The sequence below is a fragment of the Urocitellus parryii genome, chromosome 5 (genome assembly GCF_045843805.1).
Source record: "Urocitellus parryii isolate mUroPar1 chromosome 5, mUroPar1.hap1, whole genome shotgun sequence".
NCBI classification, from domain to species: domain Eukaryota; kingdom Metazoa; phylum Chordata; class Mammalia; order Rodentia; family Sciuridae; genus Urocitellus; species Urocitellus parryii.
This window is the reverse complement of record NC_135535.1, coordinates 183,766,734-183,882,709: the sequence shown is the minus strand read 5'-3', so window position 1 is coordinate 183,882,709 and position 115,976 is coordinate 183,766,734. Positions and strand designations below refer to the sequence as shown.

The following is a 115,976-nucleotide window of genomic DNA, read 5'->3' as shown; positions in this document are numbered from 1 at the left end:
CCTTTATGAGTCAGATGACATCTTTTTTTTTTTTGGACACAAATACTTTTATTTATTTTTATGTGGTGCTGAGACTCAAACCCAGTGCCTTATATATGTGAGGCAAGTGCTCTACCACTGAGCTAAAACCTGTGTCCCGACCGGCAGGACACATCAACGTGGGCAGCGAACCTAGATGGGGAGGAATGAAGGGACAAGAGACACGGAAGGTGACAGCAGGACAAAAGTTCTGATCAAGCTGCAAAGTTTTATTGTTCACACAGGGGTATTCATGGGCTGGGGATGGGGAAGCTCTCTTATCGGCAGTTGCTGGAAGTCTTCACAAGGTGAGAAAACGCAGGATGTTTCAGGAAGACAGATGGCCGCAGGATGTCTCAGGGAAATGGATGGCTGCAGGGTGTCTCCCAGGCAAGATGTCTCCCAGGGGGCTGTTTCTTGTAACTGTCAGGCTATTCTTTGAAGGAGAACTCCCTTTTGGTCCCTGGCACTGTCAGGCTATTTTTTGAAGGAGAACTCCCTTTTGGTCCCTGGCATCTCCCCCTTACTTATATAAAATATATGACCATACCTTTCCGGCCTATGTCTAATAGAGAAATCTTTAATTCTGTTACTTAGGGCTGGATAACCATACTGGCAAACATTAAGCCTACCTGTGTAGGTTAGAAATAAAGGCCTTAAACTAAAAACTATTCTGGCAGTCCCTTTTGATGGTTATCAGGCATTCCTGTCTGAGAATCTCTTTTGCAGCCTCCAGTTTACTTATTTTTGGAAGTTACATTTAACTATTATTATCATTTGAAATACCCAGGAATAGCAGTGTTTTGGCTTTGACTGTCTTTGCTAAGTGTTTAAGATGAAGCAAGTCAAACTGACTTGTTGTTATCTATTGTTAACAGTCAGCTGAGTTTCCCTGGGAATCCTTGGGGAACTTATAGCAGCTTCTCAGTTCTGCTAGTGCCATTTGCGCTAGGATGGGTCCAGGCCTTGCTTGACCATATGGCTTCCCTCGGAAGCATCAGGGATGTCTCCCTTTTCTGATGACCCTCCTCTTCACAGCAAATGCACTGATTGGCTTTCTGTCCTCCACTGGTCTCATTAATCTCCCTGTTCAGGAGGTTATGTGGCCTAGAGTTGCAGAGCCCTTTGGAGAAGTCCCCTATTCCCTGACTCAGACTGACTCTGAGGGCAAGAGCCAAATATTGGTTTTCTTGGCCCTTTTAATTTAACTTTAATTTTAGAACTTAATCTTAAACATCCAGCAAATAAGTTTTAACAGCCTTATATTAAAAGTACTGGGCTTTAATGTCTCTCTCTCTCTATCCTGTAGGTGGTAACTCCTTATCTTAAATTAACCCAGGTTGTGTGTTCTTAAATCAGTACCTCTGTAAAACATTAACAAACAATCCTTAGACCACCTATAAGCAAACTACAAACTAAAATTAACTAGGATAAAAACATATTTAGTTTATGTAATAGCTACCTTGAATTCTGGCAGAGTTATACATTATAATCCCCTGTTTGAGATCCTGGTAATCGTGACAAGACCCAACTTTTGGACACAACTTTTAAATGTACTGAAATCTGGTCTGCTTCTTTCATAGTCGCTCTCACATGTAGAGAGATGGGACATAGAGCCTTATTTCAGGTAAGGCAGAGCTCTTTATAAATCTTAAGTACTATAGTTCTGAAGCTGATCTTTGTTTTTTAGACATCATTTTACAAAGCCTACATAAATTGTTGCTCAAGTTTACATGAACATTAGCTAACACAACATAATATCATATCTAAAACATGAATTAAAGAAAGGCTGGAAGCTTTTAACCTCTTGTAGAAAAGTAGCAAAGTACTTTTGTGTTGTACAATAAAACCTTCACACAGATTAGGCTCCCATTAACTTAAAAATACATTTAAATTGTATCTCAGTGTAAAGTGACATGGAACTTTACATATCTTATTGATAACAAATCCAGTTAGAGAACACAAATGATATAAATAAATCTCCAACATGTTTTTCTTTTAAGCCTAAAATTACCATACAACTTCAGAACACCAGCTTGATATAATGCTCTTTTGAAGCTTCTACCTTACAGACTTGTATACCTGGAAGATATGAATTAATAGCACCATAATTACATTGATGATTTTATATTAACCAAGTTTAGCTTTTAAAGAAATAACATTACAATATTGAAAAATAACAGTTGTTGTTTCACCATAGTTGTATAATTTTTATAACTTACACATTTAACCAATTTACACAGATCTTTTTTATCACTTGCTTAAACCCTTTTGTTAACTTAATCATATAGACCTTTTATCCAGAAATACATTTTCCCTCTATTAAATCCATATCCAGAACCTTTTAGTTTTTCTTTTTCGTCTGTTAACCTTCTTTTTGTTCACATATTGAAACAATACTTGTAAATTTCTGAATTTAAGCAATTATTTCATAGACATCAACATTTTATTAGGTTTTATTTTTGAACACCTAGAAAAACTTATAAGCTTAATTTTAAAGACATCTTTATTTTTATCTGTTTACCCAATTTAAATTGAACCATTTGAATCACGTGAATCAAAGATATTTGGATCCATTGTTTTTTTTTTTTTTTTTTTGGTTTTTTTTTTTTGAGCGCTCTTTGTATATCTGCCAATTGTCATATAACTGCATGATATATGGACATACACACGTACAGACATACCGACATACAACACATAACTCGAGTGTAACACATACACAAGGCCTTGTAGTTTTTTTTTTTAAATCTCCATTACAATGTTTAAAAACTCCACAGTTGATCAAAAATAGAACTGATCAGAAAACATTAACTTGTCTATAGGATCAAAACCATGAGCTCAAAAAAATACAGAATCTAAGGAAAAACAAGAGTCAAAATGACTGGCCAGTAATTAGTAAATACCATACAATTTACTTTTTGGTCTTGTTTGAGTTCAGGTAAAAGGACACTTTTAAGAAAGGGGGATCTGTGGGGATGTAAACTTAAGAAATAAGACTGTGAGAAGGGTAGAACATCCTTAGAAATGTTGGCAGTGCGGTCTTCCATCTCCAGACGATGATAGTGAACCTGTATGGGCTTAGAGGCTAAAATATTAATCTGTTCTTTAATAAATTATACCAGCCTGTTTTTTTTTAAGAGAGGGAGGGAGAGAGAGAGGGAGAGAGAGAGAGAGAATTTTTTTAATATTTTATTTTTTAGTTTTCAGCAGACACAACATCTTTGTATGTGGTGCTGAGGATCGAACCCAGGCCGCACGCATGCCAGGCGAGCGCGCTACCACTTGAGCCACATCCCCAGCCCTACCAGCGTGTTTATAATGCAGGGTCCTATGGACATCATTAAAAGTAAACCCAACAAAGGGCCTAATAGTAAAAGAAGGTAGGGTAAAAATCCATTAAGCCCAGTCCAGAGCGGGTTTTCAAATAGTTCTCTTCGTCTCTTTTCTAAATCTTCTTGAAGCTGCTTAATTTTAGTCCGTACTATGCCTGATTTATTGGCATAAAAGCAGCATCGTTCCCCTAAGGCCAAGCAAATACCTCCCTGGTTAGCTGTCAGCAAATCTAAGCCTCGTCTGTTTTGAAGGATCACTTCTGCCAGGGAGTCTATTTGGTCCTGTAAATCTTTATTGGTTCCTGATGGAGTTTGTACATCATCTATAAGTTGCTGAGATAGGCGACGGTAAGAGTGTATAGCCGTGCCTAAGCCAGCTGTACCTGTGCCCACAGCAGCTGTTATTCCAAGGCTGGTAAGTGGTAAGGCCTGTATTGCCCTCCTGTGTCTTTTGACTAAGGTGTCTAGGCTAGGAATGGGTAGAGGTTCATCTCCTGGGACAATAGTTATATCAGGGAGTAATAAGGCAAGAACACAGCCACCGGTCCAATTCGCTGGAAGCCTGGGGAAGGCTGAGTTTCCTCCACACATAAAAACTGTGCCATTGGGGGGACAAAGAGATGGGGTGGGTGAGGAATAATTTTTTACTGTTGAGCAATTTCCAAAGGAAGTAACTCCAACATCAATATCATAGGTATTATTTTGCATCGCGCCTAAAAGACATAATGTAAAAGTGCCTATAGGCTGTACTTTAAAAGGAAATCCAGGTTGGCATGTATTATCATTGTCTATGATAGAATTGATAGGAACCGCCATAGGCATGACTGCCCCTGTTGTCATGCAGAGCCAGCAATCACCAGCAAGGGTGGGGTTGGAATTATTAAGCAAGGAGAAGGTAGTTCCCAAAATATCTAATGTATTGGTATCTAAATCTGGGAGCTGGGATTTAGGCAGCACTAAGGGATGATATGTGAGCTCAGGGATTTGTGGTTTCAAAAGTTTGATTATTTGAAGATGCTTGACAGCATCAGTGGGTCCTCCACCATCAGAGACCCCTGTAGGGGCCTTAATGGGCCAACAGCAGGGTTTACCAACAGTGCCTTGGCATCCAGCTGACTGTAACTTGGTGTATATGCCTTCTCCTCCCCGGTCAAAGAGAACGGGAGTATAATGAATAGTGGTCCCCCCTGCTGCATGAGTTTTAGTTAGGGTGGCTTCAAAAAATTGTTCTCCCTGCTTGTTAACACAAATTGAGGCTGACGCATAACAAGAGACATGCATTGCCTGGGTATGCGTACAAGTTGCAGAACAATTTTGGAGAGCTTTGCTTATACTGGGGGGAATAATCTTTGGCTTGTTAACACATACCCATTTAGGCTGATGAAATCCTCCGAGTTTATGGTCAACCTCAGCACGGAGGTAAGCCACCTTAGTCAAGCAGTCAGCAGTCTGGGTCCAGCTAGTGGGAGCCTGAGTCCAAGATCCTCCCCTGCATTCGCAGGGGGCGCCAAAAAGGTACTCCCTGGTGTTGGAAGGTGGAGGGCCAAGGCCTCCGTGTACAAACCTGTACAACAGAAGTGCCTTAAGCAGGATCCTCACACAGATTATTGGCTGCATCTGAAAAAGAGGAAAATTTGTCCTCAGGGGGAGGGTCTCTGTCCCTGGTTGAGGTAAGTCATTAACCTGTTTAACCAGGCGTTCTGGTAACCATCTTGGGGCTGCTTGCTCTTGGTCCAAAACATAAGCTGAGCCTCGTCCCCAGATGAGGACAGGATCTGGGCCTTTCCATTTATATATTTATATAAATAAATAAATATATATATATATTTATATTTATATATTTATATATATTTAATATCTGAGGGGGCAGTTGGCCCCTGAAGGGCCGGAGCACAAAAGGTAGGAGGGATATAGGAGGGAGGTGGATGTGTGAGTCCTATAGACTGTGGCAGGGTCCTGAGAGGTGGCATGTCTTCTGAATGGTAGCGAGCTGCTTCCTTCTCCAAGGTAGCCTCCTCTCCAGGGGTCAATGTGTCTCCAGTATTTAAAACTGGATAAAGGTGGTTGGTAACCATTGGAGCCTTATTTATTTGGGTGGGGTTTTGAGTGGGACCAGGAAGGTTCCCAGGGTCCTGGGGAGACTGAGAAGGGTCTGTGTCTCTACTAACTGAAGGGCATGCTGAGGGGGGACGAGAGGTCTTTTGCATAGCCTCTTCCCCAATCCTGACAAGTTTTAAGGTACCATTGTCAAAGGGTGAACTTTTAAGAAGTTCATTAATTAAGTTCCAGTAAGAAAAGGTGGGAACAGGCACCTTTTCTGGGCCAAAGGATTCATAATAATCTTTTAAACATTCTCCTACTCTAAGCCAGCTTTTACCATCAATGGTCCCTTCAAGGGGAAATCATGGACACAATTCTCCTATGTATGAAAAGAATAATTTTAAGTCCTTTTTCTTAACACGCGCCGCCCCCCCCCCCTCGTGTCTTGAGGGCCTCCTTGAGGCCTGACAAAAACAACTCATGTGACGAAACTGCTTGTCCCATGGTGGTTCACTCACCTTGTGTCGTCCTCGCTCTCCTCCTGGATCTGTCTCTGGGTCGTGTCTGCGGAGGCAATCGCAGGCTCCCGCTTGGCCAAGTCTTCCCAGAGGATGGTGTTCCCCCTCAGTCAAAGGCCCACACTGGGCGCCAAATGTCCCAACCGGAAGGACACATCAACGTGGGCTGCGAACCTAGATGGGGAGGAATGAAGGGACAAGAGACATGGAAGGTGACAGCAAGACAAAACTTCTGATCAAGCTGCAAACTTTTATTGTTCACACAGGGGTATTTATGGGCTGGGGATGGGGAAGCTCTCTTATTGGCAGTTGCTGGAAGTCTTCACAAGGTGAGATAACGCAGGATGTTTCAGGGAGATGGATGGCTGCAGGGTGTCTCCCAGGCAAGATGTCTCCCAGGGGGCTGTTTCTTGTAACTGTCAGGCTGTTCTTTGAAGGAGAACTCCCTTTTGGTCTCTGGCAAACCTCAGCCTATCAGAACATCTTGTTGTGTGTTCCCTTTTGAAAATGTGATAAAGGCAAGATGTGTATGTGTTGGGGGAGGAGGGAGGGGTTGTATTCATAAAATGAAGTCTTTTAAAATATTTCCCACTTGTTTTTGTGGGGCTAAGGAGGCTTCTGGGAACCTTATTGTCATCCTTTCACACCAAAGATACCAGGGGATAGGGGTTACTGAATGACCAATTCAGTTTGGAAGAAAGGCAACCTTATCCAGAGTAAGGTATTAGCAGCTAGTGAGGTGCCTGAGAGTCCCACTTAAATTTGCCAAAGGACTTATGTCTGTCCCTGTTCCCCCATTTTTGTTTGTTTCAGACCTCCACCATTTATCCTCTGCTCTTCTGGACTATTGTAATCCCTTCTTAACTGTCCTTCTAACCCACCCTCCACACGATTGCCACAGCAGTCTTTCTAAAATGTAAACTTAGCCACATTATTCCTGCTTAGAATTCTTTAGTGATTTCTCATGGCCTTTTTGAAAAAGCTGGACTTCTTGTCATGTATACAAGGCCCTTATTTTTTAAAAAAATTTTCTATTTCCTGTTACTCCTACACTTACACTGTGTTTGACTATCTCCAGCTATCGTAAATAAATTTTCAAAAATTTTTAGAATAGATTTAGATCTATGGGAAAGTTGCAAAGGTAATATAGAATTCCATGGTTGAGTTTTCATATCTTACTGTTATTTCCTCATCTTGGAATTATTACCTATCCATGTTTGGAAAACTACTTTCTTAAAGATGTAGTTTTTATTTTCAATATTTTTTAGTTGTTGATGTACCTTTATTATTTATTTATTTATATGTGGTACTGAGGATTGAACTCAGTGCCTCACACATGCCAGGCAAGTGCCCTGCCACTGAGCCACAAGCTCAGTCCCTTGAAGACTGCCACTCTGGGCAATGCTATATTATTCAAAAAGTAGAGAAGCTGGGCATGGTGGTATACTCCTATAATCCTAGCAGCTCAGGGAGCTGAGGCAGCAGGATCAGAAGTTCAAAGGCAGCCTCAGCAACTGAGCTAAACCCTGTCTCAAAGTAAAAAATAAAAAAGACTGGGGATATGAGTCAGTAGTTAAGTGCCCCTGGGTTCAATCCTTAGTACCAAAACAAAAACTAAAAAACAAGAAGTAGGGGGGAAATGCATGTTTGGTGTGCCAATAAAGCAGGAGCATCAATATTTATGAGGCAAGAGACTTGGTATTTCCCCACAGCTTACACAAAATTGTGAGAAAACCCAGAGCCTTGTGTCCTTAAACTTATTTTAATTTTGAATTATTTGAGTATCTCTCAGTTGTGAGGAACTCTCCTGTTTTCATTTCCTTGTATATTGTTGTCTCCTGATTGGCTTGAACTCTTCAGAAAGTCCATGTGTAAAATAGAAAGCTAAAAAGGTAGGTGGGCATTTGTCGATTAAGAGAACAAAATGGAAGTGTGAACTTGATTGGTTCCTTAGTGAAAATAAGCCCCCAGGGTAAAATCAATTTGGGGGGACAAATGGGAGAATTTTAAATATGTGTACAGTTAGAGGACAATGTGCATGTTCCTATCCTTAGGAGACGCATGCTGAGGTATTTCTGAATTCTGCACTTTACTTTCAAATGATTCAATGGGAATAAAAGTGCTTGGCCATCTTGGCAAAAAGACAGAGCTGGCAAGCAAATTGTGGCAACATGTTGACACAAAGAATTGAAGTGATGACCATTATTCTTTCACGTTAAAACTTTATAAAGTGTATGCCAGGCGCACTGACATTTGCCTGTCATCCCAGCAACTCGCCAGACCTAGGCAGGAGGATCACAAATTCCAGGCCAAACTGGGCAACGTAGCGAGACCGTGTTTCGAAATAAAAAATAAAAAGGGCTGGGCATGTAGCTTAGTGGCAGAGTGCCACCGGGTTCAATCCCCAGTACTCTAAGCAAGGGCCTAACATTGTGCATGAAACTTACTACCAGCTCACTGAATTCAACTCCTCGGGAAGGGGAGGGCAATTATGATCGGAATTCTGTTGGTGGTTTCCCCTTCCTCCCACCACGCTCCTCCCTTCTTGAATTCTTCCATAGAGCGGAACCACCCGAGCGAGGCTTCTGTCCCTGGGCGCTCTCCGTAGGTCACTGAACTCTCATTGGCTGGGGATCGCCGACGTTTCATTGTGTCGCGCGCTGACATTTTTCCGTGGAGCGCGGGTTCGGATTCCAATTTTAGGTGATCTTATCAACCTAAGCTATTGGAACAGATGGCTCAGAAACCTCTGCGCCTGTGAGTTACCCTGAATCAGAGGGCTGTGTGTGTGTGTGTGTGTGTGTGTGTGTGTGTGTGTGTGTTCGCGCGGCACGTGTATGTACGCATGGAGACGGGCCGGGGTCCTTGACAGGAAGGAAAAGGAATAGGGCTAGGGGGTTGCAGGGCTGCTGGGAAACACCGGTCAAATCTTTGGGCTCTTGGGGTCGGCCCCTTTCTGAGAGGGGACTCTCTAGGCAACACTCACGGAAGCACCCCGACTCTGGTCTTCTCCGTCTTAGAGTGTTCAGGCCTAAGATATATCATCCCCTCATTAATCTCTTTCTTTACCCCATTTATTTGTTAACCAAATGCTTATAGACCTTAAGCCCATTGCTGGGTTCTGGGCAGTGGCAGATAGGAGACATAGATAGTGCCATGGCCCTGGCGCACTTTTTAATGGGAGAGAAGGGGACGTTCAACAAGTATTTAGTTAACAACTTCGTCGTGCCAGGGACAGTGCTAGGCGATGCAAAGATGGAGTTCCTGCTTTAATGGAGCGTATAATCTGTAATCAAAGAAAACAAATAAGTGTAAAATTTTGAAAATAGTAAATGTCAGGCAAAAAGGTTCACAGAGGATTATAATAGTGGTATTTAACTTAATGGAGGGAATCAAGGACTGTTTCCCCCAAGGAATTGAGGCTGGAGCCCTGGTAAAATTTTTTGTGTTTAATCTAGAGAAGCCATTGAAACGTTTAATAACGCCATGGTATGGTCAAATTTTCATTTTGGAAAGTGATTCTGACTGCAGCGTAGGAAACAAATCAAAACCAAAGTAGAGGACAGCTAAGATTAGGTTGAGTTATGATATGGCAGAGGAAAAGTTTAAGGCTTGAATGTTCGTTAAGAAGGTGAAAGCAATCTTGGTGATGATTTGGTTGTGAGTTAGGAGTTGTCACTGTTCCCTCATTGATGTCTCTTTCTTCCTTAGGTAAGGAACACTACAAAATGCCCCAGATGAGGAGCTAGTGAATTATGATGTACAAACTGCACAGTGTATCTCCCAGAAACAATTATAATTCCATCTTACAACTACTGTGATAGAAGTATAGAATCCTGTGGGAGCACCAGGAATGGTTACTAATAGGGACTGGAAGGCTTCCTAGAGGAAGTGGTGCTCAGAACATAAATAAAAATGCTTAATAGTTTATGACGGAACTTGGTCCTAGATGCTATGTGGGTTTCTGAGATTTTAAGAAAGGAGTGACTTTCCAAACTGTCAGGAAGGCTTCAGAGATGTGCTAGGCCTAGAAAGAAGGGGAAAACTTAGACTCAGGATGGATAGGGAGGGACTATTAGTAGAGGTAACTATCCTAGGAGTGGCAGAGGCAGAGTGACCAAATTGATAATATTAGGAAAATTTGGAGCAAGCACTGGAGAGACAGGCAAGACCTGTGGAAAACTATATTTCTACAGGCAGTAGGGAAATCTCTTATTTAATGTTCTTTAGGAAGAAACATAAACTAATGGCTTTATATAAGATGATTAGGAAGAAGAGAAGATATTAGAGAAATATAAGTGTATTCTATACTTTGTGAGAAGGTATTAGAGAAATATAAGTGTATTCTGTACTTTGTGTCCAATGCTAGATTGTTTCTGTCATATTACAGGACTCTGAGTTGTTCAGCCTTGTAGTTATTCTCCATTCCTTCTTCTTCCTCATTTCCCATCCTACTTCCCACTTTAATTTGTGGTTAAATTCGAAATTATTTATTTCCTTTCTCTCTTCCTCATGTTCATTAGACATTGCCCTTTTTGTTGATATATTTGCTTATGGTTACTTTTTCCTTCAGTCCATCTTTCACTGTTATTAAAACAATCTTTTTATAAGGTATATAAGATCATGTCACTACCCTGCTTGAAAATGTTCAGTGATAAGGATAATAAAAGGACACCAGAAAGACATACTGACAAAACAAAAGGAACTATAATACTTGGAGTTATAAGACACTAAGGAAATGATATAAATAGTGGAAAAATTATATAAGTCAGAATCAGAAGAACTCAGAAATGAGATTATAGAATAAGTCACTTCATAACCTGGGACTAGTCCATCTAACCTCAGCCTCTGCCATTTTCTACCTCCCGCCCCATAACATTTTGCACAGATTTGTTTCACACTCCTTTTCATATGTTTATAATAACTAGAATGTCTTCCCTTCACTGATTATAACCTTTTGAGGCTTTGAGTCTTTCTCCTCTTTATACTCATTCTAACATGTTCTTAGTATAGTACTTGACATGTTACACTTAGCATAGTGTAGGTGTTCAAAACATGTTTATTGAATGAGTGACCGAACCCCTGTGTTAAGGTAGAGACGAGAGAAATAAAAAGTTCAAAATGTGAAAAATGTTTGGAAAAAGGGCTGTGTTACTTGGTGGGGGATTTTTGATGTTTGGTCATCAGGACATATGGACAAAACTTGGGAATAAGAAGAAGCAGACTCAACTTGGAGAAAAGGAAAAGCTAAATTTTAGAGTTGAAGGTATTGGTGACATCTTCAAGAGGTGCTGCCTCATGGTTAGTAATAGTTTATATGCATTAAACCTCTCAAGGTAAATTGCAGAGGGACTGGATCACATATCTTCCTAATCTAGAAGATGTGTGTGTGTGTGTGTGTGTGTGTGTGTGTGTGTGTGTATACGTGAACATTTACATATATATAGACACACATATTACACACACACACACCCCTGGTAGACCCACTTGTGTTTGCTGAATTGCCATAATATTTATTTCTTGTTTGCAGCTTGGCTTGTGGAGATGTTGAAGGAAAGTTTGATGTTTTATTCAATAGAGTTCGAGCAATTCAGAAGAAAAGTGGAAACTTTGATGTAAGATTTCTTTTTACTGAATTTTATTTTACCATTGTGGTCAAACATACTAAAATAAAATTTGGACTCCTTTATTAATTTCTTGATTGAATGCAGACTCTCTACTTTTGTTAGATTGAATTACTTTTGTGAGTATGAGCATGAGAATTCAGTAGCTATAATGTGATGGGGAAGAGAAACCTACATACTATAGAACCTTTTATACTTCTTGCATTTGAATCTTATTACTTTATTACTGCACAAAAAAACTGGATTTGGGGGCTGGGATGTAGCTCAGTGGCAAAGTGTCTTCCTTGCATTTGCAAAGCCCTGGGTTCAACCCCCAGTTCAAAAAAAAAAAAAAAAAAAACCAAAAAACTGGGTTTGGGAAGCACAGATCTATTTCACAAGTGTGTGATATGGGTTAAATCAGATACTCTATCTACAAGATGCTTCACAAACTAAAGAGCCCCAAATCAATGTTATGTATGGTTACAATTAGACTGTAAACTAGAATACAGAAGAGTATTCTAGGCATGGAGATAATTTTTCATTAGGTTAAAGGTCAAATAAAGACAACAGGCAGGAAATGTGGTTTTTATGCCCTATATCTCTCAAGGTATCTGATATTTTAAGTTTTATATTTCACAAGGGATTCTTTAGAGATCCACTTTTCTATCGCCGTATATTCTAAAGAAGAAGAGACGGTGGAATGGTGGTATAGGACTGGGAATATTTGAGGAATACCTGAATTCTCATTTCTTTTGGAAGTTCAGTTCCCCAACTCCCTCTTCCCTTTCCCCACCTTGAATTTGACAGTCCGTGAGCCAAAGTTTAATAATTCATGGAATTAATAACTATGACAATGACTGTGAACTGTGTATTGAAATTCTTCAAATTGATGAGGAGTAAAAACCTGGTCTGAGAGACCATTAAGTAGGATAATTAGCTGAATGTTGCTATCAATAATGTATTATTTAATATTTAAAAATCTCATATGTCTGTTTAAAAAACTCATTTTAGCTGCTGTTATGTGTAGGAAATTTCTTTGGCTCCACCCCAGATGCTGAATGGGAGGAATACAAGACTGGCATCAAGAAAGGTATAGAATCTATTTTTATTTAACATGATTTCTACAAAATTTTGGGAGCTACAGTTATTACTGTGTTGTATTTCACAAGTTAGTTATTTAAGAATTTCCTTCTTAAGCTTTGTTTTGTACTGGAAGAGTGTACATGCATAATTCACATGTGCACATTTTGAATTTGCTTCAATTTAGTTCCATAAAAATTATACTTGTCTAAGTTGACAGAACTGAATAATATGCAATTAAATGTGTCCTCTGCTTTTTCCAGTTTTAGTGTTTGGTAAGCTTTTTTAGGGTCTGTGTTTCCTGCTTATACGTTGAGCATCCACTTTAAATGTCACTTAATTGGCCTAGTGATATCATTTAATAGTCAAGCCACAAGGTTGAGTATAGGATATCCTTAGTGGAGAGCAGGTTCTACATTTAGGATTTCTTTGGGGTAGTGTACAGACTATATTTACTATGGGTATTTTTCCTGCAGAGAAGTATTTCTTTAGTTCCAAAGCAGATCTAGTAACCATATGGTGTCATGTCTGTTCCTCTTACCAGCTCCTATTCAGACATACGTGCTTGGTGCCAATAACCAGGAAACAGTAAAATATTTCCAAGATGCTGATGGGTGTGAATTAGCTGAAAACATTACTTATCTGGGTAAGGTGATATTTTTTTGTGTTTGTAATGAACATAATAATGTATTTTTGGCTGATTTCTTCTGACATTACTACCTGAGAAAATGGTGACTTGGTTGCAGGGAAGCAGGTTCCCAAAGTTTGTGTCTGTGCTCTTAAGTTAGTGTTTTGTGGTTTTTTTTTCCCTTTGTTATCTCCCCCACTTTCCCTCAGTCTCCTTATGTTTCCATAACCCAGTGTAGACTCTTTCAGCCAACTAATGGGATAAACTCCTTGCCTATGGGGTATGGAGTACTTACGGTATAAATTATGTCCAAATAAAGGAAATTCTACTTTGTGGTCTTACCTTAAACCTTGCTGGATATATACTACTTTCTTGTGAGTTAGGCTCCTAATTAGCTCTAGATTTCATTCTAAGGTTTTGGCAACTTGCAAGTTTTTAGTGCTGATCTTTTTATTCCCTTTATACTTTTTCTAGTTTCAGATCCACTTTTCAATTCCAGGTTAAAGTCCCTCTCCACCCCCGCCCCCCACAACAACCCTCTGGATTGTATGTATTGGTTCTTTAGTAGGTTTCTTACTCTAAATCTAAAAACTACACTGATAATATCTGGCCACTTTAAAAAGCACTCAAATTTTGCTTTTGTCTTCCCCCACCTGCTTACTATTCTGCCTCTTTTATCATTCAACTCATTTTGCCTAAAATGGTTTCACTGTTGTTTTCATTTCCTCTTTGTTGTCTTATTTCTCTAGAAGCAGGTATTTCCTTTGCTATAAATGCCCTCTTTCTCCCTCCTCACAATAGTCCATCTTGGCCTTTAGTGTTTATATTTCATTGTGGCCCTTCAGTAAACAATCTCGTCTTGCTCCCATTATATGAGATTCCTTTAAGCAAAAAACTGAGGAAAGACTTTCTATTTTTATTTATTTTGTTTGTTTTGGTTTGGTTTGGCTTTTATTTTTGTTTTATTTGTTGTATTTTGTTTTTATGTTGCTAGTGGTGGAACCCAGGGCCTCACATTTGTCAAGCTTGTGCTCTACCACTGAGCTAAGTCAGCACCTTTGCTTGTTTTTAACCACAGTTTTGAGATATACATTTTGAAATCCCATTTTTGTAGCTCTTAGGATAGGCCTGATTTGTGGCAATTATCAGTGTAGTTTTTAGATTTAGAGTAAGAAACCTACTATAGATATTTGACAGTCATTTTTCCAGATGAATAGTTCCAAAATACTTGGCTTATTTCTGTGAAATGAGTTTTGAGATCCAGTGAGAGAGTTATGGCAAGATTGCAGTAAATCACCAAGTCCATCTTGGAGCAGGAGATGGAACCTTTATTCACTAGCTGGCAGTCAGGATCCACCAGCTGGCAGGCCAAGGGGAAGGCTTCAGGTCTACACTCTTCTACCCCCCTGCTCTGGGGTTTGAGTACACCTTTTATAGTCTAAAGCCATATTAATCATAAGTGGCTGTTGCTATGATTCAAAGCCATAAAGAAATATCATAAGATCTAAAATCATAAGCAGAAGAGGGAGTGGGTCAAAAACGTCTCTACTTGAGTTCAAGTTAAAGAATGGTTACTAATCTCTAGATAATCAGTCTCTGACAGGGTACATTGTTCAAGAAAAATGGGAACCAAAGAGAACAATTTTACATTGTATAAGAATTGCCATTTTGTGTTGCCAAACATGCTATGCTAAGCAACTGTTGATTTTTATATCATGTGGAGTCTCAGGGCAAAATGGAGTTTTTTTGGTCATTGCCTGTATAGCCTGACCCATAACAAGAAGAATAGGTAGTTATTTGTTTATTTATGCATTTATATTGTCATGCTGATCACACACAGGGCCTCATGCATGCTAGGGAAGTTCTCTTACGGAGCCACATCCCCAGCTTCCAAGCAGTGGTTTGATGGTGAACATATGATATGATTTAAGTGTTGGCAGAATACCCAACATATAGTTGGAAGTAATAGCTTTTTTCTAGCTATATAAACAGGGTCAATGTTAAATAGTCTAGACTTTGTGGAGGAAGATGAAAAATAAAGCTGAGAAGAGGACCGAGTTATTAAGGAAGAAATATAGTGAGAAGGGAAGTAGGTAGATGTACTTTATAGGGAGATATCTTCAGCTAGTGGGTAGGCTAAGGGAGGTGCTCATAGTACTGTTTGGAGTAATAAAGATATTGTCAAGTTCATAGAATCTCTAGGGTGATTATTGGCCTTTAAGAGAGGCGTGAGAGAGGGAAACTATATAGCAATGGGTTAAGAAACTAAGAGGTAAGGCACTTAGAGAGCAGGTGCTATTCAAAAAATTTGAAAATGGAGAAAGTTCCTTAGAATGTCTTTTTGGATGGGGATGATTGAGTGTATTGTGTTCTTTTCTAAATAGAACCAGTTGAGAAGAAACTCAAAAAGGGAGGTAAAAAATTGATAGGACAAGATCTGGGAGACAACAGAAGGAATGGCATCAAGGTGACAAGCTGGGAATATAATTTTAGAGGAGAGTAGAGTCTAATTTTCTCAAACAGTTGCTCTTTCCATATATTTTCCTTTTGTTAGAAGTTGCAGCCTTTTGTAGACTATAGCTTTCTCAGAGCAATTAGTTTTTCTTCTTATTGCCTCCTCCTATTTTTAAGTCTAGGTTTCTTTTAGTCTATGTATAGTCTTCTCTAAAGAGCAGAAAGCCTTTTTCTTCTTCATCACTCCTTCCAAACTTTTATCAATAATATTTGTATCACAGCTGGTGTGAACAGACTTACCCATGCATACCAGCAATCTCCATGTAAGGGCTGCTCAGACTGAACTGTTGGAGTCAGGCAACATTGATATGCAGCAGCCAGGGAAGGGCTACAGGAGTTTACACTCCTTCAGGCATATAGAATGGCAGGGATATAGAAGAGTTGTGGCATGAAAAGAAAGATTCATTGTCTTATTTTTTCTATTCCTGCAGTTTTGATTAAAACTTGTCCATTTTTTTTTTGAACCAGGTCGGAAAGGTGTCTTCACTGGAAGCTCGGGCCTGCAGATTGTATATCTCAGTGGGACAGAGTCATTAACTGAGCCAATTCCAGGTTACAGTTTTAGTCCTAAGGATGTGTCTTCCCTGAGAACAATACTGTGTTCAACATCCCAGTTTAAGGGTGTTGATATCTTGCTCACATCTCCATGGCCCAAGTATGTGGGGAACTTTGGGAATTCTTCTGTGAGTAGTGCTTGTTGGAATTTCTAAAAGTAAATTGCACTGGCTTAAGTTGACTTTTTCATTTTAAAAAAAATTTCTCTTTATATTGAATAGTATTAACTCTTGATACCTTTCACAATAAATCATTTGTGAAGTTTTTAAGAATTCTTAAAGCTATATAAACTGACCAAAACGAAAGTTGATCTCATAAAAATATGGTTCACAAATGAGATTACTGAAATCTTAATTATAAATGAGTGGTTCTTTAAATTTAATCTCTGCTTTATTTCTCTCAAACTTTCTCTTAATATGGTTTGAGAATTTACTTTTAATGAAAAGATTTACGATTGACAGTTCTATAGTTGTATTTTCCTCTTTCTAGTCTAGATTACTGCTTTTTGGCTATCAAAGTATTTTTAAAAATTGAATAATTGTGGGATTGAGTTTAGTAATCTAAAAATGTGGAAAAGATTTTTTAAATTTTGTGCTTCTCTGTTAGAAATACTTTAGTATTAGAATGCATTAGAGCTCATTATTGCATTTGATTTTAATATTTGTGAGTAATCTCAAGGATATATACCAGGAGTAACAGCTATTGTGGAGAATGAAATACTATACTGGTGGACATCAGCCTAAGAAATATCTTGTAAATGTGTGTGGGGTGGGGTTGTAGCTCAGTGGTAGAGTACTTGCCTAACTCTGGGTTCAATCCCAACATGATGGAAGGAGGAAGGAAAGATTACATGTGAGGGCAGAAAGCATCAACTGAGCCTCATTGAAGAATGAATGCATTTGGGGACAAAACACTATGAATGGGTTTATAATTATCATTGATGAGCTAGAATAGTGACCTGTAGACCAGGGCCAACTTTAGCACTCAAAATAGCAGAGATTATCAGGGAAAATGTTAACAGGAGAAGGGACAAAGCTCTCTTCCTTTACCAACCCATGGTTATGTTTCACCTAGAATATAAAGATTAATGCTAGTTGCAGCATAATGGTATAGTAAAGCTAGGGAAGATTCAGAGGAGTACCAAACTGACGATAGAAAGGAGAAAGACGTGTAGTGCTCTGTAAGGAAAGATGGGAAAATTAAGCCCCTTCATTTGGTGTGTGTGTGTGTGGAGGGGTACTAAAAAAGGACTTTGATTAAAGTTTATAATAACTACAGGATATTTACGGGGAAGAAACCATAGAATCCACCAGTCCCTAAGAAATTATGACTAACTTCAAGAACAATTCCCTGCCTCTCAGCAGAAACTTAAAGGAGGCAAGAATAAGACAAAAGGAAGTCCCTGCCTTACTTAGTAGAAAATAAACTTTGCTAATTTATTTCCAGCTAATAATTTCTTTGAGAAGAGAGATCATGTAATTGGTTATTAACAGAAGCTAGGGATATTCTGGGAACAGGCCTAACTTTTGAAAAACTGTGTTACTTAGAAGCCTTTTAGCAAGGGTGTTGGTGCAAACTGCCGTTTCCTTAACTGTAGCAAAATAAAGGATTATATGCCTTGTGATGAGATCCTTTAATATTCTGTTGGATCCTTAGAGATATGAAGGCTAGCTTTTAAATTTTATTTTCTGCATTGACAGATACATAGTTGCACTACAAAGCACATTATAGAGGCAAATTTTTGTGGGCTCCAGAGAAAGACCTTACTTTCTAAAAAAGGTTTTAATAATATGTGTTTTGGATGTTAGTATGGAGCAGTTACCTTGCTTTTTAACCTGTGGTTTCTAATAATTATTCCTATTTCTCCATTCATAATAGTCCAGTAGCTTTGTGTTTGATTTTTCTCTGATTTCCATAGGTATGAAATTCACTGAACAAATTCTGTTGCTTACATTTGTATCCATGTACAAATTTCAAAGATGTTTCAAAGAATCTTATTTCCTGATAATTTCTGAGTCTGTATGGATGACCAAGTTTTCATTTATCAGGGAGAAGTGGATACCAAAAAATGTGGCTCTGCCTTGGTCTCCAGTCTTGCCACAAGCTTAAAACCAAGATATCATTTCGCTGCCTTGGAAAAGTCATATTATGAGAGGCTTCCATATCGGTGAATAACATTTCCTTCTTTTTTGACTTTTTGAAGAATTTGTCTTGAATCTTCTGTGAATAGACATGTATCTTGCTCATTTTTAGTTTTATATCATCTTGGTTCCTTTTGGCACTGGAACAAATTACCCTCAAGTCATTCGTCTTCTCTGAGTTTGTTCCCTAACTTGAAATAAAAGGAATTGTACTGTAAGGTCCCTTTAAGTTTGAGGGTCTGAGGTTATACTACTGTATAATCATTGTAGTCCTTTATCGAACATTAGGTCCTGTTATCATTGGATCAAACCAATTTTTTTTGTATAGTATTGAAAGTTCAACTCTCAGTATAGTAACTGTGGAATTATTTCAGTTTAGAAATCAAGTACTTGCATCAGGTCTCTCCTTCTACCCCCTGCTTTTTGTTTGTTTGAACTTAACTTACTTTTTTTCTTTTAATTAAAATAATTGTTTCTTAGTGAAATAAACATTTAAAACATAGAAGAGCTCAAAAAGTATTTTGTTATATATATAGTTTTAGTCATTTTTTTCTATATTATATAGATACTTTGGTATATTTATATTTTTACCTGGGAGAAAAAAACATAGTAAATGTTACTATTAGAGGCATGTTTTTTCCACTTAGAACACTCTTTTTTTTTTTTTTTTTTTTTTAGTTTTGCTATTTCAGCTTATTACACAAAAGAAGAAAGAATAATAAAATGAACCATCATGTTCCCACCAGCTAGCTTCAGCAATTATTAACATTTTGACAATCTCACAACTCTTTTCTTGAAACCAAACATTGGAATTTTGGTTATTTTCAGAGACATGATCTCATGTCTTTATAACAACAACCTTGTGAGTTAGGAATTTTTAAACTACCAGATGGATAGATAAATCCTGCAAGATAGATAGGTAACTTCTCTGAGATTATATGATTTGTGGTGGTGGATTTAGGACCTCTGCTCTTTTCATGGTCATATTTCATAGTTAAAAATCAAAAATCTCTCAAATATGTTCTAGAAACCATGTCGTTCTACAAGAAAATGCACAGCATGCCACCCGGTTCATAGCCCTGGCAAATGTTGGGAATCCAGAAAAGAAAAAGGTAAAGATTTGAGTATTTGGCAGTAGGTTAATGTTCATTGTCTGCTTGTTTATTGTTTGTTTCTCTTGTCCATGTAGCATTCAGAACTTCCCTTCTCCCCAATTAAAAAATCCCACCAGCTTCAGATTCCTTTGTAGAGTTAAAGTGATGAAGGGTTAGGTTTCCTTGTTTTTTTGTTTTTTTTTTTTTAGGATATTTTAGAGAAAGGTTTGGGAAAAAATAGGTTCAGTGGAATAAAAGCAAACTATCAAATGAACGGTATTCCTTTCCTTAAACATCCATGTGGTTTTCTCTATGGGTATTTGTGACTTTGCCCTTAGATGGCATTCTTCTTTGCTTCTCTTAACAACTTCATTTAGCTGAAATAATAAAATTTTCCAAAGGATTTACCTACGTCTTCTTTGGTTTTGGAAATTATTAGTGATGTCTGAAATTCATCCTTGAATTAGAAAATAGTTCATTTGTATTAGAAAATAGTTCAGGTGATACAGAAGAAGATACCAGAAGGGTAGGTTGCTTTTCTCACGTCCCTGAGAGCATTTCTGATTTCCTAGGCCAAAAACAGTTTGTTGTGGATTGAGAGAGCTAAAATCAGAATTGGTCCAGTGGAAAATAGGCAAAATCATCTGCCTGAATTATCTAAAGCTTATTCCTATATAATATGCCACAGAAAATGTACATACAAAAGATAAGCAAAACATATTTAGTTCTTTTTCATATTTTAAGCTTCTAAGCTCAATTCTTTCTTAGCAAGTTTAGATTTGTAGTTGTTTGTTTGTTTGTTTGAGGTGCTGGGGGTCAAATCCAGGGCCTTGCACATACCAGGCAAGGACTCAAGGAGTCTATCACTGAACTATATCCCCAACCCTTTGTAGTTTTTATTTTGAAATAGAGTCCCTGTAAGTTGCTCAGGTTGGCCTTGAACTTGCAATCCCCCTGCCTCAGCCTCCCAAGTAGCTGGGATTACAGGAGAGTGCCACCTCACCCAGTTGTAATTATTTTTAATTGACTTTTTAAACTAAATAGTACTCTTAAGTATTTTCAGTCTATAGCTTTACTCTCAGAGACATGTAAGCAACTCACATTTCAGCCAAAGACTATGCACGTTTTAAAGTTAGGCAGGCATTCATCTCAAAACTTTGTTCCAATCTGTACTGCTACTAGCAGTATAGTTTTCTTTTCTTTTTTTTTTTTTCTTTTCCTCTCCACACTCACTGGATAGTGTCAGATTTTTATTGAAGCTTTTGCCAGTCTGATAGATTTACTTGGTTGCATTTCCCCGATCATGATAAGGTTAAGCATCTATTCACATCTAAAGTTTTCAATCTCTATAAGTCAAAGAAAGATATTTATATATGACTATTTACTTCTTTGCTACTAGTTCTTAAGAAAATTTTATCAGCATATATAGCAGAATTTGTATAGTATTAGAGGGAAACCTTGAGTTTTCCAATTGTAAGTTTCATTAGGAAAAAAGAATGATAGTGTTGATAGAATCTATTCATAAAGATGAAGGACTCATAGATAGAAGCAGCTTGTCTTCAAAGGTTATGGAGCTAGTCCCTCTGGACAATTGATTCTGCTCCTTAATCTAAGTAAGGGCCCTTGATTGGTGTAAGGGCTGGATTTTGATTTGTTGCTTATTATTTCATCAGTGCTTGGCTACCTCTACAGAGGCCACTGAATTGGCTTTTGATTTATCACTGTATATTCTCTGAGCCTCGGGCAGGCTTTTAATCAATTTCAGGTTCTTTCTGTGAAATCTTCACAGTAATATAGGCTTACTACATTTGGATATACAGTATTTCCCTTAATGTTATGCTTGTTTGTTTTTTCTCTGAAGTATCTTTATGCATTCAGTATTATTCCCATGAAACTAATGGATACAGCAGAACTGGTAAAACAGCCTCCAGATGTCACTGAAAATCCTTACAGAAAATCTGGAAAGGAAGCATCCATAGGAAAGCAAATTCCTATCCCTGAGGTACATTCTGGTTGAGGGGTGGTATTTTCTGGGTTGCCAGGATTGCTAGGTGTATTTTTTTTTTTTTTTTTTGTACTGGGAATTGAACCCAAGGGTGCTTTTTCTCTGAGCTACAACCCCAGCCTTTTTTTATTTTGAGAAAAGATCTCACTAAGTTGCTTTGGGCTTTACTAATTTACTGAGGCTGGTCTTGAACTTGCAATCCTCTTGCCTCAGCCTCCCAAGTCATTGGGAATACAGGTGTGAGCCACCATGCCTGGTGCCAGTTGTACTTTTCCTGGGTATAGTTTAGTACATAAGACACGTTTAATCCTCAGAATAAAAATCTTTTTTTTTCTTGGGAAATTATGGTAGTGTTTAGGAAGTATAAGTAGATTTCGACTAAGCTAGTATTTTTTTATTGTAATTTGAGGCTCACAGTTTCATGTTAAGTCTTTGTCTAAATTTGTTTCATATATTAGGGTTTTTCATATGTTAAGTTTTCCCTTGTTTAAAAGTTGATTATCTATTCTTAGCTTTTAAAGCAGAGATCTAGCTTGGTAGCAATATAATAATTTTAATAATTTATAATAATTATTAAATAATAATTTTAATAATAATAATAATTTTAGCATGATTGCTATAAGGGAATAAGATTCACTGTGAATAAATTTTCCTAATTATAGATTTTTCTGAAATAATTTTTCTCCCACTAAAGCAACAAATATCAAGTTTCCTTATTAGGATTCATGGTATGCTTTCTCGGACATTTCTATCTTTTCAAAAAGGCTTTTTGTCTTCTCTTTTTACTGTTGTTTCTAATGGCTCTGATTTCTCATCTCTTTAATTAAAGTTTAATTAGATTTGTTCAACCTGTGAAACTGTGGGACTATTCCTTTCTCCCTATTGAGAAAGGAAAAGGAATTTTGGGTAGGTTCATATTGTTCTGTTTTAGGTAACAATTGCTCTATAGCCTTAATTTTAACTTGTTTTTCCTAAGAAATGAAGTTGATAGCATGGTATGTTGAGATATATGACTGAGAATCCTGGCACCAGGGTTGGAAAATATTTTTGTTCCCTAGAATTGGCAGGAAGGGCTATAGGAAACAGACTAGATGTGGTTGGAATGTTCCCTTGTGTCTGAATAACTGACTTTTTGTTTAAAAGTTAGTTGAATAATATACTTTTCTCTCTTTGGTCGTTCCAGGAAGATTCAGCCTGTCAGTTCTTCTTTGATTTAAATGAAAAGCAGGGAAGGAAGCGTTCATCCACAGGCAGAGATAGCAAATCTCCTCACTCAAAGCAGCCTCGCAAACCTCGTAAGTACCTTGGTTTCAGAGGTTTCTTATTATTTTGGAGTTTTTGAAAAGCAGTATTATAAAGAGATCATCTTTTGGCAGAAGGTAATTGTAGAGAGTCATTAAGAGGAAAAGTAAAAATAAAATGTGTCAATAACATGATGAAGTAAAAAGTATATACAAAACCTATAGGTTAATAAAATTATAGAATAATCAAACTGAGAGGAAGGACTTTAAGGCCATTTTATTGGGAGTATAAAATGTTACCCAGGATCTTGAGATTTGACACTGGCACAGCTGAGACTAGAAGTAGTATACCTGCACCCAGTCCAGAGTTCTTTCATTGCAGCCTTTTGCCAGTATGTGCTACTTTAGTCAATATGTGATTATCTGTTTGTGGATCACCTACCTGTGGATTAGTTATCAATTCAGAACTTTTCTAAAAGAGGTTTAGTTTCATTGAAAATGGTGCTGCGTGGCTATAGCTATATTGAGGAGCACATGTCCAACCCATTGCTGCAGTGCTGTATGCAGTCTTTGCAGTATATAAATATCAAACAAGGCTGAATTCTATATGGTGATTATATGTTATAGTGCTTAGACCATAGTAACACTTGGCTTTCTTCCACTTAAAGCTCAGCCTCCAGGACCTTGCTGGTTTTGCCTTGCCAGCCCTGAAGTGGAAAAGCATTTGGTGGTCAACATTGGCACACATGTGAGTTACTTCCATGGACTTTTACCTTTTACAGAGAGGACACCTGCTCATTTTTTTTTTTATTAACTTTATTAAGGCAAGATCCACATACAAAACATATACATTTTAAATATACAGTTCAGTGATATTCAGTAAGCTTACTGAGTCATGCATCCATCATGTAATACAGTTTTAAAACATTTCCATCACTCCAATAAAATTTCATGTGCCCATTTGCAGTTAATTTTTGTTCCTACCCTCAGCCCCAGATAACTACTAGTGTACTTTCTGTCTTTATAGGTTTGTGGGGGATTTTGGACATTTAATTTAACTAATATAACTAGAATTATATAATATGTGGTCGGCCTTCTTTTACTAGCATTATATTTTCTTGAGGTTCATCCATGTTATAGAATGTATCAGTATTTTATTCATTTTTATTGTCAAATAGTATTCCTTGTATGAATGTACCACATTTTATTTATCCATTCACCACTTATGGGATGTTTGAGTTTTTTTCACTTTATGGCTATTAGAATAATACACCTGTGTAAAAATTTGCATGCAAGTGTATGGTTTTATTCAGGCTGAAAAGAGCCCTGATAAACTCTTCATGTCTCACAGGGAAGTTATTCTGTTTCATAAGGAGCATCTCAGGTCTTGTTTGTGACTCAGTTAACACCTCAAGTAGGAGGCCACATGAACATTTTAGCCTAGAGCCTAGACATAGTAGTCAAGTTTTATTTGCCTGTACTGTCCTTTGTCTGGTAGAACTCCCTTGAAAACTTCTAATGACCTTTGTGTCTCTGGCAAAGGGTTTAGAATCCCCCCCTCAAGCCATTCTTCTTGTTCACCTTTTATTAGACTTTCCCCTCTAGCTTTCTCTGCCTGTGGAGTCTTCCTCGAGGGATGTATGCTGATGGCCCTTAGCCACAAACTGATAAAAAGGGGAAAAAGTCTGCTTAGAGTCCAAACATATTATTGCAAAATTAGTTTTTAAATTGTGTTTTATTGCTGGGAAAAACATTCAGGTTCTATTTATATATTATTTGAGATAACCTAAGCATGGAAGAGATTAGAAAGAGCACTTGAAAGGGTAGGAGGATATTTTGCAGGTGTGAAACTGTTCACAGGAACTGGAAGTATGCATTAGAGGTGGGAAGCTATTTAGTTTAGATTTTATTTTTTATTTATTTATTTTTTTAAGAGTGAGAGAGGAGAGAGAGAGAGAGAGAGAGAGAGAGAGAGAGAGAGAGAGAAAGAGAGAGAGAGAGAGAGAATGAATTTTTAATATTTATTTTTTAGTTCTCGGCGGACACAACATCTTTGTTGGTATGTGGTGCTGAGGATCGAACCCGGGCCGCACGCATGCCCGGCGAGCACGCTACCGCTTGAGCCACATCCCCAGCCTCTAGTTTAGATTTTAATAAACAAAGAATTCATATCACAGAATACAGGTTGATGTTTATGACAGTGATCCTGTGACAAAGAGAAGGCCAGAAGACAGACTTCTGGAGTAACCTTTTAAAACACAGTAAAAACGGTTATTGTAAAATAAAAAATTTAGTGCCTGTGAGGTTTTGATGAACTTAGTCATGTGGTAAACTAACTGTAGATTTGCTTGGTCCTCTCTACCAAATAAATCAAGGAGGCTTATGTTTTAGTTTGTTTTCAATACATATCCTGTCATTGTATTGGATTTTTCTCATTGTAGATAGAAATAAATGACACCTTTCTTGAGCTTTAATTTTGAATTCTATATTTGTCTGCATTGGTATTAATTGGACCCTTGTCTATTCACTCACAGTGTCTGTCTTTCAGAGTGTCTGACAATAGGACAGTCTTGCATGTTTTTATTTTGACAGAAATGTTTTAGTTACTTTTGAACACTGAGATTCATTGTTAGAAACCATAGTTTTCTATCTCTTTTAATGTATCTGAGTTCAACTCCTTCTTTCCACCCTGTTAGGTTGTGTTTCCCTTAACTTTGTACAATTTAATCAGCAGCTTAAAGCTGGAAGGACATTGGATGCTAATCATGTAATCTTTGTCTTTTTTGTGTGTATTTGGGGGTGAGATATGAGAACTGGATATTATCAGGGAGGCAGATAGTGGTCATTTTAAAATCAGAAGTGGTACTTTTCTGTAGTTAAAGGGCAAGTGGTGATAACTGAAATTTTGGTTTTAAGTTTAGAGCCTGGGAGGAACAACCCAATTGGTGTTTATTACAATTTTCAACTCTGGTCTGTGAAGCCAAAAGTCTTCTTGTATATTCCCAGTTTATTTGATTCTTACATAAAAGTTTGTTACATCCAAAACCAGATTTTTAAAAAGTTCAAGAATATCTGTTAATAGTGTTTTTAAGCACTTTTCTCTACATCCTCAGTCTCACTATTTATTTACTTATTGTTCTGGGGACTGAACATAGGGCCTTGTGCATTCTAGCAAGTACTCTACCACTGAGCTACATCCCCATCCCTTTTTATTTTATTTTGAGATAGGGTCTTACTAAGTTGCCCAAACTGGCCTTACCTGTGATATTCCTACCTCAACCTTACCAGTAGCTGGGATTATAGATGTGCACCACCATGCCTGGCATAAGCTTACTCTTTGCATAAGCTTTGCTCCCTGGATCATACATATGCAATATTGTTCTCAACTGTTCTTTAGTGCTACCTTGCCCTGGCTAAAGGAGGCTTATCTGATGACCATGTCCTCATTCTGCCTATTGGACACTACCAGTCAGTAGTGGAGCTTTCAGCAGAGGTGGTGGAGGAAGTGGAGAAGTATAAGGCTACACTGAGACGCTTCTTTAAGAATCGAGGGAAGCGATGTGTTCTTTTTGAGAGAAATTATAAAAGCCATCATCTCCAGCTACAGGTAGGTGGTATCTATCTAGAAATTTGGAAGGACACTCTGGTAATCTTGATATTGATAAATAAATATTTAAATAATGGCTAACTTTATTATTTAATTTTAGTTTAATATTTAAAGTGTTTAATATGAATTTTCATAACAATTTTTAAATAATGTTCATTTAAAAGGCTGAAGTATCTAATGATTACCCCAGAGATTTCATAGGAAAGTACATGATGGATGTAAATGAATAGCAAGATGATATCTTGTTTAGAAAATGTATGGGAAGGTTCCAAGGAAGACACGGGCCTTACGGGTAAGAGTTTAGAAAGGTTTGGATATTTTGTGTGGAAGTCCTGCATGAGTGAAGCCTTAGAGGTAGGATGTAATCTCGAAGCTGGCATGGGGCTAGCAGCTCAGAAATTTGGCAATTGTTTATGGATAATTTGTAATTGTGGTGGTTTCTTTCTGGCTCATTTGTTAAGTTTTCAAATAGGCCTGATTCTGCCACATACATTATATAGGAGCTGGCATTGACTTAAAAACAGAGAGATCTTTCTTAAGTTTTTCCTGCATCAGAGATTGGCTCCCACAAGTGGCAGTCTAGCTCATAAGTTTAAGTCCTACAGACGGGCTGACAAAGGCCTGTCTGGCCTGAGGAGAGTCTGTGCTGAGGGGTGTTTCTCTACCCCTGTGATGGATTTGCTATTTCTCTGAGACTATGCAGACACAACCTCTCTGGAAAGTGTACAAAGAATTCCCATTGTTCCCCACACCTCTGCCCAGGTCATTCCTGTGCCACTCAGCTGCTGTGCTACTGATGACATTAAAGATGCCTTCATTACCCAGGCTCAAGAGCAACAGTTAGAGCTGTTGGAAATCCCAGAGCACTCTGACATCAAGCAGGTGAAACAAAAGAGGATGGTGATGGTGATGGCTTTTTAAACTATAGTTCCACTAAGTAGTTTGGGATCTGCAGCTACTCGCATATCTGTTTTCTTTCCTTCTAGACTGAATTCTTTGCCAAATCAGAACTTATAAGAAATGAGTTAGGATTTTAGGTTTTCAAAACACTATTGTATGTCCTCATACAACTCTGTTTACTTTAGATTGCACAGCCTGGCGCGGCATATTTTTATGTTGAACTTGACACAGGAGAGAAGCTTTTCCACAGAATTAAGAAGAATTTTCCTTTGCAGTTTGGAAGGTTTGTATGTTTTCCTTCATTTCAGTGTATTTTCACTAGATCTACTATAAACATAGTGGTAGTCTGCATGAATAATTAATAAAAAGCCAAAGAGGAAATAGTCCTTTTCAGAAGGAACTTATAATTTTAGGGCAACACAGGTATTTACATATATGACAGTCATGTGATACAAAATGTGAAGAGCACCATGACAGAGTTTTGGAGAGCACTGTCCTTTAGAAATTCATAGGAGAGAAGAGTTCGTTTCTATGAAGCATAAAGCTTTAAGAAATGGTCAAAGTTGAACTTTAGAGAGAGACTTAGAGGGCAGAGATTGGTGTGAGGACATTTCAGCTAGAAGCGTGAAGTGCTACCCATTGAGCATATACAGTGGGTCAGACACTATGCCAAAAACATTACATACATTTTTTCATGTCTTATTTAATCTTTACAACTCCATAAAGTAGGAACTGTCATCCCAATTTACCAATATAGAGAATGAGACTCTAAAGCAGTACCAAATGAACTTTCCACAAAGATGGAAATGTTCTATAAAGCTACACTATCCAGTATAGTAATCATTAGCTAGTAGACACTTGAAAATGTAGCTAAATGTCTGAGGGACTAAATTTTTTATTTTATTTAATTTTAATTAATTAGAGTTTAAATTCAAACAGCTACATCTGGCTAGTAGCAATTTTTTTGGATAGCCTGGTTGATTTGCATGCCCATGATCACACAGTGATTCAAACCCAGGTCTGGTAGACCCAAATGTGAGGTCTTAACCTCATTATTCTGTAGTTCTAAGAGTCTCAATGAGACTTCATTTGTGCTTCTCATATTAGGCAAAACATGAGTGCAAGATCATACAGGGAATAGAATCAGTTATGCAAAGATCAAAGACAGAAAGTGGTTGACAAGAAAAGACAAGAGTATGGAAGGGAGTAAAAAATGTATAGAATGAATTATATAATACTGTTGTCAGTGAATTGCAGCTATATTTTAAGACTGGGTTGAGAGTGAACCTTGAACCCTTCCTGTATTCATTTGGAATGATAAATTCATTCATTTATCCCATTGGATAAATCCAGTAAATGTAGTCGTCTACATTTTCAAAGAGATAATTGAAAATGAGAATAAAAGTGTTATACACTCCAAACATCTGACTTGATCTTTTTGTTGTTGCCTTGACAACAGATGCAGATATACAGTGATGATATAAACAGACATATAAAGCCCACAGACATGTAAAGCCAACAAAAGGAAGATCCTTTGAATGGTTTTGTGCTTATGATAGTCACTGATATTTCAACATTGTTTTTCCAAATACTGATTTGTAGTTAATAGCATTTTATACTTAACAAAATACTTGAAAAGCCATTTTTTTGTTATTGTTGTTGTTCTAATCGTTATACATGACAGCAGGATGCTCTTCGGTTCATTGTACACAAATGGAGCACAATTTTTCACTTCTCTGGTTGTACACAAAGTAGGTTCACACGATTGAGGAAATCTACATGTACCTAGGTTAACTTATCCATCTCATTCCACCATCTTTCCTACCCCCATGCCTCCTCCTCTTCCCTCCCTCCCCTTCGCCAATCCAAAGTTCATCCACTTGTCCCATGCCCCTTCCCCATTGTGGATTAGCATCCACTTATCAGAGAAAATATTCAGCCTTTGGTTTTGGGGGATTGGCTTACTTTGCTTAGCATGATATTCTCCAACTCCATCCATTTACCTGCAAATATTATAATTTTTTTCTCTTTTATTGCTGAGTAATATTCCATTGTGTATATATACTACAGTTTCATTATCCATTCATCTATAGAAGGTTTGTTCCACAGTTTGGCTATTGTGAATTGTGATGCTATGAACATTGATGTGACTGCATCACTGTAGTATGCTGTTTTAAAGTCCTTTTGGTATAGACCAAGGAGTGGGATAGCTGGGTCAAATGGTGGTTCTATTCCAAGGTTTTTAAGGAATCTCCATACTGTTTTCCAGAGTGGTTGCACCGATTTGCAGTCCCACCAATAATGTTTGTGTGTGCCTTGAAAAGCCATTTTATCCCCCTCAGCTGTGTAAGAATAGTGGTTCTGTCTTCATTTTGCATATGAAGAAGTAGGCACGAGGTTTGCTCAGGAAGCTAGAACTTGAGCTCAGGTCTTTTGACTTTTAGAAGACTCATATCATTTATTTCCAACTCTTCTATTGTAATTTCACAGTAGAAAATGAACCAAGTAGAAACATAAAATTATTTCTAATGTATAAAAATAAATAAAAATATAAAGCAACAGAAATTAGAAGGAACTTGTGTATATGTATCTTTGGTCTTGAGAACCAAAATAAGTTGTTTTCTTCATATTGAGCTTGTGTTGGTGTGCCTATATAGGTGTGACCCCCCTATAATAAGATGCAGAAGCATTTTAAGTCAGAATAGTTATAATACCTGACTGCACCTGCCTCGGAAAACTCATGTTCTAGTTGGGATGACCAAACTACAGTTTAAAGCAGGATCATAGATAATATAGTATTTTGATTGTCCCCTTTGTACCTCATAAAATCCTGTAAGGTAGGTGCTTTTTTTTGCCTCTCATAGGTGAGGAAATCAAGACTTAAGGAGATGAAGTAGTCTGTTCAGGTTATAGTGGCAGAGCTAGAAATGGAATCCAGTTTCTGATCTTTCTGACATCAGTGCCTGCCCTCTTCCTACTATTCCATGTTGCCTCTCTAAGTACCAATATTATAAGTTCAAGTTGTTCCAGAGAAGGAAAAGTAAATGAGATATGAGGGATCAGGAAAGAGGTAGGACTTGAGCTGATCACTTAAAATAGGTATTATTTTGATAGACAAGATGGCAGAGAACAGTATGAGCAGACAGAGAAATATGTATAGTTTCTTTAGGTGATGTTGGGTCTGACTGGAGAAAGACCAAGGAAGGAGGAGGGGGCTTAGGGCAAATATTTCTGATTTTGACCTCTTTTTGTTCTTTCTGTAGGGAAGTATTGGCCAGTGAAGCTATTCTTAATATTCCTAACAAGTCTGACTGGAGGCAGTGTCAAATAAGCAAGGAAGAAGAGGAGATTCTGGCTCGTCGCTTCCGGAAAGACTTTGAACCCTTTGACTTTACTCTGGATGAATAAGCAAAGGGAAGAGAAGGGCACTTGATGAACCTCATAGGAAATTTTCACAGTCTTCCATAAGGACTGTTTCCCTGCCTCTTTTGTGCATTCCCATGGAACCTGCCTACAGCAAGAGGCCTAGGAATGAAGTTGTTTCTCTTTTCTTTTTTTGTTTGTTTTAGAAAAATCATTCTAGGATTAAAATTCTATGTTAAAAGCATATCTATTATCCAGCTCTAAGAACAGCTTATGTTTATCTACATTTTCAAAAACTTAAACTATTAAATAAAATCTTCCCTGGTTGAGAAGGGTCTTGTATTTATGTTGCCTATGACCATTGAAATGAAACAAAGTAGCATGTGCAATAGAAAAGGCAGAGCTTTAGGCCCAGCTGTTAGTCCACAATCATACAGGGTGGTTTCTCCCTGAGCAATTCAGGGTAGAGAAGGGTCTCATGGGCCTTGCTATCCACCCCGCCACCCCCCAGTACTGGAGATTGTACCACAGTGTACTCCACGACTAAACTATATCTCCAGCCCTTTTTATTTTTTGAGACAAGATCTCACTAATTTGCTTGAACTTGTGATTCTCCTGCCTCAGCCTCCAGAGTTACTGGTATTAAGGCTTGCACCACTGTCATGCCCTGTGCTATTTTTCTTACATAACATTTGAAGCCTTCACTTCTTCAGATAATTGAATCCTATGTGCCAGGCATTTTTCTGGACTCTTAAGGGTATAATCGTATCTCAATATGGTGCCTGTTATCCAGAATTTACAGTCTAACTGGGAGGAGAATGAGCAGATTTATGAAAAAATGAATTCTGCTTTGAATATGCTATTTCAGATGTTTGAAATGTCTAATGAATGTGTTCACTGTACTCTTGTAAAATTCTAAATTCATGGAGATCTGGGTTGAGTGATAAGGCTTTGGGGATCACCAGGATATAGACCATAGTGAAATCATGAGTATGGATGAAAATAAGATAAGATGAATACAGTTCTTAGCTAAAGATGACCACGATTTAAGAAGTGTTTAGAAACAGTGATCCAACAGTACATGGGGGTGGAGCAGAGAGATCACAGGATATAGCATCTTGGAAGCCAAAAGAAAAATAATCATTCCTATATTTCAGACATTTATTACCTAGAAAGCTTTACTTGATAATCCTCATAAAATCTCTATGAAATATTCATCACCTCTACTTACACTGAAAAAATGAAGCTTGCAAATCTGAAGATCATTGAGCTTGGGGTCAATCAGTCTAGGATTTTTTTAAAAACTTGAACTGTTCCATGTTCTGATAATGGGAATGTTTTTAAAAGTGAATTATAGGAACCAACCTGATTTCTGCAAAAATGACCACTTTAAAGTCAGTGATCATCAATATCCTGACTGGGGTCCCAGCTCTTCTGAATAAGACTTTATGGGGTTGACTTATGAAGACTGGAAACACTCTAGCACCACTAGGCTGTATACACAACAAAGGAGAGGCCTTCATAGTGTCATGACAGTCTGCACCATAATCTTCTTTATGGTCTACCCAGCTTTAAGGGAAGTGTTCTGAGAGATTCTATTTTATTCCAGTTCCATGTAAACTGCCCAAGTATGGAAACCAGCATCTCCCATACCAACTGTGATGGATATTCCACATCAGCTTGCTATGTATCATGCGGTGTTCAACATTCTGGTTGCACTGACATTTCTTTTGAGAATTTGATTTCCTGTTTCTTATACCAGTAAATTGAGATCCCTAGTTTCCCTGAAGCAGATGACTGAACTCAAATGAAGAACAGAGCTGGTTCCCCTATGCAATCTGCCACTTAGAAGTACTTCCTGTTGCACCAAGGGCATTCCTAAAGCTTGTCTTTGCAGAAACAATTCCCACAATGAGCCATCACTGTGGCAAACCCATAACGGAAGGACTTCCTGACAGCAAGCTCCGTGAGACATTTAGGGAAGTTCACAAAGTCCGGAAGAACATTCTTTACTCCGGAATAACGTCACACATTTGAGTTGTTTGGGATTATAGGGGAGCTCCTGCAACTGGCGTATAGAAAGTTATTAAGTCTAACGCATCAATCAGTGGACCTTTTAGCACAGTATTCTTTGGATTCCGCACTATACAATCATTGGTAGCATTTGCCAGTGCCGGCTCAGCGGGTGATGGGATTGGAGAATAGATGGCAGGTATTTAAATAAAGGAGAAATGTACATAGGGGTGGAGACAATGCGAAGTCTAGAAAATACGGAAGAGACTTGTTTGGGATGTGACTTGAAGGGAATGTAGGGTCTAAACAGATCCTATACTTTTGAGTCTAGAACACAAGTGGGTCCTCTCGACTAGGAAAAATGCCCAGGACACTAAAGAGGGCCAACTGGAAGGGCCCTGCCAATCTCCGCACGCTTTAGCCAGCAGGGCACCCCTGGTATCCAGGCATAGCTGGGGCGGAGCTTTTCCCGCGGCAGTTACCGGAAGTGACGCATAGGTCTCGCGAGGAGAAAGACGCGCGAGCCTCGGCGGCCCGGAACCGGCCTTGGAACGTCTGCGGAGCCTGAGGCCGCTTGCCCTCCCGCCCCATGGAGCGGCCCCCGGGGCTGCGGCCGGGCGCGGGCGGGCCCTGGGAGATGCGGGAGCGGCTTGGCACCGGCGGCTTCGGAAATGTTTGTCTGTACCAGCATCGGGTGAGGCGGGGCTCTAGAGGGAGTGGCGGTGGTTTTGTCATAGCGTCTGTGGAGCTCAGGGCTGTCAATGTGTGAGATTGTCGGTGAGACCTTGGCCAGTATTTGTGAGCCAGGGTTTGTGAGTGTGAGATACTGTGCTTTTGAGCCTGGGTGACTGAGTCCAAGGTTGTTATCTGAGGTTCTGGGGCAATGTGGCGAGCTAGAGCCATTAGGAAGAACTTTGCTCTGAGTGTCAAGATGTGACCGGCTGTTTCGTGAGTGTGACAAATGCTTATGTGTCTGTATGTGAATGTAGAGTCTCAGGGCGTGTGAGGCAGATGAACGTCAGAGTGTGTATATGTGAGCATGAATGGGTGAAAAAGTGGGACTGGGGGCAGGCTGCCTGTTGCAGTGTGTGTGTGTGTGTGTGTGCGTGTGCGCGCGTGCATGTGCATGCCAGTGGTTGAAAGCTGTACTAGCAGTGGAGACTGCAATACAAGGAAGGCTTCCTGTGAGTCTAGAGTTAAACTTTTGGAAGCCATTGGTAGACTTTGGAATCGTGCATTCCAGGTTGGGAAAGGTATGAGGGTAAGCTGGTGAAAATGGTTATGGTCCCAAAGAGAAGAGAGATTGAAAGCAGGGAGGAGGGAGACACTATTCTGTGGGAGACAGCTAACATTAGAGTCAGGAAATATACTTTGACTTAATTGAAAATGTTTAACCATTGTAACAGCAGTTAATCATGTTTGAGTCTCATTTGATGTATCAATAAAAGTTATGAACCCTTTCCTCAGAAAAAAAATGCAAAGAGGCACATCTGCACAACTTGATGCATGACCACTTGAAGGGTTTGTGCTTTCCTGAAGTACATTTTAGGTTAATAGATCCTGAACTAATAATGTGTGCAGTATAGCTTTTGCTTTATCTGTAAAACGGGTGTGATGACATTTATACATCCTGGGTCTGTTTAAAAGTTAAATATAATAGTAATATATGTAAAGCTAAATATTTGGCCCATGGAAACATTCATCGGTTGGTTCTTGATGCTGCTTTATTGTTGATTTTAATACTTTTCATAATCATTAACTGACCTTTAAAAGGAAATGTCCAAGTAAAAATTGTGTTCTAGGAAAATTCACTTTGTAAAGGATAAATTTGATTGGAAAAACATGGGATAAGGTTGGCAGTTAAGGTACTACTAAAATGCTTCTATTTGGTTTACAAATAGAGAAGTGAATCCAAAAGAGAGATTATAATTTTTTTTTTAAGGAACATGGGTGTGGGTAGAGACTCCCATTTGGGGTAGGCTGAAGAGGAGATAGAAGTCCATATTGGGAGAATAGGCATGTTTTTGAGGCAATTAGAATGACAAAACTGAGGAAACTTTGTGAAGCAGGTTTCAAGATCAAGTATAGGAGGCAATCTTGGAGAAAGACTGGAAGGACTAAGGCATTAAATACTGTTTCAGTAAAGTAGTAGATTTAAGGAATATAGTGCACTCAAAAGAAAATTAATTTTAAAAAGGAGAGACATATACTTCAAATATAATGTTACATGTGTTATCTAAGTATGCCCATCAGCCTGGTCATAAGGGAAAAAAGTATGCTTGCTGACATGTTTTGGTGACTGCTTCTCCTGGCCCCTGGCTGAGAATGGATGGACAAATTTATCATTTTTTAAAAATTATTGTGGTAAAGAATACTTAACATAAAATTTATCATTTTAACCATTTCAAGTGTATAGTTCAGTAGCATTAAGTACTTCACATTGATGTGCATCCATTACATCATCATCCATTTCCAGAACCTTTTTACCTTCCCAGACTGAAACTTCATACCCATTAAACAATAACTCCCCATTTTCCCCTTACCCAGCCCCTGGCAACAACATTCTACTTTTCATCTCTATGAAATCCATCACTTTTTAAATGGAAGAGATTTGGGCTCCCTAAACTCTTAGAAATCTCTCAGGGCCTTTCCAATTGATCAGAGTGCTCTTCCCTCAAACTAGGACATTTGACAACAGACCTGTAGTAAGGAGAAAAGCAATAATCTGTAAGACTTGGAAACAGGATCCTTTCTCTTCTAAGCTTGACTTAGGGTTTGCATTTACAGCTTTCAGTATACTCATCTTTTAGTGGAAACTATGTCCAAGATTTCATCCATACCTGTCAAAGCTCCAGGAGGAATAAGAAAGGATAGGAGATGGTTTATTTAGGTAATTACTGTACTGGGTGCTGATAGTTTCAAGATCAACAAGGAGATTTCAAGTCTAATGAGAGAGATGGTCATAGAAACAAAGTACAATGTGGTACCTTATATAATGAGAATATTTACAAATGAATGAGGAACAAAAGAATTGAGGAACCAAAGAATTCTTCCTAGGGAACAGGATAGCATTTCTCAAAGTATGCTTGGAAAATCTAATTCCATGGGATACTTTGAAGAAAGGATACAGAAAAAAGATAAAGGATACAGTGGGTGGGAATACAGCTCAGTGATAGAGCACTTGTGCAGCATGTGTAGGGCCCTGGGATTTGATGCCTAGCAACGCAGGGAGAAAAATGAAAGAAAGAAAGAAAAGAAAGGAACGGTTGTTGACCCTCCATGAATACTTCATTCATAGATTCAACCATCCACAGATTAAAAATATTTGAGAAAAAAATGCATTCATACTGAACACATGTGGACATTTTTCTTGTCCCTATTACCCAAATAATACAATATAGCAGCTACATAGGATTTACATTGTATTAGGTTTCATAAGTAATCTAGAGATGATTTAAAGTATACAGGAGGATGTACATAGGTTATACACAAATACTATGTTTTTTTATATACTACATTCTACAGATTTTGGTATCCTTTGGACTCCTGGAACCAATCTTTCACACATGGAGGATGACTTTGCTTTGTTTAAATACATTGGGTAAATGCAATATTTCTTTGAGTTTCAAAATCAAATTAGCATATTAAAAGCTCCAAAAATTAAAGAAACAATTTTGGATTAGTATTTTCTAATTTTTTATTATAAAAATATATATAGTGTAAAATTTAGTTTAACCATTTTTAAGAGTATAGTTCTCATATGCCAAATAAAAATGTCTAGAGTAAAAAAAAAAAAAAAGTATAGTTCTGTTGTATTAAGTACATTTATATTGTATTACCATCACTGCTATCCCTCACAATATTCCAAGTTTTTTTTTTTTTTTAAATATAGTTTCTGTCTTGTGCTGCCTTAACTGGTCTTGAACCATGATCCTCTTGCCTCAGATTCCCAAGTAGCTCAGACTAGAGGTGCACACCACTGTGCTCACTTATTCCACTTGTTGTTTCAAAGTTGGTTTTGATTTGTACATTTTGGGGGGTACCAGGGATTGAACCCAGTGGTACTTAACCACTGAGCCATATCCATGCCCTCCCCCCCACTGCCTTATTTATTTATTTATTTATTTTTGTAATTTTGAGACAAGGTCTTGCTAAGCTGCTTAGGGCCTCGCTAAGTTGCCGAGGCTGGCCTTAAACTCGTGATCCTCCTGCTTCAGCCTCCAAAGACACTTGGATTACAGGTGTGTGCTACCATACCTGGCTATTCCAGTTTTTTTTAAACACAGAAGTTTTTTTTCTTCTTCTTCTTTTTGGCTCAGCATGTATAAACTTTCCAAAGAATATTTTTTGTGAAGAGGTAGAATTTCACTGATTAGGTGAACTACAAATTGAGGAGTTGAAAGATCTTATGTGGTGGGCTCTTCTTGAAATAAAATAACTTCCTGCCTTATTCATAAGAAAATTCAGGGCTTAATGTTGTTCATGGCTGTGCCAGATAGTGTTCATGGTAGAAAAACTTTACCACCAGGTCCCTGCTTATAATGAAAGGTGGAAGGAAATGAGTATTGTGGTTAGGCTGACTTATAATGTGTCCTATTTCCTTTCTTCTTTCTCTACACATTATCAGCTATCATGTTAGCCTTTTCCCCCTACCAAGCTCCCAATTCAGACTGTCCCATCCAAGCTATGTCTTGCTTCCCTGCCTTTAAAGTTTTTCTATCTTCCTAGTCCCTGGGAGTTCTCTCTATTCATGCACACCTTATAGTACAACTCAGAGATTACAGATTTGGGGAGTTTTTTGAACTCTTCTCACAATATCTGAAACATATTGTAACATGTTTGGCCCTGATTGCTGATTCTGGGTTATATTATTAGTGTTACCACAGTATGATGAGGTCAGACTATTTCCTTTAATGTACAATACAAGGGGCTTAATTTCAGTCAGAATTGGCTAAGTTATTTATAAGCAAGAGATTTTCAGTTTATTTTATAGGCATGGAAACAGAAGTTTAATCATTATTAGGATATTTTCCCATGTCTTTTGAAATGCACAGATTAGGATCTAATTTTGGAGTTTTTGTTCATTAGGCTTAGTCATGTTAAAACTGTTTCTTTCTATTTTGAGACCAGGGAGCTCTCAATTATCCTGTTTATCCCAGAGTTGTCTTGACTGAGGTCAGAAAAAGGGTTTGTTGGAGAGACAGTATCCTTGTATTTTTCTAGCAGTATGTATGAGACTGTATCCTGAAAAGACCTATCATAGGATCAGCCTCAATTTTTGTTTATGTGCTGTAATGTATTTGAGAGTCTGAAAGCATTGATTAGTAAGTAGTCTCATGGTTTATCTCACCAAAGTGTTGGCTCAATGGAGCTGTGAATGTAATATGTTTAATTAGTGAAGTTAAAAAGAGTGTTGTTTCCCTGGGTTGGCATTTCTTTGATACAGACAAATCTTCACAAGAACCTAATTTATTTTGACTGTTATTTTTTATTTTCCAGGATCTTGATCACAAAATAGCAATTAAGTCTTGCCGCCTAGAACTAAGTACAAAAAACAGAGAACGGTGGTGCCATGAAATCCAGATCATGAAGAAGTAAGTGTACTCAATGATTTCTATTTCTTCATTCTGCAGCCCAATCATTGTTATTATAAGGAAGGAGGCTAAGGATCTACTCTTCTCAGGATCTTTTTGGGAACACATTTTTCTCTCTGTCATTAAATATATGTATTCTATTTCAGACAATAGTATGTTATGATTAAGAAAGCTTAAGTTTAAAAAGTAAGTTAGGTATCAGATTGAGCTCTCTGAAGGTAGAGTTTTTTTCTTTTGGGCCTTGGGCAATGCTCATATATTAACTTTCACTGTCCTCATTTCTTTTATACCTACTTTTGTTAAATAGTATATGTATTGCTTTGTAAAAAAAAAAAATTATCCCCAAATTTAGTGATTTAAAACTATAAACATTTAGTATTTTCAGTTTCTGTGGCTTAGCTCTGTGGTTGTAGGTCAGGATCTGTCCTGAGAGACCTCAAAATGTTGACTGGAGCTGTATCATCCAAAGGCTTGACTAGGGCTGAAGTAATTGCTGCCAAGCTCACTTATGTAACTATTGGCCAGAAGCATCAATTTCTTACCGTAGGCCTCTCCATAGGGAAGAATTAACATCGTCCTAACATGGCAACTAACTTCTCTAGAGCAAGTGCTCAGTGAGAGAGAACAAAATGAAAGTTGGCATATCTTTTATGAAATCTCCTTGGAAGTTACAGTTTATTCTTTCCACTGCATTGTTTGTTAGAAATGAGTCACTAAGGATAGTATATATATAAGGAGAGGAGAATTAAGCTCTTAAAGGGAAAAGTGGACATATTTTAAACTTCTCCAGGTAGTGTGCTTTAGATCATTCCAATAGTTATCACCATAACCCTGGATTTAGGTATTATCCATATATTTTTAAATTTTTTATTCTAATTTGTTATATATGACAGCAGAATTCATTACAATTCATATTACACATATAGAGCACAATTTTTCATATCTCTAATTGTACACAAAGTAGAGTCACACCATTTGTTCTTCATATGTGTACTTAGGGTAATGATGACCACCTCACTCCACCGTCTTTTCTACCCTCATGCCCCCACCTTTCCTCTTCCACCCCTTTGCCCTATCTAGAGTTTTTCTAATCCTCCCATACTCCTCCTCCCAACTCACTAAGAATCAGCCTCCTTATAACAGAGAAAACATTCAGCATTTGTTTTTTTGGGATTGGTTAGCTTTACTTAGCATTATATTCCCCACCTCTGTCCATTTACCTGCAAATGTCACAATTTTATTCTCTTTTATTGCTGACTAATATTCCATTGTGTGTGTATATATACCACAGTTTCTTTATTCATTCATCTACTGAAGGGCTTCTAGGTTGGTTCCACAGTTTAGCTATTGTGAATTGTGCTGCAGTAAACATTGATGTGGCTGTGCTCCTGTAGTATGCTGTTTTTAAGTCCTTTGGGTATAGACTGAGGAGTGGAATAGTTGGGTGAAATGGTGGTTCCATTCCCAGTTTCCCAAGGAATCTCCATACTGCTTTTCATTTTGGCTGCACCATTTTGCAGTCCAGTCCCACCAGCAATGTATGAGTGTGCCTTTTTTCCCAACATCCTCGCCAACTGTTGTTTGTATTCTTAATAGCTGCCATTCTGACTGGAGTGAGATGAAATCTTAAGAGTAGTTTTGATTTGCGTTTCTCTAATAGCTAGAAGTGTTGAACATTTTTTCATAAATTTGTTGATTGATTGTATATCACATTCTGAGAAGTGTCTGTTCAGTTCCTTGGCCATTTATTAATTGGGTTATTTGTTATTTTGGTGTTTAGCTTTTTGAGTTTTTTTAATACCCTAGAGATTAGTGCTTGATCTGATGTGTAAGTGGTAAAAATTTGCTCCCAAGCTGTGGGCTCTCTGTTCACTTCACTGATTGTTTCTTTTACTGAAAAGAAGCTTTTTAGTTTGAATCCATCCCATTTAATGATTCTTGATTTAAAATCTTGCACTATAGGAGTCTTATTAAGGAAGTAGGGGCCTAATTCAATATGATGGAGATTTAGACCTACTGTTTCTTCTATTACACAAAGGTATCTGGTTTAATTCCTAGGTCCTTGATCCACTTTGAGTTCAGTTTTGTGCATGGTGAGAGATAGGGGTTTAATTTCATTTTGTTGCATATGGATTTCCAGTTTTCCCAGCACCATTTGTTGGAGAGGCTATCTTTTCTCCAATGTGTGTTTTTTGATGCCTTTGTCTAATATAAGATAACTGTAATTATGTGGGTTAGTCTCTGTGTCCTCTATTCTGTACCATTGGTCTACCAGTCTGTTTTGGTGCCAGTACTATGCTGTTTTTGTTACTATTGGTCTGATGATGCCACCTGCTTCAGTCTTTTTGCTAAGGATTGCTTTTGCTATTCTGGGTCTCTTATTTTTCCAGATGAATTTCAGACTGCTTTTTCTATTTCTATGAGGAATGTCATTGGAATTTAGATTGAATTTACATTAAATCTGTATGATGCTTTTGGTAGTATGGTCATTTTGACAATATTAATTCTGCCTATCTAAGAACAAGGGAGATCTTTCCATCTTCTAAGGTCTTCTTTAATTTCATTCTTTAGCATTCTGTAGTTTTTGTTATAGAGGTCTTTGACCTCTTTTCTTAGGTTGAGTCCCAAGTATTTGGGGTTTTTTGTTTATTTGTTTGGGTTTTTTTTTTAGGCTGTTGTAAATGGGGTAGTTTTCCTTGTTTCCCTTTCACGGGATTTGTCACTGATATACAAAAATTCCTTGATTTATGGGTGTTGATTTTGTATCCTGCTACTTTGCTGAATTCATTTACTAGTTCTAGAAGTTTTCTGGTGGAATTTTTTGGATCTTCTAGGTATAGAATCGATTGTTAGCAAATAGTACTAATTTGAGTTCTTCTTTTCTTATCTGAATCCCTTTAATTTCTTGCATCTAATTGCTCTGGCCAGTGTTTCAAGAACTATGTTAAATAGAAGTGGTGAAAGAGGGCATCTCTGTCTTGTTCCACTTTTTAAAGGGAATGTTTTTAATTTTTCTCCATTTAGAATGATGTTAGTCTGGGGCTTCACAATGTCAAGATATGTACCTGTTATCCTTAGTTTTTCTAGAGTTCTGAACATGAAGGGGTGTTGTATTTTGTCAAATGATTTTTCTGCATCTATTGAGCTGATCATATGGTTCTTATCTTTAGGTCTTTTGATGTGATGAATTACATTTATTGATTTCTATATGTTGAACCAACCTTGCATCCCTGGGATGAACCCCACTTGATCGTGGTGCACTACTTTTTGATATTTTTTTGTGTTAAATTTGCCAGAATTTTATTAAAAATCTTTACATCTATGTTCATAAGAGATATTAGTCTGAAGTTTTCTTTCTTTGATATGTCTTTGCCTAGTTTTGGAATCAGGGTGATATTGGCCTCATAGAATGAGTTTGGAAGTGCTCCCTCTTTTTCTGTTCCTGAAATAAATTGAAGAGTATTGGTATTAGTTCTTCTTTAAAGGTCTTGTAGAACTCAGCTGTTTATCCATCTGTTCCCTCGCTTTTTAGTAGGCTTCTGATGGCATCTTCTGTTTCATTGCTTGAAATTGATCTGATTAAATTGTACATATCATCCTGATTCAATTTGGGGAAATCATATGACTCTAGAAATTTGTCAATGTCTTAGATGTTTTCTATTTTATTGGAATAAAAGTTTTCAAAATAATTTCTAATTATCTTCTATATTTCTGTAGTGTCTGTTGTGATATTTCCTTTTTCATCATGTATGTTAGTAATTTGAGTTTTCTGTCTCTTCTTCAATAGCATGGCTAAGGATTTGTGAATTTTATTTATTTTTCTAAAGAATCAACTTTTTGTTTTGTCAATTTTTTCACTTGTTTCTTTTGTTTCAATTTCATTGATTTCAGCTCTGATTTTAATTTTTTCCTGTTTTCTACTGCTTTTTGTGTTAATTTGTTCTTTTTCTAGGGCTTTGAGATGTAAAGTTAAGTAATTTATTTGTTGACTTTTTCTTCTTTTAAAGAATGAACTCCATGCAATGAACTTTCCTCTTAAGAACTGCCTTCATTGTGTCCCAGAGATTTCTATACATTGCATCTGTTCTCATTCTAAGAATTTTTTAATCGCCTCCTTGATGTCTTTTGCAACCCATTGTTCATTCAGTAGCATATTATTTAGTCTCCAGGTGATGGAGTAGTTTTTATTTTATTGATTTCTAATTTCATTACATTATGATTTGAAAGAATGCAGGGTAATATCTCTACTTTTTTATATTTGCTAAGAGTTGCTTTGTGGCATAGTATATGGTCTATTTTAGAGAAGAATCCATGTGCTGCTGAGAAGTAAGTGTATTTTCCATTCATTGAAAGATGAAATATTCTGTATATGTCAGTTAAGTTATATTCATTTTTCAGTTCTGTAGTTTTTTTGTTCAGCTTTTGTTTGGATGATCTGTCTAGTGGTGAAAGAGGTATGTTAAAGTCCCCCAGAATTATTGTGTTGTGGTCTGTTTGACTCTTGCATTTGAGAAGAATTTGATTAACATAGATGCTTCACTGTTTGGGGCATATAAATTTATTATTGTTACGGCTTGTTAATGAATGGTTCCCTTAAGCAGTATGACATATCTTTCTTTATGCCTTTTGATTAACTTTGGCTTGAAGTCTACTTTATTTGATATGAGGATGGAAACCCCTGCTTGCTTCCGCAGTCTATGTGAGTGGTATGATTTCCCCCCACCTTTCACCTTCATTCTGTGGATGTCTTTTCCTATGAGATGAATCTGTTGTAGATAGCATGTTGTTGGGTCTTTATTTATTTTTTTAATCCAATCTGCCAGTCTGTGTCTTTTGATTTGTGAGTTTAGGCCATTAACATTCAGGGTTATTATGGTCTAATAATATGGTCTAATCTGTTGGTGATGCTTTCATTTGAACTTTTAATTTGGTTTATTGTTTCTTTCATTTCAAGGATTTCTGTTTGGTTTTTTTTTAGAACCTCTATCTCCCTATTGAAGTAATCTTTTGCTTCCTGTATTTGTGTAACTCTTTGTCAAAATGATCTTTTGCTTCATGTATTTACTCATACTTTAGTTTACAGAACATTTTAGTTATGTACATCCTGAACTCCTTCTCTGTCATTTCTTTTATTGTGCTGGCCATGAATTCTAATAATGTGATATCTTGATTTGTTTGGGGCACTTTCTTCCTTTGTCTTTTCATATTGCTTGTGTGTCTTTCCTGCTACCTCTGTGGATCCCAGGTGTTACTGTTTTACCCTATAGGCTTATAGTGCCCCTGTAGGGTTCCAGTACCTCTCCTTTGAGGTGAAGGACAATGTTAACAGCTCCCAATATAAACAATATACACCCTAAAAGTAAACATTTGCTATTAAGACATTTATAGTTTGGTCACAATGTACAGAAATGGTGAATTCAAGTATTATCTACAATATACTCAGTAGGTTTGTAAAAGGGTTTACAGTTTCTGATGGTGGACAAAGAACCGGGGTGAGGAGTAGGATGATATGCTGAGGAGGTAGGAGGTGAGGATATAGAGTTCTTATATCTTAGAAAGTGTGAAAGAGAAATCTAAAGAGGAAGATTAGTAGCAGAAGAGAGAGGAAGTAATTTGGGTAGACAAGTAAGTGAGAAGACAGTAGAGTACCTAAAACAAACACACATAAATATTAAGAAAAATAAAAAATGTTAAAATAGTAAAAATTGGTGGGAGAAAAAAACATGAACAAACAAAGAATATACAACACGTCTGTAATATACTATTCAGACATCCCAGTCCTCAAAATCCTAATTCATGCAAAAGTACTTGGTTTCACATATACTGGGGATGTGAGAGCAGGAGAATAGAGAGGGAGAAGAAAAAAAATCTTGAAGGAAGAAACAGGGATTATTTTGGTTTTCGATCAGTGTCTTTCCTGCTTCCCTTCTCATCTAGTAGGTGGGGGTTGTCTTTTGTTAGCTGGAGTCTCCACTGTCAGGATGGTGAAGGTAACCAGGGTGGGAGGGTTGGTCCTGGTTGGATGATCCCTGGAAGTGGGGTGGGTGACCTGCCAATCCCCAAAGGGAGACTACACCTCAAGGATCTCTTTTTGGGCCTACTTGTGTGATGTGAGGACCTGGTCCTTCTTCTTTTCTCACCTGAAGATCTCCAAGTTCCTGGTCTCTGTGTTAGTCTCTAAACTGGATCACACTCACCCTCTCCTTTACTACTTCCTAATGAGGGACCTTTCTCTTCCAGGCTCTTGAGTGTGGTGCTTTGGGTGCACTCTGTACTTGCTGATAACTGTTTTGTGTTGGGCATTCACTGTGCCAGGTTAGCCGATGCTGGGGAGAGCGGGGAGTTAGAAACTGGCCAGCTGGAGTTCCAAACTGGGAGTTGCCCCCACTAAAGATGGTGATGAAGGTCCCAAGATGGAAGTGGTTGCTTTCAGGGATGGGGTGTCAGATCGGGTGGGGGGAGCCAGGTGATGGCATTGGATGATCAGTTCAGAGAGGAGCTCCGTGACTTGCAGTGTGTCTGTCTGCTAACTTCATAGCCCGTGTGAAGTTCTTGAGTGCAGGCAGGCTACTGTGCGTATGGGACTATCATTGCTGCTGCAGAGTCCCAAGATAGAGGTGATGGGGGAGCCCCACATTGGTAGATGGGGTCCACACAGGAATGGCGGCTGGAGTTCCAGTGTGTGGGAAGCTGCCGGGTGTCCTGCATGGGAGTGGCGTTTGTGATTTCTGCTCGGGTGGGTGGCCAAAAGTTTTTCGAGGGTGCTGATGTTGATGTTCCCACTCGGGTACCTGGTAGTCCTGGGTGAACAGTTGCGAGACCTACTCTGATGCTGAGCCCTGGAGCCCTGGACCGCATGGTGGCCATGATTCTTGCGCCCACTCACAGAGAAGCAGTATTCTCACTACTTGAGCCCCAGGTCACAGAGCAACACAGAATGCTGCCTCCCTCTGGCCCACCATCTTGGATCCCTAATATCTTATCCATGTTTTATAGATGAGGAAGTTGAACTCCGTGTAGTCACACTAGTGGTATTCTGAATTTGAAACAAGTATTTTCTGACTAGTGTTTTGCTTATTTCATTTTTATGATTTTCAAAATTGGCTATGTGGCAAAATCACCAGGAATGCTTAATAATACGAATTCTTAAGCTTACATATGGAGATTTTATTTCTTTAGGTCCTAAGACAGGAATCCATACTGGTTTTGGAATCCATTGCATGATGATGATGAAAGGAATGGTGATAAATAAATTTTTTTTTAAAAGCCAATGGAAGACATTGTGATTCTGAATTTACTGAAAGTCTTGTGTTTGTGCACAGATTTAGAAATGTAAGGAAATATGCCCAAATTTATTAGTATTTATTTTTGGGTGACACTGTAAGTGATTATGGGAAAGGCAGTATGAAATAGGCCTTGGAGCCTGAACTGCCAGATTTTGAGTCCTTATTGAGAACTTGCTATGTAATCTTACATTACTTAACCAATTTGTGCTTCAATTTTTCTTCTGTGTGATAAAAATTTTAATACATCTACTTTTATTAGGATTATTTTGACAAGCAAATGAATTAATTATATGTAAAGTGCTTACTGCTTGACACACATAAATCTAATAATAACAGTGATAGTATCTTCATGTATATTTTTTCTCCTAAAGATTACTAATTTTTAATTACATAAATCATAAATTAGAATTTTATAAACAATGCCAGTCTTCCTTCCTTATGTCATTCCCATCTCTAATTACCACTTCAAATCTAGTTCCTATTCATTGGAAAAATTGTTTTGATTTTAGTATTTTTCCTTTCTTTTAGGTTGAACCATCCCAATGTTGTAAAGGCCTGTGATGTTCCTGAGGAATTGAATTTTTTAATAAATGATGTACCTCTTCTAGCAATGGAATACTGTTCTGGAGGAGATCTTCGGAAGGTAGTATGGATATTTTGAGATGATGATATTGTAAGTCACAAATTTGAGGATTGTTTGAATCATATCCAATATGGTAATCTAGAATAAGGAACAGAGAACTATGGCCTGTTACCTGTTTTGTAAATAAAATTTACTGGAACCATGCTCATGTCTATGGCTTCTTTCTTGCAGCTGCAGAATTTTAAGTAGTTGTGACAGAAACCATATGGCTTGCAACAACTAAAGTGCTTACTATCTGTCCCTTTACAGAAAATATTTGCTCACTCTAGGTTTAGAACATGGATTTTTTTATTTGTTGTTGTTCTTTTTATACATAACAGTAGAGTGTATTTTGACATACATAAATGGAGTATAACTTATTCTAATTAGGATTCCATTCTTGTGTTTGAAGATGATATGGAGTTACACTGGTCATGTATTCATATGAACATAGAAAGGTTGTATCTGATTCATTCTACTGTCTTTACTATGCCTATCCCCTCTCCCTTCCTTTCATTCCCCTTTGTCTAGTCCAATGAACTTCTATAGAACATGAATTTTTGTTGTTGTTTGCAAGATGAGACTATGTCAGTAGTGTTAGTGTTAAATGTTTAAAGTGCTTATTATAAAAGTATTTTTTCTATTACAATCTTTATTTCCTATCTCATTTTAAATATGTCCTTATGAATATATATACGTGTGTGTGTGTGTGTGTGTATATATGATATACATACATACATACACACACACTCTCATGGGAGAGAGTGTGTGTGTGTGTGTGTGTGTGTGTGTATATGAGAGAGAGAGAGAGAGAGAGAGACACACACACATTTGTCAATCTTTTTCAATTTTACATACTTTTGGACCTTTATCTTTACTTTAATGAGCCTTGTCCACATAAATGAAACATATCCTTACTATGTTTGATGATTTTTTTCCCTTCTTTCACTTTCTTTATCATGTCTTATTTTCTCATTTCAATATTCTCTTCAGAGTATGTTGACTAATATGTGTTGCTGTTGTTGCCCAGCAATTTGCAGTACACAATTTTAGACTTTTTTTTTTTTTAAAGCTACTCAACAAACCAGAAAATTGTTGTGGACTTAAAGAAAGCCAAATACTTTCTTTACTGAGTGATATAGGTATGTAATCAATATTAAAATATCATTGTAATTTAGTACCTCTGGGTCCATAAAAGATTATGTATACTGCTTTGGAATTAAGAATTGCTGATACACTATACAAAACATATGGCTTTTTTTTTTTTTTAAAGAGAGAGTGAGAGAGGAGAGAGAGAGAGAGAGAGAGAATTTTTAATATTTATTTTTTAGTTCTCGGCAGACACAACATCTTTGTTGGTATGTGGTGCTGAGGATCGAACCTGGGCAGCACGCATACCAGGCGAGCGTGCTACCGCTTGAGCCACATCCCCAGCAACATATGGCTTTTTAATGTCTATAAGAATTTGTCAAAAAACTGTTACTATTAGTACTAAATTAAAACTAGGATATTTTGTTACTATTGTTAAAGAATCTTTTCTTGGCTCATAGATGTTCTAATTGCTGACAAAATATTGTGTGAAATGACCTTATTCATTTTTACTGCCTCCATTCCCAATTGACATAGTAATTTTGTTCACAGTGGAATTGCAACTCTTTGGGAACTATATATCCTCAAGTTAGTCTTAGATTGAAATTCTCTGTTTAATCAGAATTACTCCTGAAAAATCCCTAAAATAATAGTACCTATGCTATTAGAGGAAGTACAAAAGCCAAGATTAAGTTTTCTATATGTTTTGGTTTTGCTTCTTTTCCTAGGCCAGGGAGACCAAAGTCTAGGTGAAAAGGGTGACTTAGGTGGGAGAAAGGGCCATGCAGGTTGTAGGAATTTTCTCAATTGATTATTTCATTTCTTTTAATGTTAATTTTAATAAGTTAAATGAGCACATATTATAATTTATTATGATTAAATCATTTGTTTAATGTGTCTGTATTTTCTGTGGAAAAAAATCTGAAGTGCTCTGATACAGCTATGATGGTGCATATAATTTTGAACATCAGATCAGAGCTGTGTGAAGTTTTTTTTTTTTAACTCAGTATTTTCTCTTACTTTAAAATACATTCTAAACTTTATTTAGGGTCTGGGATCCGATATTTGCATGAAAACAAAATTATACATCGAGATCTAAAACCTGAAAATATAGTTCTTCAGGATGTTGGTGGAAAGGTAGGTGAAATCTGAAGAAATGTTCCATGATTTGCATACAGTCTCCTTTATGTAGTTAATCTTTGAACTTTAGTGTCCTTGCTGTTTACCCATAGCACTCTATACTTTTACTATTTCAGTCCTTACCACACTAAACTGTAGTTTTGTGGTTATTTTTTTTTTCCTCCTCTGTTAAACAGTGGTTTCAAAGAAGGAGGTGCACCTGTCTTGTTGATGCCTGTTTTTCTAGCAGAGATAGTTGGTAGAGACTGTATAATTTATTAATTCTCATCACTGTTTTATTCTTGAGAAGCACATCCAAAACACATATATATATATCCTAGTCTGCTTTACTTTAAGAAAAAAAAGTATTTATTTTTAAAAAAACTCATCTCCTTTCCACAGATCCTAAATTCTGTATTTAAATTTTAAAACTAAAAAAAAAAAAAAAAAAAGAGTCAAAGAAAAAAGTAAAACCTTGGTTTCCCCGATTCTTAAATGAGTCATCTTGAGAAGATCCAGAAATTGTGTATTGACTCCTATAATGTTTCATTTTCCTCAGAATAATTTGAACAGTTTTCTTGTTTCAAGCATCCAAATTACATTTGCGTAAAGACTTAAAGCTATGAATACGAACCTTGCATTGGTTTTTTGTTTGTTTGTTTTTGGTACTTGCCTTTTTTTTTTTTTTTTCTTCTTTGATATGGGGTCTTGCTTAGTTACTTAGAGCCTTGCTAAGTTGCTGAGTCTGGCCTCAAACTTGCAGTCCTCCTGCCTCAGCCTCACTAATCACTGGGATTACAAGCATGCACCACTTCACCTGGCCTTGTTTTTTTTTTTTTTTTCAATTTTGGCTTTTATTTATTATTTTTTTCTGTAGTTTTTGGATGTCCAAACAAGCATTTAAAAGAAATCTTTAATTTCTTTTAAAAAATTTGCTGCTATAAATTACAATTTTGTATGTAGATGACTTTATTTTATTTATTTCATCATTTCATTGGTGATTTATAATTATACATAATAATGGGGTTCATGGTTTCATATATAAATTACATTTGTGATTAGAAATCAGAAAATTATAAGAGGAGAAATGTTGATTACAAATTTCCTTGTTGTTCTTAAGATCTTGAAATAAGTTAATATATCTAACAAAAAGACTGGTAAAAATACCTGCTCTCTTCTTTATATGTGTAAACAAAGGAAACTCCATGGGGATGGCAACAGTACTGCTCTCACATTAAAAGAATGCCTTGAGTATGCATTTATGACTGATGATAAGAGCACTCATATTTTTCTTTTTTTTGTTCCAGGGATTGAACCCAGGAGTTTTCTAACCTCTGAGCCACATCCCCAGCCCTTTGTATTTTTTATTTAGAGACAGGGTCTCACTAAGTTGCTTAGGGCCTTGCTAAATTGCTGAGGTTGGCTTTGAACTCCTGATCCTCCTGCCTTAGTCTCCCTAGCCACTGGGATTACAGGCATGTTACCACCACACCTGGCCCACATCAATTTTATACAAACTCTAAAGTATCCATATCAGAAATGTTCTAGCCACAATTCTTTCTCATATTCTATTAAAAAGTACCCCTCAATTAGACAAATAATTACATTCAGCTAATTCTTTCAAATGTCAGCCATGCAGAAGTTTAAATAGTCTCTAAAATTAAAAAAAAAAAGTCTTTAAACAAACAAACAAAAAATGTATGACTTTAAAAAAAAAAGCAAAGAAAGGAACTTTATCTACTGTCTTACTGATAGGTATAGAAAATATTATTCTTGTGTTAAATACTTTCACACCAGGACATATTTAACACAAAATAAACCATTGTTACATCTCTTACGTTTTGAGCAGAATTTTACAATTTATGAATTATTTCAATGGATATTTTATGATGTAATTACTTTACTTTTTTTTTATATTTCTACAACACTTTATTTTACTGCATTTTTCCTGACTCAGTCTACTGTTCAGCATCATGATTTTCCCTCCTCTACTGACCTTGATATTTTAAACATTTTTCTCTTCTCTTAATTTTTTGTGCATTACAAAAGGAACGTCAAAAAGTTAGAAATCATAGATACTCAAATGACTTCACCTGGCCTTATTAACCTTGCATTGGATTATGTTAATATATGTAGATCACAATTGGTCCATTGATGGAACTTTGATTATACTTCTTCTCAAAGGAGCCTTTCATGTATGCTTAATTATCTCTGTGGTTTTGTTTTGTTTTGTTGTAGCTAAAAACTTAAGGACATTTTTGAATTTAGGTAGGTGTTGAGTTACATTTAAGGTACTCTACAGTCATGTGATGCTTCTTCAAGTTTGAAAATCACCCTTATTTTTGCTTAATGGACAAATCTTATTCTTAACATGCCAAAATAAAAATTATTAGCCAATCTGTATTTAATTTTTCACTATGTATCAGGCATTGTATTAATTTTTAATTTTATTTATTTATTTATTTTTAGTTATACATGGGCACAATATCTTTATTTTGTTTATTTATTTTTAAGTGATGCTGAAGATTGATACCCAGTGCCTCATACATGCGAGGCAAGTGCTCTGTCACTGAGCCACAACCCCAGCCCTGTATTAATTTTTTTATTATGACTATTTTATTAAGTCCTAATAAATCTGTGAAATAGAGCCAGTTAGAATCTAATTATATAAGAAACTGAGAAGTTAAATAACTTGATCAAGATCACATGGCTAGTTAAGTGGTGGAGCTCAGACCTAAAATATATTTGTATTATTTCAGATTGCAAGGTCATTACCACCACCATCTCCACAGCCTAAGGATATTATTGTCTTTCCCTTTCAAATATTTCAACCATTTTCTTTTGCAGGTAATACATAAAATAATTGATCTAGGATATGCCAAAGATGTTGATCAAGGAAGTCTCTGTACATCTTTTGTGGGAACACTGCAGTATCTGGTGAGATATGTACTATATCTTTGAATTTAAATATATAAAATTCCTATTCTTATTTCTGAAGGTCATGAATACAGTAGTACAAAAATAACTTCCCCTTACAGTTTTGGCATTTAAAGCATTTTCTCTTTTTAAGGCCCCAGAGCTCTTTGAGAATAAGCCTTACACAGCCACGGTTGATTATTGGAGCTTTGGGACCATGGTGTTTGAATGTATTGCTGGATATAGGCCTTTTTTGCATCATCTGCAGCCATTTACCTGGTAAGACATGGATGAGAACTTTGTCATATTTAATGGGAATGGAAATTTTTTGGTTGTTTCCTACTTTTGTTATTGGTATCGTTGCTTTTTAATTGCAGAATTGAATAAAATAAGTGGCAAGAAATAGTAAAAGAGTCAGGTTGTCAGCTGAGGTATCTTTTGTTTTTATAGGCATGAGAAGATTAAGAAGAAGGATTCAAAGTGTATATTTGCATGTGAAGAGATGACAGGGGAAGTTCGATTTAGTAGCCATTTACCTCAACCAAATAGCCTTTGTAGGTAAGTGTACTTTATTTGAGGAGGTGTGCCTCAGTTTCTCCAGGGTTGTAAAAGAACAGTAGTGTAGTTGTTTGTTTCAAGTAGTGTTATCCAGTAGAACTTTCTGTCAAGGTAAATATTCCATATTAGTTTTAGCCACGTGAGGCTTATTGAGCTTTTGAGCACTTGCAAGATGGCTAGGGGCTGTGGGAGTAGAGCTCAGTGTTAGAGTACTTTTTTAGCATGCATGAGGCCCTGGATTTGATTTCTAGTACTATCAAAAAAAAAAAAAAAGAAGAAGAAAAAGAAAGATGGCTAATGTGATTGAAGAACTGAATTTTAAATAAATAGTAATCGACAACATAGTTGTAGGGGAACTGAGAATTATTGCCATTCAATTTGATTGGCTTAAGTACTGAGAAGATCCTAGGGATTAAGAAATAAATGGTCACTGGAGAGTAGAATCGGACTCACCTGTTGAATCTGCCAATAACAAATTTACATATGTGGGTTTGGGGATCTAGGATATGCCAAAGATGTTGATCAAGGAAGTCTCTGTACATCTTTATTATCACTATTTTATTAAGTCCTCTGTGAGATAGATTAGAAAGTATATCCCCTGCAGTTTTGTGACTTATTTGAAAGTAAGATATAGAATGGTATGGATAAGTGATAAGAAAGGAAATAGACAACCTACTAAATTATTTTTTTAGTAATACTAAAGAAAATGGAAAATAATGATATTCATCATATTTTGTACATTTTCTAGTTTAATAGTGGAGCCCATGGAAAACTGGCTACAGTTGATGTTGAATTGGGACCCACAGCAGAGAGGGGGACCCATTGATCTTACTTTGAAGCAACCAAGATGTTTCCTATTAATGGATCACATTCTGAATTTGAAGGTTAGTTTTAAGGGGTGTATTTCATATAACCTACTATGAAGTTAATAAGTTTACTTGGAAAAATGAACATAAATATATTTTAGTAGTCTTTTCCTGATATTTATTTGAAAAGGCAAATTATGTTCTTAGAGCTGATGCTTCATTTCTTTAGCAAGATTTTTTCAGTTTGCATCTAAGTGGCCTTTGCTGATTATTCGTTTGAAATTTCTTTTGGATTTTTCCATTCCTGTATTGGTGTCATTTATTACTTCATTCATTTAGGTTTAATTCTACTGGATTTGGTTTGGTGAGGGAGGTTCCTTCCTGGCTTTTAATTCTTTATATTTACTCTCCATCCTGTAGTCTATCCCACATGAACTACCCCTCATCTTCTGAAAATGCTTTTATATTCTTCTATCCATGAAATCAAAACAATTGTTTTTGCTTACTAAGACATATCTAAACTGATCTTCCTGGGGTTTTTGGGGCTTCCTAATGTAGGTTCACCCCAATCAAGTATGTGTCTTTTCCTGATTTTGTCAACCTTTACCTCACTCAGAGGTAGTCACTGGTCACTGTGTCATGCCATCAAACCCCTTGTGTATTTTTGCACATTGATGAATGTTATTCTCTACAATATGATCTCTGTCTGTACACATATCCTTACCTACACAGGCATATCTTAAACTTGCTTTTTTTTTCCCCCAATGGTCTCTGCAACACAGTTTGTCACTTAATCCTATTTTATATATTCTTTAATTATTTCTTTTCTTCTACTCATGCTTCTGCACTTAGATTTTCTTCTTCAATTGGTTGGTTTTACTACTTTTATTAACAATCACTCACCCTAACCTGACTCCATTTCTATCATGGCATTCTGTTACAGGTATGTATCAGGTTCTCAGTAATTATTCATTGATACGAGTGAGAGGTGTAGATCTCTTTTTTTTTTTTCAATATCTTTATTTTTATGTGGTGCTGAGAATTGAACCCAGAGCCTCATGCATGCTAGGCGAGTACTGTACCTCTGAGCTACAACCCCAGCCCCAGTGTAGATCTTTTATATTGTATACCCAGAAACAACCCTCATCTGCAGTCTTTCTGTATGTATTGAGTGCCAATAGTATACAGGCTTTCTAACATTAAAATGAGAATTCATATTCATGTAAGGTTTTAATCTAATCTTGGAATACTTGATTAAATGTGAATTTGAGGGCATGTTCATGTCGTTCTTGATTAACACTGAAAAAGTAGCTAGCTTCTTGATTTGGTTTCATTCCTCAGTGTGTTAACAAAGCTTGGCTTGGTGAGGCCTTTAGCTTTATGTTGCCTTTGAAAGTTTTGGTTGTGCACCACTCATTTTCCTTTTTTAGATTTGTGATAGTAATTATGGCATCATTCCTACTTGTCTGTGAGCATGTTTGTCATAGAGCATGGAGAAAGATTTCTCATTATGGGGTTTGTGCGCCTATAGACTTAGTTATGTTTGCATCACCACTACTTACCTGTCTATGAATCTGAGCAGATATTTACTTTCTCTTTATTTGGAGAATAGTAATATCTTCAAAGGATCAATATTATTGTGAAGTTGTGCAGTATAAGTATTGAGTACTATTCATGATAATACAGAAGGTTTCAGGGACACTTCCTAAATATAATAATAGGACTGATTTTAAAGAATAAGTAAGAGATAATTAATTTTAAAACATTAAAGTTTATTATATATTAAAGGAAAGTCTCTTAATGTTATGCTAAGAGAAATATTGACAATTTTGTTATGACATTTGGAATTTACATTAAAAAGATCAATTTTAGGTTATAAAAGCAGTTTGTTATTTCTTTAGCACCACTTAAGCATCAGTGTCAGGATTTGTAAATAGAAATAATAATGCACTTCAAATTCTAAAAATTCTGCACAACAAAGGAAATATTAAATAAAATGGAAAGGCAACTTTTAAAATAGGAAAAAATATTTGCAAAACTTGTCTGATATGGGGTTAATACCTAAATTTGGCAAGGGACCTATACAACTGAATAAGCCAATTACAAATAACCTGATTAAAAAATGGATAAATGAGCTAAATAGACACTTGTTAGAAGAAGAAATTCTGATGGTCAACAGGCATTTGAAAAGGTGCTCAACAATGCTAATTATTAGGGAAATGCATTTTGGGCTGGGAATGTAGCTCAGTGGTTTTATACTTGTCTACCATGTTCAAGGCCCTGGGTTCAATCCCCTATGCCACAAGAAAACCAATCCCTCCCCCCTCCAAAAAAGAAAACAAAACTATAATGAGATGTCACGTTGCTCCTATTAGGATGGCTATTATAAAAAAGACAAATGGTAGTATGTTAGCTTTCTCTTGCTGTGGCAGAATACCTGTGAAAAAAACTTAAAGGAACAAAGATTTATTTTGGCTTATGGTTTCAGAGGTTTTAATCCAGGGTCAGCTGGCTCCATTGCTGTGGGCCTGTGGTGAGTCCAAGCATCATGGTGGAGAAAGCATGATGGAGTAAATTCTCATCATAGTGGCCAGGAAGTCAGGGGAGGAAAAGGCCCAAAACAAGATATAATCCCCAAGGCACACCCCCAAGGACCCACTCCCTTCAAGTAGGTTCCACTTCCTATAGTTTACACTAACCCCAATAGTTCATTCAGCTATGAATCTATTAATAGATTAGTCCATTATGAGATTTGAGCCCCCATGATCTAATCACTTCCCCAAGGCCCTACCTTGAACATTGTTTTATTGGGAACCGTGCCTTTAACACATGAGCCTTTGGGGGACATTCCAAATCCAAATCTAACAGGTAGCAAGTGTTGGCAAAGATATGGTGAAAGAGAACCCTTGTGCACTGTTGATGGGAATATAAATTATACTGACATTATGGGAGACAGTATGAAAGCTTTCCAAAAAATTAAAAATAAAACTATCATTGATCTAGTATTCCTACTTCTGGATATCAAGAGGAAATGAAAAAGGATTATGAAGAGATCTGAACATCTGTGTACACTGCAAACATTATTCACAATAGCCAAGATACAGAAACCTAAATGTCCTTCAAAAGATGAGTGGATAGGGAAAATATGGTATATACACAATGGAATATTATTCAGCTTTAATAGAAAAGGAAATTCTGTCATTTAGGACAATTGATAAACTTGGAAGACATTGTGCTAAGTGAAATACACAAAAAGAGATAATGCATGATCTCAATTACATGTGGAATCTAAATGAGTCAAACTTGGAGTGTTGCCAGCTGCCCAACATGGGTGCATGGTAGAGATGTCGTGTCTCCCACTCCTTCATCCTTAGGGAGGTTTTGTGGAAAGTACAGTCCTGGTCCTGGTCCTGGTTGTAGTTGGTCCCTGGCAATGAACCACCTGGCCAAAATTTTAAAAAATAAATAAAAGTCAGACTCATAGAAGCAGAGAATAGGATGATAGTTACCAGGGACTGATGGCAGAAGAGAATGTGGTGATGTTAGTCAAAGGGTATAAAAATGGTAACTATGGAGAAGTAGTAGATATGTTAATTAGCTGAAATGTGGTCATTTCATAATGTATATCAAAATATCACATTGTGTATCTTATATATAATTTTTACATATCAAAAATTAAATTGCCACAAAATCAAGAATTTAAAAGACAGAAAAAATATATACTTCAGTAGAGGGGTCTATGAGGGGGCATATAGATGAAATAAAATTGACTCTGTGTAAGTGATGGTTGAAACCAGGCAAGGCATTCCCAGGCTTTGGAGTGGGATTATGATACTATTATCTACAATTTAGTGTGTTTGAAAAATGTCAATTATAATATTTTTTTCAGTACTGGGGATCAAACTCAGGGCCTTGCACATGCTAGGTAAGTGAGATCCTGTGAATCTACATGCCCAGCTGTCAATATAATCTGTGTGTCGGTTGGGCAGGGGTTTATGTTGCTGGGGATTGAACTTGAAGCCTTACTCATGCCAGGCATGTACTTTTGTCACTGAACTATACCCATGGCTCCTTGTATTTTAAGAGGAAAGAAGAAGAAAGGAAGCCTTTTTATCTACCCCATCTGCCCCAACCCTGTGCTGGGAATCAAATCCAGGTCCTCAAGCATGCCAGGCAGGAACTCTAACTCTGGGCCTCATCTCCAACCCTAATGCTTTACTTTTTAGCAAGGATTTCCAGCAGAGATACTTTTAATCATTTGCATATGCTAATCAATGTAAGGAATCAAGAAATAAATATCAATTTTGTATGGCTTATCTAAGGTTAGTGGAAGGAAAAGAAGTATTGTGTTCAAAAGACTGTCCTCCAACTCTGTGACTGTCCTTGCTTACCTGGAAATACCTAGATAGAGCCCTGCCTGACTTGCCTATATGAGGCTACCATCACTGGGACTTTATGTGAGAGTAATAAGACTGTTTTCTTATCCATCTGTGAGCCCTTAGGTAGGTCACTGCTCAGGGATTTGATTGCCTTGCGAGGGTAACAACACTTTTTTTCCTGTTGAAAAAGTAGCTTATCTCTTCTACCAGATGATTATTTCTTGAGGCAACATGAGGTAGTAAAAATTTCAGATTCAAGCTCTACCAGTTATCAGCTGTATGATCCCTAACAAACTATTTAACTTCTTAGAGCCCTCTCTGCTAAGATAGAAATTGAGATTTAATTAATTGGGGATGTTATGTGAAAGCATTTAACTCTATGGTTGTTGTAAGTTAGGCACTTCATATATAAGATTATTTCCTTCTAGGTCTGTGATAATGTTTCTCAAATAAGTATCATTTTATTTTTTAATTAGAATTTTTATTACTTGATGTTGTGCAGCCTTAAAACTGAAATTTTATTTGTTGGAACTAACATCTATTGTAGTAGAAAGGTAAACTCTTGGTTTTTTTTGTTGTTGTTGTTTTGTTTTTTCAGTTGCAGTGGGACCAAGAACTTTATTTTATTTATTTATTTTTATGCGGTGCTGAGGAACAAACCCGGTGCCTCGGACATGCTACGCAAGTGCTCTACCACTAAGCCACAACCCAGCCCTCTAAACTCTGTTCTTTAGTTTTCGGAATGTCCATTTTTATAATTACAGATAATCTCACTTTGGAGAATGAATAATGCCTTTTGTTCACATTCCCTTCTTAATATCTTGCACTGAATCATTTACAAAGAAAATGATCAATGGATGTATCTTTTTTTCCTTATTATACAGATAGTACACATCCTAAATATGACTTCTGCAAAGATCATTTCTTTTTTGTTACCACCTGATGAAAGTCTTCATTCACTACAGTCTCGCATTGAACGTGAAACTGGAATAAATACTGGTTCTCAAGAACTTCTTTCAGAGACAGGAATTTCTCTAGATCCTCGGAAACCAGCCTCTCAATGTGTTCTAGATGGAGTTGTAAGAAATTCTTTTTTGTTTTAATTGATATAATATTTTTACTTATTTATAGGGTATAGTATTAATTCAGTACATGTATACAATGTATAAAGATCAAATCAAGGTAATTAGCATTTCTGTCTCCTCAAATATCATCATTTATATGTGTTCACACCCTTCAAGTTCTTACTTTAGTTGTTTTGAAATGTATAATCAGTTGTTGTAGATTATAGTTACCCTACTGTGCTATAGAAAGGATTGTAAGAGAATTCTAGAGTATGATAAGATAAGAAATCTGTACCAAGGAATTGCATGCTCTATGACTGATTTGATACATAATTGGGATTCCTTGGGGAATGTTATACATCTTATATAATTTTTTTAAGTCTTGCCTTACTGGTGACTCTTATCATTGTTTTGCAAGGAAAACAAGGTATAAATGATATATTTATTGTTTTGAACTTTGTAAGACTTTTTCTTTGGTGCCAGTTATCTCCTACTTTCTTTTCCTTCTTGTATTTGAAGCCTAGGACCATGAAATTAGACTAGCAGTCTCATAGATCCTGCCAGAGGATAGGTGGGTGGTAAATATGATTGTGTCATGACTTTTTTTTTCTTTTTATGGCATTATATAGGCATATTTTACATATCGTGTAATTCACCCATTTCAAATGTACAACTCAGTGATTTTTAAAATAAATTTAAATTAGTTTAAAAACATTTCCATCTCAACAGATCCATCATGTCCGTTAATTGTTAATCTCCCTTTGGTCACTAATCCACTTTCTATCTGCATAGATCTACCTTTTCTGAACATTACATTTAAGCAGAATCATAAAATATAGTCTCTTATGTCTAAATTCTTTAATTTACAATTATATTTTTAAGGTTCATCCATGTTGTAGCATGTATTAATACTTCATTCCTTTTGATTACTAAATAGTATTTTCATTTTATGGAAATTTGCCTTTTCATTTTATTCTTTTGGGATGCTGATCATTTTCATTTTCGCACTTTTCCCCGTCTCTAGGTTTAGACCTTAAATCTATAAAATGTAGTTGATATACATTGACTTTGTTCATTTGCATTTCAAAGTAAGAAATCTTGTACTAAAATATTTAGAAAGGCTAGGATTTTCAAGAACAATTTTAATTGTTTGTTTCTTTTTCAGAGAGGCTGTGATAGCTATATGGTTTATTTGTTTGATAAAAGTAAGACTGTATATGAAGGGCCATTCGCTTCCAGAAGTTTATCAGATTGTGTAAATTATATTGGTAAGTATAGTTCATTTCGTGGCTAACCTTTAATCCTGAAATAATAGTATTGATTCTCAACATGATTAGTAAAAATGGTGTTTTTAGTGTTTTTGTTTTGTATCTCTCATAATTGAGGTTTCTATATGAGGTAAAAAATAGATTTATGTAGTTTGGAAATTGAAAAGGTAGATTTTAAATCACTACCTGATTCCTCTTATCTCATAGATAAGAAAATGAAACCGCTCCCTTAATTAAATCTACTTTTGAACTGTTCCTTCCTTATATATGAGTATTTATTATCTGTGAAATTTTATTTCCTGCCTGCCTCCCTGCCCAGGGATCTGAACCATGGGCTTTATGCATGCTAAGCAAGTGCCATCTACCACTGAGCTACATTCTGTTCTCAAATATTTATTTTAACTTAAGAATACTGCTTGATGATCAAATGTTGTAATTTATCCTATGAAGATGATTCTTTCTTTGGAACAAGTTAAATATTTAATGAATTTATGTCTACTCAAACTAAAATTGGGCACTAAATTATAAAATCAAGAACAAAATTGGAACCAGGCCAGGTATGGTAGGGCATGCCTGTAATCCCAGCGGTTTGAGAGGCTGAGGCTGGAGGATCTTGAGTTCAAAGCCAGCCTCAGCAACTGAGCAAGGCCCTAAGCAACACAGTGAAATCTGTCTCTAAATAAAATATAAAAAAGGGATGGGGATATGGCTCAGTGGTTAAGTGCCCCTATGTTCAATCCGTGGTACCAAAAAAAAAATTAGAACCAGGTATAGTGGCACATGCCTATAATCCCAACAATGTGGGAGGCAAAGGCAGAAGGATCACAACTTTGAGGACAACCTCTGAAACTTAGTAAGACCCTTCTTCAAACATTAAGCCAGGCGTGGTCATGCATGTGTATAATCCCAGCAATTCAGAAGTCTGAGGCAAGAGAATCCTAAGTTTTATGTCAGCCCCAACAGCTTAGCAAGACACTAAGCAACTTAATAAGACTCTGTCCCAAAATAAAAAGAGATGGGGATGTGGCTCAGTGTTAAACGCCTCAGGATTCAATATTTGGTTCCAAAAAATAAATCAGTCATTTAAAAAGGCTGGTGATGTAGCTCAGTGGTATAGAGCACCTCTGGGTGGGTTTAATCCACAGTACCAAAAAACAAGAACAAAATTGGCATGGTGCTAAAATACATGTAATCTTTACAGTACTGTGTTATCTTTTCATTAGCTTTCTTTTAAATCAAAGAATAGTTTCTATTCCTCAAATTTATGATATACATATGTGTGTATATATGTGTGTATAAACCACACCACAGTCAAGACAGAGAACATTTCCTTCACCTCAGAACGTTCCCTCATTTTTTTTTCAAGTCAACCCCCTTCCCTCAGATTTTAACATTTTTTTGCCCAAAGACTTATTAGAACCAGATTTATAGAAAAATTGAGTATGTAACTGCCCTTCCTTATACATACAGTTCTCCTGTTATTAACATAGTAGTATGGCACATTTGGTACAATTTTGAACCAATGGGTTATTATTAAGTAATATTATTTAGATTTTCTTAATTTTTACCTTATGTATTTTTACTGTTCTAAGATCCAGTGAGGCTACACATTACATTTAGTTGTAACTTCTTAAGCTTCTCTCCGCTGTGTTAGTTTCTCAGAATTTCCTTTAATTTTGATGACTTTGACAGTTTTGAGGAGGATTGATCAAGTCTTTTATAGAATTCTGATATGTTAGAATTTCTTTTTTTTTCCTTATGATTTAGACTGAGATGTGTGTGTGTGTGTGTGTGTGTGTGTGTGTGTGTGTGTGTGTGTTGTGATGCTGGGGATTGAACCCAGGGCCTTGTGCATGCAAGGCAGGCATTCTTCCAACTGAGCTATATCTCCAGCCTGATTTTGGTGTTTTTGAGAGAAAGATCATAGAAGTAAAGTGACATTTTTATTGCATGTTAAGTACATACTATCATAGTACATGTTTTATTACTATTTGTATTGAACTTATCACCTGGCTGAAGTAATGTTTTTAAGTTCTCTCCAAGTAACAGTTAATTTTCCCTCTCTCCCTTATGTACTCTATTCTTTAAAAGGAAGTCACTGTGTAAAACCACACTTAAGGACTAGGAAGTTAAGCTACACTCCTTCAGGGAAGAGTATCTACATAATTCATTTGAAATTCTTCTACATGGGGCTGGGGTTGTGGCTCAGTGGTAGAGTGCTCGCCTAGCATGCATGGGGCACTGCGTTTGATCCTCAGCACCACATAAATGTAAAATGGAGATATTGTGTCCATCTAAAACTTGAGAATAAATATTTTTTAAAAAAGAAATTCTTCTACATGGGAGATTTATATCTTCTCTCCCATATATTAATTTATTCAGTGATTTTTTTCTGTTGATTTCAGCTCATGGATAATTATTTTATACTTTGAATTACAATCTAATACTAGTTTATTTGTTGCTTAAACTGTTCTATCTAAAGACATTAAGGACTTTTCTCACTGGCTCTTCTACCTATTCTACATGCCCCCATCAATGAATTGGGTTTTTTAATTTGTTTTATTTATTTATTTTCATTTCTTTAGTACTTCCTTATATTCTGGCACTGCTTTCTAGGTTCATCTTATATGGTTTCTGCTCCATTCTTAAAGCAGTTCTTTAAGAACCCTAGTTCCTTTTATTAGAGAATAAAGAATGGGCAAGAGATAATAAAAAATTAGTTTTTAAAGTCTTGCATAACTTATTAATATGCCATTTATTCTGTATGCTTTCTTGAAGCTGAGTTGGTGGTCAGAAGATGATATTTATTATTTAGAAACAGGAAAGACTAGTGGATTGTGGAGGAGATAGGACTTGATTTAGAACTTGAAAAGATTAAAGAATTTGGATTAGCAGAGAGAATAAAAGAGAATTCCAGATTGGAAAGAAACAAGAAAATAGGGCAGATATAGGAATAATCTACAACTGTGAGGGTAGTGATTATGCCATTCACTTTTATTTTCCCTTGTATTTGGAGCTGGGCTTGTGTATTGCAGGTACCCAGTAACCTTATTTGGAAGTGGAAATGCAGAAATACTTTCTAATATCTGTTTCTGACATTTGTGGAAATGCTGTTTTTGTGGACAAGAAATCACAGAGAGTAGTAAATGAACTGTAACATTGTCAAAAGTAACTCACCTCCCATTTTCCTCATCTTTTTGTCTATAGTACAAGATAGCAAAATACAGCTTCCAATTATACAGCTACGTAAAGTATGGGCTGAAGCAGTGCACTATGTATCTGGGCTAAAAGAAGACTATAGCAGGCTCTTTCAGGGACAAAGAGCAGCAATGTAAGTGGAGTTTGTTCTTTATAAGCACAATATCATGTGCAAAATATACTCAAGAATTAATCTTCGACTGTGGTTGTAGTTCAGTGGTAGAGCACTTGCCTAACATGTATCACATAAAAATAAATAAATAAAGGTATAAAAAATGCAATATTACATAAAAAAAGAATTAATATTGCCAGTTTTCACTAATCAATGTTGCATGCAATACTAAAATATTGAACCAATTTGAAATGTAATATTCTGATCAGACTTATAGATTTCTTATTAATGGTCTGAAGCTGTCCAATTGCAATGGCTTACTTAGTGGTAGATCCTGTGTCCTAGTATAAGATTGTTTATCACATAATATCAGAGGCAGGAAGTCTTCTGAGACAAGATTCTAGAGATGAGTTATTTTTCATAGATTGATAGCAGACATTTAGATTTGGGCCTTCAGTAATTTATGTTTTAAAATTTTTATCCAATGTTTCTGAATGCTGGTAATATTTTTTGTTTTGTTTTGTTATGGTTTAGGTTAAGTCTTCTTAGATATAATGCTAACTTGACAAAAATGAAGAACACTTTGATCTCAGCATCACAGCAACTGAAAGCTAAATTGGAGTTTTTTCACAAAAGCATTCAGCTTGACTTGGAGAGATATAGTGAACAGATGACTTATGGGATATGTAAGTGTCTGGGTATAATGTGTAAAGGAGTGTTTAGCCTCTTGAAGCCATCTGATGTCGTACCTTCTTGACTCGCCAGTTGTCACTTACTTTCACATTTAAAACGAGACAGGATAACTTAGATCATCATAAACCATGTTTGTTTTGTATATTAGCTCTTTTTAAAAATTCCTAAGTTGAGCAACTTAGCTTCATAATTGAAATGAGATTATTTAGCTCCTTTTTAAAAAGGCTAAATAATATTAAAACAATTAAAGAATCTGTGAATTTCAAATCTTGTTTTAAAAATAAACACAAAATCTATACTGGATATAAAATCTATACTAGGGCAGTTTCTTAGCCAGTGCTCTGGACTGAATGTTCATGTCCCCCCTACCCAAATTTATATATTGAAATAACTGGCTCCCACCATGATGGTACTTGGAGATAGGACCATCAGGAGGTATTTAGGTCATGAGCATAAGAGCCCTCATGAATTAACTTAGTGCCCTTATAATAGAGGCCTGAGTAAGATTTCCTTATCCTTTCTGCCATGTGAGGACATAGTGAGAATATAGCCATCTATGAATCAGAAAGTAGCCTCTCACCAAACACCAAATCTGCTGGTGCTTTGATCTTGGATTTCCCGGCCTTCAGAACCAAGAAATAAATTTTTGTTGTTTATATGCTACCTAGTTTATGCTTTTTTGTTTATTTATTTTGTTTTTAGCATAGCAGTTCAGGTGGACTGGCATAAACAACTTATTTTATTATCAATAATAAAACAAATAATTCCAAGGTTGTTTCCTTCCAAACCATTTACAATGGAGTCCTTTTGTTTTTTATTATATGTAGTCTCCAGATTTCCAATATTTGATCTTCCTTGGAATTTACTAAGGAACTGTAAAAAGCACAGTTAAAATTCAAATAAAAAGTTGGTTATATAATTGATGTTTTATTTTTATTTATGTATTATAGTCATCCTGGTGAATAACATTGCAATTATTTCATTAAAATGTCTTTCACTTTACATATATGAATATACCACAGTGAATTTTACCTTTATGTATGTCTTAAAGCATTAATTTTAAAAATATAAATAAATAGAAGAAACACCAGTAAAGTAGAGGAAGGGAAACAGGAGGAGGGAGGAAGGGAGAGAAAGGGTAGTACTGGGGACTGAAATGGAGCATATTATATTTCCACACTTGTAATGATTATGTCAAAATGAATTCCAGTGTTATGTATAAGTATAATGCACTGATAAAAACATTTAAAAAAATCTTTGATTTGTCAAAGGCATATTGTATAACTGTTAAAAGAATGAAATAAGCTGGGCATCATGGCACATGTCTGTAATCCCAATTTGGGAGGCTGAGGCATGAGGAGTGCAAGTTCACTAGACTCAGCAACTTAGGCCCTAAGCAACTTAGAAAAACCTTTTCTCAAAATAAAAAAGGAAAAGGGCTTGGGATGTGGCTCAGTGGTAAAGCACTCTGGGTTCAATCCCCAGTATCCAAATAATAAGAAGTAGTTCTATTATTAAAAGATCATTTGGACCTTTAATTGGCAGTGCTACTTTGAGTAGTGGGAAAACTGAAAAAAAAAATAAGTGTATATATGATAGTGATATCCCTTGGGGTTTAGTGTAGAGGGGAGGAAGAGAGTCTTTTCTTTTTTTATATATCCTTTTATACTGTTTGATCTTTTTTTAGGGAGGGAGATGTACCAGGGATTAAACTCAGGGGCACATGACCACTGAGCCACATCCCCACTCTATTTTATATATTTATTTAGAGACAGGGTCTCACTGAGTTGCTTAGCCCCTTGCTTTTACTGAGACTGGCTTTGAACTCACAATCCTCCTGTCTCAGCTTCCCAAGCCATTGGAATTACAGGCGTGCACACCGCACCCGGCGTACTGTTTGATCTTTTAAAAACATATTCGTGTATTACTTCTAAATTTTTTTTAAAGAGAAAACATCTGTATTACTTTCTAGAACTTCTCACAACAAGATACCATAAACTGGATGCCTTTAAATAATAGAAATGTATTGTCTCATAGTTCTGGAGGCTTAAAGTCCAAAATCAATATGTTAGCAGAGCCATCATCTCTTTGACACCTGTAGTGAAGAATCCTTCCTTGTTTTATTCTAGCTTCCTCTGGTTTGCCAGCAAACCTTGATGTTCCTTGGCTTACAGTTGCAGCACTTTAATCTGTGCTTCTATTGTCCTTTGGCATTGTCCCCTTATGTATCCGTATTCTTGTATCTCTTTTAATAATTACACTGCTCATATTGGATTAAGGGCCCACCCTTCTCCAGAGCATTCAGCTGATTATATCTTTTATGACACTATTGCCAATAAGGTCACATTCTGAAGTATTAGATGTTATAACTTCAACATATTTTGGGGGAGAGGGGACACAAAATACATGACAGATCTTTGATGTTGATACAGCAAGGAAGCAGGCAGGCTAGTAATTAAAGCTATGGCTATTTCTGAGATAACCAATTTAGAATTTTTTTTTTAAGCTTCAGAAAAAATGCTAAAAGCATGGAAAGAAATGGAAGAAAAGGCCAATCACTATGCTGAGGTAAAAGCACTGAGCTGATTCTTTGAGCTTATTAATTCTTGATGTCTCCCTTAGAAATTGCCTTTGGGTTTGATATATAATTTTTTTAATATATTTGTCATTATTGAAATTCAGACAGATACCTAGTAGATGCTTTGTATATAGAGAGGAAGGTACTGTAATAGATAAAAACAAGGACTTTGGGCAAATTACTTGGTTTCATGAAGCTTCAGTTTCTATTATATTATACATATTAATTTTAATAGGATTATGAAGGTGGGAATTAATAATAAATGGCGGTTATCGCTATTATTTTTATGACTTGTTTAAACAGCTGCACATCCTGGTTTACCTGGGATAGTCCCAGTTTATACATGTTGTCTTCCTATAATTATCAATAGTAGTACCTTTCACTCTCAAAATTATACTGGTTTAGACAATAAATTTATATAGCCTGCCAAGGTATAGATCATTCTCCAGGTGGCAGATTCCTTCCTTATCTTGTATGTTTGTCCATGGTCCTAGCTTATTGCTGTCCTTAGGGTCACATTCTGGGGTCAGTAGATATTTCCTGGAGGATATGGGTGGGGTGGTTGATATCCTGAAGCTCAGTTGCAAGCATTACCGGTTGTTTTGGTAGCTACTTTTTTTGCCTTGTTAGTAACACATCTACCTTTTTTCTTCTTTAGAGGAATAAGAAAATGTTTGTAGTTTAATATTGTCAGGGGAGAAAAGAGAAGTATAGGAATAAGTATGTTCTTATGTGAAAGATTGTCAGAATCAAAGGATAAAAACATTTTAACAGAATTAGTGTTTTATATTATTTAGTTCTACTACTACCACAACAGACCATTCTCTATCCTTAAGATCTGAGTTTTGTTTTGTGTTATGTCATAGTAAATCCATTATTTTCTTCGTGTTTTCATCATATTTTAGGTTGGTGTCATTGGATACCTTGAGGATCAGATTATGTCTTTGCACACTGAAATCATGGAGCTACAGAAGAGCCCATATGGAAGACGTCAGGGAGACTTGATGGAATCTCTGTAAGGATGTACTTGTGTTTTGGACTTGATGTCTGTAACTTTTTGTGACATTGTTCTTTCTGCTTTTATCTGGAAGGTTTAGCCTCTGTATGGCTCTTTGCTATAGTTTTACTTCCTCTAAATGTATTGGCATCATGTAAAATGAAAAATATTTCTTAGTCACAGGATATTTTGGAAATAACTCTTTGGGTTGACCCTCTCTGACCTTTTTAATTGAAGCATCTTTTTCTTGTGTTAGAAATCTCCAAGTAGGGGTAAAAATGGGAGTTCATAACCCACTTGAATCAAATGTATGAAAGATGATATGTCATGAGTTATGTAATGTTTTGAACAACCAATAAAAAAAAAAAAGAAATCTCCAAGTATATCTAAATTACAAACTGTTTCCCTACTTACTATACTTCTGGCCATGCTATCGCTTACCTGCTTTAGTGAGTTAACTTCTGAAGTGTCTGGATTAGAACCCAGATAAATCTTTAATTGCAAGCCATAGGTTTTACAAATTTCACTGTTTCTGTTGAAAGGATGTTGTATTTGTGGTGGGAGATCAGAGCACATGTGAAGTATATTAAACTTCACATTTTAGGAACTTGTATTATTCTTGCTTATAACTCAGTGAAATGCTCTGTAATATTCATTGGTAATTTATATTTGCTTTAAATGGAATCATTCCGATCACCAGGAGTATTCATTTCAAATTATGGATTATTGAAGTCACTAAACTACTTTCACAGAGAAGCATGTTTTCTCTTTTTTTGTAGGGAACAACATGCAATTGATCTATACAAGCAGTTAAAGCACAGACCTGCAGGTAAGATAAGATACCTCTGTCATAGTACCTGATGGCATTTTAGGAACCTTCACTAGCCTAAGAAATTTGGGGAATTTTAAATTTTAAATTCCTAAATTTTAAATTTTTTAAAAAATATTTTTTGGTTATTGATGGACCTTTATTTTATTTATTTGTATGTGGTGTTTAGAATCAAACCCAGTGCCTCACACATGCAAGTACTCTTCCACTGAGCTACAACCCCAGCCCTAAATTTTAAATTTTTAAAAAGCTACAAAATTACTGTTGAGTATTACCATTGAGATAATGATGGTATAATAGCTTTAAATTTGCAATGATTTAAGAGATTAGAAAGGGAAAGTAATAAGGAAATTGAGGTAGAAAAGTTTTTTAAAAGGAAGTGAAAAGAAGGAATGGAAGAGAAAAAAAAGGAACTCAAAGAAGAGAAAGAGGAAGCAGAAATATCTGTGGAAAGATGTGAGTGGTGGGGGAGGGGCACTGATGCTTAAGATTAGAGAATTTGGAAAGAATTTGATGCAAATTCTTTTTAATGGTGAGAAAAAGCCCATGTGCTAGGCAAAAGTGATTTACCTTGAAAATGCTGCCTTCATCTGCATTGGTCATTGCTTGTATAATTGGCAAAACAATTCCTTTTGAACATCTGCTAAATATGGAGCATACTCTGCTGGAAAGAGCACAGGTTGGAAATCTGAAGGCTTGAATTCAAGATTGGGTACTTTACTGATCAAATTATCTCAGGCAAATCTTCCCATATCTCATTTTCTTTTTCTGTAAAATAGGGTTAAAACCTAGCTTTCCTAACTCAGTTAAGTGTGTTGTAGCAATGTATTTAAGAGGATGTTTGTAAAAATGCTTTGAAGACTGTAAGGTATTAAGCACATTACAAGATATTAAAAATTTGTTAGGAAAGGTGACAGAAGAAATAAAAAGTGAAATTTGTGCCCTAGAATGAAATGTTCTTAATTTCTAAAAAAAGTAGGTTTTATACATTAAAATTTGTGAACACATTACAACATATGCATGTGAAATTGTGTTTATTTATTTATTCCTTCTTTTAAAAAAAAACCTGGGGATTGAACCCAGGCATATTAAGACATGGGCATATAGCATTTAGCATGTTTAAGAAAATACAGTATCACTGGAGTGTAGACTTTCAGGAGGAGAAAGATACAGCTGAATCTTAAAGGATCTGGTATGTCATGGTAAAGAGTTTGGATTTCACCATGCTGAAAAAGAAAAAACCTAAAAAGTTTTAATCCAGAATGGCATGTTCAAATTAGCATTTTAGAAATGCTACTCCAGGTTATTGTCAATAATGGATTAAAGTATGGCTAGGCTAGTGACAGGAGCATAACTTATGAAATCATTAAGACAATATCATAGCTCAGAGCAGAGTGGATTATGAACTAAGGCAAAATTATGAATTTTTATAGTGAGGTAAAGTGTGGGAGAAAGGGCAAGGAGAGGGATTTAGGAGGTATAATTGGTAGTATTGGGTGACAGATTGAATATGGATGGCTGAGGTTGGGTTGGGAGTCATGGATGCCTCCCAAGATTCTGGTGAGAGTATCTGGTTACTTGATGGGACCAGGGAAATATAGGAAGGATAACAGACTAGATAGAAAAAACAACGTGAGTTCTTTTTTTTTTTTAACATATTGATATTAGGGACATTCAAATAGACATGTCTGAATAAAAATGTTAATGAAAATATTCAATTGCACATTATTGGTGACCTTGCAAAGTGTAACAGAAACCAGATTATATTAGATTGAGGAGGGACTGAGACAAGAAGAAATGGAGAAGTCTAGGCCAGAAGTTCTCAAAGTGTAACTCATGGACCCCTGAGGATCCTTGAAATTTTTCAGTCTATGAGGTCAAAATCATTTTTCATAATACTAGGATATTATTTTCCTTCTTTTTTTAAATATACTGACATTTCCCACTAAGGGTTCAAAAGCATTGTTGGGTAAGCTGGCTTGCATCTTAGTATGAATCAAGGCTGTAGGACAAGACTATGCTAATAGTCATATATATTTTTTTTTATTGTTGGTTGTTCAAAACATTACATAGTTCTTGATATATCATATTTCACACTTTGATTCAAGTGGGTTATGAACTCCCATTTTTACCCCATATACAGATTGCAAGTCATATTTTTTTAAAATCATGTATTCATAGGTTTTTAAAAATTTTTTGTAGTAAATGGACAGAATTCATTTATTTGTTTATTTTTATGTGGTGCTAAGGATCGAACCCAGTGCCTCACACATGATAGGCAGGCGCTCTGCTACTGAGCTACAGCCCCAACCCCTATTCATAATTTTTTTAAAAAGCCAATTTCATTTAAGAATGATGTAGCATTAAAAAATAAATTTTAGTTAAGTCTCAGCCCTTGAGTACATATCTTTTTTTTTTTTTTTTCCTTGGTACAGAGGATTGAACTCAGGGGCACTCGACCACTGAGCCACATCCGCAGCTCTATTGTATTTTATTAAGGTTAGAGTCTCACTGAAATTGCTTAGCACCTTGCTTTTGCTGAGGCTAGCTTGTTTGTGATCCCTTCCTGCCTCAGCCTCCTGAGCTGCTGGGATTACAGTTGTGCTCCACTGTGCCTGAATTAAGTACATATCTTCTTAATATATTATGTGATGAAAAAGGACATACTTATAATAAAGTGCTTCTGCTATATAGTGAAGTATGATGGTTCTCTTAAAACCACTTCACTAATTGTTTACATTAGGTGTCTTGCCTCTTCTTTCATGGAATACCATTTTTACTTGAAAGAATGACTGTCAGCCACACTGTGGTTAGTGGAAATAAAAAGTGAAGCATGTTTGTGGCTTTAAGGGAAAATACATTGTCATCAATGGTAGAATTCCACATTTCAAGCAAAAAATTAGAATTTTAGACACCTTTATCTAACAAATATAGTTTGTTCATTTCTCAGTACTTAAAGACTTTTAAGACTTAAGAAATCAGAAAGATTTGCAAGATTTGTAAAACAATGCCAGTTTACTCACTAAAATTTTGTTTTAGATTACTTTTAATAAAAATGTTAATAGAAATAGTTTATTTTTTTGTTTTTATTTTTGCAGTAGTGGGGATTGAACCTAGAGACACTGAGTTCAGTGTCCCTGAGGTACATACCTAGCCATATTATTTTTAATGTTGTGAAATAGGGTCTTGCTAAGTTTACCCAGGCTAAACTCAAAATCATAATCCTGCCTCAGCCTCCTGAGTTGCTGAGTCATGTGTCACCATACCTAGCAGATTTGTTTTAAGTGAAATTAATACATAAATACTTTAAAATTTGTTTTAATTTCTGAAAAACCCTTTGGGTTATTCAAATGTTGAGTTTATGAAATAGTCCTGAGACCAAAAAGTATGAGAATTGCTTATCTAGACTATTCTTTTCAGATGTTTGTCTGTTTAAGGAAAGAAAAGAGGTGAGGAACAAAAAGGAGATGCCTCAAGGGAGGTTAATTTTCAGTAGGAAGATTTAGCATATTTATATGCTTGGTAGTCAAAAAGCCTGTGTAAAGGAAGTACTGGAACAGATTTGGCTTGGGAGAATAGTGGGAGGGGCTAGCCTGATGCTACTGATATTAAGAGGAGGAATTGGTATAGATACAAATGCGTTTGTGGGAGTGTTAGAAGGTCAAGGTCTTACTGTCTTATCGCCTTCTATTCTGAAGTGAGAAATGAGGTTAATTTTAATTCAAGAAGTGATGACTATAAATTTGAGGACTGTGCTAAAGATTTTTAAAAGATGGTGTGTACAATGGAAGATGTCACTAATCCAGAATATATTAGGAATACAGAGCAAAAGTGAAAATATGTGAATAAGTAGTATTGGAAACAGAGTGTACAATAATAGTTTTTTGTTGATAGTAACTAGCTCAGATATAGTTATAGTAACTGACAGAGCAGATGATTGGACTGATCTAGGATTAGGATTTTACTGATGGAATAAGAAAATATAAAAATGTTGGAGATAGTAACTAGGGACTCAAGTGACAAGTTATGGTTGAAGATTCAAAATAAAACAAGTCTTAATTCTTTTTTCTTTAATCAGTAAATTTTTATGACTTTTAGTCTTCTGATCAATAAATCACACATATAATACACATACACACACACACACACACACTATACACAAACACATTTAACTTTTTCATATATAATTACCACTGAGTTCAAAGGTAGAGTACTTACCTTGCACATATGAGGCACTGTGTTCGATCCTCAGCACCACATAAAAATAAATAAAGATATTGTGTCCATCTTAAAAAAAAAAGGAACCTAGAACTAGGTAAAATTAATTAAAAATAAAGTAAAGGTTAGTTTCTTTAAAAAAAAATAATTACCACTAAGCTATATCCCTAGCCCTTGAATTTATTTGTAGATAATCTTAAAGCCTTTATCTAATTTTTAATTTAATAATGGAGGTATTTATTAGTTTCATATTTTTAGGAGTTTTTAAGGAATTTGTTATTTGGAGGCTGATATGTTTTATAAAAGAGAGATTATGCCCACTGACCAAAGTCTTTTATAGATCACTCCTACAGCGATAGCACAGAGATGGTGAAGATCATTGTGCATACTGTGCAGAGTCAGGACCGTGTTCTCAAGGAGCTCTTTGGTCATCTGAGGTAGAAAAATTGCTTTATTTCTTTTCTAAAAGCCAGTATAATTATACATATATATTGTTCTTTTCAGGTAATATGTTCTTTTTCAAGCACAATACCTTTCTTTGGCAACTATACTAAGCCATAGAAAATTCTGGCAATATATTAGATAACTTGACCACAGTTGCATATACTTATAAATACTATTTGTATGTGTTCCTTTGGAGCTCAGTCATTAAATGTGATGCTAATTATGGTTCATTTCTCCAACTGGGTGTGGTGTATGGTGTACCGTTTTGAGGGATGTGACAGTATCTGACACTGATTTAATCTCTCCAGCAAGTTGTTGGGCTGTAAGCAGAAGATTATTGATCTACTCCCCAAAGTGGAAGTGGCCCTCAGTAACATCAAAGAAGCTGACAATACTGTCATGTTTATGCAGGGAAAAAGGCAGAAAGAAATATGGCATCTCCTTAAAATTGCCTGTGTAAGTAATTATTAACGAATCATTTAATGTGACATTAAATTACGGTTATTCTCTACAAAAGGGATTTTTATCAGCATGAGCTGCGTCCTCTTGATGAAATGTACTTTGTATTGAATTGATGTTCATGTTCCTTGCCTAGTGTCTGACTAGCAACCAAGGTACAGGGCTTCTGTATTATCACTCTTCTTTGCAGTCCCTCTGTTTTTATAGTCCTCCTGGCCCTGGATCACTATGGTATTGCAAACCAACTTGAGGAGAGACTTGATGCACAAATTAATGAAACCAGCCTTTGTTCACCTGGGCTTTTCCCCCTCCAATTAAAGTGGTTTTAGAAGAGTAGACATTTGGTTTTAGTCAATGAAGAAAAGGGCCAAGAACATGATAGGTAGTAGGGGTGTATAAAGGTAGGAAAAGTTTTATTAAGAAATATTCTGGTTGTCATATAAGTAGTGATAGAAATGTAAAGTTGTATATGATAAGAAAAATTGTGTGAATCAGCAGAGGTGCTGCATATAATCTTGTTGATTTTAATCCCCTTTCAGACACAGAGTTCTGCACGGTCCCTTGTTGGATCCAGTCTAGAAGGTGCAGTAAACCCTCAGTCACCAGCATGGCTGCCAACTTTAGCAGAACGTGAACAGCCTCTGTCATGCGTGGTAACTCCTCAAGATGGGTGGGTTCACTTTGTAACAATAGATAGTTGTTTTTTAAGAGCAGTTGTAGGAATGAGGCAATAGAATATAGTGGTTAAGGAAATCGTCAATGCCTTCAGACCAGGTTTGAGTCTTGACTGTCCCTCTCTAATAATCTTGGGCAATTTACTTGGATTTTTTATTTTTTATTTTTTTTTAGCCTGTAAAATGAGAATGTCTTAGAATTGCTGTGAAAGTTTGACTGGACAATGTATATAAAATGCTGGGAAGTAAACATTTAGCAATTATTACTTATAATTATTTGCTCAATACAAGTTCTAAGACCTTTATGTTATTGGCTTATCAATTTCTTTTACCTAAACCTCATTCCTTCCTTAACCATTTTTCTCTACAAGAAATTTTGCATTTATGATTTTGGGGTCCTTGATTGCCCTTTTAATAAATTGTTGAGATCTATTTTACTTTATAACTTAATATTTCTAAAAATCAGACTTTTTTCAGTGCCTTAAATCAATTTTGCAAATAGGATCTCAAGTTTGAAGGCCTGTATTTTCTTTTATTAGTTCCTACTCTTCTACTAAAAGCTGAATGATTATTAATCTCTATTATTTTCTTATAAGATGTGTCATAATCAGAGCCAGTGGCTCTTTCTAACTTATGTATTGTCACTTTTCTCACAACTCATGGAGCTCTCTACAGCATTAGCATTTCCTGGAATCTCCTCTAATAATTAATTTTGCAGAAGTACAGCCATTGTTACATCACTGCTCAGGTGGTCATGCAGTTGCACACTTTGTACTCTTTTATGAGAGAAAAAGCACATAGCAGGAAGGCAAGCTGATATCTGGTATTTTATTTTTTTAAGGAAAGCAAATTCCAGATATATCTTGGGAACATTATAGATTTGGCCCAATGTATGTATGATACATCTACAAGTATAGTATAGGTTATAATTAATTGTATAGACTTTAGGAAACATTCTATTAGAGTTGAAGGAAGTAAATTTTATTACATTTTTAACCTTTTGCTTTCATTAAATAGGTTTGTTAGGGGATGCTAGTGTCACCTCTACAAGTAATTTCCAATAGGAGGTTGTGGTTGTTTGCAAAAGTGTACCTAATGGGCTTTTAAAATATATTTTCTGTAGAAATATATTATTAAAGGAAAACTTATTTTAGTTTTAACTACCAAGGATTAGGGGCCGTTAGCCTGTTTTTCCATACATTGATTAAGAGTTGAATCATCATTTAGTTCTAAGTTAATAGTGGCTATAATCCTGGCCTAGAACTGACTAAGGTAGAGGAGGGACTGAGGTTTGGTAAGAGGAAAGTGTGAAGGAGAAAATCTGAACCAGGGTCTCCATCAAATTGAAACTTCCAGGATACATCATGGTTCTAGGTAGCTCTCCTGTCCCACTGTTTTCTTCTGTGATTCTCTGTAATTTCCTTTTCATTTCTTCTGTGATTTCCTTTTCATTTCTATCATCTGTAGTTTGCAACCAGTTTTTCACCTTCCCTGATCTCTGCAGAAGAGATTGTACTTTTGAATCTTCTCTCCTACATTTGTGTTTGTGAAGTAAGCATGCTAGTGTTTTTGCTATTTGTAAAAGGAAACATTCCAGAAATAAATTTTGTCTGCACCACAAGGATCTTTCTCCCTGACACCCAGTTAGTATTTTGAGGGGAGAAAATTGTGTGTGTGTGCGCGCGCGCGTGCGTGCGTGCGTGCGCACCATTTATGTTTCAGAGGAAAGTATGATTGAAGTTATAGTGGACTTATTATTAAAGTTAGGCGCAGGCAGCAGAGACTCTGGCCCTAGATGGGAGGGAAGAAACTATAAAGAGTATAGGAGTCAGCTGCTTTGGGTGCTGGGCTACAGGAAGGGCAGTGATCTTCCTGACCTAGAAGAACAGAAAGTAGAATTCATATGCCCCTTTGCTGAATTTGAAATATTTTATTCTTTTATCCCACAGGGAGACTTTAGCACAAATGATAGAAGAAAATTTGAACTGTCTTGGCCATTTAAGCACTATTATTCGTGAAGTAAATAAGGAACAGGGCAGTAGTATGATGGTAAGTTTTGTGTGAATATGGGTGTGTATTTTAGGTATGCTGGATACAAAGGGTTTAAGTTTCTGTGCTAGCCTTATGTGGCATTCAGGATACATGTAGGGAATAGAAGCAGAGGGAAAAATATATGAGGAGTATCCTCAAACTCAAATCCCCATTTTTGTTACTCAGAGGTATACTTAGGATTATGTCATCAGTAAATATCAACAATTTTGGTCAAATTAAGCTTTCTTTGCAGTGTGATCACTGAAATAGAATGGTTCAGCAATCAATTTTCTCCAATAAGATGGGACTTGTACTATAATTCTAATATAGTCCCTGCTGCATATAAAATGAATTATGTTAAGATAGTTGTAGTTAATAAAAGTAACTAGATTAAGATTTGGTTACTATATTGATTCATTAAAACTTGAATAAATTACAATAAAATGTTTACTGAATTAACTTTTACAGCATTTAGTCTCAATATCAACTTTTTCATCAGAATGATTATTTGCCTCAAATTTTTATGAAAAGTCTTTAAAATATTTTTTAAGATAACCAAAAAATGAGGATAAGCTAAACTACAATTTGTAATTTCTGTGTTTTTGCTTTTTTAACCTTTGATTGTAAAATATTCAAACATACAAAAAACTTCAAGAACATCCATGCACTTATCACTTATACTCAACTTTTAATTTTAACTTTTTCATGCCTGGTTTTAGAATCTTGATTGGAGCTGGCTAACAGAATGACTTGCTACTTGTTTACTGTCCTCAAACCTATAGAAGTTGTTGCTGCACATGTTGGAAGTTGGTTTTTCCTCTATGAAACTATTCTTCACACACCAGTCAGTAGAAGCAATGACTGTGATCAAAAACTATCAAGATTTTACAAGCACACTATCCTGATTTTTGAATAAAGTAAACTTTCAAACAGGATTTTATTTTTTTAAAAAGTCACTGGACATATTTAGATGTTTGTTTTAGTACTATAGCTACTTTGGAGCATCATTGGAGCTTCTTCAAATCTGGTAAAACATTACTTGTTTAACTGACAATAGTACCTTCTAAAGTTTTAATTTTTAGGTATAAGGCCATAGTATTGTACATAGAACATGCATTTTAAGTAAAAGTGTATACCTATGTTTCTGTGGAAGAAACTGTTCACAAGTTACTTCTTGAATAATAAGCCTTACTTCCTTGTGTTGCACTCACTAAGTGCTCTTCCTGGCATAAGGAGTTGGCTCGATCCCATTTTTAATTTTACTACATATTTTAACAGTGTCCCCTTCTTACAGAAGGGATTGTGCATCTGTGCCTTTATACCAGTTGAATGATAAAATATGTTGTGTGCTATGTGTATATGTATTTAAGATGTACATTTAATAATATCAAAGACATACCTGTTAATTTATAATGTATTTGAAAATTTATGTGTTTTTTTTTTCATTTGTAAAAATGGGTTGTTTAAACAATCAAGTCTTGTCATACAAGTTTATAAAGGTCTACATTCCCTTATCTGAAATTGTAATTTCAAAAACCAAGAAGCTTTGAAAACAAGGTTTTCTTAAGTTTGGTGACAAAATTAATATGCTTTCAAATCTAATCTGAACTGTTATTGAATCTGTTTATCCCATTTAGTGTGAATATTCATGTATTTTGCTGCAGAAATATTAAGATTTTTGATTATTGGGGGAGTGGAATTATGTCACAGACTCTTGAGGGTTAATGTAGTATGTTATATGCACTGAATTCCTTTCTAAAGTCTGAAAATTTTATGATTCTGAAACATCTGGCCCCAATGCTTTCAGATAAAGGATGTGGATCTCTATCTTCTGTTAAATAATTTAGAAGGTATTATGTGTTTTTAAAAATGTGAAATGCTTTTATATTTTAGTTTTTCACTTTGTATATTAAATGATTTTTAAATTCCATTTTGAATTTCTACTCATTACAAGAACCAGGTTATAACATAACAGTTGAATATGGAATTTGGGAAAATATGAAGGTTCATGGAGTAAAATTGGAGCACAGAATTATGTGATAGGCTATCAAGTATGGTAAATATTGGGCAACTTCTTTAATATAGTGGTTTCTCTTTGTTTCTCTAAAGATAGTAATTCCATCCCTACCAGCTATTATAACAGATAGTCTCTATTGTTTCCCTAGTTCTAGAAGGTTTTAATAATAAACATTACTGAGTACCTGTTGCTCAGAAGATATTAGGCTAGATATTAAGATCAGAAACAACACAGGCATTTCAATAAAAATACTCACCTGGAAGTCTGAACATTGATGGCTATTGTTCAAGAATTTTTTTCAGCAATCATTCATTTTCTAAATATCGTTTTAATAATTGAGTAAAGATTTGCTACATGGTGGGGTCCATTTTGCTGATATGTGGATAGGGTCTTATCCAGACAGCTTGATCTACCTGGTTTGGACAGGTGCTATTAGTCAGAACAGACTGTTAAATAACTCCAAACTTGCGTGGACTACTTTGTTGTGTGGACTACTCTTTTGCCGGGTAATAACTTTTCAAAGTTGAATGAAAGTTGTGAACTCTAGTCTAAGCAATATTATGACAAATTGAGAGAAATGTATACACAAAACACAGGGGCTGGAGCAAATTGTTTTTCACTCATTTTGCTTTTTTGGAAGTTAAAGTAGCTAAGCTCTGTAAATACCATTTATCTAGAAGCAGACAAGATCCCAGACATTTCTAGGTAATAAAATCAAATGAATGGCACAGGTCAGTGTATTTATCAAAAGGAGTAGCTACAATAATCTCATTCTATTTACCTTTTCTCACTTCCACTGCTAATAACTACTGTTATAACTTTGGACCTGTAGTTTCCTAATCCCATAAGGTCCCAGCCTCCAGTTTGTCTCCACTTTCAGCCATTTTGCAGATTCATTGGCTCTAAAATATTGTGTCCCTCTATTTCCCTGCCCAAGAGATTAGGAGTTTCAACTCTAGTCTATCTTGTGCAGATGTGGCCACGCCAGGCTACTGTCCTCTCAAGGCTTACACCAACTTATTCAAATATGATGTCCTTATTTATTTCCCTTGTATTCATCCACCTCACTAAAACCCTTACCCTGTCCTTTCCCCCTTTTTATTTTTGGTAATATATGTACATGGTGCAGAATTCTTGAAGAACAGAAGAATATGCAGGGGGGAGAAAGTATTTCTGTTGGTTAGCCAACCAGTCCCCCTATCAGTAGGACAATACATTCTATTCTTTCTAGATCTTGTCCTAGACTAGCCTACTAAACCACACCTTCCTATCATAAAAGATGTTAAGGAAACTCAGTCACTTCTTTTTGGTCTCCCTGGAGGACAGGTCCCCAAGCACCGCAAATGCTTTGCCCATTTTATTCCTATTTTCTCTATGGCCTTCATAAAACCCTAGTCAGCATTCTAGCACATAAAAAATACTCAAACAATAACTTGGCGAGTGAATGATGCAGTTCGATCGGAATAGCTTCTTCGTCTGAACTTAAATAGGACTTTCTTTGAAACAAGCAGGTTACTCCTGAAATGCAGAATCTGAGCCAAAACCACGTGCTTTCCCCACACAGTAGAAGTGGCCACATACCACAAAGGACATTAAAAAGGAACAGCTCGGCACTCAAAGTGAGGAAGTAGGTTTTCTGCAAAAGAACAAACGAACTGAGAAGTCTCCTATTCGAGTGGCCCTTTCCATTCTTCTTCCTCCCTGCTATCTAGACTACTAATTTATCTTCTAGAGCAGCTGATTAGTACACGGAAAAGAACCTGACGCTCCTTCGCAGGCATTGCGCAGCCTAGAAGCTGGGAGAATTTTGTCCCGCCTGCTCCCCGTCTAGCTAGTCACGGAGGGGCGCTGCGTCTGAGTGCGTCCTCGCGCAGCCGCAGTGCCGGCGAGTGGGCGGGACCGGTGGTTGGCGGCGGTTGGCGCTGCCCGGGAGGCGGCTGCACGTGCGGGCGGGGGCGATGCGTCACTGATCGGTGAGGAGCGGCGGAGGGGTCGGCCTTCCTCCGAAGCCTGCGGCTTGGGACCCTTCGCAGTTAGTGCTTTCCTCCGGGGGAGTGGCCGTCGAGAGAAGGGTTGCCACGCTCACCGCGCAGGGGCGGGCCGCGGGCCACCTAGGCGGAGGGGTTGACTAGGGGAACGCCTGCTAAGCGAGGAGAGCAGAATGAGGGGAAAGGGGTCCGGGACTCCCCGTCTTAAATGGAGAAAGCGTGCCAGGTCTCCTGGAGGGAAAGGGTGGAAATTAGAGGGGGCGAGCCTGTTACTTCCAGACTGAGGGTCCTTTCCTCCCTCACCCAGGAGGAACAAGGATGAATATGACTCAAGCCCGGGTTCTGGTGGCTGCAGTGGTGGGGCTTGTAGTTGTTCTCCTCTACGCCTCCATCCACAAGATCGAGGAAGGACATCTGGCAGTGTACTACAGGTGAGCAGCATGTGCGTTCCACCAGGTTCTAGAGCAGACCCGGTACTTACGTCAGAGTGGAATCTGGGAAGTTGTTGCCACTGCAGCATCCTGGGAGTACTTCCCAATCCGGAGAAGTGATTTTTTAATAACCCTTGAGAAAGCACGGGGTGAAGCAGAATTTTGCGGAGCACCCTCCAAGTGTTAGGCAGTTTTAGTGTTGTGTTTGCGTTGTGCAGAGGTTAAGCCTCAGGAAAGGAAGTAGTCACTGTAACTGAAGAGATATATTAATCATTTGTAATCGGTACATCTGTACAGGCTTTTAGTTTGCCACTCCAGATGCTCTTTAGGAAATCTCGTCCTATTTATGTTTTTTCTATTTTTCCATTAAAAACCTTCCAGTGATTGGTTATGTTTTATAAGCTTTTATGACCATGTCAGTTGTTTTGTCCCTGGTTCTCAAGGAATGTAAGCCCAACACTGATGGTCTACTCCTTACCCATTCAAATCAAGGAAAGAAATGTATGAATTGTGTTGCCATCTAGTTAAGCTGGAGTAGTTTTTCCTTAAGCATAATAACCACCAATTCCTTTTGATATAGACTAGTAAAAGAAACCAATTTGTGGAGAAATAGGGCCAGTGGTGTATTCAAAAAGAGGTTTAACCTTTTGCATATTTTCATCATCCACCTAAAACTGGTATTTCTACTTTTATATGCATCCTGAATTGTTTTTTTAAAAAAGTACAATTTAATGGCATATCTTAGCAAATGGAACTCTAGCATAAGAAATGACAGCTTTGTCCAGATTTTCATCCAGTTTGGCTTTGTCTTTCGGTCAGTAAAGGAGAGAATGTTTCAAGAAACAGCTTTCAGAGAATTATCGATGAACTTCAAACAGTTCATCTTTTCTTATTTTTGTGGCTTCTTTGCAAACCTAGGACTTCTTTGTTAGGTTTGCTCCCCAAATACCTCTTTTTTATAGTTTTCAGTGTGTGCTTTCATAGTTCTCACATTCCAGAATTTAGTGAACAAGTTCATATGTTGCCTGTTTATAGTTTGAACCTTCCCTCCGTTTATCTTTCCATGCTAAAATTTTGTTGTTTTTATACAGAAACTTTATATTCCCAGTATTTTAGTTGTCTTGCAGAATTATGTGCCTTAGAAATTTCCTCATTCCTTGAAAGTTTGTGTTGCTGTCTTCTTTTTTTCAACCTAGTGATGTAATTGTTCTAGGTTCTGATTTGCCTCTTGTTATGTACAATTAAAGTACCTCAACTAAGAGCCATTAGAATTTTTTCACAAATATTTCTCAGAGGGCTAAAGATCAAAGGGAAATCCTTTGAACCGGAGAGTGGTGCTGGAAACCCAGAGGTATGGATGGTAAAGCTTATGAAACAAGGTGTAACATTGCAATTTTAATTTTACTTTTTTTAAAAACCGTTTTAGTTATGTAGGTATTTTAAGCTGGGTTTGTTGGCATGCGTAACTCCTCTGAGGCTTTAATAGCTTAGCCACGAGTAAGATTCTATAGCATTTTAGGTTTGAAAAGTAAGACCTATAGCATTTTAGGTTTGAAAAGAGAATTTCTCTTTATAATTTTGTCAAATTGAAATATCTCTTTGCAGGGGAGGAGCTTTACTAACTAGCCCCAGTGGACCAGGCTATCATATCATGTTGCCTTTCATTACTACATTCAGATCTGTACAGGTGAGTGATTCCTAGGGATTCCAGAAATACAAGTGTGACAAGTTACCATATTCATGGGTAGAGATAGATTTCCTTATTGTTTAAGCAGATGTTGTTATTTACTTAAATGCAGGAGTTCAGAGTACAGTTGTCATAGAACAAGTTATGATTTTGAACTATCTCACATTTGAAGTAAATTAGAAGTGTGAGCTAGGCAGTTTGGAAGGACTGACTTCTACCATCTGTATAATGTTATGTAGCCGGTTTTCTTTTGCTTCTGTCAAAACAAAAGCAAGAATTAGGAACACAACTAGAAATACAAGCAAGTGATTACTGTTAGATTACATTTTGGTTTCCATAGAGGCAGGCTCCTGGGCTACTATTAACATGAAAGATCTGAATTTTTATACACAGCTTTTCTGCCTCAGTTTTGCCTGATACATTAAGAACAATTTTATGTGGTATTTTGACAGGATCTCAGAATATTTGAAATAAGTGTCTAGTTATTGAAAAGAATATCTTTCCCATGGGAGACACTTAATAGATATCTTTTGACATAAGATAACAAAATAGGATTAGACTATTATTACTTTTGCATATTCGTTGTGATCATACATCTTTGGATTCAGAAGTTTGACTACCATCTGCTGCTAATTTTTCAGGAATCAGGAAAATTCAGTGTTATTTAATCTTATAATTTTAATTCTAGGCTTCCTGCTGAGTGAGTGCTTAATTATGAATAACTAAATCCCCCAGATTTTCTTCCAGATCCCTTGTAGACGGCTTAGGAAAATTATTGTATTTATTGAAGTGAAATGTGATGTTCTTTCCCTAGTTACACTGATTTCCATTTTATTTTCCCATATTTGTTCATTATTGCCTTGATTAATGAATGCTATCATCTCTTCACTTGCCATCTTTCCCTCCATTCCTCTTCTCCTTCCTAAATCTGGTCAGCCATTTTTAGGTTCATTCCAGATTCCTTCTCTTCTAATCTATAGTTCTTTAAATCTGTATTAAAAGTTTGACCTTTGGTCTTATGTCCTTTAATAATATTCTCTTGTATTGTTTTCTAAATTTCTCTGTGTGCTTTCTTTCCAGAAAATCTCTTTTTTAAGTTTCTTGAAGTCAGGAGCTATAACACATATATATTTCTGACCTTTCTATTTGTGGTAGAAGTTGTTACAATTTGAGAATTGATTTCTCAGAAATGTTGATGTAGTGAAGATGGGGATTCCATGATTTGATAAAATCACTTCATTCTTGTAGATGTCAGTTATTCCTCTGTGAAAGAAGGAATTTTAATTGCATAACCTTACCAACAGCTTCAGCAGTCTATAATGTTATTATACTGGTGCCATTAAGCAGATTTTAGAGTTTAATTGCATATATAACAGTTATACTATGTGTGATATGTATATATTATAGATAGAGAGAGAGAGATAGAGAGATTGAGATTCAAATGAAATTAGTAGAAAGATTTCAGCTTAAACTAGTATAATTTGCATCTACAAAAAAATTAAATGTGGAGCCGGTGTCCTTCTTTATATATGAGACAGTAATAGTCTAGGAAAGAATTACACTAATAAAATTCTTTTAAATAAAGTGTTCTTATAAGACATAAAGAACATAATTTTTAGGAATTTTTGGAACACATTAGAAGACATAACCCAATGTCAACAAATGTCTTAACAAACTTGACATTGAAAGGAATACATTTGAATGTGAAATCCTATATATGATATATGAAGAGAAAACAGTGCTTAGAGAAATTATACAAAAACCTTCAACTTAAAGTATACATAACATAGAGTCACTTTTAAAATAAATATTCTGTCATTCTTGGAAAATAATTTTTTAAAATTTTTTTAATATTTATTTTTTAGTTGTAGTTGGACACAATTCCTTAATTTATTTTTATGTGGTGCTGAAGATTGAACTCAGGGCCTTGCACATGTTAAGCAAGCACTCTACCGCTGAGCTCCAACCCCAGCTCAGAAAATAAGTTTTAAAGAATATAAAAATACATAGATAGAGTATATTAAATTAAAGATTTAACACTGAACTAATTACTAGTTCTTCTTAGTTTAAAAGTTGGTTGGGCAATATCCTTTATGTTTAAATAGGAATGCATATTTTACTTTATGTGGAACATGGAAATTGAATTAGTATGGTGGTTTGAAAGAAATAAAATAAATTAAACTCATTTCATCATAAGCTCCCCTCACTTTACCTAAAACTATTATAAATGCTTACCATCATCCCACTCTTTCAACTCAAGAATTATATTTTCTTCTTTTCTCTTCTGGAATTTTCTATTTAACCAAATATCACATCCTTTCTGTATTATGTCTACTGGATTGAGCATTTAGTTTTCATGATCTTTACTAAATTAATCTAAATAAAGTAATTCTTTAGGTTTCCTACTGATTATCTTGCCTCCAGATAAGATGAATGATGAGAACTGCATCACATATGATCAAAGGAATTAAGTAAAAGACATTTTCCCCCAAAGCTGGTGATTGAATTCAGGACCTTATGCATGATAGGCAAGTACTCATAACTCTGAGCTATGTCCTCAGTCCTTCAATTTTTTTGAAAGGTTTATTTTATGACTGTATATGAGATGGACTAGAAAAAAACTTCCAGCCAGCATTCAGGGGCCTCTACCTAATATATTCTCTTCTCAGAAGTCACGTCCTATCTAAATTGTGCTTTCTGCTTCAAACCAACCAATCTTCTTCCTGTCACATGTATACTCAAGTTTGTCTTCAACTTTTTGTATTTGAATGTGATATTTATTGAAATTAAGATGTTCCTCAGAGAGCTTTTCAAGCTATTATTTTATTCCCTGTAACTTAACACCCAAAAGTTAACTTTATCCTCTGTTATTTTGTACCTGTTGATGGATTGTTTTATAAGGATTTTGTGTCCTGTGCAGGATTAGGACATCTTTGGAAACAGGAACTAGGCTCCGTTTTTCTTTTATATTCCGTAAAATGGTATGTTGCTGTCACTTGGTAAGGTGCATTGTGTCTAGAATATACTTATTAGCAGCTGACCTGTTTGAGGCCTTAGAGTACAAGTAGGAAGTCATTCTGATTCAAACAAAGGTGTGACATGGCAAAGTGATTCAGTACCAGATTGTTGGTTCACTAGGAGAAAGCACTACTGGTTTGGCACTTATATTAAAAAGGAAACTTAACATGTGAGAGATCACTAGGTTCTAAACTAAAAATATTGACTGTAGCGTTAGAGAAGAAAGATTGCTGTTAAGTTCAAGGGTAGCTTTGAGTCATAAGGTACTTGTACACATAAAATAGTTATCTTTTATCTTCATTGTAAATAGTAATGTTAGCAGTGGAATCAAAGTTCAGAGCACAAATCTTGACCATAGTACCTTATGGGTGAGCTTTTGTAGTTTGCTGTCCCTGGGTAAGTCCAGGCAAATAAGGAACTCCAGAGTTTTTTACTTACTAGCAGATTGAACATTGAATCTTTCCTAGTGCATTTTGATTGAACCTTAGTTATAAAATCTTGTCTATTTCAAGTCGCATTTCTAATAAAAAAAGATATGACTACTCTGATACTTAATCTTTGGGGAACTAAAATTTTGATGAAGTTCTCCCTTTCTTTCTCTCAGAGCTCTCCAGAGATTTGCCTCTGGAACTGGCAGCTCTTTGACAATATGTGTCCTGAGTTTTATTTGTGTTTCCTCCCCAGACAACACTACAAACTGATGAAGTTAAAAATGTGCCTTGTGGAACAAGGTAAGCTTTATCCTTGTTGACCACCCTCCCTTAGTTCAGATGGAGTTTTTGTTCCTAAAATTGTGATCACTTAGGCACTTTTCAAATAAGCATGATAGTAACCTAGAGGGATTTCTGATATAAGCCTTATATGAGAAAAGATCTATCTCCAGATAGGAGCTTTCCATCTTAGGAACCAATAGGGTGCTATTGAAAAAAGTAGATTTTTCAGAACCATTATAACTAACTGTATATCAATGTTACTACTTCTGCTTTAATGATTTTTTTTTTTAAGGTAGACTTTATTTTTTTAGAAGAGTATTAGGTTCATAGCAAAATTGAGCAAAAAGTACAGTGAGTGTCCTCCTCTTACTCCGCCCCATATGTCTTTATTGACTTTTCTAGACTTAGTTTCCTCATTTGTAAAAATCAGGCAAAAGCAGTTATAAGGATTAGAATTAGTATACACGAAGTACTTATTTCAGCTAGTTTAAAATTAATTCATCTCATCATCTTATTTGTAGTACTAAATGCCACCTAATTTAGAGTTTCTGATTCAGTAAGTCTGGAGAGGCATTTTTTCTCCCCCTGATAACACTACAAACTGATGAAGTTAAAATATGCCTTGTGGAACAAGGTAAGCTTTTCTAACAAAAGTTCCTGGGTAGTGCTGATGCTTCTGGTCTGAAGACTTCAATTTGAAAATTGCTGCCCTAAAGAAGTTTAGGGAAAGAAAGGCAAGCGAGGACCAAATTATTTCTAGAGAATACTCACTCACTACATTGAAGTGTATTAAAAGAAGAATGTCAAGTTCAAGGTATTTTGTAAATAACCTATTTTAAATGATCTAAAGTAATATCATTATAAGCCTACAAAGAAGCTTTTGACAGATATAAAAGGACAGAGATTCTTTTAAATAGGGACCATACTCTCCATATTTTAAGTTAATGTATTTGATTGTCAAGTTCTGTCTAGGTCTGTCTGTAACTCTTCTTTATGGATTCTATTTACTGGCTCACATTTGTCTCATTTCTTTGATTTTTAGTGGTGGGGTCATGATCTATATTGACCGAATAGAAGTGGTTAACATGTTGGCTCCTTATGCAGGTATGTTAACTATCTGTCATTTTTATAGTTATAACCAGAGTATTATAACAGATATTTCCTGAGGAATAGGAAGGCATTTTTAAAGTTTTATAACCTCATTGATTACTGATAAATATAAAGGATTAATCATTGAAAATTTTCCATTACTATAGAACAGAGGTAGAAATAGGTCTCAGGCTAGTGACACACATCACCTATAATCCCAGTGGCTCCAGAGGCTGAGGCAGGAGCATCCTAAAAACAAGGACAGCGTCAGCAATTTAGTAAGGCTCTGAGAAAAGTAGAAAAAGTAGAAGTAAAAATTAAAAAATTAAAGGACTTGGAATGAGGCTTAGTGGTACAGCATCCCTGGATTCAGTCCCCAGTGGGCACCCCCACACACCCTGCAAAAAAAAAAATATATGTGTGTGTGTGTGTGTGTGTGTGTGTGTGAGTCAGTCACAGATTCTGGACAGAATTGATTTTCTGCAACTCCATGATTTACTTGTCTCTGAGCTTAGTGTTTCTAAGTGCAAGATGGTCATTGATTATTTCTAGAACAGGGACATAGCATTGTATCCAATGAGGATAGGAGGTAATTTCCTTTTATGATAAAAGCCTATAACTGATCATTTTCTTGAGTCACACTGATTTGTTATCTTAGAGAAATCTTTTCTAGTTGAGATTTGCTATAATTTGGAAAGCAACCACAAAGTTCTTGGTGTAGGGGAAAGCATTTTCCTGGTAAAAGATGAAAACTTACAGATAGAGTAGGTAATGTTTAATTCAGAACCTTAATTGCAAGTCCTGAAAAAAAGATAGAACATTTTGTCTTTAATGATGATAATAAAATTTGCTTGCCTAGTATGTAGAAGATATATGTTTGGCAAGAACAGTTTAAAAAGGTGAAGTTATAGCTTTTGCCACCAAGGAGTTTTTATTTTACTTGAGAAGACTTAATACAGACTAGAGAGAGAGAGATTAGAATGTGAGATTCTAATTATGACAAATTTCACATCACTGATACAGGTACAAATAGTGAAAAGGTTTCAGAGAATAGCAAATGTATCATGTCAAATGGATTTGAGTCATATTTTTAAAGATTAAGTATTTTCCTAGTCTTTGTACATCCAGTTGGCCCTCTGTATCTCACAGATTGAATGAACCATAGATTAAAATTATTTGGGAAAAAATTATGTATATACTAAACATACAGACTTTGTTTCTCTAAACAATGTAGTGTAACGACTATTTACAAAGCACTTACATTGTATTAGATATTCCAAGTCATCTAGACCTGATTTAAAATGGATAGAAGGATATGCATAATTTATATGCCAATAGTACACCTTTTTATATACATGTATACATTTTGATATCACTTTGATGTCTTGAAACCAATCCCTCATGGATACGAAAGGGATGACTGTACTTTACCTGGTCAAAAATCATTGGAATGGATTATGATTGGAAAAAAAAAAAAAGTTGAGCACAGTATTACACATCTGTAATCCTAGCTACTCAGGAAGCTGAGTCACAAAGATCACAAGTTCAAAGCCATTCTAGGCAACTTTAGTGAGATCCTGTCCAAAATAAAAAGGGCTGGGGGTGTAGCTCAGTGCTTGCTGAACATGGATGAGGCCCTGGTACCCTATTACCACAAAAAAATATCCCTAGTACACATACATACAAAAAGAAAAAAGGAAGAAGTTAGCTCTAGTCACAGCTAAATAGGAAACTTAGATTGCCAATTCATTTGGAAAATGATCAAGCCACATGATTTAGTCAGCAGTTATATATTGGTGGCCTATCCATCAATTGTGGTCTGGAATCCAGTTGCGTCTAATATCATGCATGAGAAGGCCAGTGGGGCAAGTCTTTGTGTCTGAAGCCAGGCACAAAAAGCAGCCTGTTTTACTTGTTTAGTTGGTAGAATGTAGATTCTGACGTGGTATATTATGTACTTTTGGGGATATTTCTGAAATTCTCTGGTTCTTAACTTCCTACTTTGAGAAATTAGGTGATTTTGGTTTTTGGTTTGGGGTTTTTTTGGCTTTTTGGTGGTGGTGTTTTTTTGTTTTTGTTTGTTGGTGAGGATTAAGGACTGTTGTATCTAAATTGCCTGACATTGAGTCTAGTATAGTAATTAGTCTAGTATAGTAATTCTCTTTTAGCCTAGTGTTTTTGTTTGGTTGGTCAGTTGGGGTTTTTTGTTTGTTTGTTTGTTTTTCCTTTTTGAAGTACTGGGAGTTTACATAAGGCCTTGTGGTTTTGCTAGGCAGGTAATCTACCACTTGGCTACATACCCAACATTTTTTTTTTTAATTTTTTTTATTTTGAGACAGGGTCTCACTAGTTGTTCAGGCTATCCTTGAACCTGAGATTCTCCTGCATCGGCCTCCTGAGTAGCTGGTATTATAGGCATGCACCATTGTTCCTGGCTTAGGCCGGTGTCTTTTTTTACACCCTTTGTAAACTGCTTTTTTAAAAATGATCTTTTGTAGCTGCTATCTTCTTTTATTCTCATTATTCCTTAATTAATTCAGTCCCTCTTTACCTCTTGGCTAAACTTTTTCTAATAATCATCTTATACTTTTCCTGCTTTTCAGTTCATCTTCACAATGTTGCCAAAGTACAAATCTGTGTCATGCCCTTACCTGAAAACTTTGACACTTACCTATTATTTCCAAAATAATGTATGCTTTCCTAAGTATAGAATTTGGGTTTTGCCTATTAGTGTTTTGAATGTAAGAAAATCCAGAAAATTGAGCCCTATAAACCCATCAAGGTATGTGAGTTGTGTTTTGTTTTTACTATTTTGTTTGCACTTTTCCTCATGTATAATAATAATCCCTGTAACTTATCCTGGCGGATTTGAAGATACCTGGGTTATTGTTGTGTGGAACAAACATGGTCGTACCTTTCCTTTAGTGTTTGATATCGTGAGGAACTACACTGCAGATTATGACAAGACCTTAATCTTCAATAAAATCCACCATGAGCTGAATCAATTTTGCAGTGCCCATACGCTTCAAGAAGTTTACATTGAATTATTTGGTAAGTGATTTGTTTTAAATATGAAAATAGTCAGTCAAATTTTTTTAATTCATTTATTGATACTGTCATATTAGTAAACCATATGTTATTTGAGCATTTTTTTCTAATTTATAATAGAGCAATTTCTTTAAAAACTTTTTTATCTTAAGTTAAAATTTCACATATAACTCAGTAGAGATCAGAAAAACTTAACTCACATACTGTGTATTCTGGGTTTTTTTTTTTTTTTTTTTTTTGGTACAGGGTATTGAACCCAGGGTCACTTAACCACTGAGCCACATTCCTAGCCCTTTTTATTTTTTATTTTGAGACAGTCTCACTAAGTTGCTTAGGGCCTCACTAATTTGCTGAGGCTGTCTTTGAACTTGAAATCCTTCTGACTTAGCTTCTAAGTAGCTGGGATTACAAGCATGCACCATCGTACCCAGCTGTATATTCTGTTTTTACTATGATATCTCACTAGAAACTTACTTTGTTGCTATCTTAATAGATAAATTGAGGAAATTTAGAATTGTATTTGTGGGCTCCCTGAGATAAACCCCCGTGTTTGAGATTTGGTATTAAAACTGACAAGATATAGTTGTTTATTATCCAATAAATAAGTTTATCCAACATTAATATAAATGATTTTATTGGATAAATTTAATTTGGGGGTAAATTTAGATTATTTGATTGTTATCTTCCTTAATTTACTAATTTCTTTCACTTTTGTGCAAAAGGAAAAGTATTTTTTGTGAAAGAATAATACTGTGGAAAATTTAGATCTCATACTCTGGTTTTGTTTTGTTATTAATACAATGCAAAAAAAAAAATTGAGCATCATGAGATCTTTTGTTCTTGACTTCAAAAACAGATCAAATAGATGAAAACCTGAAGCAAGCACTACAGAAAGATTTAAATGTCATGGCCCCAGGTCTCACTATACAGGTAAGCTCTTTTCCAGGGAAGTTCTCTGGGAATTTTGAGAGCTTTGAGTTTACTCCCCCTTTCAACTGATTGTTTATAAAGCAGTTATTTAAATGAAGTGCCTTGGTGATTTATAGAATACCTTTCATTCTGTTGTAGCTTACCATGGGTGGCATTCTTTTATGATTCTTAAAGGGAACTAATAAGCTGAGGAAACAAAATTCATATTTATGTATTTATCAAATTCATATTTTGTTTACAAAGGAAATAAAATTCATATTCTACAAGGAAACAAAATTCATATTTCTGCCATGTGTTAGGCATTATTAAGTACAGTAATTATAATTATCAGCGTAAGAGTAATCCTTACCTCAGTGAGATTATGTGTTAAAAGATTCAAGTCTAAGATTTGAACAACAATTGTAGGCAAAAAAAGATGTCACAAAGTTTGATGAATTCATTGGACAGTTATTGTTATAATAGTTGAGAGGACATTCAATAAAGTATGCCTAATACTATAATAATTAATTTTTTTAGGTAGGTCAGGAAATTTTAATTTGAATTATATGGAGCAAAAGAGTGGAAAGGTATTTCAAGTGAGTGGGATGTTCTGAAATAAAGCAAGGTAGCCAAGAATTTAGTGGTGGTAGTAGTGGCAGCATTGGGAGATATGGTGGTGAGAACTTATACACCTACTTTTCTGAGTCATTATGTTTTTAGCTGGTGGGTTTAAAACCATTAGTGGGTTATTATAAAATCAATTTTATTGGATCATTTTAAATAAGAATAGGAAAAGAAGTCAGAGGAAAATAAATATCATGTAGCAAGTTAAGTATTCTGGGAAATTTTCATTTTATGTGTCTAGGAGTGGGTGTCAATGCAAAATGTGTTTCTTACTCTGTCTTTGGTCAGTAACATTTAAAAGCCATTGCTATGGATCTAGATTATCTGAGAAGTGGTAATGTGGCTTCTCTATTTTGCTTTCTCAGAGGCTCTAGGAGAGTTGTTGATTGTTGTGATGAACGTTACTGCAGTTAAAGATTGCTATGGAGAGTGTGCATACATGTGTGTGCTTCTCACAAGCAAGACTGGAAGGGCAGGGTTTCTCTGTGACCTCATTCCACAAATGACATAGCAGGTAAATTACCTGCTTTGGTGAACCACCAAAGTTAAGAGGTCATTTGAAAGGTAACTTTGCGCAATATTCTTGGTTTCTAGTCCGTTGTAACTTGGAATAGCTTTTTGATTTTAAAGATAGTTTTAAATGTGAATGTCAGAGATACTTAGGTTTTGACCAGATTGTTACTATCATTTCTTTCATAGCTGCCTAGAATTCCTTGCTCTATATTACTTAGCCATTTCTCTGTTCCTTTTTGTTGTTGTTGTTACTTAGGCTTGAACCCACATATGCTTAACCACTGAGCTACATCCTCATCCCTTTTTATATTTTTAGAGACAGGGTCTCACTGAGTTGCTCAGAGCCTCACTATATTGCTGAGGCTAACTTTGAACTCCTGATCCTCCTGCTTCAGCCTCCCCAGCCACTGAGATTACAGACATGCATCACCTCACCTGACTTCTTCCAGTTTTTTTTTTTTTTTTTGTATTAACAAATAGTAACGAGCATATGTCCTTATACATACAGATTGTCTTAACAAAGTGACTGTACAAATCCATGTTCCTGTCAGCAATTTATGCAAATACTTGTTTCCCTATGACCTCACCATTATTAGAACCAATCAAACATTCTGGTTTTGTCATATGGATAGATGTGAAGTTATTTCTCTCTCTTCAATTTGCATTTCCTTGGTTATTAATGAGGTTGAGCATCTTCTAGTATTTTTATACTCTCTTCTGTCAACGCCTATTTTTCTGTTATATTTATCATTTTCTTACTATTTGTAGTAGTTCTGTATATACTGGATTTTTTATGCACACATTTTTATACATATATGTATTATAGAAAAAAACGTTTTAAGAAAAGGATGAACTGTAAAATGAAACTCACCAGTAATCTTAACTATGCAGAGATAACAGTTTGTTGTTGCAGATGCTTCTTAATACAATAGATTTACTTCATCATCACTTTTAATGTTTATATATAATGAATTTCTGTAGTTTCAGTTGTTTTACTATTATATGCATGTTGCAGTGACTGTGCTTATGTATACATCTGTTAAAGTACCCCCATTATGATAGATTTTTTAAAATATTTTTTTAATTGTCAATGGACCTCCATTTTTTTTTATTAATACATGGTGCCGAGAATTGAACCCAGTGCCCCACACATGCTAGGCAAGTGCTCTGCCACTGAGCCCCAGCCCCAGCCCCCTTATGATAAATTTTTAAAAGTGGAATTGATGAGTCAAAGTGTGTGCCCTGTTTGGGAGCTTGACACATATTGCCAGTTGCTTTTCAGATAAGTTTTAGCCATTCCCACTCTCCTCATCCGTATTGATGGGCTATAGTTTCTATTTGTTTTTGTGTTTAGACCCAAATAATTGGCAGATGCTTTGGGGAAGATTTACATAATAGTTTGTATTAATTATTGAGGTTGAATGCCCTAGGGTATGTATTGTCCACTTGCCTTTCATTTGTGAATTATTTATTGTTTTTGCTCATTTTTTTAGTTACATTTTTCTAATTGATTCAAATACACTATTTTTATGGGTTTTTTTTGTTTTTCTGTTTTGAATTAATGGAGATTGAACCCAGGGCCTTAGACATGTTGAGCAAGCATTATACCACTAAGCTGCATCCCCAATCCTAAGCTAAGCTGTCCCAGCTGACCTCAAACTTGTGCTCCTCCTGCCTCAGGCTCCTAAGTAGCTGAATTAATTATAGGCATGTGCCACCACTTCTGCTGTAGCTCTTTTTGGTGTATAGTTTTTGTTTTGTGGTGCTGGGGATTGAACCAAGGGCCTCACACATGCTAGGCAAGTGCTCTACCACTAAGCTATATCCCTAGCCCTGAATCTTTTTTAAAAATGTACTTTTTCCCAGGTTTGGGGGTTTTTTTGTTTGTTTGTTTGTTTGGGGTTTTTTCTTTTTTTTCCATTTTTCTTTTTCTTTTCTTGTTTTGTTTTTGCCATTTCACTTTTTTTCCCTTGAAATTTTGAAGCTTTAAACTTTTACATAGTGATTTAGTGGTTTTCTTAATGGAGTCTTACTGGGCTGGCATGCTTGATACCTTTCACCACTTTAAAAGTATAGACATTTAAATTGCATCAGAAATTTCAAAATTTTTATCTAATTTTAGAGTTATATTCTTAGATTTCAATCTTTAATTTGTCTGGAATCTATTTTGGTGTCAGTTATGAGATAGGGGTCCATTTCCACTCCAGACTAGTGGGGTGGCAACAGTAATTACTAATTTATCCTTCCATGTTCTCCCTTCTTTGAGTGATATTTGTATTGTATGCTAAATTCCATTATATACAGGTATCTTTTCCTGAACTTCATTCTGTTTATAGATCTATTCCTATTCTTTTATTAGTTATTAAATAGCCCTTGTTTGGTCTTTTTTTTTTTTTTAACATCAAATCTACATCTCCTGTTTTTGTTTTTTTTTTTCTTTCTTTCTTGTTGGCTAATGTAGCTCCTTCCTCTAGGACTACTCTAGAAGTGTGGGAGTTGTCTTTGACAATCCATTGCCCTTAACATCTAATGAGTTTCCATGTTCTGTTGATTCCACCATCAAAGTCCATGTAAGACCACCTGCTCCTCTGTTTTTTCTGCCCCTCCTTAAACCAAGACACCTTCTCTTGCCTGAACCAGTAGCCTTTCTTCTTTTGCCTAATTTCACTTTTTCCCTTATCTACGTCATATTCTATACATAGCAAGAACGATCTTTTATATATATATTATATAAAAGATTATATATATATTTTTTTGTTTTTATAAAAAGTTATTGAATGAAAAACATGTAGCTTTGTAATGCATTCTTAAAGTGGAAAACAACGTCTCCATTGTTTTGGTTGCTTTTGTCTTCTTTTAAAATAGTTTCTTACAGTAGTTAGTTGGAGTACATTTTTAGAACTTCAGTTCTATTTTTCAACCTTTTTAAAATTTTTTTTAAGATGTTGATAGTCCTTTTTTTTATTTATTTATTTACATATGGTGCTGAGAAACGAACCCAATGCTTCACACTAGGCAAGTGCTCTACCACTGAGCCACAACCCTAGCCCCATCAACCTTCATTTTTAACACATTACCATGTGGTTGTGGTAATTCAACTTTTTACTCAATTTTAAAATCTGGTAAGATGTATCATCTACTTAGAAACAAAGGCTTTGATATTTTTGCCAGATCAGTTTTCATTTTTTATAATTTCAAGCTAGATCAGGTATCTAAATTAGCATTTAAGTTATAGGATTGTAGTCTATGGTTTTACTTGATCATATAGAGGCAAGGATATTTCTGCGTTGGGGAGAAACTCTTCTTTTTTTTTTGGTACTGGAGGTTGAACCCAACGGCACTTAACCACTGAGTCACGTCCCCAGTCCTTTTTATTGTTTTGTTCTTTTCAGATATACATGGCAGTAGAGTATATTTTGACATATCATACATACATGAAGTATAACTTCCTGTTCTTGTGGTTGTACATAATGTGAAGTTAGACCGGTTGGGTATTCATATATGAACATAGGAAAGTTATGTCCGATTCATTCTCTTTCCTATTTCTATCTTTCCTCCCTTCCCTTCATTCCCCTTTGTCTAATCCAATGAACTCCTATCCCCCCTCTCACTTATTGTGTGTTAGCATCTGCATATCAGAGAGAACATTCAGCCTTTGGTTTTGGGGGATTGGCTTATTTCATTTAACATGATAGTCTCCAGTTCCATACGTTTACCGGCAAACACCATAATTTCATTCTTCTTTATGACTGAGTAATATTCCACTGTGTATATATACCATTTTCTTTTATATTCATTTTTTGAAGGGCACCTAGGTTGGTTCCATAGCTTAGCTATAGTAAATTGAGCTGCTATAATTTTTTTTTTTTTTTTAACTTTTGAGACAGTCTTACTAAGTCACTTAGGGCCTCGAGAAGTTTCTGAAGCTGGCCTTGAACTTTCGATTCTCCTGCCTCAGCCTCCAGAGTTGTTGAGATTATAGAATATAGAAGTATGCCCCCACACCCACCTGGCTGAGAAACTCATATCTTTTTAAAATTTTTATTTATTTATTTTAATTATGTATATATGACAGCAGAATGCATTTTGATTCGTTGTGTACAATTGCAGTACAACTTTTCATTTCTCTGTACACAATGCAGCTTCACACCATTCCACCATCTTTCCTGCCCCCCCCCACTCCCTCTACTTCCCTCCGTCCCCCTTGCCCAATTAAAGTTCCTCCATTTTTCCTACTGCCTCCCCCCATTATGGATCAACATCCACTTATCAGAAAGAACATTTGGCCTTTGGTTTTTGGGGATTGGCTAACTTCGCTTAGCATGATAGAGAAACTCATATCTTAGGTTAAATTAATAGATGTAATGAATTTTAATGCTGATCAATTTGTAGTCTCTCTTTTAAAAAATTGTTTTAGAAAGAGAACATAGGAACACAGTTGATTGGTGGATTTATCCTATATCTGCAATTTTGTTGAATTCACCATCTCTAATAATTTTGGTGGTTAATTTTTGTAGATTTTTCAGTTATATAATTACACCAAGATAAAAATCTTGTTTTCCTCTTCCACAACCAAGTAAAGTCCCAAAGTCATTCTGTTTTAATTCTTCATATAGCACTCATAATTATGTGAAATTCTCTTACTTATTTGCTTTTTGTTGTTATTGTCTCTTTAAAATTTTAAATTCCATGACAGCAGTCTTGCTTTGTTATTCACTACCATCGCCACAGTACTCATATCACTATTTTAATTTTTCCTTTTGCTATATTTATAACCCCATTTTTCTTCTTGAAAAACTTCTCTGGAAAAATTAGAATGGTGAACATGATCATCCTTGGCATTTTTTTCCTGTTATTTAATGGAGTGACTATTATATTCTGACTTTTTGGCTTAAAATTTGTTTATAATCCAGGGGTCAGTTTCAACATGTACATTTCATTTCATCACCTTTTTGTCTCCACTCACTGTGTGTGTTTATGGTGCGAGGTAGGGGGTGTTTTGGTTGTTGTTTTCTCATACAACTTACTCATGGTATCTGCTATAGCAAGTATTTATATTTTCACATATTTGAAAATATGTGAGGTTTCCCAGGATTGGCAAGCATGTGGTGTGTTATTCAAGACAGTCCTATTTTATGCTTTTTGTTATGTGCTAAAAAGATATGTGACTAATTAGTCTCTGAATTTAAAGCAGTGTGACAGTGCTTCCCTCTGAATCATTCTTGTCTGTATTGGAGTTCATCTGTATGCCTGGAAGTCACATAATGAAATCTGGCATCTCAAAAATTCTGGTTCTGAATTTTTATCTTCTAAATATCTCCACTGAATGTCCTTAAGAACTCACATGCCTTACCTTCAGTGTGTGATGGGGTTTTTCCTCACAGCACTAGCTTCTTGTAGTGTTCTATTATAATTCTTATCATTAGTTATGAGTCTCCTCAAAATTACAGATTTGACTATGCTTTGTATAGGAAATTCTGGTTTCCTTAAAAGTGTTTGAAGCCTTCTTTTAAAATACTTGTGTTTAAAAGCAAATAGGAAGCTTTTGAGAGATTAAGTCCTTGGTGTATAAAGTCAGCCTTCAAAAAAACAAAGTAGCACTTTTCATGTAGATAATTATGTCAGAGTATACTCTGATTTGAGAAACCAAGTGTCTAGGAAACAAGGTCCACAAAGACTGGTAGACTTTGTTCTGAGGTTCCAAGAAGAAAGAATATAAGCTGTGAATTGCTGTTATCCCTCAGCTATTGGGTTGTGTATTTATAGTTAGTACTGAGTGATTGCAGTTTTAGGAAGTGATAATAAGTAACTGGCTTATTAGACACTGTATTAAATTGTATAGACTGACCTGTTTTTAGTTTGTTTTTGACTGTTTCTAATTCGTACAATTTTAGTCTTGTAACTTTGCCTTCCTTCTGTTTCTTTGGTTTGAAAGTTTGAAAAGAAAAGCAAAACTAACCAACTAAACAACTTTGTGAACATCTGTTAAGGGGAACCTTCTCCCTCAAGGAGTTTATTTCTCTAGTGGGTACAGTGGTTTTTCTCCTGTAGTTAGTAGTTTTTTAAGAAAACTAGAAATAACTTATCTTTGATTCTTGGTGTGATAGCATGAGAAATAGCTTTTCCAGTAGGATCTCTGCACCTTAGTAGGCAGCTATGTTATAATTGTTTTATTAGTACGAATTGGGGAGCTCTTCAATAGAAGATTCAGTGTGAACATTTATTTTTTAAATATACCTTTGTTTGTTTACTTTTATTTTTTAGGCTGTGCGTGTTACAAAACCTAAAATACCAGAAGCCATAAGAAGAAATTTTGAGTTAATGTGAGTAACAAGCATGGGATCCTAATATTTCTATTTAGAGCTGTCTACTTACTGATACAACAGTCCAGATGAAATACATGACATAATAGAGTTGGGTTGGGTAACTGTCTATTACCTATACATTTATCTTAGTAATATTGCCAGTTCTCATGTCTTAATTCCAACTAGACTCTTTCTAGTTTTCTCTTTGTGTATGGACATTTCAGAAGCAGTCTTAGTGACTAAGGATGCAATTTGCTGTGGAACTCTTGGTGAAAACCTAAGGAGCTGTAATCTGCATATGAATAATATCTTGAATTAAATATTATAACAGGAATGAAAGTCCTAGCTATTAAGGTGAAGAGAGTACCCATATTTTGTTATCTTATTGTAATAATAAGAAAAGAATAGACACCTAGTTAATATGAAGTTTTGTTTTTCCATTGTATGTGACTGTGTATCTAAAATTAGACCTGAATCTTTTCAGTTTATCTCTGGGGAAGCTTTGCTTGAATTGACAAGGCTTCCCTAGTCTTTTATGTTCCCAGGATTGTCTTGGAATGAGAAGTTACTTGCTTGATATGAAATTAGTTTCTAAAGATTTTAGAGGGTTCCTTTTAATGGGAACACTTACTGCATTTGGAATGACAGTATTTTCAGATGATGGATCCTGAAGAGAAAAAAACAATGGTCTTTAGAGAATTTGACCATTAGGAAAAATATTAAATGCTAGGGAAAAAATAACTGTAAAAGTTAATAATACAGCAGATGTATAAATACAGGTGATCAAAGGAGTAATAATGCTACTTTTGAGTTCTTTTTATTTCTAAGTCTGTATCCTCTGTCATATAGAATTTTATTTTCCTTCTTTTTCTTTGTTAAAAATAAATACTTTTAAGGATACCAGGCTAGATAGATCATAGGTTTGAGCCACATGTAGAAAAAAATATATATTTACTGAAGGCTCCAAATATGATTATTTGGAGCTTTAAATTAAATTTAAAGCCTAAATTACTAGGCTTTAAATTATTATTTCTTGTGATTGAAAGATAAATGTGTTTTCTTTTTATTTTATTTATTTATATATCTACTTATTTCTTTATAGTGTGTGTGTGTGCGCGCGCGTGCGCGCAAAAAGAAACCCAAGGCTTCTCTTATGCTAAACTACCCTCTACCCCTTAACTGTATCCTCAGATCCAAATATTGTATACTTTTTGTCTTCAAATAACTCAATTTTGGGCTTGGGTTGTGGCTCAGAGGTTGTGGCGCTCGCATAGTATGCATAAGAACCTGGGTTTGATCCTCAGCACCACATAAAATAAAATAAAGATATTGTTTAAAAATAACTCAATTTTCAGAACATCATGTCTTTATCAGTGTTGGCATGAGGAGAGGGGGAACCTTGGGGGAACATGTCTTGGTGTAAATGCTTTACAGATAATTCTCGGTCTTTCTTAATTTTTTAAACAATGGAAATTCCAGAATTAAAAGCTGCGTTGAGATTGTATAGTCTAACCTCTTACCTAATAGTAATCTTTTTATAATACCATTTCTGTCATGTGGTCCCACAGAGGCTACTTGTATATGCTTAGCAATAGGCTAGCATTTCCATTATTTGAAACTCAAATTCTTAGAAAAGTTTTCCTTACCTTGAGCCACAGTTTACTGCCTAATAACTATCACCTGGCTATACCTTTTACCCATCAAATAGCACCACTGTACCTGGGTGCCCACCTGAGGAGGACAGAGGCTCAAATCTAGCACCATCTGCTTGCTATTTGTGTCTGAGGAACCACATTTGCCCAGAGACTGATGCCTTTTTCTGATTGACTATGATGCTGCGTGGGCTAGCAGAAGGCCTAACAGAAGGAAAGCTTTTATGTACTTCCTTTCAGATCACAGCCCTGTACATGGCACAGTTAGAAGGAAAAAATTAGGCTGAGTTCTAATATTCTAATTTTTGTTTTTCTTTTTTTTTTTTTTTTTTAAATATTTATTTATTTTTAGTTTTCCGCGGACACAACATCTTTGTATGTGGTGCTGAGTATCGAACCCGGGCCGCACGCATGCCAGGCGAGCGCGCTACCGCTTGAGCCACATCACCAGCCCCAAATTTTTGTTTTTCTTATCTCTGGGTGACTTTGAACAAATCATTCCATCTTTCAACCTCACATTCATTTTAAGTAAATTAACACCTCCTGAACATACCCTAATGGACCCAAATATCCTTAATGAAAAATGCTTCTATAACTCATGGTCAAAATTACTATGACCACATCATAAGAGAATCATTTCCGGGGCTAGGGATAAAGATCAGTGTGAGAGTGCTTTCCTGGCATGCACAAGTCCCTGAGTTTAATCCCCAGCACTGCAAAATAAAAATTTTTATAATTTTTATAATGTTTTGCTTTGAAGGGAGGCTGAGAAGACTAAACTTCTTATAGCTGCACAGAAACAAAAGGTTGTGGAGAAAGAAGCTGAGACGGAGAGAAAAAAGGCCATTATAGGTACTTTGACTTATTTCTGAAATGAATGTCTCTAAGAATCTGTGCTATGAGTTGTCTTGTTCTTTGTTGGTCTCAAGTTGGATATTGAGAAGACTCAAATAAGGTGGTATCATCTGTAGTGGAGAATTCTGGAAACTTCATTATGCATTCAGATGTCCTGAAGCCTTTGAAAGAAGGTGAAGCCAATATTTAATGAAGTGTCTTGGCTCTCCATCATGTTGTTGACTGCCGCTGTTGTCTTTTTCAAGTGTAGTGAGAAGGGCTAGGGTGTATGGGCAGCTTTAATCTCTGGAGTAGAATTTTCATTTATTCAATTTAAGAATAAGGAAGTTTTTTGGCCAAATCTCAAGTTAGAGTATGTGTCCTTGCTGTTATCATGCACCAAGTTTTATTTGTATAGATAACTGCCATCTATGAAAGTACAATAGGATTACTTACAGCTCATTTTGAATTATATTGTAGGATACTGTGTATTAGATTGCCTCTTTCGTCTACAGTTGATGCTGAGTTTAAGGACTTCTTTTTTTTAAGTAAAAAAAAAATATATATATATATATATATATATATATATATATGAATGTACAAAGAATATATAGGAAGTCTTAAAATTTTACCGTATTTTAGCTAGGTGTAGTGATGCACACCTGTAATCTCAGTGACTTGGGATGCTGAGGCAGAAATATTGCAAGTTTGAGTCAGCCTGGGTAACTTAGTGAGAACCTGTCTCATAAAATAAAAAGGACTGGAGGTATAGCTTAGTACTAGAGTACCCCTGAGTTAAATCTCCAGTACTACCTTTAAAAAAGAAAAAAAAGGATTTTGCCACGTTTCCTTAAGATATTTTCTTTAAAGAGAAAAAAAAACACAAAAACTATATATGTCTTTGAAGCCTACTTTGTCCCCTTCCCTAGTCTTATTTTTTGACCCTTCTTCTTAGAGCAGCTTCTGTTCTGAAGTAGCTGTATATGTTCTTTTTATCCATATTTTAAAACTTTTATTTCTAGTATGTAACAATAAACAGCTTATTTACCTCTTTGAAGCTACAAAAACAGTATTATACTCCCTTTTATTTTACACTGGCCTTTTTCTGACCATTGAAATTTATTCATATTGATACATGTTCATTTGGTTCATTTTTAACTGCTGGGTAATTTCATTCGGAGTGAACCTCGGATTTTTTTCTGATGAATTACTGATAAAGAATTTGCATAGTTTATGGTTTTCCTTATTACAGACACTACTGCAATAATGTCCTTTTTATGCCTTCTATGCAAGAATTTGCCTAGAGCAGGGTTATTCAGTGCCGGGTTTCTGTTCTTGCGACTAAAAGGCTCAGGGGTCACTCTAGTTAAACTGGGCTAACTGGGCTGCACGAAATAACCACACAAGAGACACAAATACCTTTTTCTTTGGGGTTGCTCTGACGGCTCCTCTGACCTTAAGGGTCCGCAGAAAGAGAGAGAACGAGAGCACATGCAGACCCCTTTTATTGAGGAGAAGCTATTCAAATGAGGCAAGGGGTAAGGTTTCAGGGGGCTGAGTCTGTCTTCATGATGTCCACTGTCAGCAGGTTGACTGACACCTGGATAGGCCACACCCAAGGGCACAGTAAGAGAAGGGGACACACACAAGGCACTTCCATGGAAGATTCTATCCTAAACAGGGCAAGGGGTTATATTACAAAGCAATAGGTGAGCATAGCTTCACCCATGGGGCTGTAGCAAGACACACACATTTCTGTGACTGAGCGCCTCAGCACCCAGCTGGGGAGTCTTAACTCAGTCACCTGTAAGGTTGGCCTCCCACAATTCAGCATGTGGGGTGGGGCAGTGTCCTATCACCAGCTATTCTTTTCTGAGCCACAATAAGATAAGCCTAAATATTCAGGTCAGAGTGAGTTTAGAAGTTCTTATAGCATTTTAACACAGTAATTTTTTGTTTTCTCTTGGTACTGGGGTTTGAACCAAAGGCAGTTAACCACTGAGCCACATCCCCAACCCATTTTTTTATTTTTTGAGACAGAGCATCACTAAGTTAGTGAGTTTGGCTTTGAACTTGTGGTCCTCCTGCCTCAGCTTCCTGAGCCACTAGGATTACAGGTGTGTGCTTCTGTGCCCAGTATGATCTCTCGTACATTGAATTAATAGTAAAAGATGGAATTTATGTTTTTATGTTTAGTTTTTAAATTTTTTTAGTAGTTCATTTTTATTATAGTTTATAATATATTGGTTCTTCAAACACACACACAAAGGCATTTTCCCACAGATAGTCTGAGAAGCACTGTACTAGAAAAACATATCTCAAAGTAGAATTGTTTCATCATAGGTTGTACATATTTTCAAAATTTACACACTGTCAAATTGCTCTCTGAAGTGATTCTTTTATTTTATCCTCTCTTCAATAATGCTGAATTCCAAGTTCCATCCTTCCATACTTGAGTTCCTCATTCTGCAAATCCACCTCAACTCTTAGAGCTATCAGACTTTTAAACATTTACGTCAATTTAATGGTAGTCTTGGTGTACCATGTAAGTTCAATTTTAATCTCCCTGATTATTAGTAAAGTTGAATATCATTTATTGGTCATTCAGGTTTCCTTTTTCTTTTCCCATATGAATTGCCTTTTAATGTCTACCCCATTATTTTTTTTTTGAACTGGTTTATAAGGGTTCTTTGTATCTTTTTAGTACTAATTCTTTTCTAAATTTATGCATCAAAATATCTTCTCTTAATTTGTTGCTTGACTTTGAACTCTGATATCTTTGACATACATATATATTTTAACTTTCACATAGTCAAATTGATCACTCTTTTCCATTATGGTTTGTGGCATTCCTATCTTTCCCTACCACAAAGTAATTACTATTCTAAAAGTTTTAAAATTTCTGCTTTTCGAATTTAGCCATGGAATTTATTTTAGTGTTTAATGTGACATAGAAATTCAAGTCTTTTTCCAAGTGACAAGCCAACCATTATTTATTCTACTTATTTCTAATGCATATATATCATATAACAGGATACTATATGTAATTTGTTGTATTGCAAAGATCTCTGTTTTGTTCCAGTTTTTTGATTTTGGTTTTGGTTTTGGATTTTTTGGTCTATCTTTTATTTCTAGTATGTAACAATAAACAGCTTATTTACCTCTTTGAAGCTACAAAAACAGTATTATACTCCCTTTTATTTTACACTGGCCTTTTTCCCAGTATTACCTTGTTTTAATTACTGTAGCTTTTATGTTAAGTCTTACTATCTGGGAGAATGAATTGGTCTCTCTTTAGCTATTCCTCTGAACTGTTAACTATTTCTAAAATTGTTCTGGACTATTCAGGGCCCTTTATTCATCCATATAAATTTAAGAATCAGCTCCAGTTCTATAAAATACTGTGTTGGGATTTTTTATTGGCAATGCATTGAATGCATACATCAGTTTGAAGAGAATTACAGTATTTATGATCTTGAGTGTTATATTTCTCCATTTACGATAAATATGTTTCAAAAATTATCACAATTTTCTTAAAATTCTCACACATGTGTTAGACTTATTCCTATATGTCTTTTAGGTGTTTTTTCTGTCATAAGTATGCTCTTTTTTAAAGACATGTTTTCTGATTGCTTGCTGCTTTTGTATAGATTTGCTGTTGATTTATTATTTAGTATTCATGCTGAAAATGCTATTACTCCTAGTAGTCTCTTGAATTTCCCATGGAGCAATCATATTATCTTTGAATAAGGACAGTCTTGGGTTTTTTGTTTATTAGCTGCGTACCTTTCATTTCTTAATTGTTTTTAAGCTGTGACTTCCTATACAGTCTAGAAAAGAAAGATAGCAACAGGTACTCTTGTCCCTAACTTTGAATAGTCCTAGTCCCATTTATTATATTTAATATTAATCTGTTAATGAAGTTTCCTTCTGTTCTTTCCTTGCCAAGAGCTTTTATTGTGAATGACTGTTAAAACTAAAAACTTCTTTTTACTTAGATTTAGATAAATATGTGATTGTTCATTTTAAAGTTGTTAATGTGGTGAATTATATTCATAGATTTTCTACTACTGAATTTTCTTTGTGTTCCTGGGTTGAACCCACTTGATCATGACGTAGGAGGTTCACTGTAATAGATTTCTCCCTTGGGTTTGCTGATAAATTCCTTTAGAATTAGTACCTTTTTTTTTTTTAAATGAATGAGATCCATTTATAATTTTTCTTTGTTCCATCAGGTTTTGTCTGTTTTTATTTGGGGATTTGGGTTTGTTTTTCTGTAATGATTCTCCTAGCCTTAAAATGAATTGAACACATCTTTATTTTCTGTATTTTGGAGCATTTTGTGTACGATAAGTATTATCTATCTCCTTTTATAGATCTGGTGGAACTTAACATTTTGGTCTGGTGGGATTTGTGGTTTGGGTTTTGCTTGTTTGTTTTTGTGGTAACCCTTAACCTACTGATTTAATTTCTATATTGAGTTTAGATCTGTTATTTGTTTCTTTTTAAGTCAATTTTAGCAATTGTTTTGTTTTGGAAAATTGTCCATTTATCAGATATTTCAAATTTGGAGGCATAAAACTATTTATAGAATTCTTTCATAGCACCTACCAATCTGTATGCCCCTTTTTCATTCCTAATAGTATTTATTTGTGCCTTCTCTTTTCCTGAATCAATTTTGACAGATCTTATTTGTTTTTTCCGAGAACTAGCTTTAGGTTTTGATTTTGTTGATTCTTGCTTTCTTTCTTTCGGATGTTACTTTTATTTGCTTTTATTAATTTCTTCTTTCTACTTTCTTTGAATTTACTCATTGGTTTCTTTTCTAACTCCTGGAAGAGTTAAATACTTTTAATTCATTAACTTTCAGTTTTTTCAAATGGATTCTCAGTTTTATTCTAAGTTCTGTTTTAACTATTTCTCGGAAGTTTTGAAATGTATTTTGTTTACTGGTGTTCAGTTTTACTTCTTTTAACAATATTCTCATAATAATGTCTTTGACTTATGAATCATTAAACGTTCTGGTTCAGTGGGTTTTGAGGGTCTACCTTTTTTATTGTTTTCCAATGTGAATGTATTGTAGTCAGAAAATAAGTGCTATATGGATTCTTAAGTTTTTGTTGAAATTGTTTTGTGGTCCACCTATATACATTGTCCTTTTCTGTAAATGTTCTGTGTGCTTTAAAAGATTGAATATATATTCTCTATTTGTTGGATGAAGGTTTCTCTATATATTCATTAATTCAGGCTTATGAATTGCGTTGTTCATCTGTATTCTTCTAATTTTTGTCTTCTTGAGTAATCAATTATTGAGACAGGTGTGTTAGAATTTCCCAGTGTGACCATGTATTTGTTGACTTGTGTTTTTTTTATTTATTTATTTGTATATTTTGGGCCTGTATCATTAAGAGCACTCAGGCTCAGGATTGTTACATTTCCCTGGAGAATTCCTCCTGTTTTATGGTAATATTCTTTATCCCTAAACATGTTTTTTGACTCAAGATCTATTTTGCCCGATGATAATATAGCTGTGACAGATTTCTCTGCTTTTTTTCTTGGTGTATCTTCCCATCCTTTTACTTTCAACTTTTCTATGTCGTTATGTTTTAGGTGTGTCTCTTGTAAACAGCATATAGCTGGATTTTGTTATCTTATCCAATGTGAGAATCTATCTTTTAACTGGTGAGTTTTAGTATTTTTATATTTATTGTGGTTACTGCTGTATTTGGGTTTGTTTGTATCATTAAATTATGTGCTACTTACCATACATTTATTTTCCTCTGCTGCTTTTTCCCTTCATTTCTGATTGGTATTAAATTGATTGAGTTGTCTTTATTCTTTTCTTCCTTTTACTTGACTGGAAGTTTTACATTCTGTTTCTGGAATGTACAAACTAGACATTACTGGTGAAATGTTAATACGTATACTTGACAAAGTCTAAAAGTTAATCGTTCTCTACATTCTGTTCTTGAACAGTTCTTTGGAATACTTTAACTCCTGTCTCTAACCTACATATTATTGTTGCCTTGTATTTTAGTTGCATGTTGTTTTTATTCTCCCATTGATTATCATCATCATTATCATTGATTCTTATAGTAAACATTTACCTTGTTTACAAATGTTGAATAATTTTGTCCTATACTGCTTCTGGCAATTTGTTCTTTTCTCTGTTAGGTTGTTTTATTTTGTTTTGTTTTACTTTTTCCTTTCAGAGAAGGCTAAGTAAAAGAAAACTTCGGTCTTCAGACTTCCTCAGTCTAAAAATGCTTTTATTTCATTCTTGAATGGTAGTTTAACCTATAATTCTGCACCAAACTAAATTCATTTTTTCTTTATCACTTTGAGAATATTATTTTATTTTATTTTTGTTTAGCCTCTATCTGTTTACAAGTATACTATCAGTCTAATTGTTTGTGTTGAGTACTTAGTCTTTCTTCTCTTTTTGCTTTTAAGACCCCTCTGTATTTGGGTATTCTCCAATTTCACTATGATGTGTCTGTGCAGAAGAAAGTTCTTGTTAGTGAGCTGGTGGGTGGAGTTCTTTAATCTCCCTTTCACTGGAGTCACAGCCTCCAGAGATCTTGGTTTTATTCAGAAGTCAGTTCTAACAATGCAAGGAATGCTATAACCCAAGTGTCTCTCCCTTTCTTCCATTAGAACCACCCTCAGGGCTGCCCCTGTACAGGCTCTCAGCTCTCCCTTTATTCATGTAACTTTAGGATCATTCATTATTTGTTATGAACTCAGCCCTGCATTAAAAAACAAATTTGTTAGATTTTAACAATACTTTAAGGTGCTGCTGAGAGATTTTGTTGTTGTTGTTGTTTATTAGCCTACTCCACCACTTTTCTAGAACTAGAAGTCTGGCCATGTTCTTCATTGTTTTATTCCCACATGACAGTATTGAGGGATTACTACAGTAGTTTCTCTGTGTTGAGGCAACATTCTCTGGGTTCTAGCTTTAGCTTCTACATGGCTCACCTTTTACTCAAATTTTTTATTTTGAGTTTCTTCTTACAATTAAATTACTAGCCTAATAGTTTGTTTTTAGGATAGTATAATATAGATTGAATTTAGTCTTATGGGAAAATAGGGAATTAAGCCTTGGAGTTGATAAAGGATACTATTCTCTGGAAAGAAGTACTTGGAAATTTTCTCACCGTTATGTGCTTTCCCCAGGGGCCAGAGATGAGATGTGTTAAAATACAATCATATCTTGTTATCTGTGGGAATTGGTTCCAGGACATCTATCCATACCTCATACCAATATCTGCAGATGCTTATGTCCCTTATATCAATTTTTTTATATAATTTATGCTTATTTTCTCATATACTTTAAATCATCACTAGATTACTTATAATAACTACTACAATACAAAGTCTTTATAAATAGTTGTTATATCGTATATGGAATAATGACAAGAAAAATTGTACATGTTTAGTATAAACATATTTATTTTATTTCCAAGTATTTTCAGTCAAGAGTTGATTTAATCTGCAGATTTTAAAAATGCAGATATAGTATTTGTTATTTAAGTTGAAAAGAATTAAGAATTTTTTTTAAGAATTGCACTCTGAATTTAAAGTAAATTAGAGTCTCTTTTCCCTGGTCCTGGGTCCTTTGGTTTGACCAGACGTCTACTGAGGGTGTTTAGTTTCTCCCATGTGTACTTGCCTGCTGTACCTAACATGTTCACTTCAAATGTTCATTTTCACTTTTCTCAGATAAATTATCCAGCTTTTTGTTTTATCTTCTACAGCAGTCAGGATATTCCTCCTTTGATATTCTTTTCCTCATGTCATTTTCCTGATGGCAACTTAGCAATAGATCCAGAGATATTAAACTAAACTTCTTAGCCTGTCACTCAAGACTGAGGCCTTGTAGCCCTCTTTCTCATCTTAATTTTTGTTGTTTTCTCTCGTCAACTGGCTATGTATCCCCTTTCCATGGACTTGTTCATCTGTACCTTTTTGTTTCCTTTTTGTTTCCTGTCTTGTCCATTCTTCCCTAGAAGATATTCTATGTTGTCATGCATTTATGTTGCTGTTTTTGTTCTGTAGTATTTTTATTAAGTGTCCTTTTTTTCCCCATTAACTTTTGAACCATTGCTAAGTAGTATTATGAAGGACTGAAACTATTGACCTTTTGTACTCCCTCTTCCCACAAAACTTGCACTGTCAAAATAAAACAGTGAAATAGGAAATAAATTCCCTCTTTTACATTTGAATTCCTTTGTTTACAATCTAAATCTATTAAATTTAAGGAAACAATTAGCTATAAAGCCTCATGTAAATAAATGTTAGACTGTGCACTGCTGATTCTAAGTACCAAAGGAACTAGAGAAACATTTTTGAGTATGTCTTCTGTTGTATAATTATAGAGGCAGAGAAGATTGCACAAGTGGCAAAAATTCGGTTTCAACAGAAGGTGATGGAGAAAGAAACTGAAAAGCGCATTTCTGAAATTGAAGGTACATTGGGGACAGTGTGAGGATCTGTCTTCCTTCAGGGATCAGCTCTTGATTGTTTTGGGTAGGAAAAACATAGAATATTATGGCCTGGAGGGAATGGCTGGCCTGATATTCTAGATACAAGAAATTTTTGACTGTCGTTACATATCTAGCAGTTGCCTTGGCTTGTGACTCTAGTAGGTCTACATTTCATTTCCTTCTTTAAATTGGGGCCTATTATTTTATTCTCGAAGTACAATAATTACTCATAATCAGTTGGTTTTTTCTTTGGTTTTTGGTACCAGGGATTAAGTTTATGGGCACTCTACCACTCAGCCACATCCCCAACACTTATTTTTGTATTTTATTTAGAGACAGGGTCTCACTGAGTTACTTAGCACCTTGTGGTTGCTGAGTCTGGCTTTGAACCTCCGGATCCTTCTGTCTTCACCTCCTGAGCTGCTGGGATTACAGGCTTGCGCCACCATGCCCAACACTCATAATCAATTGTAAAGAATATACAAGACAATAAATCCTATCACCATCAGTTTCTTTTTCACCTGTCAGCAACAGTGATAACAACAGCAAATTAGCCAGGGGATAAAGAAGCCTCAGTTTTCATGAAAAATCTCAAACTCATTGATGTCACATAGTGGCATGTTAATGTTGTTAGCTCACAGTCTTGCGGACACTTTGAGTTATATACAGCTGCTTCCTATCTTTCTGTGCTGACTCTGGGTAAAAATTGGAGGAAATTGGGATAATGCAGTAAATAGAATAGAGCTTACTCTTATATCTGTAATTAGTTACTTTACTTGAAACCAATGGGGTAGGAGACTTTGGGTAGTGGGAGGTGGAATGGGAAAGTAAAGGAAAGAGGGAACCACTTCAGGTAAAAAAAAATTAATGGGCTCAGATTTTTATTCAGCTTCCTTGACAAGGAGCTGTCTGTTTAGGGGCTGGGATTTAAAAAGTGCTAATGTTATAAATTGTTAAAGTGAGGTAAGCATTGAAATATTAAGCAGTGTAAAAGGGACTGTTACTCTACTGAGGGAACAGATTGACAGTATTTTTTTGTTTTTACACATCTCGACTGTGTTTTTACTTGATAGATGCTGCATTCCTGGCCCGAGAGAAGGCGAAAGCAGATGCTGAGTATTATGCTGCACACAAATACGCCACCTCAAACAAGGTGACTGGCTTTCTGTGCCACATTCCTATTGATAGTTTGGGCTTTGCCTTTCCAAGATATCTAATATGATAGAGCTGAATTTATCTAACATCAAGGAAGGATAGTGACCAGTCAGTCCTTCAGCATTAGCCAATCACTTAGCAAGACATATGGCACACCATATTATTGGGTAGGAAATTTTGAATGGTTCCTTATAAAAGTGAGGACTAAGACATGACATAAATCAGTTCATTTGTATTGTAATGTAGAAACTCAATAATTAGTAAAGTTGAAGAGCTTGAAAGAGGGACAGGTAAAGACTGAAGTTCATTTAGAATTGCTTTCCAGATAAAGTTATCTGCCAGGTAGAAGCCATGCTTTTTAAGAACGTTCTGTAATGCAAAAATAAATAAATAAATAAATATTACCAAAAATAATAATAATTTTTTTAAAAAAGAAAAGACTAAAAATAGATCTTCTTTTAAGTTATTATCATCATGCAACATCAGTTCTAAAAAACATCAGTAATAAAATGTTTCTTCTTAAAAAAAATAGTTCTTGGCATGTCAGAAACATTCTTGGCATTTAGGATGAGATACTTTTTTTTATGTTGAAGACTGTGTCATGCATTGTGTGGGATATTTTGCATCTCTGGCCCTTGCCTACTAAATATCTGTAGTGCTGACCAATTATTTTAACAACCATAAACACATACACACACACACACATTTTGAAATGCCAACAATTGAGTACTCCTTGCATTTTGGATTTAAAAACTTTTAGTCATGAGAAATTTCATGTGTGATAACACTGAGAAAGAAAGTAGATTGGGTGATGTATGAGTGAACAATTTTTGTAGAAGGTTTGGGTTAACTAGAGAGTAAAGGCTAAGTGAGCAGAAATTATCTCATTAGGAGGCAGCTACAACCCCTATAGGATTCTGAGAAGGGAAGGATAAGTCCAAGATTTGTAAGGTGATTAACTGAGTTGGTACTGGTAAAAGATTGAGATAAGTTGCTAAGGTGTATGATGCAATTTGAAGGATTAGAATTGAGATTTAAGGTATAGACAGAGCTTAAACTTTCAATTTAGAAAAAAATGATATATGGTAGGTTTACAGAATGTGAATTGTCAGTACTTGGGAAACCAGTATAAATTTAGAAATAAACCTAACATTGAAGACACAGCTCTATAGAAACAGAATGTAATTTGTTCCAGATGAAGGCAAGAAGGAAAATTTTAGTTTATAAAACTAGAAGACCACATCTGTAGTAGTAGAAGCTGGACAGGCACAAGTATTAAGATCTTGCTACTAAGATCAACTTTATTCTCAAAGGGACAAACGTTTTATGCCATTTTGAAAAATGCTACTCAAATACCAACCTATATTATAAAGGCTTTAAGAAGTAATATAGTTGGACATTTTGACCAGACATGATTGCAGTGTTTTGACAACAGATGTGAATCAACTGGAGAGTATAGAGATCCAGGGAGTGAAAGATGTGAGAATGCAGAGAACGGATGTTATGGAACTGTGAAGGACAAGAAGGGCTTTTGCCTAGAAGACAGATTGGGACCCAAGACAAGGAGAGGATTGCTAAGAAAGGTCCTAAAGGGCTTTGGGAGTGTATATTTTGGGAATGGTGGAAATGAGTTTTAATCCAACCCAGAATGGTTTTTGGTTAGATATATCTTGGCACCATGATTTAACACTGACAGGGAAGGAGATCTGATAGTCAACAAACATCTGTCTATCATAAGCTGCTTCTGGGTAAAGGCAAGATGCCAGATAGTAACTTCTTGAGATTTTCCATTTCTAGAATTTGGTCAAGAAAAACAGAATCACAAACAGCTGATTATAAGATGATGAGCCCAGGCCCTTCATTGGAAACTCCAGCATCCTCATCCATTGATCTGTATGTCTCTCTCAAGAGAATCAGTAGAAATTTAAGGTCAATTACAGTATGATTTCAGCAAGATGAGAAGTGTATGTAAAAGTACTTAACAGGCCCTAAGTCACTATAGAAATATTAATTATTATCACTAGTTATCATTATTTGTTGCTCAACACCCTCTTTCTTCTATTAAAAAGTGAACAGCTTCTCCTGCATTAAGAGAGCTCATTTGAAGGAATTTTAAGTCAAGAGTTTTAACTGCTAATATGATAGCACACTCCAGAGTATCATTGGCAACCCTTCCGAGTTTCAAGAAAACAATAGGAAAAATGGATATAGAAAAAAAGAGATAATAACTATTACACCAGAGTATCCTGATTCCTTTGCTCTTGTTTGTCCTACACAGCACAAGTTGACCCCGGAATATTTGGAGCTCAAAAAGTACCAGGCCATTGCATCTAACAGTAAGATCTACTTTGGCAGCAACATCCCTAGCATGTTTGTGGACTCCTCTTGTGCTTTGAAATATTCAGATGTTAGGACTGGAAGTGAAAGCTCCCTCCCCTCTGAGGAGGCTATTGAACCCTCGGGAGAGAGTCCCATCCAAAACAAGGAGAGCACAGGTTGATGCAAGAGGTGGAAATGTTCTCCCATATCAAGATATGTCCCAAGGGGCTAAATGGGAACAGTGGTTATATGGACTCTTTGGATTTACAGAGAAGTTGTGCTCTGTCTGTTCTGGCTCTCTTGTGAATTGTCCTGGTTTGTCAGCTGATTGCAGGATAGAGCCAGCTGTCTGGCACTCAAATGGTCTTCTCAGCCACAGTTTATCAAGTCTCCTGTATGTATTCCTTTCTAAACTGGTACTTATGAATGAGGAAAGTCTGATGCTAAGATACTGCCTTCACTGGAATGTTAAACACTAAATATATAACAAGCTGTGTTTTTTTAAGCTGAGATCTATTGAATAATGTTTACATTGGTCCCCGGGGCCATGTGTGCTCAGCCATTCAAGAGATAGGAGGCCAGAGAGAAGACCTCTAAGACATGGTAAGTTAAAGAAGACTGATTGCACCTGGGATCCAGACTCTCTTTGGAGTCCAGTCCCAGTGTTCATCTGGGCGATTAACATTCAGGCCACTGAGGTTCCCCAGGAAATGATCTTCCACTTGAGCAACTATTTACTTGATATGATTTGCACCTTTGTTTTCCTACAGTCAGGTTGGTGGCTTCCAGGGACATGTGCTTTGCCATCCAACCAGAGATTCCTAATCACTTGTTTATTGCATTAGTAGGTTCAGAGATAAGGAGAGTTTGGTTTAAAGTTTTGAGGGAAATGAAACCTTTGCTCTGAACCAAAGCTCTGGGGCCCTGCATTCCCTCTGTTGGCTGATGACTGTGAGCATCACTGCCCCAGGCTCTGATGACTAAGGTGCCTGGTTTTTAACCACAGACAATTCCTTATATGTCACCTCTCAGCTCTGGCTGGCCAAGAGTGAGACAGGGCTTTAACTGCACATAGAAGCAGTGTGCAATTTCTAGCCATTCATTGCACAGTATTGTATCATAATTGCAGGAAGTTTTTATTTTTAAAACTGGATTTGGGGTACATTTATTTTGCCCCAGCACTTCTGTCTAAAGGCCAATACATAGGGCTGCTGTGGTTACTAGCACATTGATTCTCCTTAATATTATTCACAGAGTATAGAACAGAGTAACGTAGAAAGTATCCTTGGTCATCTTGGTCTCCTTCCTTCCTGGCCCTGGGATATTGAAATCAAAGTTGTTTCTCCAACTTTCACCTTCCTTAGAAGATCAGGATTCCACTGACTTCTTGGGCAACCAGTGAATTTAATTTTCTATGAGATGTCAGAGTTAACCTGTGGCTATAGGAGATCTACTTCATCTGGACCTCTTTTTTTTTTTTTTTAACTTCAGATTAACTTTCTTGAAACATTGTGCTCCATAGTTAGACCTAAGTTTGTGCAGCTTGTTGACACTTTTTTTGTACACTATGTTGAAGCCAGACAGAAAAGTCATGGGACCACTTCTAGAAACCTCTCAGCTGTCAGTCTTACAGCAGCTGATGGGTTGTGCCAAACACTTTATTTGGGAAAGTAAAGCCCAAATTTGGATGGGTCTTATCCCTGGGCCTTATACTTTAGAGGCATTTGTAATATGGAGAAATCATTCTTTCATTTCTTGCTCATTTAATTCTAAATTAAATTGTCTTTATGAGTGAATTTTTCTTTATCCGTACTTAAAAGAACTTTTGAATTATAAAAATAAATTCTTGTCATGTTGTTGCTGCAGATAAATGATTGTTGTGGGAAATCTGGATCCTTTACTTTTGTGCTTTCATTCCTAGAGATGTTTCCTATTCCCATAAGTGAAAAGCTATTGCCCCAAAGTGATGGCTGTGGGTTTTCTTACCAGCCAAAAGCCCTGATGGCAGGGTTGAGGAAAGAGGAAGTGCCATTGTGAAGTTTTAAAGAGAGCACTTCCATTTAAACACCATGGAGTGAGCTTTCCTATGCCCACTCAGTGAGCTCTAAGTCTAGCCATCCTTCAGGGATGTTCCTTTTGGCAAATAAATATACACTGTAATCTTGAAGTCTAAATTTATATGTGAAATGCTACCTTTTTTTAAAATAAGAAACTAAATAAAATTATTTTAGTATCAGTGATCGTGTGTGTGTGTTTTATTATCCATCTATTTTCATTCTTAACATGTTCCTAAGACTGTCTTACCCACTTCAAATAATTAGCTTTTTTTTAATTACTCACCAATATCAAAAACAGTTTTATTTTTTGTTTGACAGGTAGTCAATAGCACAATACCCATTTCAACTAGTAAGCTTTTTATTATTTGTGGACTTAACTCTAGAGGCTTATACTTTTTTCAAAATACTGCCTAGTGTTAGGCATACAAATCTTAGCAACAGGATTTCCACTATTTTCTGACTCCTAGAATTTAACAAGGGCTATTATTCTGGTTGTGAGACAGGGCCAGCAGCAGAGTAAAGAGAGAGGATGGAGTATCATGCCCCTTGAACCTTCTCTGAGAACCAAATACTTTTACACTAATGGGAAGAGAAGGAAGTTGTTCTGTGGTGGAGGAAGAACAATTTATATCAATTGTAGCTGGCAGTTATGACAGACAAATCTCACTGATTCACATGTTATTGGTTCAAGAGCCAGAATTGGACCTGGATATTCTGGGAATATTCCCTCCTAGAGACAATTTCAACAGTGCTTCTGGACCAGCAGGAAGTAGTAATTGGGACCTTGGGGGAAAGTAGCCCTTAACCAAGGTTTCTCTGGGATCCACCCCTATAATACCCCCTATTGGCTGCTCTATACCAGGGAGCTTTAACTCACTCAAAACTCATTATCTTATAGTCTTGGAGAGGTATTAAGATAAAGTGATTTCTGCCCCTTGATGTGGGGAAGGAATTTTGTGAATTAGAAGTTGTAGCTTCTAGTTAGTTGCTTTAAGATTGAGTCCCAAATTTGCACATGCAAGGATCTCTGTGATCTGGCCCCAGCTAACCTTGGCAACCATTCTTCCTTAAAGTCTGAGTATACTTCCCCATCAAGCCTCCCACCCACCACATGTAATGTCCCATCCACTTTCCCTTTGCTCACTCCTAATGAGCCTTCATCACTTTTTCAAGAGTTTGCCCTGAACCTTGTGATCAAGTTAGCATCCTGTACTTACTCTCCCTCTGCAAACACTTGGCGTCTCATTACCTATCTAATGTCTGAGATCATAAACCTAAGCTCTATGAGATCAGGGGCTGTAACTGCTGTTACCTGGGAGTTTTATCTGTTGCTAAAGCCTGAAATGGTGCTTGGCCCATGTGACCTGGTAAATTTAGTTGAATGAAAGAACCAAAGGATTAATGTGAAGTGCAGGTAAATACAGGCAAATGAATAGTAGAAAAAAGGACTAGAAATTAGGTAAATTTATGTCAGGACTTCTAACCCTGTTTATTTATCTTTGCAAGATGGTGCTTCAGGAGGTTCATGATTGCACATTG

General features: G+C 35.9%; 3 protein-coding genes and 1 non-coding gene across 9 annotated transcripts; all 4 read left to right on the top strand.

Annotated features, from left to right (window-relative positions):
* Positions 1-8,541: 8,541 nt before the first annotated feature.
* Cwf19l1 (CWF19 like cell cycle control factor 1) lies at positions 8,542-30,956 on the top strand. 3 transcript variants are annotated; one of them, XM_026394792.2, is made up of 14 exons: positions 8,542-8,611; positions 11,439-11,523; positions 12,526-12,604; positions 13,139-13,240; positions 16,205-16,419; positions 18,340-18,458; positions 19,460-19,544; positions 21,388-21,528; positions 22,715-22,826; positions 23,441-23,520; positions 26,170-26,379; positions 27,142-27,261; positions 27,465-27,562; positions 30,543-30,956. In XM_026394792.2, exons 8-14 carry the CDS (start codon positions 21,415-21,417, stop codon positions 30,685-30,687), a joined length of 879 nt encoding a protein of 292 aa, XP_026250577.1. In that variant the 5' UTR covers positions 8,542-8,611; positions 11,439-11,523; positions 12,526-12,604; positions 13,139-13,240; positions 16,205-16,419; positions 18,340-18,458; positions 19,460-19,544; positions 21,388-21,414; the 3' UTR covers positions 30,688-30,956. The 3 variants fall into 3 exon arrangements, with proteins under 3 accessions (XP_026250577.1, XP_026250575.1, XP_026250576.1); XM_026394790.2 differs by having other exon boundaries at positions 8,558-8,665; XM_026394791.2 differs by lacking the exons at positions 8,542-8,611; positions 11,439-11,523; positions 12,526-12,604; positions 13,139-13,240 and having other exon boundaries at positions 16,333-16,391.
* LOC113187172 (small nucleolar RNA SNORA12) lies at positions 26,806-26,952 on the top strand. Its single transcript, XR_003301389.1, has one exon. It is a non-coding gene; the product is annotated as a small nucleolar RNA SNORA12 (small nucleolar RNA).
* Positions 30,957-33,181: 2,225 nt separating the features above from the next.
* On the top strand, positions 33,182-77,675 carry Chuk (component of inhibitor of nuclear factor kappa B kinase complex). 3 transcript variants are annotated; one of them, XM_026394765.2, is made up of 21 exons: positions 33,182-33,349; positions 38,155-38,249; positions 46,064-46,178; positions 47,230-47,299; positions 48,295-48,383; positions 51,213-51,302; positions 51,436-51,560; positions 51,732-51,839; positions 52,588-52,723; positions 57,909-58,103; positions 59,254-59,356; positions 62,564-62,687; positions 63,201-63,352; positions 65,866-65,927; positions 66,843-66,952; positions 67,714-67,763; positions 72,322-72,418; positions 72,734-72,881; positions 73,424-73,537; positions 75,508-75,607; positions 76,309-77,675. In XM_026394765.2, the coding sequence occupies exons 1-20, from the start codon at positions 33,245-33,247 to the stop codon at positions 75,574-75,576; spliced, it is 2,157 nt and encodes a 718-aa protein (XP_026250550.1). In that variant the 5' UTR covers positions 33,182-33,244; the 3' UTR covers positions 75,577-75,607; positions 76,309-77,675. The 3 variants fall into 3 exon arrangements, with proteins under 3 accessions (XP_026250550.1, XP_026250548.1, XP_026250549.1); XM_026394763.2 differs by having other exon boundaries at positions 73,424-73,554; positions 76,309-77,674; XM_026394764.2 differs by lacking the exons at positions 75,508-75,607; positions 76,309-77,675 and adding an exon at positions 75,026-75,229 and having other exon boundaries at positions 73,424-73,554.
* A 1,823-nt stretch (positions 77,676-79,498) lies between these two features.
* On the top strand, positions 79,499-114,567 carry Erlin1 (ER lipid raft associated 1). Of its 2 annotated transcripts, none has more exons than XM_026394767.2 (12): positions 79,499-79,579; positions 79,902-80,025; positions 81,631-81,712; positions 85,415-85,461; positions 86,486-86,547; positions 89,458-89,583; positions 90,437-90,510; positions 97,891-97,949; positions 100,344-100,435; positions 108,799-108,888; positions 109,980-110,059; positions 112,340-114,567. In XM_026394767.2, exons 2-12 carry the CDS (start codon positions 79,913-79,915, stop codon positions 112,559-112,561), a joined length of 1,047 nt encoding a protein of 348 aa, XP_026250552.1. In that variant the 5' UTR covers positions 79,499-79,579; positions 79,902-79,912; the 3' UTR covers positions 112,562-114,567. The 2 variants fall into 2 exon arrangements, with proteins under 2 accessions (XP_026250552.1, XP_026250553.1); XM_026394768.2 differs by lacking the exon at positions 79,499-79,579 and adding an exon at positions 79,587-79,638.
* The last annotated feature ends 1,409 nt before the right edge of the window (positions 114,568-115,976 follow it).

Excerpts from the sequence above, each read along its gene's own strand:
- Chuk (XM_026394763.2), top strand. The coding sequence starts at position 33,245 with ATGGAGCGGCCCCCGGGGCTGCGGCCGGGCGCGGGCGGGCCCTGGGAG. Across the intron at positions 47,300-48,294 it reads TTCTTTACTGAGTGATATAG|GGTCTGGGATCCGATATTTG; the intron begins GTATGTAATCAA and ends AACTTTATTTAG. Across the intron at positions 51,840-52,587 it reads CAACCAAATAGCCTTTGTAG|TTTAATAGTGGAGCCCATGG; the intron begins GTAAGTGTACTT and ends TACATTTTCTAG.
- Cwf19l1 (XM_026394790.2), top strand. The coding sequence starts at position 8,643 with ATGGCTCAGAAACCTCTGCGCCT. Across the intron at positions 22,827-23,440 it reads AAAGCAGCCTCGCAAACCTC|CTCAGCCTCCAGGACCTTGC; the intron begins GTAAGTACCTTG and ends TTCCACTTAAAG. Across the intron at positions 27,262-27,464 it reads AGCACTCTGACATCAAGCAG|ATTGCACAGCCTGGCGCGGC; the intron begins GTGAAACAAAAG and ends TGTTTACTTTAG.
- Erlin1 (XM_026394767.2), top strand. The coding sequence starts at position 79,913 with ATGAATATGACTCAAGCCCGGGTTCTGGTGGCTGCAGTGGTGGGGCTT. Across the intron at positions 85,462-86,485 it reads AATGTGCCTTGTGGAACAAG|TGGTGGGGTCATGATCTATA; the intron begins GTAAGCTTTATC and ends TTTGATTTTTAG. Across the intron at positions 110,060-112,339 it reads AATACGCCACCTCAAACAAG|CACAAGTTGACCCCGGAATA; the intron begins GTGACTGGCTTT and ends TGTCCTACACAG.